This window comes from Balearica regulorum, chromosome 1 (genome assembly GCF_011004875.1).
Source record: "Balearica regulorum gibbericeps isolate bBalReg1 chromosome 1, bBalReg1.pri, whole genome shotgun sequence".
Lineage (NCBI taxonomy): Eukaryota > Metazoa > Chordata > Aves > Gruiformes > Gruidae > Balearica > Balearica regulorum.
In genome coordinates, this window is record NC_046184.1 from 164,275,061 (window position 1) to 164,419,239 (window position 144,179).

The window sequence follows — 144,179 nt, forward strand, 5'->3', positions numbered from 1 at the left end:
TCCTGCAAACCCAATACACTAGTTGAACCATTTTTATTCAAACATTTCAGGGACATCACTTCTGCTTGCTTAGATGACAAATTACTTTTGAAAAAAGACTTGTGATTTCTCAGCTCTTAAAGTGACCATTTAAACAGAAAGCTATTTGCACTGTTAAATGTGGGTAGAATTCTGGACTGCATATGCAAAAGCTTTTTCATTATTATTTCTGACTTGTGCAAACAGGAGCTGGCTGTTTGCGTAGCACAGAGCAGCCAGGCAGCAAATGCGGCTTGTATCAGCTGTAAGAAGCAGCTAATTACCTATATCAGCACCACAGCTGTAGCTCCTTGCTAAGGACGAGAAATGATGTACCTCCCTTTATACAGCAGTTCATTCAGCACTATTTCATGCATAATTACATTCCTCTGTGATTACCAAAATGCCTGGGGAAAACAACAAACAACCCCCCCCAAGAAAAAAAACCCGGTTCTTTTCTTGAAATTATCTGAATAAGTATCAAACATTGCTGTCTGCGCAGTAGAAGAAAAATCAAAGGCCAAAAAATATTCAAGAGCACATAGTCAGTAGGAAGCCATGCGAGTATTTGTCGTTTCCAGAAATTGCAATTGTTTCTAAGTAATAATGCATTTTTCAGGAAATACATCTTAAATAAATACATCTTGTGTGTATTTATTTAAGAGCATCCACCTTTGCCAAAACTGCTTCAGATTTTTTTTTCCTTTTCAACTTTTAAGTGCCAGATTGTGATTCACACAGAATCACAGAATCACAGATTGGTAAGGGTTGGAAGGGACCTCTGGAAATCATCTATTGCAACCTTCCACTACCTTTATTCTTATTTCATACTGTAGCCATCAAAATAAAGATTAAGGTCAGAAATACTCAGTTACCGAGAAGTCCTTCACCTTTCATAAAATTCAGTCCTTAAAGATTTATTCTAATCAAAAGTTTCTACTTTATATAACGAGGTGGAATTTTGGTTTAGATGTTCAAAACCACATTTTGATGTTTTCCCACTCTTCACTCACATGCTCTCTGAAGACTACCTGAAACATATGTGCGCTAGTAGCGATGAAGGACCTGATGCAGCTTGAACAGGAAATTCCTGAAGACATTTAATCTGAATATTGGGAGCAAAAGAAGAATTTCAAATTTATGTAGAAATGGGACATATTATTTTATTCAGTGGTCACTGAGGAGAATATATTAGGTACCTTGCATCTTCTTAAAAACAGTATTCTGCTTCATATTTTATTTGGTATGTGACTGCTGTTAAATGGAAGCTAGGGAGCTATTCAGTTAATTCTGAAGTAAATACTTGAATTTGATCTACTGAGCAGTTCTTTCACCACCAATGACTACATCCATCCACTGACTAGTTCTCTATTATCTCCAATGAGAATTCAAACAACTGGCTCAGCAAGGCCCCTAGACTGCAGACATATAAGTGTGTGTTTGGACATGATTCTCATTTCTGAATTACACATGCTCAGCATCACTGAAGCGTCACTACTTTCTGTGATTTACCTTTATGTTGGTAAAGCTGATTTCTTAATCTTTACATAGGTGAATAATTCCTAAATTTCAGTATCCATTTTTATCGAAGCTGATGGATAACACACAAAATGAAGATTATTGGCAAGCATAAGAGTTTCAGCATCAGGCTTTATTTGCAAATTTCAATGAATATGAGCTGTGGTAGAAATAAAAGAATCCCTCGTAATCCTGAACACCCCCCTTTATCTAGCTTAGCTTCCCCTCAGGAATTCCATTGATCTTTCTTCCTGGACTACAAGAGATTCTGATCTCTACTTTATTCTGACGTTTTCCCATGTAAACCAAAAGAGGTCACAATACTGGAAACTGTGATAAAAGCAGGATGAGGACACACAAGATAATGTAAGAATAAAAATAAAATAAGTTTTCCTCAGAAAGCTTATATACTATATTTCTGAAAAAGGTAGATCCATACTTGGTTGGAATAGACTGTCTTCAGATTTATGATGCTAAACATAAGCAACAGATGAAACTATGATGTCATGCAGTACAGATATTGCAACTACTGTAAACAGCTCTTTCTATACTTTTTTAAAGAAGTAGGTTGATTATGACACATCTTTTTATATAGTGGCAACAACCATCAATGACATCATAATGATGTCTCAAAAGAGATTCTATCATCTTCCTCCAGTCTTCTGTATACTAGGGTAGTAATAAAACTAATTGCTTAATTTTATTGTTCATATATTAACAATTAACCATTATTTAAATCTGAAGGAAAAACTTTGTGATATGAACAGCTTTGTCTGATGTGAACTATTGTTTTAGTGTTTGTGCATGATTTCTTTTTGCCTGTTTACCTTTCTAGGAAATCTTTGAAATTGCTTTGTGGAACAAACACATTAAATGCTATGAATTTCATTACAAGTAGTAATCCTGGCTGAATAGCAATTTTGCTCCTCCTCTCCAAAATCTGTGAAGTTCAATTAAAGTGGGTTTCACAGATGACTCTATTAGCTTAGTTTTGCACCGCCACTTAGTTAAATTTGTAATAGTTTCACTTTTCTAATGTGAAGCTACAGTAGTGTCAGGTTGAATATTTTATCACTGCGGAACAGTTTCTTCTTCACTTTCTCATGAAACACAGGGTAAGACATGCCTGCACAAAGCCCAGTGAATACATCATTAATTTTTGAAGACCCCGTCATCAATGTTAGAAACAAAAGTTATGATAGTCTTTTGTGAATTGTTTTATCAAAAACTTAGAAACTACATATCAGGAGAAAAAAAAATCCACAGTTAAACAAAACCACCACTATAACTACATAGTTTTATTGTATGTAAATTATTATCATGATTGTATGTAAATTATTATTATCATTATTGTGATCTATTACTGGAAAAATATCGTTCTGTAGACTAGATGAGATACATGCAATATAAATGCAGACATCCTAGTTCTACTAGCTTCATCTATGCTGCTGAATAGATATGCAGGGAGCAGCCTCTTGCTCCCAAGCTAAGTGCTGCAGAATGGCTCATGACTGTATTTTTCCAGGGAAACACCCAACGGCAGAGGGGCTGCATCTGCACCACATAGCACTTGGCTTCAGGTCCCCTCTTGCCTCCATGGAATTTTTCCCAGTAAGAAGTTTCTCAAGTAATGTGAGGAATGTGTTTTAATTAAGTTAAATAGTGTTTTTACATAATTAAATTCAAGGTGTGTGTATTGTGTCCTGTGGTATGATGTGAAAGCATTATGGGGATGTTGCAGGGTGCACAGTTTGCTGAGATAAGAGCGTAGGATTCTCTACAGCAGGCAGAAGTCAGTATGAGGTAGTCTTCCAGTTTCCCTTTAGGGAGTAGCATCTGGTGTAAACTATCCAGCAGAATTGCAAACAGGTTTGTCTTAGAAATAGAAGTTTCCCTAAGAGCGATTGTGAGTAAATTAAAAATTAAGCAGTGTGGATAATCAAGAGACAAAGACCCAGGGGACTTAATTTTCTTCACAGCCTATACTGCAGTGTTGTCTCTCTTAAAGCTGAAAGGTTTGTACCTCAACTCTGAATGAGGCTAACAGTTGGATAGAGCTGGGGTGATAGAATTTAGGGAAATGCAAACAAGTGGAAAATATGTTAATAGTTTTCATATACATTGTAAGTTTTCAACCAAAGAAAATATTAATAAACTCGCTGGCAATAAACACTGTGTTCAGATTAAAATAATAATAAAGTATTTTGTAGAAGAATAAAATATTGAATTAGATTGGCTACACGTATACTGTTCTAATAACATGATTCAGGGAGCGGTCCATGTTTCCCTTCTAGTAGATCCACAGAGGCCCATGTATTTATTTCTCTTATCTAACATTTGTTAGTAGTCTAGATTTGTCCACGTGCAGAAATGCTTACAGTGCAATCTGTCTTGGTACCACTAAGGTGTTTGTACCTATTTGTCCATGAGGCGCACTGCACACATCATACTTGTTTGTTCCTGCTCATTGCATGACTGTGGAAGATTTCACCAAGAAAGATCCTTAATGTTTTGAGGGAGGGAGGGGTTAATTGCATTGAAATCGCTGAGTGGGAAGCTGTTCTACAATGTCCTTTTAGGTGGATAGGAAGAATCATGTAGTTTTTTACTTCATCCCTCCTCCCTAGGTTCAGTTTGGAGTAGCTAAAAGCACATTACAACATATACTTTGCTCTCTTAGCCCTCTGGAGCCTTCTTTGAGCTGAAACATTTTGCAATACTTAACATGGGGGGTTTTTTAAGTCACATTCTTCCTAATGTGCCCAAGATAATGTTATTATTTTGATTGCCCCACATACAACAATGTTTATGTTTCTAAGGCAAGATACCAAAATGCCAGCATACAAGGAAAAAAAAAGGGGGGGGGGGGCATATCCTGAGAGTATTTCTGCTGTTGGAGGGCCAGCATGGCCCAAAAGAGGAAGACTTAGCATGATCCAGTGTACCCTGGTTGTTGGAGAGGCTTTACCAGGGAGACCCTTAGTTGTCTCTCCTCCTAAGGGAACTGCATTCCAGAAGGGATCTCAGAAATGCCCTGAGATTGCAGAGAAAATGAATTGAGGACCGGTACACTGGAGCAAAACTGGGACTATTTCCAAATGACATGTTGCTACATAGCTGCTGAATTTATGTAACTGGAGGTTTTTAAATACATCTTCCATAAATACCTGTCAAGAATGGTTTTATTAGAGTTGATCCTGATATAAAATTGCTGACCTCCTGTAATCCTATCCTGCCCTGTTTTTATGAACCTATGATTAAATATATAAAGAACCTCAGGAACAAGAAGCTTAAATTTGGATGGCAGCACGGTTTTTTTATACACAAATAACCTCGAAAGTAAGGTAGCAGACCACTTTCAAGGCTCATCCAACATGTCAGTATATGTAGCCTTGTGCAAAATCAAGCTTTAGGTGCATGATTTAATGTGTCTGAGTAAAACTTGGGTTTGTCAAGTATTTCAGCATTTGCAGGAGTCAGAACTTTGACACTACTTTGGACATCGACTCTTAAATTCTGCTTAATTTGCACTTCAAACGTAAAAGCTTGTTAACAACTTTGCGCCGGCTGTATAGCAATTTAACGTTTTTGGGGAATATCCAGTGGCAGAACTTTAGGTACTCTAGCCTAATTTGTTTTAAGAAGGATTATGAGATGTATTAATCAAGCTGGAAATATGCTCTCATTGCATTAAACATTTCTCTTTTATCAGAGGAACACTTGTACAAATCTTTTTGAGGTAATATATAACAAGTGGACTTAAGTTACTAAATTAAATAGCTTGCTGACTGCTCAGTCTGTTACAAATTTGTTTCAACTTGAAATATGAGGTCATAATACAGAACATTACAGTCACAAGTGAGTGCTTTTAGGTTTAAGTTGAACTGTCTTTAACAACAAATTTACCTTGATTCCAATATTTTCCATTACATCTAGTGCTCTAAGCAAACAATATCTAAATTTATAAATCTGAAAAAAAACATAAGCTGCAGATAGTATACTTGAACACGTAAACAATTTTGTTATGTCTGAACATATTCTTAAGTAAAAACTTAAAGATGTTCATGCTAAGTAAGGCTGAAAAAAAACCTTCCAAGGAAAATATCAGAAGGACAGGCTGATAGGAAACTTCTTTTCTCCTAAACTGAAGAAGTATGAAAACATAGTCTGAAACACTGACTATATTTGTGGCATATCAATATTAACTGACAAATATCAACCTAAATTCTGACATGGCTTCAGCACCTGCAGTTCCCTGATTTGTTTGAGAGGAATGACATGCCCGTTGGAGGAATTTAAAATACTAGATTGTTAGAGGAATTCTGTCATTGCAGGGTTTGTGTTTGTACGAAGTGCTTCCTTTTTTTTGAAAGAGTGAAGTCTTCTACTTTGTTATGAGACAATTTTTAATCAAGCTACTGAATGAACTAATTTGCTCAGCATTCATTGTCTGGCAAAGTCATACCAGCATGCAGTATAGCATCATCATCACTGTTACCCTGGGCTGTCTGAAAAGTTGCAGATATCACAGGTCGATTCACTCAATGCCTTATACTTCCAGAATATGATTGCCTTGCGCAGAAATTCGTTCTCTTAGATTGTGACATGCTATCAATATGTTTAAAATTTCAAACCGGAAAGAAAAGCAATCTTCAGCACTAAAAACCAGTTAGCCCTTATCCTAGCCTACAGATTTTGTTCTATCTTCTTCTGACCCCACTAATACTCAATGTGTTCTTTCTGCAGGAGTATAATTTCAAAGACTGAGTGAATTCATTTGCAAACATCCTTGCAGGTAAGATGATTTTCCAGCAGGTGATACCAAGGGCTAGCATTCAGGTATACCAGGACATGAGCTTGCTCCCATTTCAGAAGCCCATCTCCAGTGCTGCGTATTGCTTAGCTTCCCTTAATTTGAGGAGCCCTGAAACATTAGTTACCGACTTTCAGCTATTTCACGCTTCAATTATTATTATTATTATTTATTTTCAGCGGTGTTTATTCCAACAAGGTTGCTTCAAAAACCAGGATAAATAGACTTCCAATGATAATTGCAATGACGGGCATTTAGCCAGGATAAATGGCAGCTTTTGAATTTCAGTATAATTTAATACACATCTTCATTGCCCGAGCTAAACTACTAATTAAGTAATAATCCCACAGCACTGTCAGGTGTACAGGGGAGTAAGAACTTCCTGGGTTCAACTTTATGTAAAATGATATGCTTATTCCTAAATTATGCAATGTCTCTATTGAGGTTATCACAAATCCATCACAGGTTTTAATAAAGAATGTAATGAATTAGACAGGAAAGGGCCTTGTCCTGAAGATCTTACTCACATTGAACTCCAATTTGAAACAAAAATTCCAGAACTTCTTCCTGAATGCCACTTTCCACTACTAGCGTCTAGGCATTTTGCTATTCTTTCCCCTATATTCTTACAGAAATCAGACACATTGTGGGACAAAAGGTCAAGTGAGAAGATTTTAAAAGGATCTTTTAGTTCCTTCAAGCTGGGAATGTTTTCTTGTTATGTTGGGGTTTTGAGTTTATTTATTTGTTTAGATGATTCAATTCTAGAGGACATGAGACTTAATCCTTGTGTACTTTCATGACTGGTCACGGTCTTTAAATGCTTAGGGGAAAATATAAGAACACACAGACTAACACACTGAAGAATGTTCTACATGGAACTAAAAGCAGGTATGAAACTTTATGGCATGTTTGCCAGTAAAATGTACATACAGTATAGTGAGAGCCAGAATGCAGCATAGGATTCTGCAGGTTTGGTCCCAGAAATAGTAATTTAATCACAAGGTGTTTCAGTTAGTATAAAATCAGGAAGTTTACAACAAATCCCTACAAATGTTTGAGCTATGTATCTTTAATACTTATGAAGAAAAAAGTAAAAGAAGCTAATATAACGAGTGAAAACACCGAGTACTTTCTCTCTGAAGGCATTATTCTATTTCTTTAAGTCAATTCTCCTCTTTACTGAAATTTGATGTGCAAAAGAGAGGTTTTATGAGACACATTTGTGCCACTGCTCAGTATGAAAGTAGCATGTATGTGAATATAGAAAGTGGAATGGATTCAAGACTTCTCAAAAAAAAAACCAAAAAACCAACAAACTTCTCATAAACAAAATAGAATTTTGCCATATCATTATGTTATTATAAAATTTATCATCAAAATACTTTTTAGGTTGTAGGGGAAAGAGAACGACTGAGATACTAAAAGCATTTTGGGGAATATGAAGGTGATCTTTTACTTACAAGAGTTTTCTTCCCTCCAAGAGTCTACTCTGTCCAGTAGCTTTCCATCTCCTCTCAAGCTGTTGTCTATCTTGTTCTCTATCTTGTCTTTTCTTTACAATCCTTATAATCTTCAAATGATTAATTTGAGTACTACTAACATTTGAGTAGGAGGGAGAATACATTAAATATTCCTAAAGAGCAGGATTATTGGGACTGTTGTTCCAGTAAGGTTGAAGAAAAGGTGAAGCATTGAATTTTTGTTTGTTTATTGAATTAATTACTGTGAAAATGCAGGGTTTTTTTTTTTTTTTCTAAATTTAAAAGAGAACAGTTATACCTTTTTCACAGGATTTCTTTTCTAGTAAATGTGAAAAATAATTGCTTTCAATTTTCATCATAATCACTGAGATAAAAAAAGGATTGTTTTTTGATCTAGAAAATTTCTAAGACCAAAGATTTCACCTAATCTGTGATTCAGAATAAAAGTATGTATTTATGACAAGTGCATTACACATTTCCATGGTTGACACATAACCAACAGAAGAGTCAGCTGTAATTGCCATTTGGAACAGTGAGGACAATTTTGAGATCTGCAGTTTATTTGAAGATTTTACCTGTTTCCAAATGAGGAGAATAAACAAGGGTTTAATATATTTTAGAGCACAATCATCCTTTTTCTTGGGATATCTAAAGAAGCTGATTATTATATAATCATATATTTAACTATGACAAAGACATTACTTTTGCTCTTTTTAATTATAAACTTATTATAATAAAATAATGTAAAGAAAATCATTAGATATTTCTCATTACATAGAGAAGAGTAAGGCATAGTTACTATAGAGCAACTAGCATATTCCTTTTTTTTTTTTTTTTTTTTTTTTTTTTTGCTATACAGAATGGATTATTTTGCATTAGGTTAAGACACCCTCAGACTTATTGTGATCCTCAAATTATGTTCAGTTTTCATTTAAAGTTGAGTCGGCTTTCAACATAAAAGTTCCACATCTGGAGAATCCCAAATAGTTACGAATCTTGACAGGGCCAAACTCAGCACTTATCTAGCAGGTAAGTCAAATCAAGATCTTTGGGCTTGACTTTCTTTTATTTTCTTGGCTTGCTTTCATTTTCTTGGCTTTCTTTCTCCCCTTGCAGACACAATTACTGCTCAAGTGATCTGTTTGTAGAGAAAGTATTAGCAAACCTTTATGAAACTTGTTCTTTTTTTCACAGACCTTATCAGAATTAATTTTTATCTCTTCAGTTAATGCTCAAGATTCTAGGTTCACAAATGAAGTTTCATTTTTAGTTCAAGATTTAAAGACATAGAAAACTCCAAGAAAAATCAGTTAAAACTAGCTTGTTTTGCCTGCTATTATAGGGAAACCATTAATCCCTATCCTGAAATTAGTGTTCGAGAGGAATTTAGTTACTATATAGCCAACCTTAAAAGCTTTGTCCACATCAATAATACTTGCAGTGAGATCTCTCTCAAGTTTTAGATTTTTCAATTAAAAGGTACACCAATAGGAATTTTCTTATAATTCTACTAGTGATAAGCACAAAAATTTGGATTCAACTGTGATGGACTTCTATGTAATTTGCATAAAGCTAGTCATTGTACCATAAGTGGTTTTAAACCTGAAGTTTTACAGTCAACTGAAAATCTATAGTCACTATGTCAAAATAATGTCAGAAGAAAAAATTAGTCACTCTATGGAGGCACTAAATATCTTCTTATTCATTAGAATTCCCAAAGTATAAGGAAATAAATTTGCTTTATCATTTTTGAGTAATTTGGTGTTCAGGAAGTTCAAGGTGTGTTTACAAATATGCATGAGATTTGCATGAGATATAGTAGAAGACAACTATAGTATAATATGGCACTCTTGACACATAGGGACTTCTACTCATGAAAAATCTGTTTTGGTTTGAGAGCGGTCACAGCTCTAGCACTTATTAGTTGTTGGGGGTCCCCTCACACTACATAGTACAATATTTCCTGTTCTGGTGTATTGAGGTTGTAGTATTGGTGCTGGCATGTGTACCACTGCTTCCAATTGTGCTTAGCTCAAGAGGAAAATAATTCAGATGTTACTGAAGGAAGCTTCTGTAAAACTCCGATGGGGTAGGATCAGGAGAGTAAGACCTATTCTTGATCAATAGCAAAGACTGTTATGAATCAAATTTTGCCTAATTTGTTATAATATTAAACAATACCTATGACTTTCATCAAATTCTGTATCCTCTTCTGTTTTCTTGCAGCCTTTCTCATGTACATTTTAATTTTAATCTATACATTCCACCTTAAAGTTTGAATAACCAATTTACAACTTTTTCTGATGATTTATCTATAGAGAAGAGCAGCCAAATACAACTTGCTTTTGAAACAAAAACCCCTGCAGCTAGTGAACAACTTGCACCTCTAACTGTCTGTGGTGGATAAGTCCTCCATAGCTTGAAAGAATAAATTAAATTACAAAAATCTCTTTAAAAGTTTACTTTTGCCATTGACTGACAGACACACAGCACCTCTAACCTTGCAGTCATTATCTTAGAATCATAGAATCATAGAATGTTAAGGTTGGAAAAGACCTCTAAGATCATCAAGTTCAACTGTCAACCCAACACCATCATGTCTACTAAACCATGTCCTGAAGTGCCATGTCTACATGTTTTTTGAACACCTCCAGGGATGGTGATTCCACCACTCTCTGGGCACCCTGTTCCAATGTCTGACCAATCTTTTGGTGAAGCAATTTTTGCTAATATCTAATCTAAATCTCCCCTGATGCAGCTTCAGGCCATTTCCTCCTGTGCTATCACTTGTTACTTGGCAGAAGAGACCAACACCCACCTCACCACAACCTCCTTTCAGGTAGTTGTAGACAGCAAGAAGGTCTCCCCTCAGCCTCCTCTTCTCCAGGCTAAACAACCCCAGGTCCCTCAGCTGCTCCTCATAAGACTTGTGCTCCAGACCCTTCACCAGCTTTGTTGCCCTTCTTTGGACACGCTCCAGCACCTCAATGTCCTTCTTGTACTGAGGGGCCCAAAACTGAACACAGCACTCGAGGTGCGACCTCACCAGTGCCCAGTACAGGGGGACGATCACTTCCCTAGTCCTGCTGGCCACACTATTGCTGATACAAGCCAGGATGCTGTTGGCCTTCTTGGCCACCTGGGCACACTGCCAGCTCATGTTCAGCTGGCTATTGACCAGCACCCCCAGGTCCTTTTCCACCAGGCAGCCTTCCAGCCACTCTTCCCCAAGCCTGTAGCAGTGTTGCCTGGGGTTGTTGTGACCCAAGTGCAGGACCCGGCACTGAGCCTTGTTGAACCTCAATACAGTTGGCCTCGGCCCATCGATCCAGCCTGTCCAGATCCCTCTGCAGAACCTTCCTACCCTCTAGCAGATCAACACTCCCACCCAATTTGGTGTCATCTGCAAACTGACTGAGGGTGCACTTGATCCCTTCATCCAGATCATTAATAAAGATATTAAACAAGACTGCCCCCAAGACTGAGCCCTGGGGAACACCACTTGTGACCAGCTGCCAATTGGATTTAACTCCGTTCACCGCAACTCTTTGGGTTCAGCCTTCCAGCCAGTTTTTTACCCAGCGAAGAATGCACCCATCTAAGCCATGAGCCGCCAGCTTCTCTAGGAGAATGCTGTGGGAGACCATGTTGAAGGCTTTACTGAAGTCCAGGTAGATAACATCCACAGCATTTCCCTCATCCACTAGGCTGGTCACCAGGTCATAGGTTGGTTAAGCAGGACCTGCCTTTCATGAACCCGTGCTAGCTGGTCCCGATCCCCTGCTTGTCCTGCACCTGCCTGATGAGCGCACTCAAGATGAACTGCTCCATAATCTTCCCTGGTAGCAAGGTCAGGCTGACAGGCCTGTAGTTCCCCGGATTCTCCTTCCGGCCCTTCTTGTAGATAGGCATCACATTAGCAAGCTGTTGAAGGTTTACAGTCTTACATGTCTACAAAATACTTTAGCCTAGATGATAGTTCCAAAGAGGATAAGGGTAAAAAATTCAAAGAGAAAACTGATTTTAAAATAATCTTAAAATTATCATTGAAAATACTGCCAGGGAGACTTGAAGGGAAACAAACCAAACCAAACCAGAACAAAACAAAACATAAAGGCAGCGAGTAAAATTCAGAAGTACTTTGTTTTGCAAATATGTCTGTGGAAACAGGTCACATCATATTGAGCTAGAAACAAATACTAATTGTTTCAGGGGTGGTTCTGGGGTTTTTTTGTTTGTTTTTTTTTTAGATATAGCTTTGTGAAAGTGCACAAAATTAGCCTAGCTACCTCCAGAAATGGCAGAAACAGCGTGAAAGATATTAGAGGGGGGGGGGGGGAAAGGAAGACAAAGCAATGAAGTCTAATCACATTTTCTTGCACTGGAGCTAGATTAAGCCCATATTTTGGTTTTGTAATGGTGCCAAATTCTGAAAATGACCAGTTAAACATCATTTCCTGCTGGACTTGATGTTGCTTTGTTTCTAGGGAATACCAGGCAATTAGAACCTTTTAATAAACTCTCCTAGAAAACATGTCCATTTTGGAAAATTCATACTCTGCTATTGTTCTGCTGTTGTGCCAGAGTTGTAACACTGAACTTAAAAAAAAAGAAAACAAACACTAGGCTCAGGATAGCAATTTGACCCATAACTCATGATTCCTTGTTGTTAAAATACTGGGCTAAATTCACTGGTAAAGAATGTGGTCAGAAATGTAATAACCTTGTCTTTACACTTGCTTATGAGAATTTCACATTCATTATATTTGCACATCTTACAATGACCTTTAGCTAGGAACATTCAAGCTTATATCTTCTGATGGCAGACAATACAGATTAATGTAGATGCTGGAGACTCTTTACCACTTTTCGACTGCTGAAAAGAGATGACGATGAGGAAAACAAAAAAAAAAAACCACCAAAAATCAGTGGATTGGCGTGAGCCCACTCCTACAATAATGGAAGCGTGTAATAGTATTGAAGTTCCTGGGATCTCACTTTTATGATGCTGTATTAATTATATGGCTAGTGTGGTTGAGAGAAGAAGGATAGTTCCACTAGATAGGTTGCAGACTGTCCTGGTTCTGGCAAGGATAGAGTTAATTTCACAAGGAGCCAGGACAGGTGAGCCAAGCTGGCTGGGGGCTATTCCATACCATGTGACATCATGCTCACCATAAAAGGGGGCTAGTCGGGCAGGGGCAGTTTCGCGTTTTCGCATGGCTCCGGGACAGGCTGAGCGTCTGGTCGGTCAGTTGGTCGTGGGATCTGTAAATTGTTCTCTGTTATCACCCATTGTTAATATTTGTTATCAGCACTGTTGTTGATTGTTTTCCCTCTCCCTTGCTGTCCCAGTAAACTGTCCTTATCCCAACCCTCGAGGCTTTGCCGTTGTTTTTCCGTTCTCCTCCCCATCCTGCTGGGGGAGGGGTGAGCGAGCGGCGCATAGTGCTCAGCTGCTGGCTGGGGCTAAACCATGTCATAGACCTAAAATAATTTCTGTTTCATGTTAAGATATTTTTGAGAAAACATTGAAAACAAGGTATCCCCTGTTCAGAGATATGTGCATTATCAGTTCTACATCATTTACTTGCTGACCCCAAGAAACTGCAGCTGTCCCAAAAATACGAGATATCAACAGGCAAAATTAGTAAAAGTCAGCCCAGAATATCTCCTTTCTCCTTTGGCATGTATTCTAAAAAGTGTGTAAAAGCTCTGAATTCAGCACATTGATTTTAACAGATGCTTCCTAATCAGTCTCAGGGACTCTTAGTTTCTATCACAGAAAGTTTAACTCACCTTCCTTTTGATACTGGTAGCCCAGGAATCTACTGTAGGACTACCCAAGGTCTTAGCAACTGAAAGGTACAAAACATAAATACTCTTTTGTATCTAGAATGGAATCCTTAAATTTACTGATAGTTCAAAGAATTTAGATATTTATAACAACTGTTTTAACATCTTGAAGGTTTTTAATACTCTTTGATTATATTTACATTCTGTGCAATCACTATTTTCCCAACGTGCGGAGGTGTGTTGGTTTGGCTGTAGTTGCATGAAAAGCTCAGTTGTCTGAGCTTTAACATATGAACAGCCCAGTGATAGAGGAAAATACTTCTGCAATACAAAAACATCACTTTCAACTGTATTTAAAGCTCATAGTCAAACTTTATGAGAGAAACAGCATGATAATTGTGTAATTCTAGGCACGATATATGAGGGGTTTTTTGCTTTGTCTTTTTGGCCATATCTTTTATTTATTGCTATAGAGAGGCCCATTTTCACTAGAACTGAACACCTGCAATACTTCATTTAGCTTCTGACCTGGTGGCTGGGTTATGTGCTTGAGCATTGAAAGCATGTTTGAATCATGGTGAGCTGAGGTATGCCAAACCTACTCAAGCTGTCTGTCTGGTAGGATATTATATAAAAAGAAAACATCTCTACCCCTTGTGTTTTAAAATGAAAGAGGCCTCGACTCCTGTGCTTTTTCTTGGTTTGCTTTTGGCATCTCAGTGAGGCCTGTATATGTAGAGTGTTATTAGAGCATTACTTGTCAACTGTGTCCCTCAGGACATTAAGATCTTGTCAGCCTATTTTCTAATTCCACTGGGTCTTATTTGGAGAGTAAATAACCTGACTGCTCAGATCAGGATAGTTATATCTGTTGCTACAAAAGCTCTGGAGGAAAATCTCAGATCAAAAAGGGAAGAACCTACTGAATATAGGTAGCCATTTAGCAGGTGTCTTTCCAGTCACAAAAGCTGAAGTGGTTAAATGCAACCAAGTTTTTTCTTTCAGTCTGACCTAAATATTTTTGGTGTCAAGACACTGTGGGGTTCCATTTTGGTCTCTCTGCATCCCTTCTGCAGCAAACAGAAATGAACATTGTAAAACATCATCAACAACCTTTAAGACTAGATTATCATAACGTCTGAGCATTATACTTTCTTTAATTTCAGCACTACTGGGACTTTTCTGAAGGTACAGTCAGGGCTTTTATGTGTAACATCATATTAAGAGCTTAGTACATGATACCTCCATACTATTTTTAATGATAAATTTAAGAGGGAGCTGAGTGACATGTCAGATGTCAAATGCAGTTACAGTAACTAAACAATTAAAACTGAATGCATATTTATCACAAACAGTTGTCATTGAACTGAACTCCATGGAGCTGCTTTGATTTATGCCACCTGAAGTTCTACACTTTGAATGCTGTTTTTTAGCTGCTGTTATGAAGTTGCATAACTGGAAAAATAATTATATTCACTTGAGTTATCGTTCATTTCTTTAAAGGTGCCCTGTAATTAAATAATTGAGACTCTAAAGTTTTCCATGGCTATTTTTGAAGTTACTTATTTTTAGCTTTGGCAATAGAGTTCATTAGCATAATATGAGCACTTCCCCAGCTTTAATTAATTCATCATTATGACATCTCTATGAGGTAATGTCCTTGCTTGACACACGATGAAGATGAGGCCAAATTTACAGCACTTACTTATTGTGACAAATATAAAAAAAACTAGAAAAAATTTTAGGATTGATGAAGTCAATAATTTTTAAAAACTGGAAATTAAAATCTGACAAGTATCTCAATATACTGATGTGAATATTCAGTCATGTAATTAAAATGTCTTAGGTAATTTTTGGTTTTTGAGATTACTTTTAAATTCTTCTGTAAGCCTTATGCTTTTCAGAAGTCAACCAGTGTAATCCTTTTACATATGTAGGCTAGAGAAAAGTTTTATCCTGTTTGAGACTTTTTTTACTCTTTTATTAACACTATAACTCACATTAGTTAAAGTTAATGGTATAAAAAATGGTATAAGGTAAATCATGTTATGTCCTGTGCATCCTATATATCACATTATGTTTTTAACTTTGGATAAGGACAAGTAACTTTGAAAACTATTATAAGCCACTGCCATGCAATTTTACAATCTTTCTTATATTATGCAGTTAAGTTTCTAGCATGGAACAGTTTTCCATAAAAATATAGTTAAATCCCTCAAAAATAGCAGAGTGGTTGTTTTTCTGTATGGTAATTTTGATATATAGTCAGTAGGATTGTTAATTTTCATTAATACCAATTACAACTGAAAAGTTAACATATTCAGCAATTTTTATATAGTGTTAATCTTTAATTCAGCACACTAAGTTTTGCCTAATCAAATCACATCTTTCCAAAGGCATTGTATGAACTAAATCATGAAAATAATTTTATAGATTTTGAAGACTTTACACTTTTAAAATGGGAAGCCTGACAAATCTTGCAGTTTAGCTCTGTTAGTGAAATCTGCTTCTGGTCAAACCTAGAAAAGAGCGATTGTACTGTGATATCTGACACATGAAAGCAGAATATCTCTTAGTTACCAATCACCAACAGTAAAACCACACTAACAAGTTACCATATAGCTCTTTTCTGTCTTGTCTGCTTTTAGAGAACATGTTACTGAAATTGCAGCACAGCACCAATCCTAAAACTTGTTTCACTTGTCAAAACTCTGGAATTCTATGAGGTTTTTGTCAGACAATTATTAAATGTTATACTAGCTATATGAAATTTCATCATGATGAAATGCAAGTTTCATAGAATCACAGAATGGTAGGGGTTGAAAGGGACCTCTGGAGATCATCTAGTCCGACTCCACTACTAAACCAGGATCACCTAGAGAAGGTTCCACAGGATTGTGTCCAGGTGGGTTTTGAATATCTCCACAGAAGGAGATACTCACTCAACACTGTTGCAGTGCTTGGTCACCCACAAAGTAAAGAAGTCTATTCTCATGTTCAGATGGAGCTTCATGTGTTCCAGTTTGTGCCCATTGCCCCTTGTCACTGGGCACCATTGAGAAGAGTCTGGCCCCATCCTCTTGACATCCACTCTTTAGATATTCATAAACGTTGATAAGATCCCCTCTCAATCTTCTCTTCTCCAGGCAAAACAGACCCAGCTCTCTCAGCCTTTCCTCATATGAGAGATGCTGCAGTCTGTTAATCATCTTTGTAGCCCTCTGCTGGACTCTCTCCAGTAGTTCTTTGTCTTTCTTGAACTGGGGAGCCCAGAACTGGACACAGAACTCCAGAAGTGGCCTCACCAGGGCAGAGTAGAGGGGGAGGATAACCTCCCTCTACCTGCTGGCCACACTCTTCTTAATGCACCCCAGGATACCATAGACCTTCTTGGCCACAAGGGCACATTGCTGACTCATAGAGAGCTTTTTGTCCACCAGGACTCCCAGGTCCCTCCTGGCAGAGCTGCTTCCTGGCAGGTCAGCCCCTAACTGTGCTGATGCTTGGGGTTATTCCTCCCTAGGTGCAGGACCCTACACTTGCCCTTGTTGAATTTCGTTAGGTTCCTCTCCACCCATCTCTCTAGCCTGTCCAGATCTCACTGAATGGCAGCACAGCCTTCTGGTGTTTCGGCCACTCCTCCCAGTTTTGTATCATCAGCAAATTTGCTGAGGGTACACTCTGTCCCTGCGTCCGGGCCATTAATTAATATGTCGAATAAGACTGAATCAAGCACTGACCTCTGGGGCACACCACTAGCTACAGGCCTCCAACTAGACTCTGTGCTGCTTGTCACAACCCTCTGGGCCCTGCCATTCATTCAAGCCCCTGGCCCCTACTGTTATATAGGTAATTTCATTCTTATAAAGTTAGAAACATTTAAGTGTTTAGGAATTAGACAGAAAAGTTGACTAGGTTCTTAATTTTGAGTTCTGTAAATTACTTAAAAATATTTTATGTGCATGTTTGTTTTTTTTTTTTTTCTTTGCTTTTAAGATTCATTTATTGTCCAAAACACTTCCTTGAAGAATCTAACAAGATGTCAAATAAACTGTGTCCCTGCCCAACCACTGTTATGTTAGGTCAGGCTGAAAAAAAAGAGTGCAAAAGCAAATGGCTTAAAAACCCATTTAGCCAGAAAGGCAGGGCAAGAATGTGCCTGTGTTTATGAGACTTCATGTGTAATTATAACTTTGTATAAAACAAGTGCCAGATAAAATAAATAAGGAGCACAAGATGCTCAGGTCTCAGCTACTCCAGATGAGTGCCCCAAGTACTAGTTTGCCAAGATGATACCATTGTTGAGTGAATCTTGAATTCTGATATGCACAGTAACATAGGTAGAGGAAGTATGGAGAAGATTGCTATTTGGAATAGCCTGCATTGATTTTCTCTCACATGTTCATAGTTGGTGCTAGATTCTTTCTTTCCAGAAGGCAGAATACGTACACAGCCATTTTTCTCAAAATACAATTATCAGTGAAAATGAGTCATCCTTCTTTATGGAATTTTCCAACAAGATATAGGTCCTCGAACATGAGGAACTCAACAAACTAAACAAAGTATGTCCCAGCTTCTACAGAATGGAAAACCTGCTATCCAAACACCTTCTGTGCTTAGAGTTATTTTCTTGGTGTGTGGCAGATGCGGCTTCAAGCTACTTGTTCCTGAGATGGGCTTTGAATACGAGTTTTCTGCTTCCTGATGGATAAGCTATTATGCAAAAAAATATACATCACTTTGAGTTAAAGTTAGACTGTTAAGCACTTAGAAGCATAGCTGTTAGCCATCCCAGATATCTCAAACAGAAGGTTAAGTGAGTTTTAAAATTCATTTGCCATCATTCTGCTGCAATGGCACAGTGCATGCATAAATCCTTTCTTGGCTAGCTACAGCCTCTTTCCATAGAAAAATACCAAAAAGTCTAGTAGTCACTCTCATCTTGTTTGAGAAAATGAAGGTTATTAGTTCAGTTCATGACACTACATGACATGAAATAGCACAGTATAAACATGTTTATACTGTTAAGACAGGACTCTATCCTTTGTTGGCTAGATGACTGGTCGTCTGTAATCTACCTAGTGTTTATGATCATGTTGATCTTACACTATTAAATATCTTCAGAAGTCACTATAATTTCAGTCCAAGGTTACATCAGCATTTCAACAGTGTATCACTTGATCTGTTGCACCATCTGGGGAGAAATGTATGAATCTTTTTTCTCTGTGTGCTAGTTGTTGTGCCCTAGATCATCTAACACATTTTTGCCTTGTCTCTGAACATAGGATTTCAAAGGCACTTTTGATCTCAGTTGGACGCTAGTTAGCCCACAGGGGCAAAACGCCTGAAAACCCAGTTTGCAGATCAATTAGGCCTTGATAGAATACTAGTTGGCATCAAATGCAGTGTTTAAAGTTAGGAGATTGATATTCTGCTTTTCATATTTTTAGCCTCTTAAAAGTTTTCTTTCTTTGCGTCAGACAGGAATAACTGATGCATAGGTAAATAGATGCATAGGTAAATGCTCCGTAAGCGTTTATGACCCATTGCTGCTTTACTTGTGTACTTCTAGCATGAATCTTCCTTTAATAAACACACAGCTGTAATGTAGTTTAAGCTTATGAGGAACAGATAAACAAGAAAAAAGAACAATGAGTTCAAGATGTCTATTTTGATTGTATGTTCCAGAAGGACATTATTGTCTAAAAACTTTGCTTTGCACCCTGACTTCCACGAAAGTGCTTAAGAACATGGCATACATCTGAACAGTCTTTATTAGATGTTACATTAGACTTCATTCATCTCATCACACTACTAGGTTTGAGTCTAAGTTGTTCATGCTGCCTGTACAGCTGGGTTTGAGTCCGAGTCAGTCCTGTCCTGTTCATTCATCTTTTTCTTTTGTTTTTAAAGGAGTCAATATCCAATTTTCAGACAAGTGTATGAGTAAGTGCTTTATACAAGTAACATAAAGAAGACTTAGACTACAAGCTCCAAGGTCCCCAAACCTTCCGAAAGACACTGTGCAACAACTCTTTTATGTGGCTGTCATAACTTTGAGAGATCAAACTTTTTTACTGATTTTTTTTTTTTTAAAAACCCAGTAGTAAAGATTAGATCTTGCTAAAACTCAATTTGCAAATTACAACAGCATTAATGGGAAAGTCATGCCAAGTCTATTTGTTGCAGCAACATCAGCTCAGTAAGAACATGTGTCAATGACTGCTTTAGCTAACATTCAAACCTGGTAAAAAATAGTAGGAAAAAAGACCATAAAATTGCAAAAGACAAAATTTTTAGAATTTATGCTGTTTGATGCTGAGACATCAAGAGTTCATACTGAGATAAGTAGGTTTTAGGTCTATTATTACATCTTTCTAACCAGGCCAAGAGGCTTTTCTCAGAAAGTGTATAACAAATAGGATGATAATTGAATGGAGGGACCTGGAAAAAGTTAATACAATTTTTCATGCTAAGCATGTCAAGTACAAATATAAAACCTCAGGGTAATCTGTAACTTTTGTTTCTTACTAAATAATTTGAAATATACTTGATTGTTTACCCTCATTCTTTCTCTTTGATTTTGTTTTTGGGTTTTGCATTTTAACCAGTTTACTTTTCTGAATATTTTTTAGAAATAGGTGAAATATTGTCAGCTGCAAAGCACAAGACAGCTGCCCAACAGAACCCCTCAGTTTTGTAATAGATATTTATCCCTGCACCAATATTGCTAAAAGAAGCAAGAAACAAATAATGAATAAAACCTTTAATTGCAGATATGGCAAGCAGAAATTGTTCCATGATCATTGAAACAAATACAGCTGTTTTTTGATGGGTTTCTGTTTTAGGTCTCATACATTTGAGGTCTGAGGTTTCAACATTTCTCATAGGTTTCAGATATTGATAACACTGGGAATAGATTGATTGATCAGTTTCAATTGTTGATTGAATTGCTCAGTCCTTATTGTATTTCTGTGCAGAAAAATCTCTTTCAGTTCAATGTAGTCAAATATATTTCCTCTTAGCACAGTTATGATAAAGCCAAATAGAACCCTACTGTATTTAGTAGTCATCTTTCCAGTCTCAGTTCCTGAAATACCATGACATTCAAATTATTTACTAAGTCCCTGTCCACGTCAAAATACACAGTTTATTGTTTTCTTAAAAAAAACAGTAAAAGATAAAACGAATTCAGTGTACACACTATACACTGATCTGCAAGTTTCACAGGCAAATTACTTATTAAATGCATTACCAAAGGTCAAAATTTAAAGAATTAATTTGATGCCTGGGCTTCCAGAACTACCGTTTGCCCCATCACATATCTTTCCATATTTTATTTCCCTAGAAAAAAGGGTAGATATATTTGAAAAATAAAACTTTGAATATCTTCTCAGTTAAACTGATGTTAACTTCACTGCTTTGATAGCATTATTCCTGATTTACAGTAGTGACTGCTAAGAGAATCAGATCTCACCCTTTTATACTGCTTTAATGTCAGAGACATTTTCTTTCTGTCCCTCATGTTATATTTTTACACTTTCTCATGCTGCTGTCTTTTTCAGTGTCTTATTCCATAAGCTGCCTCTCACAGCATGTTGCTGAGCTGGACAAAGATATTTTCATCACCATGTCTACACCTAATGTCCTAAAGTGATAGGAGATTGAAAGGAAAGTTGTGAGATAATTGCTCTGACCTATTTACTGCAGCCTCCTGTCACTGCTCTGCTTCTGCAGCAGCATTGTCAGCAGTCTGAAATAGGGAAAAAGAAATGGACTCATTACATTAAGAAGACTAAAAAAAATTGAAAAAAGTTTGCATTCATTGAAATCTGTGAATTAGTAATGATATAGGAAGTGGTGAAGCCTATACAGTCATACAGAAACAGGCATCTGTGATTTAACTATACATTGTTAAGTTTCTGCCATAGCATTAGATAGATAAATTACTCTTTTCTTTAACATGCACATCACAGTGAATGAAGCTTAAAATCCCGAATACTGATTCTTTTGTTGGTTAAAAAATATTACTTGCAAAGAGTCTAATGTAATGAATGGGTGATGAAAACTTACAAGTGATCAGTGCCATTGGACAGACATTCTAAAAAAAAAAAAAAAATTAATATTGTTATATTTTATTGTAGTTTGAGTACAACATATGACGATGTTTTCATGTTCATTCCCTTTTATCCAGAGCTAACTTTTGCTATCACTTAACAATATAGTGTGGTAATGCCTCCAATAGCTTAGTGCCATATAAACAAACAGTAAATGATTGTCCTTACTGTAAGAGCTTACAATCAAGAAAGAAACAAGCAAAATCAAAATACCAAAATAATTTTCTAGGATGCAATGTGATATCAGTTATTCTTTATTACATAGTAGCGTATTCCTTTGGTTACATTTGAGTGGAGAGTTAAGAAAAGGGCATAGTCTTTATAGAGAACTTAGCAATGAGCAGGGCTGGCTGTGAGTGAAAATCAATATAAATACAGTATGAAACAAGGCACACATTGATACATTGGCAGAGGTCAGCTGTAGACTGACAAATCAGGCAAGCAACAGGATAAGAGGTTTCTCTGGCATTTATCTATACCAAGAGTGATGAAACTGTTTTCTGAGTGTGAAAATAGTGCTGTATTTCCTATAGCTTTCTGTACCATGCTCCACTGACAGAACAAATTCAGCTCCCCTGATGTCCTGTATCTATATTTTGCTTTTCAGTATTTCCCACACTTCCCTACATTTTTTCCCCCTGACCTTGGACACTGTTCTCAAGCTACACTCAGACTCTCTCATTCACCCATCAATTACCACTTATATAAGAAGTGGTATATGTTGATCCATTTGTTATTTTTTTGGCTGGCCAAACAGAACATAAAATTAATGAGTTGAAGCCTTTCTCAGACTGTAAGTATATGGGCCAGCTTCTCTTTTCCAGCCACCTGATTGATGAAACAGAAGATAAATTGGTTTTGAGAGTTTCGCCCTTCTCAAATTTAGCAGAAATTGATCAATTGTTTAAAAAAAAATTGGGAAACAGATGACAGATGGAAAGATAGTTAACTCATGTAAGCTTCATTTCATTAAGGAATTTGCTGAAAATGAATTTATTATAGTGGATTTTAAGGAAGCTAGTGAATACAAAAAGTCTAATTTTTGCCTTGTACAATGTCATTACAAATTATACAGTTATTTAAAATTTATAATAAATCAATCAGTTGAACTTATTTTATTTAAGATTTGATACCTATAGTCAAAGTTCAACTAAAACCTTGTAACTGCCTAGGTATAGATATATATCATCTTGTTTCTTTTCCTGTGTGAAGAAATTATGGTTTTCTATATTTATTTAAAAAAAAAAGTCCTCCAAAAATCAGTACAATTATGAAAAACCTTGAACACTATTGCTGATACAAGTGAGGATACAAGCCAGACTGAGAGATGAAATGCAGGAAACAGGAAACCGGAAAAAATCCCAATCAGAGCCTAGCACCTACAGACACATTAAGGTTTCCTTTTAAAGAAGTACTAGCTAGGAAACACATCATACAAAACTGGGAGGAGTGGCTGACACACCAGAAGGCTGCGCTGCCATTTAGCAAGATCTGGACAGGCTAGAGAGATGAGTGGAGAGGAACCTAACGAAATTCAACAAGGGCAAGTGTAGGGTCCTGCACCTAGGGAGGAATAACCCCAAGCATCAGCACAGTTAGGGGCTGACCTGCCAGGAAGCAGCTCTGCCAGGAGGGACCTGGGAGTCCTGGTGGACAAAAAGCTCTCTATGAGTCAGCAATGTGCCCTTGTGGCCAAGAAGGTCTGTGGTATCCTGGGGTGCATTAAGAAGAGTGTGGCCAGCAGGTAGAGGGAGGTTATCCTCCCCCTCTACTCTGCCCTGGTGAGGCCACTTCTGGAGTTCTGTGTCCAGTTCTGGGCTCCCCAGTTCAAGAAAGATGAGGAGCTACTGGAGAGAGTCCAGCAGAGGGCTACAAAGATGATTAACGGGCTGGAGCATCTCTCATATGAGGAAAGGCTGAGAGAGCTGGGTCTGTTTTGCCTGGAGAAGAGAAGGGATCTTATAAATATCTAAAGAGTGGATGTCAAGAGGATGGGGCAAGACTCTTCTTAGTGGTGCCCAGCAACAGGACAAGGGGTAAAGGGCACAAACCGGAACATGGGAAGCTCCATCTGAACATGAGGAAAGACTTCTTTGTGGGTGACCAAGCACTGCAACAGGCTTCCCAGAGAGGCTGTGGAGTCTCCTTCTGTGGAGATATTCAAAACCCACCTGGACATGATCCTGTGGAACCTGCTCTAGGTGATCCTGGTTTAGTAGTGGAGTCGGACTAGATGATCTCCAGAGGTCCCTTTCAACCCCTACCATTCTGTGATTCTTTGAAACTGGTCTGGAATAGTGATCAGACCTCTTTTACACTAGTGGTTAGACCTCCATCTCTCCATGGTGCACAGAGAGACTGTAACCAATTTTTCCTCTCAGCCTTAGATTCCTATCTTATAGTGTGGTGGGTTGACCCTGGCTGGGGGCCAGGTGCCCACCAGAGCCGCTCTGTCACTCCCCTCATTCACTAGACAGGGGAGAAAATGTATAACTAAAAGCTTGTGGGTCAAGATAAGGACAGGGAGAGATCACTCACTAATTATCATCACGAGCAAAACAGACTGAACATAGAGAGGAAATTCATCTAATTTATTACCAAGCAAAACAGAGTAGAGGAATGAGAAATAAAATCAACTCTTAAAACACCTCCCCCCACCCCTCCCATCTTCCCGGGCTCAACTTCACTCCCAGCTTCAACCTCTGCCCCCCCCTCAGCGGCACAGGGGGATGGGGAATGGGGGTTATGGTCAGTTCATCACACGGTGTTTCTGCCACTTCTTCTTCCTCAGGGGGAGGACTCCTCTCATCGTTCCCCTGCTCCAGCGTGGGGTCCCTCTCACGGGAGACAGTCCTTCATGAACTTCTCCAATGTGAGTCTCTCCCACGGGGTGCAGACCTTCAGGAGCAAACTGCTCTAGCGTGGGTCCCCCATGGGGTCACAAGTCCTGCCAGCAAACCTGCCCTGGCATGGGCTCCTCTCTCCACGGGCCCACAGGTCCTGCCAGGAGCTTGCCCCAGCATGGGCTTCCCACGGGGCCACAGCCTCCTTCAGGTGTCTCCACCTGCTCCGGCGTGGGGTCCTCCACGGGCTGCAGGTGGAATCTCTACACTCCCTCATCCTCCCTCCATGGGCTGCAGGGGGACAGCCTGCTTCACCATGGTCTTCACCATGGGCTGCAGGGGGATCTCTGCTCCGGTGCCTGGAGCACCTCCTCCCCCTCCTTCTGCACTGACCTTGGTGTCTGCAGAGTTTCTTACATCTTCTCACTCCTCTCTCTGGCTGCAAAAGCTCTCTCTAGCTGTTTTTTTCCCTTCTTAAATATGTTATCACAGAGGCACTGATTGGCTTGGCCTTGGCCAGCGGCAGGTCGGTCTTGGAGCCGGCTGGCATTGGCTCTATCAGACACAGGGGAAGCTTCTAGCAGCTTCTCACAGAAGCCACCCCTGTAGCCCCCCCACTACCAAAACCTTGCCATGCAAACCCAATACATGTAGAAAAATGAACTGTGCTTTGAATGTGCTTATCTCTGTTCACTGATGGAAGAGAACACTACTTCCACCACTGCTGCTATTTTAGACAGCTAAATGAGGCTGCATAAATTCCATTCTACTTTTAGCAATTAGTGAATCAAACAGCATCTGAGGGCCATGATAAGATTACTAGTATCTCAAAATACCAGAAGTAAGTAACAGTTATTAAATAATGACAGGAATATGTTAGCTGTACATAAATTAAATAATGTAGTAAAAAGGATTTTGGGATATCTCATTTTACTGTATTCATATACTATGTTATACATCTAGGAACACCACTGTGACTTCACTTGCAATATGTCATAAATGGAAAGTACTGAATATAAGTACAGCTAATGGAATTATGTCAGACAATAACAGGTCATAATGTGATACTGTAACTAAAACCGCAAAGAAGATGCTTGGATTACAAATGCAAGACTGACATAGTTGTAGGGAGAGGACCAGTTATCTACGCATATTTCTATGGACATTACTACTCTGTTACTGATAACATTTCTGGACTACTTGTGTTTATTCAATGACTTACTACTTGTTTTTTAAACATGCCAAATATCCCAAAACCAATGCCACACATAGAATGAATGAAGAAACTAGCATTTTCTGTGGTGGTGTTTAAAATGGCAATAATCACAGAAGACACAAGTGAGTCTGATCAGATTAAGACAATAATAATGACTGGTGAGAGTAAAATAATAATCAGCACATTAAACAAAAATTTACCATCACTTTTCTGCAAGCAGATAATTTGTTTTGCATGCATATTTTACTAATGTAGGACAAGACTGTACATTAACAAGTACTAATGTCAAAGGATATTACAGTTAAAGGAGATTACAGTCATGTAATCACCTGTGGACATTATTTAGGTGCGTCGTGGTTTAACCCAGACGGCAACTAAACACCACGCAGCCACTTGCTCACTTTTCCCCGTTGGGATGGGGGAGAGAATCAGAAGAGTGAAAGTGAGAAAACTGATGGATTGAGATAAAGACAGTTTAATAGGTAAAGCAAAAGCCACACGCGCAAGCAAAACAAAGCAGGGAATTCATTCCCCACTTCCCATGGGCAGGCAGGTGTTCAGCCATCTCCAGGAAAGCAGGGCTCTGTCACGTGTAATGGTTACTTGGGAAGACAAAATGCCATCACTGTGAATGTGCCCCTCTTCTTTCTTATTCCCCCCAGCCCCTTATATGCTGAGCATGACACCATATGGTATGGAATATCCCTTTGGTCAGTTGGGGTCAGCTGTCCTGTCTGTGTCCCCTCCCAGCTCCTTGTGCACCCCCAGCCTGCTGGCTGGTGGGGTGATGTGAGAAGCAGAAAAGGCCTTGGCTCTGTGTAAGCACTGCTCAGCAATAACAAAAACGTCCCTGTGTTACCAACACTGTTTTCAGAACAAATCCAAAACATAGCACCATACTAGCTACTATGAAAAAAAATTAACTCTATCCCAGCCAAAACCAGCACAATGTTAAATCTTGTTTTAGTCTCAGAGGACTCTCAAAGGAAGGACACATTTAAGGATGCACTTACAGATCCTTTTCTGGAGGGGTGCTCAAAAATGAAAAGCAAGAGAGGACTGCAAAATTTTCAATAAATGTAAAGAACAGGTGAACCATAGTAGGTCCCTGTCTTATAATCTTCAGGTACTTCAGTATTGTACCCAATATTAGAGAGAAAATTTACTTTAAGCTGCTCTGTATTGTTATCTGCTGTAAAGCAGATTTTCCCTCCTGTGAATGAACCAGAAGGGCAGAACAGAATGGAAACAGAAGAGCAGAAATTTCAGGAAAGCCTAATTACATAGTACGTACAGTACCGTGCAGGTAAAGCTTTTACGTGGAGTGCATTAATGCATAAATGTGCTTTTATATTTCTTGATACATTTTAATGATAACATAGATGTTTTGTCTGGATATACTAATGGTTATTAAATTTAAAACAAACAAACAAAACCTTCTTCAAAAGTTACAACTAAAAATAGCTCTTCACAGATGAGACATTACTTACACAGTTCACTGGTTTATTGTTTTCATCAGCTACAGCATGTGTGTAATATTTTCAGTTAATTTCTTTGCTGGATATTGAATTAGAAAAATGCAACAGTAAACGTTGCATACCATAAAAAAGCATAGGCCATAAAAGCACCAGATATAAAACATGACATTAAGCATCTTTTACATCACTGTGTGCTCAGCAAAAGTCAGTTTGTAGGAAAGGTTTCTAGAGTTATTATCTTGCAGCATGAAAAATTTGGCTCATTGGGTTTAAGACCAAAGAAACAGAACACTTCTCTGAATGATAACTGGATGGAAACTGCTAGAAACTTTGGCTGTTAAGAGATCAAAAAGAGTGTTCCAAAGTAAAAGCAGTACACAGACTTCTAAAATGAACTACTACCCTTTAAAGAGGCAATTTTCCAAACAAGGTTTCATTAAACAAGAGGCAGCAACAGCTTGATTACTATCTGTGCTCATTTGGATGGAAGATAATTTTAATGGTTGTGAAGGTTTATTGTTCTCTACTGATTTAAACACCCTCACAGTAAAGAAAGATTTGCTGAATATAGCTGAGATGCAGACTTACAGTGCAGTGGATGCTCAAGGTCCTGAAGGAAATGAAAGGTAAGCAGCTGAGGGAATTTGGATGATCTACACACCTGAATGGTGTTGACAGTAGCTACAGTAAAACTGAAAATTTATGAACAATTTATTCATCAATTAAACATCTTCCCTAAAGTCGTAAAATATGACGTAGCCAAGTTACAGCCTCACTGCTGCCATGTTACACCATCAATGCTAGACACAAATCTTTTTTTAGGTGTTTGTCAGGGGAGAGGCAAAAGTAATAGGACTTTCAGTGAGAAGTAACAGCAGTTTGGTAGCACTAAATGTCTTCTCATCAAGCTGTTTCTGAATGTGTTGATTTAAACAAAAAACAAAGGTTCTACACTTCTTGCAGAAGAGACCCTATAAATATGCTTAATAATGCAACAAGGATGACAGTACACAATGCAAAAGGGGCTATGCTGGACAATGCACAATTATCAGATATCAGATAAGAAGTCCACAGTATGCCAAAGCACTGCCATCTTAAAAAAAGGATCGTGTGCCCATTCCTGAACTTAGCTCCAGTATTATTACCTGTGGAGTCACAGCCCTGAGTAAAGGCAAGATTTCATGTGAATACCCCACTTAGGAGCAGGATGGGAAGAGCCCCCTGAGAGGCAAAGAAGCAGTGATAGTTTTTCTGTATTAGTCTTCGCTTAAAGTTTGGCATTCCTAGAGATCACAGAACCATGGAATAGTTGCGGTTGGAAGGAACCTCTAAAGGTCATCTTGTCCAACCTCCCTAACCAAGCAGAGCCACCTACAGCTGGTACAGGGTGGCTAGAACTGTGTCTAGACAATTTTTGGATATCTCTAAGGAGAGAGACTCAAAAATCTCCCCGGGCAAACTATGTCAGTGCTTGGTTATCCTCACAGTCAAAATGTGTTTCTTCATGTTGAAGGAACTTCCTGTGTTTCACTTTGTGCCCATTGTCTCTGGTCCTGTCACTGGGCACCACTGAAAAAGGCTGGCTCCATCTTCTTTGCACCCTCCCTTCAGGTGTTTATAGCCATTGATGAGATCCCTCTGAGCCTTCTCTTCTCCAGACTAAACAGTCCCAGCTCTCTCAGCCTTTTCTTATAGGAGAGATGCTCCAGTACCTGCAACACCTTAACTGTCCTTTGCTGTACTGTCTCTGGTATGTCCATGTCTCTTTTGAACTGGGGAGCCCAGAACAGGATACAGCACTCCACGTATGGTCCTTGTCCACCAGGACTCCTAGGTCCTTTTCTACCCATCTGCTTTCCACTAGCATTCATGTTTGGACACCTCCATTTTTAACCACCTCACCCTGGTAAATGATGGCTCTAACATCTGGAACTTAGGAAGCCAACTGATTTGGGAATAGGAAGACAGAATTCTGGATGCATTATTAGTTCAGTTCAGGAATCACCAAAGAAAGGTATTGGAAAGTTTGATTTATATTTTGACATTTTCTCTGCAATAAAGGAAAAACTATTTTCCTAAACAATTTATTCAGATAGGTATTCAGATTTTTCAGTGCTGTTTTTGTTTTTGTTTTTCCTAAATGTACACATACCATTTCTTTTACTCCCATTTTTGTTAACAACTTTGAACACTATCATTTTATAAGTGATTTCTCAGATAGACAGGTCAGGTGCACCAGTCATTACCACTCTAAGCAAACTTAAGGTTAATTCCTTTTCTGTCTCTCCCACTTTTCACCTTGTCCATAAAAGGACAGGAGAAAACTGGCCTTTCACAACAGAGTCTTATACTGTTATGAGAAATAAGTAAGTCACTCAAGAATCTTAAGATTATAGCACACCTTTCATTTCCTGCTTTAAGCGTAAGGTACATTACTTTGGTTTTCCTCATCATAACATATAGTAACATTTGCTTGCTGTGACAATAAACCCACAAATTTCAAAATCAAAACCCAAAAGTTTTCCAGATTTATTTATTTTTCTGAGGATACTATAGGAAAAAAAAAAAAAAAAGAAAAAAAAGAAAAAAAACCCCAACCAAAACAAAACCATGAAAGATGTCAAACACATTACTTGGTAGAATATTTTAATATTTATGTATCATAGTGATGAGTGTATAATCTACATATAAAATAAAAGATTCTGCACTGCTTTGTGGAACATTAAAACAAAGAACGAAGTTCAAATAAAGGAAAAAGGAGATAGGTTGATCATGTTAAACTTGTCTATAACATTTTTCAGTTGTTCTGATTAATACGTTACTGTTTGTTTGACAGATATTCATGTTATAATGTGGCATGCATTTTAACAAAATGACATGCTTGTCTCTGTTGCACTCAAAATCTTGCAATGGGTAAAAAGCCTCACCATCTATATGGAGTCATTGTTGTTTCATCTCATTTTTAACAACCTAATAGTTCAAATAATCTAATTCACAGAGAAAAGCCTCACTAAGAAGACAGTTTAAAATGTTCTAGATAATGTTTTTACTATCTACTTGCATTCTATGATGTTGTGCATGTCTTTTGTTTCAGTCTAAGTTTGATGTCCAAACAGAGACATGGCAGGATGCGACAGTGAGTTGTTGACATCCCAGACTCAGGAGGAGTCGAAAGTTCATGGTGGTGCTGCCTTCTTCCTCATTCTTGCGTCATTTTAGGAATATTTTTGTGTGTTTTCATATCCCAGTCTGCTTTCTCCTCCTTAGTTCCCAGCTACTCCCTAGATTTACTAGAGTACATATCCACACACAAGATACATGTTTATACATATCTTTTCTATAATGTATTCGCATTTATACTTTGATGTCGATGGATTGTGTTCTAAGAAGAAAAAGTGACTGCAGCTACTCTGAAATCAATATTTATAACAGTGGTGATCTATGTATCCTCAAAGATCTGGTCTAATTGAATTTCTTCATCTTACCTAGAAATGAATGACTTTTTATTTTTTTTTTTAAAATTCATTTATTGAACTAGAACCAAGCCACAGAACCATCTCTGCTCTTCTGACAATACTTAATCAGTTTTAATACTGACCCATACGCACCATCAGTGAAAGCAGCACTGGACCTGCATATCATTTTACACAATTCCTCTCCCATATTTTGTCATGGGAAAATTCATAACCACAAGTTAGTTCAGAAAAAAATGTTTTTAAAAATACAAAAATATCTATTGCATGATAGTGTCTATGTATAACTTTTAGCCTTTCTCCACTATACAGCTCAGGAAAAAAATACTTCAGAGATCAAAATCTTAGGTAAGTTTTCAAATATTTGATGAATATTAACACATGCATGATGATTAAATCACAGATCTGTTGGCATTCTAATAAATTTCTTGATTAACAGATGTTTTTAGACCTAAAAATCAGTTGCTTCATTCTCAGAAAGGTAAATTAATTAAAAAAAGAAATTCTTTGACAAACATATAGAGGTATTGATGGTTTTCTGTAATCAATAAACCATGATTTATAGTCACAGACTTCTGTGGGTTTTCTATATCACCCTAAAATGCCCTCATGCAGAAAAAGTAAGAATTAGCACTTTCTACTGATAACCAGTAGGCCAGAGGGAACCTCATGGTGTTTGCTGAAATTCTGCTGATCTGTATTGTACATATCTGCTGAAGTAATAAAGGTCTCTCATTCCTTATTCATAAAGTCTGATTTAGCCCTATTATTATCTTTTTGTATTTATGGGCTACAAATAGCAACATTTTGTAGGAATGTCAGTGAATGTATAATCTCAAGAAAGCCTTGTGGCTCAAGAAGCCACTGTACCAAAGTAGCCATTTTGTACTTTTTCACTCCAGAGTCTATAAAGCAAAACTGAATATTTCAAGAATACGAGTAGAAGTAATCCAGTTTTAAAACATTCTTCCAAGCTTTTCAAGATGGTTCCTTTGTACTCTGGCAAACAGAAACTCTGATATTTGTATTTTTAGTAGAAGTTCAGCTTAGTAAACTATAGGATTCCTAATAGAAATGTTAAAATATGTTAAAACATATCTTTATGATAATGATTTATGGATCTTCTTTCAAGTGAATACTAATTTAAAATAAATTGGACTCATTTTTTTCTTCTCCTTGAAGAATGAAGAATTCAGTGTCTTTTTATGACTGTGTAATTTTAAACAGTTTTACAAATGATAGATATAAGTATATATCTCATCTTATCTCCCTTTATTCTTCCTCAAACTCATCTCAAAGACCACAGTTAGCCCTAAAGAAATTCCATATGGTATAGACTTAGCATAGTGTCTGAGTTTTGTATCCTCTTTCTGCTCCTGCCATGAAATAATACCCTGTATGCTGTATTTCACAATGTATACCGAGTTCAGAGTTAGAGAAGTGCACCCGTAACATAAAGCTCACTTAAAGCTCACAGCACCTTTTCTCATTCCCGTCTAACATATAAGACAAGAGAAAGACTAGAGGTATGGCCTTAATGCTTATGAGTTTCTAGTAATTTCTGATGATCTGGAAGGAGAAATGTATGTGTAGGGACTTGTTTGTTTGCTTCCTTGCTTCCTAAGAATGGAGAGTTTCTAAAAGACATTGTTTATGATGTGAAAGTCAAATGCTTGCATTTCCTTGCAAACGTCCAAACTTGACTTTGCAGAGGGAATGAGCAGCTTCAGTTCCAGATGGAGCCTCTGGAAGCTGTGAGTGCACAGTCCTGGCAGCTCGTTTTTAAAATGTAACAATAATGCCGATTTTAATGACCTACTATTATAACAGTTTGATTCCTGAAGAGGTGGAAGTCACTTGCTCTCTGCTCAGGTGTAGACATACTACTTAAAATCATAGACATTGGTTAAAAAGAACATGAATGGGAAGGAGGAGATTGAGCATCTTTTGTATAGGAGGCAGGATAATTCTGATATTCAACTGCATTTTACTTTAACAATAATAATTTCAAGTGCACTCTCACTGATACTCCATACAGGTTTAGCTGAAAACCATAGGCTGGGTGGGAATTTTGTTACCATTTTAAGATTTAAAATACTAGATTTATTTTTTTTTTTTAAATAGAAAAATCAAGGATGACTAAACCTCTATATTTTTTCCTATATTTTATTTTTTATTATACAGCATACAATGAAATGTCTCTAATGGAAAGAATTAGAAAAAAAACAAAATCAAAACATGACTCCAAAACAAATGTCAGATAATTCACTGAGAATAATAGATTTTAATACATCTGACAACACTGAAGTGGCTATTTGAAAATTGTTTTTGACCATAATTTGGTTACCATTCTCCCCGATCAAAAAATAATGAATCCTCTACTGATATTATACCTCTTAACTTTGCATATTTCAGAGGAGCATAGATATTCCCATGAACTTAAGTGCTACTTCAGGCACTTAGAAATCTTTTGATTTCCACCAAAAATATCATAAGATCATAGGATAATTTAAGATAGAAGGGACTTCACGAAGTCTCTAGTCCAACTTCCTGCTGCAAGCAGGATCAATTGTGAAATCAGAGGAAGATTCTCATGGGTGTATCTAGTCAGGTCTTGAGAACCTTTTCCTCCTTCAGGATTGGAGACTACACAACCTCCAGAGAGAACATGCTTCACTACCTGACTATCTTCATGGGAGGAGGTTTTTTGTCACATCCAGTCTGAAATACTTTTATTTCTGTTGTCTGTTATCCTCCCACCACACACTGTTATGAAGAACCTGACTCCATCTCCTTGATTACCTTCCCACAGCCACTGGGAGCTTCTGTTAAGCACCCTAGCAGCCTTCTCTTCTCCAGGCTGACCAAGCTAGCTCTTGAGCTGAACTGCCTCCCAGCCCACACCCCCAGTTATATACTGTGCATGAGGGGGTAACGGTTTTAAACTGAAAGAGAGTAGATTTAGATTAGATATTAGGATGAAATTCCTCTCTGTGAGGGTGATGAGGCACTGGAACAGGTTGCCCAGAGGGGTTGTAGATGCCCCATCCCTGGAAGTGTTCAAGGCCAGGTTGGATGGGGCTTTGGGCAACGTGGTCTAGTGGAGAGTGTCCCAGCCCATGGAAGGGGGATTGGAACAAGATGATCTTTAAGGTCTCTTCAAACTCAAATTATTCTGTGATTCTATTTTGTTCTTGGTTTACAAATAGCTTAGCAAAGTTAGTGGATCCACTGTTTGGTGCCTGAAGAAAGGCTCATGCTACAAAGTAACTGTCCATCCATTTCAAGGTGTAGAAAAGAGACCTGGATGATGGTCTAACACACCTCAGAAGTTTTCTAAATTAATCTTTGTGTAAATAAAGGCGCTTTTTTTGTGGGTTTGTTGGGAGGGTTTTTTTGTATCAATATTTAATCAGATAACAAGCAATATTTCCAACAGAAAAGAAATTGAAACAGTGACTCATACTTAACCGACTTCCCCACTTAACTGCAGAATAAGATTTCAAGATTCAAATCCCATGTTTAATCAATCTAGACCTGACATCCATGTTATCTTTATTTAACTACAGCACTTTCAACAGAATGCCAGCCACGCTAGATGCATGTACTTTGCACGTGCAGTGAACCTGATACAAAATCTCTATTTCACTAAATGAAATAATTGCAAAATACTAAATCTCCTTTCAGCCAAATTATAATATGGCAGTTAGTGAATATAATGTGTCATAATCACTGTCATGTTTTGTAAAAAATGCTTGAAAAATCTTCAGGTACCCATTCATCGTGAGGAAATATAAGAAGGTGATGCTGCACCACTACCACACTTTTGTAGGCATTCTAACAGGTAAAAGGTGATATGGAATGTATTAAAGGTTAACCTTTCATTGTAGGAACTTTAACATTTTAATTGAAGGGTAGAATACTCTTGGAGAAGCATCTAGGAAGCTGTTCAGAAAAGTGCATTTTTCAAAGAAAAATGGATCAAAGCAAAAGGAGTATTTTTTGCTGTAATAGAAATACAGAATCTGTCAGATCTACAGCCAATTATTCTTTGGTAAATGGAATTTCTGCAGTTAAAAATGCAGGATTAGGCTTTTCAAAAGAAAGGATAGGATGTTGACGTACTACTGCTGACTATGATACATTTATATAGAATTTAGGTATTTATGGATTCAAAGATAATTTTGTTTCTGAGTCCTATGATGTTAGCATTAATTTACCATGATTTTGGTGACTTGTACATCATTGTCCTTTGTTGCTTTCGACCTGAAGGCACTGCTGCCCAAAGTTGTATAGCTTTCCAGTTATAAATCCTGATTTGCCTTCTATTTTTCATTGTGCTGTTTATGCTTCACTGCATTATCATTCTTCATGTCAATACTTCTATGTGAAAATGCCATTTTTGTGGTGAATGGTAGCTTTTATATATATATATATATATATATATGCACACACACACATACTTTGAGTGTAAGATACAAATAAAGATGCTTTGAAGATATAATTATCACACTTACTTTTGTGAACAGTCTTCGCCCATGCAAGTTAATAATCTTAAGCAGAAAACAAAAGGCAACAAGTGGGTATTGTACAGCAGAAGCACGCAGAAAAATGTCAGTATTGATTATTATGATAAACAGGGATCACAGCATGTTAGACGCCCAACTATACAAGAATGAATGCTTTAAAAGCTGACTTTAAAATTTACTTTTTTCTAATTTAAAATTAAGTCTTTTTTCCCTGCCAACTGTATTAGATATAGAATAATAGTTCAATTTCCATATTTTTAATGTAATCAATCTAAACCAAATTGTTCCAAACTGAAAAAAAAAAACCAACCAAAAAACCAAAAAAAACCCAACCAAAACTGATTGAACTATGAATTCAGAGATAACAGGAAAAAAGTGAAAAAGAAACCAAAAAATAGTAAAATTTAGTAAACAAACAAAGGTACTTTTAACTGCACTTTACATTTCATTAATTCCATTGTGCTCAAATCATCACGAAATACGGATTTGTAACTACCATTTTATTCTGAAGTCATAAAGATCTGAATAAACTACTCAAGTGGAATGTCACAGTCTGCAACACAGAAAAATAAATCCATTTTTTAATTTGTCTCTGTGTTTTTGTGCTTGATTTGTGACCTTCTTCCCTTTAATGAATCATTTAAATCAGGAGATTTTGGAGGAAAATATTTTATTTCTTTTGCATTTAAAGAAAACCAAAATGTTAATGCAAAATACTCTTTTTTTCCCCCCCCGACAGTTTTAATACATTACTTTGTGATTCAGATTCCGAGCTTGTCTCTTAAGGGAATTTTAAGATACTGTAAAGCCTCTCAGAGACTTTGTGAAAGGTTTGTGCAGAGATTTCGTGGTTGCATGCTTCCAGCACACGTTTCCCATGGGACTCTGAACCGAGCAGGATCCCATTATAAGACATATGAGAAGTCTAGTGTCTTTTCTGAACCCATTGCCCTCCTGAACAGTATGACTGGACATGTAACCATTGTGTGGATTAGGGAGATCTGCATCCCCTTCATCTCTCATCATATGACTTAGTATGTGTTTGTGCCTCTTTTCTGGTAATATGGCTTGTATCAGGGCAACTCAGAGGTCGATATTAATATGAAGGTAAGATAAAAAACATCCATATTATAGTGCACTGCCTTGCAAGCAAGAGTCACAGTTTTAACTAGCTTACAGCATGCCTAGATGAAACAGGTTATTTTGAGGAGAGGAAAATGGGAACAGAAAATATAGTAACATGCCAGAGATGAAACGTAAAACCTGACTGCTTTACTCCTACATCTTGCATAGCTCTTTGCTAGAAGCTTGATGCCAACCTTATATTATCATGTCCAGCCTATGTTCTGCCTCCATCTGTGATATACCTGTCAGTTACACATGGAGTATGAGATTTATGTAACTTTACCCGTCTTAAAGACAAATATCCAGAACAAGTCATCTAGGTTCCCTCTAAGTCAAAGAAATGAGACAGTCTCGCAGTTTAACTCCAACTAGTAATAGAGCACCACACAGCCGCTCGCTCACTCCTCCCCCTGCAAGGGGATAGGAAGGAGAATGGAAAAAAAAACAACTGATGAGATAAAGACAGTTTAATAAGATAACAAAGGAAGATATAATAATAATATAAGACAAGTGATGCACAATTGCAATTGCTCACCACATGCAGAAGGAAAACAAAACCCCAACTCGATGCCCAGTCTGTTTCCGAGCAGTGATCCCACCTCCCGGCTGGCTTCCCCAGTTCTATCTGGAACATGACACCATATGGTAGGGAATATCCCTTTGGCCAGCCTGGGTCAGCTGTCCTGGCTGTGCTCTCCCAGCTTCTTGTGCCCCTGGCAGGGTGTGAGAAGCTGAAAAGCCCTTGACTTAGTGTAGGCACTACACCTACCTAGCAACAACTAAAAACATCAGTGTGTTATCAACATTATTCTCATACTAAATCCAAAACACATCACTATACCGGCTACTAGAAAGAAAAGATAACTCTATGTCAGCTGAAACCAGAACAGACAGGTAACTCCAAAAGATAAGCTTTTCTATCCTATAGCAAGTGTCTAAGAAAACTAAGATGAATTACTGCTAGGTACTTAACTATATTCATTAGTTTAGATAAGAAGAATGACATTTACATGACCTACAGTAGAAAATATGAATCCCATCCTTAATTTTAAGCACCCCAGGTATACTTTGCTTGCTCTTGCACAGATGCCCAGTGCCATTTGAGATGCATTAAGCCTTCTGCTGGTTGCCCTCAAGGTCCCACTTTCCACTGGGAAAGTCATACTTTTCAGCTCTTTGTACATATCTTAAATATTGTAGGACATCACACATAGTGCTGCATGACTAGTTGTGGGCAACTGAAAGGATTCTTTAAGGTTCAGTGAGATGCATCTCGGGAATGACATATAATTTCCACAGTTCAAATATTTAATTCCCTGCTATGCCATTAAACAGCAAGGGCCCAAGCTCTGTGTAGTTATGTTTTCATAGTTTTTACTGACTTCACTAGTACTTGTTTGCAAGGATCTGAAAGCACAGTTTGTGGCTTTTTTTTTTTTTCCTTTTTTTCCCTGTAAGAATTAAGAACATTGAATCTAGAGGTAGTCTTCCAGTCTAGTCACTTCTTAAAAGGGAAAGCTTCTTCCATGCTGGTTGCATCTCCCTTCTGCTGCTAAAACAGTCTGGGATTTTATTGTAGACATAGACTTCTATATGTATGTAAGTGAAAGCCTAGCCCTTCCAGCAAGGGATCTGAGTCGCGGCTGCCGGGTCGTCCCTGTCGGGAGAAGCGGGCTGTCCACTGTGGGTGCAGGCCCCTCAGCCTGGGGCCTTGTCTGTGGCTCCGAGGGTGCATTTCCCCCCCCCCCCCCCCCATACTGTCCCCCGACTCCTGCTGGGGTCCCATGGGAGGGCAGTGGGTGCCCATGACACAAGAGGCCTTGCCCCTGGGTGGGCTGGCAGCCCTGCCCAAGCCAGCCGCAGCTCCAGCGGGACGGTGACAGATACATGAGCATGGTGAGGGGGGACATTGGCGAGCTCCAGCTGGCTCCAACTGGCTCCAACTGGCTTCAACCAGCCAAGGAATCCTTGGTCCCCTGAGAGCGACCTGCCCTGCCCCTGCCAGGGAGGCAATGCCTGGGGCTACACTACTGAAGGCAAGAAATTACTGGGCTGAAATTTCTACTAGGCACTTTGCATTTCATGAAGTAAATAGGTACCACAGAAACAGAGGAAAGGGCCGTACAATAATGCAAAAAGGAAGCTTCAGAAATGTGAATGAGAGTACCTTGAGCATTTTAAATTATGCATCAATGTCATCACACTTCACTGCCCTGCTATAATACACAGGTGTGTATGATGAAAAAAAACATCAAATCTGAACAGTGACAACAGAATAATGAATTTAAGAAGCAAGTTTTCATAAAATTTTACATGTAGTTCAGACACAAATTCTTGAAATAGAAAAATTGCTGCTGAATGTAACAGAACAGGAGTAAGGGACATGCAATCATTAGAAGATAACATCTTCATATGCACAAACAGTGAAATGACATTGGAGGTAATCCCAGAAGTGTTCACTAGATACCTGACTGACTTGGAGATGGGAGTTTTCAGAGTAGATATGAGTTTTCACTTTCTTTATTCAGCTTTATGTCCTTTTAGTGATTTCTAGATTTACTAAAAAATTCATGCCCTGATAGTAATGTGTTGATGGAGACTGAAAAATAATGAGAAACTTTTGTCAAAATTATTAATGAACTAGGACAACTCATCAGATTATTAGGCCTGTTCCTTCTACAGATTTCAGCAGAACATGAAAAGGAAGAAATTCTTCAAAGAATTGAAGGTGAGCTGAAACAGATATTATACTTAGTTATACCAGAAGATAGCAAAATCCCCCAAACTTCCCTCCTTTCCCATACAAAACTTCTTCCTGCACAATATATGGGCATACCTTTACACTTTCCCCCTCTTCCTCACCAAATCACCTGTGATGATTCTTGGCAGTCAGCTTTGAGCAACTCATTTAGTTGGTAGGACAAACCTTTGGGTCTTCTTCAAAACACCCATTTAAACTAAATGATCCTGCAATTTTTATTAACCAGTGACACTGTGTAGACAGAAAGGAATTAATTTTTCATTTACAATCCTCCAGTAAGCTATCTGAATGGAAGAAAGGTATTCTGTCTTCTAAAAGCCACGATCAGTTATAGTACCTGAGCCAGATATATCTCCTCTAGCACAAGTTATCATAGAATCATAGAATCATGGAATCATAGAATCATAGAATCATAGAACCATAGAATCATAAAATCATAAAATCGTAAAATGGTTTGGTTGCAAGGGACCTTTAAAGATGATCTAGTCCAACTTACCCCTGCAATAAGCAGGGACATCAACTAGATCAGGTTTCTCAGAACCCTGTCCAACCTGACCTTGAATGTTTCCAGGGATGGGGCATCTATCACCTCTCTGTGCTGCTTGTTCCAGTGTTTTGCCACCCTCATCATGAAAAATTTCTTCCTTGTATCTATGCTGAAGGCAATGCTGCTGCAGGTGGAGATTCCAAGAAATTTTAAGGGCACATGGTAAATCACAGATGCACTGCAGAGTCAGTGGGAGACGGTATCATTCAGACAACAAAAGAGGCATCAGGAATGACATGGCCAGAAAATACGACAAGCAAAGAACAGTGGAAAAGCTGAGCGTGCGGCAGAGTGCCTTTATTTGCATTGAACCTAAACTAATGATAATGTAAACTAGACTTCTGTAAGCCCCAGATGCTGGGGGGGAGTGCGATGTGATGTTTCACTGTGTATGCTCAAGATGTGTAGAAGAAATCAGTGTTGTATAACACCAAGGAACTTATAAGCAGTGACTGATGGTTTAGGAGAATGGAGAAAAAGAAACAACAGAACAAACAAACAGAAAGAAACTTCTTGGCCTAACGTCACCAAAGAATAGCACCAGGACTTGAGAAATAGCACTAAAACCTGGACTTCCCTGAGAGTTTGTGTGAGACCTGATTAAACCTTGCTTAACCATAGATTTATTTATTTGTAGCAGACCCGGAGCTGTTCTGCTCTATCCTGTATAGTTTGTAAGCCCCATCTTGGCTAATATGGGGTAGTTCATTTGTACTTTGAAGTGATATGGTAAACTGCAATAGCTTCTTGCCCTGCATACACAAATTCCTTCTCCCACCACCTTTAAGGATCAGCTACTGAGTAAGCTGAAAGTACTTCCTCTGCCAACCAGCCTTGCTGGTCACTAGACATGGTCTTCATTTAGTGTGTGGTCATGCTGTTCCTGCACGGAGGGTGGGGTCAGCTGGTGGTGGCTGGAAATGCTTGAAGTAGTTGGAAGAGACTGTGAGAAGCAGGTTAAAAGGCAAAAGCAAATGGAAGATGCTACCAGTAAGTCTTAGTAATATATTGGGCTTTGATGGCTTTCATTATTCTCCTGCCTGCACAGTGGCAGCATGAACAGCTCTACTAAGAATTAGGTTCTCCATCCTGAAGTGGTTGCAGGAATGGATACTTCTCATGTATCTTTTACCACAACTCCAACCTCATGTAACATTCCTCATCCATCAAGTCTACGGTATGGTACTGAAAAATCAGTGCATTCAGAAATACACAATAGAAAATCAAGATACAGCTAAAAATAGCAAAGTTCATTTTAAGAGGATTGTTTCTCACTGCCGAATTCTCGTTCTTAATATTTTAACAAGCAAACACATAACAAAAGATGAGTCAAATTGCAAAAAACATTATAAATAAGATTAATTAGGCATAATTTATAAATTTATGCACATCTCAAGTAGTAAAATATATTAGAATACTTAGGAAGAAGTTTTAAATTAGAAAAATAGACAAGACACACTGAAAGAAAATGCAAGAAATAAAAAGAAACAATACTTTTTCAAAATATATCTAAAAATCTGAATGTTGATACATGCTAAAGCCAGACATCACTGTAAACCGTATGGTTTTTTAACTTTGTTGAAAATTAATATAAGATAATCAAAATTATCATTCTTTCTATACATATGATGTTTCAGAAAAAATAAGTCAAAATTTGAAATGTTTTCTGCAAGACTAATTTCAGAACTTGAGAAGCTCAAATATGTTTGAATAATAATTTTGCACTGACACAATACTTTCTTTTAACAGGTTTTTCTAAATTAAAGAGAACTTTTCACATTAAGAACAGTATTTAGCTATATAATTCATAAAGAAGTTGTTTGGGACAACAGTGGTAACATCTGGTTATGACATCTTAAAAGAATATGAAACAGAGTTAATATGAAATGTTGCAAATGCACTTAAGAAAAATAATTTTTTCCCCAACATTCTGTTTAAAAAACTGTAGATTTTTTTTCATACCTCACTGACTGCATAACATGACAGCATGGTCATTATCCTTTACCAAGAAACACTTAAAGAATGGACTTCATGTATGTTTAGAAATATTAAGGAATAGAGGTTTAAACAGTTACATTCAAGTATCTTTGGTTTTATGCACATGGTTGCTATGGTAAAAGTCTTTATACTTGGGATACGGGCTAATGGTGAAAATCAGTCAAGTACATAGAAATATAACATTTCATGGGTGCAGAAGAAAAGAAATGTTGCTCTTTGCAGGTTAAACTTTGGCCAGAAACCTTTATTGCTGGATGCCTGAAATGAGAGAATTCATTCTACTTTCTACTGAGACTGTTCAAGAGAGTAATGTATTCTTGTGCCTTGCATATCGTTCTTTTTCCATGCAGTGATCCAAGTGATGAAAAATAATACCCTTAAGGCATTTCTGCCAACTCAGATGCTCTCAATGGGAGATTCCTAAGAATTTGTAAAGTTGAGAAGAAAAAACAGATCAGCTTTAGGTGTGGTAAGTAACGAAGCTGTGTCAAAAATCTGCAGTGCTGCTCTCTTGACATTTATGTGGAGGGCACATCATAGCTTCTTTCTTGGTTATTTACCAGAGTTTCTTTCTGAAGAAAATGAGAGAAAAATGTCATGTGTGCTTCATAATATTTACATGCATGGAATAGTATCTCATTTCAATATACTACAGGGTTACAGTCAGTGTACATAGAAAAAGCAGGAAAATGAGAAGTGCTCCTACGTCCCTCATTTAAAAATTTGTAGCTGAAGAGTGATGAATAGGAATGTCCTTGCAGACAGTGAGCTTGATGGTATACAAGTGCCAAGTATTTGCTCAGCTATTAAATGGCTGTCCTGTTCTTCAAAGGGCTGGACAATTAAGAAAATATGACATCAGAACTTTTGAGAATCAGGCACCTGTACAGAAATGGAGATGTATAGTTGCATTGAATTGAATTACAACTGCATGTGTAATGTTCATTGGGAATGTGAATTGAATTAAAATAATGAGAATCTGTACCAAAAAAAAAAAAGCTTTGAATTTTTTTCTTCTTTTTCAACTGTAGGTAGAGTCAGTGGCCAGCAACTAGGTAGTACAGTGAGAGTAAGGTGTTTCTCAGATAATTAAACGAAGTAGAAGGAGTTCTAGTGTGTGTAGAGAACTGTTATTACTGTTCTTACTCTAGATTCCTAGTTTTTCCTACTTTCCATCACAAAGTCATATATGTAAAAAACGTGTACATGTAATCTTGGCATGAGCCAACTCATTCCATTAAAGACAATCTGAGCTCTGCATCTTTAAGCTATAAGTGAATTAAATTTAATATATATTTTTATTCTGTCTTGTTTATTCTTCATCTTCTCCCAAAATAAACATCTCCAAGAATGACCTTTTATCTTACTTGCCTTATATTTTCCTAGGATAAAATTGCATTCAGTAGGAACTTTTAACTTATTTCCCTAATGAACTAATGGCAAAAAGTTACTAAACCAGCCATTAATTCATCTAAACCGCTAGTATAATCAAGGACAATCCAGTCAATGCAGTTGTGTATTCTGAGGGCTGTTCTCCTGTCTAAATTTAAATATCTGTTGTTGGATGAGCTGGATTGCTCTCTATGCTCCACTGTCAGTACTGAGAAGGAGCTTGACTCACTTGCCTAAACATAGGCTTCTAGTGTTTGTGATGTCTTGGGGTGTCTGGGACATCTACAGAGGCCCAACAGGTGAAATACAGGGAGATCTTCACCCTACAGACCAGCAGCCAGAGGCCGGGCAGGATACCCTGAGGCACCTTTTCATGGAATTGTTTACATTTAGGTAACTGACTCTTCCCTTAGCTCTCCACTGAATTGTAATCAGGTTAGACACTTTTGCATACAAGCATCTTAAACCTAAACCAAAGATTTTTAGTGTGATTTGGGAGGCTGTAAGGTATTTTATATGCCCTCCACCTGGTGCTCCAGATGGCTGTTTCTCCTGTAGGTTCTGTGTCAAGTCTGCCAACCTCGTGCAGGTACTATGGATTTCTGACGGTGTCTCATATTTTACTAGATGCCTAGTTTTAACTACTGAATGAATTAGTTTAGGAAATTAATATTCCATACAACTTAAAGGATTTAGTGCTACACCTGCTCTTTACTGGGCTATCATGGATGCTTTGAAGGAAAATTTAAAAAAATAGACAATGCATAGGTATGAAGATATGTTTTCACTTCTACTCCAGTCTCAAATTTTTCACTTGTAGTGATTGTTTCATAAGCTGATGAGTGAGATTAATATAGCTTCTAAATCATAATATAAAATGAGACAAGCTTCTTTTTTCTTATTTTTTCTTTTTTTTTTCTTTTCCTTCTTTTCTTCAAGTAATTAATTCTTTCTTGAATGCATTGTACCCTGCTTGCACTCACCTTCACTTAGATTTGATGCTGGTCTGTTTACTACAGCTTTATTCAAATCCAACTGCTCTTGGTACTTTTCTTGTTATTATACAGAGTAACCAATTTAAGCACACATAAAATCTGCTGGAATACCTGCCACCCCCAACACCACCCACACATGACAGAAATGTACTGTAGAAAGTCACAGTTTAGAAGTTTTTTATATACTTATATATATATATATTATTCCTTGCTGCCCATGCAAGCAGCAAAGGATTCCCATTTCAGCATTCTGTCTTTTTATCTAGGTCAACTATTTCTTCTTCTCTTTTCTAAAACTTCCTGGAGCTTCAATACAGAGTGGTTAGCAACTTAAAAGTTCACATTTACCCTCACATTTTTAAAGCACCCAAATGCAGGGAGGGGGGTGGGCTTGCCTGTGTTCTTCTGGTGAAATATTTCATAGTCCATTTATTCCATTGAGTAGGATGTTACATCATAGTAGTACTAGCATGGGCAAAGGGATAATGAAGCATCTCTACTGTATGAATATATTTTTGGATTTCTCAATGACCCATCTAAAGTGAAAGAGGATACAAAGGGACAAATATCCCAGCATGTGTGTTTCACTGCTATTTATTGTAAGGTAAGTTATTTACTTAGGCTAATAAAATAGTGATTGTATTTATTAAGCTCTGCCAGTAGGGCTCTCTCTCGCATTATATTTGAATTCAATCAGTACATTTTCATTTTGTATATACAGTTTCTTTTCTAGGCAATTTTAACCCTGAAATGATAAATCACTTATCCTAGTTATGGAACCTATTAGCCAAAGAATTAGAGTGCCTTTGTATTCATATTTCTGATAGGAAAATATTTCTAAGATATTTCCTTTTTTAAGTAATTTGATCCCTTTGTAGTGAAGATGTGCATATGCAGTTAATACCCAACACTTTTGTCTGCAATGTCTCTTAGGAAATTTAAATATCCGAGGTCATAAAATTTTGCTACTTGGCATTGAAGTCTCGAAATCTTAATGTATACTTCCAAGAAGTGGAGGAGATCTTGATGGTGTTCCAGATCCAACATCTGTCCCATGATAGAAAGACATTATGTCTCTGCCTTTAATCTGTGTTGGGACAAGAGTCAGGTACAGGGCATTGATCCATGTCTTATGGTTCCTGCTGGAAAGAAACCCAAGCCAATACACAGGTCAACCATTCTGAACAATCAGAGATCAGGGCTATACTCATAACAAAACCCAGACCTACCTTCAGTTTGTACCAAATCGTCTAGACTCTTAAACGGATCAAGGCCCTTCCTTTCACAGGAGTCAGGGCTCCCACGTAAAATATACACTGTGTCTATGCTTTCTAAGTAAGTGAGAATTTAACAATTTGTTGGTTTTTTTGTTGTTTGGTTTTTTGTTTTTTTTTTTTTTTTTCACAAAACCTAGTATCCCCACTGCCAAAGATATCCCTGTCTATTTCTGAGTAGTAATTTTGTTTTGATATTTGGAAATAAATATCTTAATAAAGTTACTATTCTTTTAAATACATAGAAAGAAAAAATTCCAATGTGAACAAGATAAACTAGTGACTTAGTGGTCAGTAGAAAGAGATTTATCCCATTTATATCAAAAGCCTACCTAAGACTTTTGAAAGTGCCCATCTCTCCTCATTAGATACAGCTATATCTGGCTTAGATTAATCACCTATCTTTTTACACAGTAAAAAGTGAGATGCTTACATCTTTCTCTTCCTTTGCAAATTTCCCATTTTATGTCCAGTGGCTATGTATACACTTTATTAACCAAATCCTTGATATCTTCAGAAACATTACTCTGATGCAACTGTAAAACATTCACATGAGGTAGAAGAGTCATAGTAGACATAATGACAGCGTTCCATGAGCTCGCTTCAGAATAGGTACATTGCTTGGCAGCAGCTAAGACTTTGACATAAATTCATCTTCAGGACTGGTGTAATTTTAAGAGTTGCTGTGATAGAGGTGGGGTTTTCTGCAGGCCAGCTTGCCCCATCTGTACTCTTCTGTGGTTATTTTTGACAATTATTTCCCTGGAGTTTGGTAGTGATGCAAACATTCAGAAAATGTCCTTCCTAAGCTGGATTTTTTTTTTGTTTTGTGGGTTTTTTTAAAAAGGCATCTGTTTTCTTTTTATGGACTATATGCATCCTAATTAACAGGCAACACCAACATTATAAAAACAGCTTCAGGCCAGAATTTTAGGGCAAAGATTTTCAGATCTGGTTACCTGTTCATGTTCTAGTTTACAATTGTATTCAGTCACCTAGAAAATCTTAGGATGGATTCCAGAAGCTTGAACATCCAAGCAATGTTTTTGAAATTAGGTGCCTAAGTAGGGATTTAAGCAACTAATTTTCAAAGTCTGAGATTGCAGACTTATATATAGCTTAGTACGTTACCTGTATATCACAGCAACCAATGATCCAAGATTCAGCTCGTCTAATTTAGATCGGTTATGAATTAGATTAAAAAGTGATTCAGAGCATAGAATAAGATCAATATCTTCTTAGTAGTTTCTAGCTTTTTCCACTGACTGAAGACAGGACCTAGATGGCTGCCTCTGAGGCAACTCAAGATAAAAGAGATTAATCCTTTCCTAAGTGACCATATTGTAAGCACATTTAAAAATGAAAGTATATGCCAAAGTTCCTTTTAAATACTGAATATACTATAATGTAAGAGGGTAAATGAAGATTGAACCACTAAAGTTAATTCTGAATCAGTAGGCAGTCTGGAGATTCTTAATTCTTTGCCTTTATTTTTAATTTCCTGTTGAGGATTATATCTGCAACCAAGATCCAAAAAATGATAAAATACTGATAGAAAGGCTATTATTGTAGAATTTCTGGCTGTGAATGGGACCAGAGCAGAAATATTAGTCTTTTATTATTATTATTTTAATAAAGTGAAATGAAAAACAGTATCATCTTCTCAGGGTTTTTCTAATGGGAAGAAATCTAATTCTGATAAACCATGGACCTTTATTCAACCAAACCAAAATTGAGTACATCTTGCCTCATGGCCTTCTGCCATGGAATACTGAACATAGGCTGAATAGCACTGATCAAAATGAGATTCCATGTAAGTCACAAAGCTTCATAACATATCAGACAGCTTTAGCAGAAACTAAAGAGGTGACAGTTAAGACTTCTTATTTTAAATTTTCCTCTCTCAATATCAGTGCTGCACAATGCCAGGATTCATTTATGATTCTTTTGTTCTTATCCCAGTTACTTCATTTCTATCAAGGTCAACATTCTGTACTAAAGACAGTAACAATAAAACCCAATAGAAATCTCACAGTAAATTTCATTTAAGAAATGTCTTCATTGTAAAATAACAAGATCATTTATAAAGACTATCTCTGTAAAAGTAATGTGATCAGTATTTAAGAGAATACATGGATAGCTAAAGGTGTACATCGTAAAATTGTGGAAGAAATGTAAAATATGTAAATTGTTCTTCTGTTCTTGTTTATTAACATTAGTTATTCCTATCATTTCATGACTGCATTTTTTTAGCAGAACTCTATTTAAAAATAAGTATATGTATGTTTGAGTAAGTAATAGTTTACACTTGCAAAACTACATCTTTAGAGAATTGCAGGTTGCTGGAAATGACAGAGGAGGAAGGAAGACAACATAAGGCAAAAAATGTCATTGCCAATTTATCTTTTTATTTTTCCAGTATTTTTTTTTTTAAAAAAAAGGCCTTTGGGTGCTGGAGGAGGATCTGGCATAGGTTCATAAGTTTTACATGTAAATTAATGACCATTTGCCCTTCTGCCAGAAATGTGCACAGAACCATGAGTGATATTCATGTTAGAAATATTTTTGTAGAAATGAGGTACATAAGCAATTAGCATGATTAACCATTCCACTTTAGTTTGACATCTGCTCACACCTTTAATAATATGCTTTCTACCACCAGGGATCTCTGTATTGATATTGATGTATTGGTATTTGAGAGGTATGTAATTGTAGTCAAAAGAAAAAAAACAAAACCAAACAACCCCTAAACTAAAAAAAAAAATCCCAAAAGCCAAACCCAAATCTAGAAAATACTCAGCATCAGGAAACTCTGATTACTTGTTTACTGATATATAGATGGCATTTAAATAAGAGTTATAGTTGGAACTGCAAAAATTGTTGCTAAATCTGCATTTTTTTCTGCAGAATGGTAAGGTCACTTCCATATACTATTGACTCTCCAAGTGACTTTACAACTTCTTGGATGGATTTAACTTCACACATATTTGTTTCCAGGCCTGTTCCTGTAGCAAATAGTTTCAGTTTTATCAAGAATGTACAAATCCTACTTCAGAGCTTAAATAGCTTTTAACTCTGTTCAAGACCTTGCTCTGTCTTGTGTCTAGCACTTCAAAGCTCAAAGTTGATACCAACTTAAGACAGATCATCCTTCTCTCATAGTGAAAATCTGCTACAATTTTCTGCTAATTGTCTCTTATCACCAGAAGTTACATTTAATGTGATGAATTTAAAGAGTCAAGATATACTGTGAGTCCTCCAGCTGCTGCTCCATGGGGCTTGGGTCTCCTTTAGGTACTGTCTCAAATTCTGTCTCATGCCCTGTCTTTAGTTCCTCTCTGCTGCACCAGCCATGTTTGTATGTTTCAGATAGCATAGGGAAAGTTAGAATGGTGTTCTGGAAGTAATACTGAAGAAGCTGAGTCTTGTCCATGTCATCTTGTGCCAGACCCCCATCTACTCTTGTACATGTCCTTTGGAATTCTACATAAAATTCCTTCTTCAAAAACAAGATCTCCTTAAGGTTGTGACTCTTCTTGGATGAAGCCATGAAGAACCCCACTCCATGCTACTATTGTATCTACAGAAGTGCAACGAACACCTCCAATGTTTCATTTAATCTGTTTCTTCATTAGACTGTTCTCAGTCTTTCATTCAGAGTTTCCAATAGATCATTTGTGTTCTTACTAGTTTCATTAAATATTTATCTTTTTGTTCTGTTGCCATATTCTTGACAAGATCTCTAAAATTATTTTTTAAAAATTATAATAGTTATTATTGTCATTGTTCTGGTTTTGAAGTCAGGGAGTAAAAGTTATTGTCAACAGAACAGACTGGTAAAAAAACCAAACCAAACCAAACCAAACCAAACCAAACCAAACCAAACCAAACCAAACCAAAAGCCCAAAAGCCCAAAAGCCCAAAAGCCCAAAAGCAACTCTAGTAATTAGATAATGCAGAAAACTGGTTTGATAAGGAATTAATACAATTTCAGGAAAATAGCTTTGAATATATGATTGTAGAAGTCTCTATTTGAGGAAGATAATAATTCAGGTGACAGGAAAAACAAACAAACAATCAAAAAACAAGCAAACAAAGAAACAAACAAACAAAAACCCCTATCTTAGAAATCCCAGGAATGAAATATATAAAAAACATAGAGACTAGACAGAATTGTGAAATGATCAGGCAATGAGATTATCAATAAAAAGAATGTGGAGAAATCTGGTTTATTGTGTTATTGACCCTTAAATCAAAGATATTTAGGAGAGATTAATTTCAACTAAAATGTGAAACTTCTACCTAAACCCAGCTCTCTGTAGGATAAGAATATTTAGAGTTTTTCTAAGGAAAATCTAGGATCAATTCTTTGAATAACTGTGGTGGGTTGACCTTGGCTGTGTGCCAGACCCCTATCCAGCCACTTTCTCACCCCCTCTCCTGAACAGAACAAAGGGAGAAAATAAAATGGAAAAGCCCAAGGATCAAGATACAGACAGGGCGATCAGTTGCCAATTATTGTCATAAGCAAAACAGTTGACTTGGGGAAAATTAATTTATTACCAAATAGAATAGAGTTGGATGGTGAGAAACAAACCAAAACATCTTCCCCTGACCCATCCCTTTTTCCCAGGCTCAACTTCACTCCTTCACCCTTGACTCCTCTACCTACCCTTAGCCTGAGGGGCACAGGGTTGACAGAGAATTGGGTGTTGTGGTAAGTCCACAACACGTCAACTCTGCCACTCCTTTCCCCTAACAGTTTTCCCCTGCTCCAGCATGAGTCCTTTCCATGGGCCACAGTTCCTTTAGGAAGTATTATGTTTATCCATTAACTGTAGAACAAATTTGAATAACTAGAAGAGAGATTTCTGAAGACCTGAATTTAGGTGAGATAAATCCTATTATTTTTAATTTTCTCTAGACAGTATTTTTACTCTATGTGCTTTTCTCTAGATAAAGTATGAATAAGGGGCAGTGCTATGCAAGTGAACTGATTAAAGGAAAGAAGAAGAAGAAAAAAAACAACTTCAAATCAGTAATATGCAATGAGTGGCTATGTTCTAAAAGCTGGGCCTGTTATTGGGATACAAAAAGCAGATAAGAGATGATCGAATTCACTGGTGGTGTCTTCCCTGCTCCCTTGAAGGCAGGATTGAGAGTGGCTCTGCTAAAGGATAAGAAACCTATAATTACATTTTTTTAATTAGTTTGTTATATCATACAAACAATTTTCTGTCTTGTATAGAAGCTTGTTTTATTTCAAAGACTGAAAGTGATCATGAATCTCATAACCTCTTTTTCAAGTGAATCTGAAATTAATCAGAAACTTTCAGTTGAACCAATGGGGAAACAAGTTTTTTGTTGCTTTTTGATTCTTATTTCATGTGTCATCATAGCCTTTTTAAAAAACAACATGAAATTGTGTGAGCAAGGTATAAGTAAGGGGAAGTATGGAAAACTTTGTTTCTTTTCTGCTTCTGTGAAGGTTGCAGTGCTTTGAATGAAATTCTTCACATTTGTGAGCAGCAAAATAGTGAACGGATTACCTGTATGACAAGTGCACTACACTTCTGTCATCTGTCTGCAAGTGGGACTTGCACAGAAAGACAAAATGTACATAGGAAATCAGGTTTGGGTCAAATTTCTATTGATCTGGATCAAATTTAACATTCCCTTCTATCTAAGTCCTCTATGTATTTTGTGTGAATTCGGCTGTTGAGTCTAATCCATGAGTCACTGTAGTCAACACATAGTATTTCAATGATACTGAAAACTGTTTAACATATAGACATACAAAACTTTAATGAAAAATTATACAGACATTCATAGAAGCCAAGAGGATTTATTGATGTTTATTACAGTTCTGAAGAAATTATTCTAGAAAAACTGTCAAATTTAATAGAGAGTGCTATTGTTTTTCTATAGGCTTTATAAATCATCCAAAAAACCCCCATAGTAGGGAATACAATTCTCTATTATATTCATATTATATTCCTAAGATGATCAAATATTTATTTTTTTAATATTTTTATAGTTTTTCCTCAAATTATTTTTTAAAACTAATAGATACCTCAACTCATAATAAATGTTGATTCTGTTTCAATTTCCTATAACAGTTCTTAGCATTGTTTCTCTTTTTTTTTTTTTTTTTGAAGCGGGGATAATTTTTTTCTCAATATCTGTATATTTCCATGGAAACATCATTCCTTGACTGTTACATCTGCTGTGTTGCTTTTCTGTTGTTGTTTTTTCCTGATGCTTTAGTATTTATCTTTGCAATGGAATTTTCTCAAAGTGTATCTCATTGATTCATACAGGAATAGCATCTTTCACTGCCATTGTCCCATCCTTCTCAGATGGAGAGAACCGGTTCTGCTGCAGTGTGCCTCATTAAGTTTTCCATTATCTATGAGGATATAGGTGGGCTTTGTTTACATCTTGTCATTTCTTTAAAAAACAGTCAAACCAGAGAAGAACAAATCCTTTTTACATGTACAAATAGACAGTGGGGAAAAAAAAAGGGGAGGGGGAGCATTTTTCCAGTACTGGTTCTTATGGCAAGTTAAAAAATAATTTCTTTGCAATATTTTATTATTTAAATGCTTTCTTTTATTAGCAGGATGTTAAAATCCTTAATATCATCATGGTGTAATGCAACAATAATTTGATGTGATTGAACAACACTAATAGACCACAATAGTTAATAATATGATGTGATGGACAGTCACAGTTGTTCACATGTTATTTTGATAGGCCAGTCTAAATAGCTAGTGCTTCAAAGGACATCATATCAGAACACATAGGCTGCATAGCTTGTCCTGAAACCCTAAGACATGATTATAATAATCAGCTTACTGCTTTGCACTTGCTGGAAGCTGTTTGCTATTTCTATGGGTTCAAACCAGTGCTGCTATGTCATCTCAAAGAATTTCAGATGAGATTGCATCAGAATGAGAACATTTATTTGTAGAGTTTCATACATTTATGTATCAACATAGAATGTACAAAAAAGGTAGCTTCTGAAAATACATATTGCTTCAGAATTATAATGAAAGAGTTCTTAAGAGAATATTTTGGAACTTCTCAGTGCATAGAAAATCACCTAGATGCATTTTTTTTTCCTGAAGTGTCAGTACTTTTTATATCAGCTTTTCCATACTTTTTTATTTACTAAGCTTGAGGAATTGTTTCATAATTCCAAGGAAAGATTCCCTGATATGAATTAATAATAAAATTTGATAGGAATTTAGATTAATCTTATTAAAGATAGAGTATAAGTAATTTTTTAAAAAGCCATATAAAAGTGGAGGAAGTAAATACAACATCACTACCTTCATTATACTGTATGTGACAGAATTAAATGGAATATTGAACCTTACCACATTATGTTACAGATTTACTACTATTATGTCTGGATCTTACTCCAATGCCTGAATGCCTTATGCTGTATTTGTGTTTACAAATTTCTAACTTCTGCGGCAATCTTCTACCAATAATGTTTTTCCAAGACCTCCCAAATTTATGCATTTAGTATCAGTCCACATTGCAGTATGCTAGGTGGCATTCCTCAGTTCAGTTTCAGTTCATCTTTCATAAGCATGGATTAGCTCTTTCAAGTGCCTTCTGTACTGTAAATACAGCTCTCCTTTTACTGGAATTATCTTTACTGATGTAGGCCAAGATTGCTTTTACAAGCTTAAGACCTTGTATGAATCTGAAAAGACACGTGTATGCCAAGGTATGTAAAAATGACACAAACATTAGAACTTTCACACCTAATTTGTATGTAGACACCTTCATGTAGAGCTTTACGTTTAGGTGTCTTAATTTTGAATGCATTAACACCCTTATTTTAGCGGGTAAAAAAAAAAAAGGCTACTAAGTTTGCTGCTGAACACTGTTGTTGCTGTGAAGCAATGATGCAAGCAGCTAAATAAAAAGGGAAACCATAGGCAATGACCAATATGACAACTTTTACTGGTTCTAGAAAACCTACAAATCAGACTGTGCATTTATGACACAATCTGCTGTTTACACCTGTACATTGCTGGTAAAGTCTTCTGTAAGTAAGTGCTCCATACTATTCATTTTCCATCATCGGTTACTGTTGCTGTTATTGTTATTACTATACTGTATTTGATTAAACAGTGCTAGCATTGATAAATAAACTGATAAACCAGTTATCTTCAAAAGTATCCATTTTCCATTTCTGGCTTGCTTTTTCAGATGCTCATATAATGAAAACCATGATGACAAACCTTATCAGTTATACGCAATTCCAGATTAAATCATACTATTATTCAGTTAAATCTAGTTCATCAAATTAAATGGTAAAAAGAAATATGAAAAAACAAAAGTAACACATTGAAACTGATGGTTGCCAATATAAAAGCCTGTATGAATTAAATTCTATTTTTATTTAAAAAAATGAAAAATACGACTCGATTTCTAGAATTAGTGTAATATCTATGGTGAACAAAAAAGATATTCTGTTCTTTTTTTGGCCTTATTCTAGCAGGATAAAGGAACTCATGCTGCTGGAACATATTTCTGTACCTTTCATCCACATTTTAACACACATAAATGCATGCTGACTAGTGAGAAAAGGCTGTAATCTTTATAAAAAATTTTCTCCAACCCTACAACTCAGATTTATAGCACAGTTTGCTAATTGTGCTGCTTTTAATCTCCTGAAGTATAGTCTAGTACAGACTATACTTCCAGTTTTGTAGTATTAGTGAAACACCCTTCCTAACTCTGGTCTTGTATTTTCTTTATAAAACAAAATATCTGAAGATGTGCATTCAGATTTTTCATTATTTTGCCTCTCAATTTTTTTTAGATGTTCCTTCTTCCACAGAAAATACCTCTTCATTTTTTAAAACCCCTACTAAATTGCAGCTCTTACTTGATTTATTATTACGTTGAAAGGAGATAATGTCCTTTTTTTTTCACATAATTTCCATATTTTTAGTTTTTCCTCCAAATTATTTCAAATTTAACTGTTTTAATTTTAATTATTATTATTGCTGTCAAAAATAAATCCTTAATTACAACAGAAAAAGAAATAAGGATACAGTCTTCTGGTAATCCATTAACCACCCTGCTAATGAGCCAATTAACAAATAAAAAATTGGACTCCAAAATCAGTGAAAGAGAAACAGATGGGTCATTATTCTGAGTATCCATTTTTAATCCATCTATAGAACCTCTGGATATATATAGATAAAAATATCTTTAGAGAACATTGATCTTATTCTATGTCTAAAAGGACTTACAGAATCTATGTGAAGTGGCTAACTGAAGCATACTGAAAGTCTGTGGGCTAAAAATCTTTTCTCAGTTACACAAGTGTAAATCCAGAGCAGCAGCAGAGTTCTAATTTTTCCCTGATGTAAGGTTTAACTCAGTGCAGTGCAATGAATAGAATGAGTGTCACCTTAAATATTTAACAGAATCCCAGCTAAATTTAAAAGGGATTCCCCTGGTGGTATAAAATACATGTGTATATAATATTTATCTTGAGAAAATGCAAAATGCAGGGCTTTATCTGAGATTAAAACAAGCAGCCATGTACGTAGCTCCCACATTTTTTCCATTGCTAATGTACTTCCTTCATCCCCTGTCTCTTCCTCATTTTTTACTTCTCCATCCATATAAAATTTTATGACTGCCATTCAGTTCATTGTTAAATTTGGCCACAAGAGGTGTTTTAAACTTTAATATTTGTAAGAGGAATATAGTTAGAGATATGGTATTAATTTAAACTGAGCATTTTTATATGCTAGATGAAAGTTCCATATGGCAGTTCTATGGAAAAAAATAGCAGATTCGAAAAGCTTTTCAAAAATCTCGTAATTTTTATGAGACTTTCGGCTCTGTTTAGGTCAAAGAATTTCAGCTGTCCATTTCTATTTGCCTAAAAAAACCCATTTTCACTCAACCAAGTTACTTCTATCTGAATGTCTTCGTATATAGATCAAGATGAAATTAGGTTAACTTTAAATAAGGAGGCCTAATAATAAATTGAGGCGTTCTGGTTTTGCCTTGTTCTTGCTATAGACAAAAACTACCTATAAAACACATGTTTTAATTTTTAGGGTCTAAAATAGTAAAGAGCCATAGAAGTTGCCTTTAGAAATTTGGAAATACTCTTATTTTCATTTTAATATTTATTAAAATGATATCAAAAGATTTAGAGGTAAGGGGAAAAAAAAATTATACTTTACTTTCTTTACAAGTAAAATCTTTATATTTTTTAAAAGAATATTAGTAAATTACTTTATTGGACCTTTTCTTTATTTCTTTACCGAAGTTATGCATTCCAGTAGGGTGAATGTCATCATATCTCTCTACTTCAATATTTCTTCTGCTTTATCTGTTGCACTCAGCAACCATAGGATGAACATAAAGGCTCCAACAGCCAGTTAAAATTATGAAACACATTTGTCATCTATTAATTTATTGCTACAGTTGCAAATATTGCATAAAATTAATTGTCTTAACTAGCAATGCAAAAAGGGTTGCATTTTTTTTTATAAAAACCCATTCGTATCTTCCTTGATTAAATAACCATGCAGAGTTTTGCTATAATATAGCTGTCAACACCTTCTTGGAACAAACGAAAGACTGAAACATAGAATAGTCTTTATGAGTATGTTTCTAAGTGAAGAATTTTAGTCCAAGAAGCTAAAGAAGCAACGGCCTAACACAACGTAAAGGTAAGAGTATTTGACTGGCACGCTCTGAAACTGGGGTTAATGTATATTCCTGCATTTCAGTCAATGACTATTTAACAGAAAATAAATAAGCCTGATGAGAGGATAGGACTGGCAACCAGATAAGCTGCTTCCTTCTGGACACCCTAGAGCTTGTATTCATTCTCTCCTGCATGGCTTCTCTTTGGCCTTCTCTTTACAGTATTGAGGAAGTACAGTCCCCTCCTTATTTCCCTGTGATGTCAGGAAAAATTCCTGAAAAGTGAAAGCTGTGGTTATGCGTTTGTCCATGTTAGGAGGGAAACTAAGACATTTTTCTATGGTCTACATTGTTCTAGCTATGAAGCTATTTTGCAAAGGCTGAAGAGCACCTCTTACTTTCCAGAAGTCCTTCTTTATGATATTTCCTATCAGGTTACTTAAGCCATAATACATTCAAAAGGTAGAGTTTAAAATAGTATTCATATGCATCTTACTTTCCTTAGTTTATATAGAATTAATTCACTAATGTGGTCTGAGGAAACTTTATGCAGTTTGAAGCTCATTATCACAACAGAAAAGGATGGTTAAATATTGTTCATAGTATTTAAAGTACTATATTCTGGACATGGCTTTGGTGGATTAAGAAGGCCAAGAGATTTTCTGGGTTTCGTATTAATAAAGAAGCAAACAAAAGAAGTAGGGAAAGGAGAAGAAATACCTGTAAGGATGTGGTGTTTTGTTTTCACATACTGTTTTTTGTTTGATGAATGTCAGAGTAGATTTTGATGTGCATATCTAAATCTTTGGTCTGTGTTTTTTCCTTAGATCTAAAGACTCCCACACCTGCTTTTTATGTCCTACCTCTTCCTGAAGCACTTTCAAGAAAAAAAAATATAAAAAAGAGAGAGAAAGAGAAAAGGAAACTCTGTCTGATGTGGAAAATTACAGGAACCCATCTGATAAGCTTAAAGGGCAGAGGACTGTAATGTTAAAAAATGTCAGTCATTATACCTATATGATGGAGTCTCTTAGAGCCTTAAAAAAACTGAAAGAAATGGGTGGTTAAAGCTCTGCCAATAATGTGATCACTAGCAAAGATCAAGCTAGACTACCTGGCAAGTAGGTGAAGTGGCTGTGGAGCTGGAGAGGTGTGTCTCTAAGAGCAGGACCACAGGAGGAGCTGGCTGTTCGAGGGACTCAAGGACAGCTGCTAGAAGGACTATGAGGTCTCTGTGTGTTTGTGTCTAGGAATGAGGCACCTGGGGAGAACAAGAATCCAAGACCACCTGCTGGATGGACCACGTGTCCAAGGCCAGCTCCTGGGCAATCTGTGACGTGTCAATGTTTGTGTGTATGTAAGTGCGCATGCATGTATGTTGTGGTTTAACCCCGGTAGGCAGCCAAACACCACATAGCTGCTCGCACACTCCCCACCCTAGTGGGATGGGGGACAAAATCAGGAAAAAAAAGAGTAAAATTCATAGGCTGAGATAAAAACAGTTTAATATGACAGCAAATGGAGACAAAATGATGACAATGATGATGATGATGTCATAATGATAAAAGAATATGTAAAACAAGTGATGCACAATGCAATTGCTCACCACCCGCTGATCAATGCCCAGCCCATTCCTGAGCAGGGATCACTGCCCCCTGGCCAACTACCCCAGTTTATATAATGAGCATGACATCATATGGTATGGAATATCCCTTCGGCCAGTCTGGGTCAGCTGTCCTGGCTATGGTCCTTCCTGGCTTATGCACCTCCTCACTGGCAGAGCATGGGAAGGTGAAAAGTCCTTGACTTAGTATAAGCATTACTTAGCAACAACTGAAAACATCAGTGCATTATCAACATTATTCTCACACTAAATTCAAAACACAGCACTATACCAGCTACTAGGAAGAAAATTAATTCTATCATCTCAGCTGAAACCAGGACAGTGTATTATCAAGGGTGGTCTGGAGTGGAGCTATGGTCCTTGGGGCTCATATGTCCATGTGACAGCAACTGGAGGGACAGGGATCCGGGGGCAGCTAAAGAGACTGAGCATCTGAGCCCAGATGCTGGGGTTGATCACATTAAATATATGGATAAATTTTGCACTAGTGGACCTTCCTCCTGCTCTGCTTGAGAGGAGAGAGGAGCAGGATGAGGCCCTTGGTACTCTGTTCATGTGAATGCTCTATGTGTCTGTGATCTGTGTGGTCAGATACACTTATATGTGCATGGATATTGAATATCTGACTTTGTGAGTCTATTTGGAATACATGCTTGGGTTCATTACTGCTTGGTCCTGGGAACATAGAGTTGTGTCAACCTTGCCTCTGTTGGACAGCTGGATTTGGCTCTCCTCTAGCAGATACTCTAAGGTAAAATATGTCCTTTTGCCTTGTGTTACTTGGTAGTTCGATGTAGCTTTCTAATCAGCACAATTTCCTGAGGCACTTTTTAAAATTACTTTTCCCTCTGGTCCATGTCTGGCCCATGTTGGGAGTATGGTTTCAGCTCAGCTGGTTTGGATAAACAGGCTAGGACAAACTTGTGGATCTTGTACTGTCTTGCCCAAGGAAATTGGTCTTAAAGAACTATTGAAATAGGCAATGACACAGAGATAGCTTAATAAACTGAAGCAGAAACAGAAAACTAGCAACATATGCATATTTTAGAACTGTCTGAAGAATAAAATGATCTCGAATTACAAAATCAAAGAAAATGAACAGAGAGAAAGAAAACCAGAATTAAAATGGTATTATATAAAGGGAGCGACAAGTGTTCACAACACAGGTAGGTTGAAAACCAGATTCAAAAGCATCAAAGAAGATGGAAAAGGAAGAATATTTATAGAGATTAGATAAAGCCAGATTCTCAAATACTATGTGAGAAAAGAAATCATGAGGCAATGACAGGCTTATATGCATTTTTATTTTTTTTGTTTAATTGGAAGCACACATTAAATAAATGGAATCAGAAAATTGTGAATAGACAGGGATAAGTAGATGATGGAAATTGGAGTGGAATGCTATAGGAAGAATCTGGGACAGGAAGAAATTACCACCCCCCCAAAAAAAAAACCCAACAAAAAACCCCCAAACAAACCAAAACCCAACCCAACCCAAACCAGAAACCCAGGAAAAACTTGGGCAGCTTTAGGCAAAGAGTTTTTTGTAACAAATTACAGAACTGTTACACCAAAAATGGAGATTAATTGTTTCAGTAGGAAATGTTTTGAAACATACAGGATAAGGTGTCAGTTTATCACTGAGTTTAGTCCCTTGCAATCACATACACCTGAGCACTCAAAATTTTATCCTGTCAGTAAAGTACCTATTGTAAATTCTACCACAGTTCACGAAACACTTTACAGTTCTACAAACTAAGGATAACTATATATATACTTAAAGAAAGACTAAAAGTCATAGCTGTGAAGTTCTCTGAAAAGGGAGCAAGAAACATCAAAGGTGCTGCAAGTATTCTACTTTCAACAGTATGAAATTTGATGATCTTCATGCCAAAGGGGAAAGCAGAAAAATCCCAAGCAGTTTCTCAAAAATTCATGTGTTGAGAATTTCTTCCTGTGCCAAAATCTGGTGATCAGCTAAACACTGAGTACTTGAGCAAGACATCAATAAAGAAAATTCAAGTTTTTAACTTCAGTGAAAAAAACCTATACATTCTGCTATGCACACTATCTTTTTCTGTGATCAGTATCTAATGTTAGATAGGAAAGTGAAAAAACTTTAAACATTTTATATGAAGGGCAGCAAAAAAATCTTCCCAGACTGCTGTAAGTGATAAGCAGAACCATGAAATATGCATTTGTATAATAAAATATTTTGAAAAGTAGAAGTATAGTTGAATCTGCTGCTAGGGTTATTTGAAATGGGAATGAAAGTGGGACTACAACTGGAAAAAAGCTCTTAGAGATAGACACTGCATTTTTTCAGATGGAAAAATGTCATAAAATTCAAAGTTTCAAAGTTTGTTTGACATTTTTTATCTACTTTTTTCACTGAAGAGGCTGGAACTAGTATTTTCTGAAAAAAAGAAATATGAATGTTTTCAAGTATTAGTGTAAATCTCCACTTCGTCTTTGGTGGTTACAATTTACGGTTGTACCTGCAGTGGATAATAGCCTAGAGTACAACCCTAGTAGCTGGTGACCTGAATTACTGTTCTCTTGACACTAGAAACCATGCTAGTGAGCTGTTACAGCTGTAACTGTAATATTTTGTGTAGTCTCCATGTTTGTAGACACAATAAAAGCAATTGAAATACTCAGCTTATTGGTCTTTCTCCCTGCCAAAGCAATATGCACTACAAGATTTTTTTTGTCTTTTCAGTGACGTTATTTACAGTGTACAAGGCACTGAAATTTCCACTAAATCCCTCACAAAGCCATAGTATATCTCACTATGGGAACTCATCAATATAACAACTCTTTCTCAAATGTATCTGTTTATTTTCATTTTCTTTGCACCTGGTTTGCACCTTCTCACTCTTCAGTACCAATACTGTAATTTTTCTTTTTAATCTTTCAGTTAAGCATTATATACTTAATTTATTTAAGACTTGCTTATATGTCAGTTCTTCAGGCACCTTCTTCTGAAGTCTTTCCAAGTACTGATTATCTTTCTTTAAAGACTTACCTGTAAGTGAAAGGAATATATCAAGTACAAGGGGCTGGTCTCCAGGCAGATGTATATAATGTAGTTGTATGACCCTAGTCTATGGTATTGATTTGTCTTCAGATTATGAGAGGATTTTTATCTATTAATAGGCAGTAAACTAATTTTTAGTGTTCTGCTTAATATCTGCTTTAGGTATGTTTTATTGTCACAGCTTAGTGGTTTCTCAGAGTAATTATATTTACTGAGAGATGAGGGATAATGTGAGGATTTCTGTAGAAAGCATGACTGAGCTGGAAGTGCTACCTCTTGTTCCTAACAGAGGTGATATGACAACATTAAAAAATTCCAGATATACTGAGGGTGATAAGTGGAAATGTGTAGCAGGTGCAGAATCCCACATGAAGAATAGAATTAAACCCAGGAAATTATTCTTTAATGAGCTGTTAAGCAGATTATTGCACAACAAACATATTCTTTAACAAAAACCAAGATGCATAGTAGGTGCATTTTACTTCTTTATTCATCCTTACAAAATTCTGGTTTACTTTTTATTGCCCTTGTTTTTCTGGCTTCTCTTAAGTGCAGTTCTGGGTCATTTAGCACTTGTCTTTCCTCCAAAACAGAGGCTTGATAGTGTGGCTTTTCAGCATTTTACTTTCTGCTGCTTTTAGTAAAGATAGACCAATTTGATGGATGGTAATACTGAAATACACAACCTGCTGAGAGTATCTTACATGGTTTAGAAATGTAATATAGTTGTGTGAGAGTTTATCAGCATATCTAGAACGCATTAGCCAGATGTTCCACATAGTTCTAGTGATTACTTTGAGTTCTTAAAAAATCATTACAATTTTTCTCTGTGGGATACTGAAAAGCATGATTCTGTGTCATCATTCTGTTCTTTAAAGGATACATGCTGTCACTTAAAGCAGAAAGCATAACATTTGGATAAGAAATTATATTATCACCCATGTCATAATTATTATCTAGTTACTAATAAATGATAACTCTGGTTCTCACTACAGTTTTATAGTTTGTCCACACACAGATGCCCAACCTCAAAAGTTTTTACTGAAATCTAAAGATCAGAGCTTTTGAAAGCTCTTTTTCTTTTTTTTTCTTTTTTTTTTCAAATGGACATATCAAAATTATTTATATACTTCCAGTCTCCATAAACGATTTTGAAAAATTACTTGTGTTCAGGGAATAGTCATTGGTTGTTAAAAAGAAATCCAACACCACTCTTCAGGATTTGTTACCGTGAGTAAACAACTCACTTCATCTACATCCTGGCTTCTGAAGTTAAAAACTCATCCTGACAGCTTGTTTAATTCTTTATTCTTTGTATCCTGGTTGGCATCCAGCTTGTACTGCAGAAAGGTTTGGGTTTCCTGCAAGTCATTTACTATGTCTGCTGGCTGTGTATGGATGCCTTGGATAACTTGGAAGTTCTCATATCACACTTGAAAAACTTTGTCTATTGTAGAAATCTTTATTTTGAAAAGATCTCAGGAGACCTAGAAGATCAACTAGTCCAACTTCCCACTCAGAGAAGGTCTAGTTAGAGAAGGTGGCTCAGGACATTCTCCAGTTGAATCCAGAATATCTACAAGGATCAAGACATCCCAGTCTCCCTAGGCAATCTGTTTCAGTGCTCGATTATGCCAAAGGTGATTTCCCACCCTCCCTTTTTTGTCTAATCAGAATTTGCTATGTTCCAATTTGCGTCTGCTGTCTCTTGTCCTATCACTGTGTGCCTCTGAGAACCAGACCTCAATAAACCATATAATTAGGTGTCTGTAGATAGCAGTTTGCCCTCCTCTGACCCTTTTCTTCTCAAGGGTGAACAACACCTGTACTCTCAACCTCTTCTCTTTCATCATGTGCCCCAGTCCCCTAATGATCCTGTTGGCTCTTTGCTTGACTTGCGCCAGTTAAGTCAGTACCTTTCATGTACTGGAGAGCCCAAAATTGGCCACAGTACTCTGGATATGGTCTCACAAATTCTGAACAGAGGGAAGTAATCACTTCTCCTCACCTGCTGTCTTCACTTTTCCATATACATCCCAGTAGGCAGTTGATCTTCTTTGCTGCAAGAAGATCTTGTTTCTACCACGATACTCACGTCCTTTTCTGCAAACCCATTTTCTAGCCAGTCAGCCCCCAGTCTGTGCTGTTGCATCAGTCACAAGTGGAGAACTTTCATTTTGATTTTGTTGAACTTCATGAGGTTTCTCTTGGCCTATGTTTGCAGCCTGTTAAGGTTGCTGAATAGTAACTCTACCCTCCAGCAAATTAAATGCTCCTCCCAATTTGTCTAGGCCATTAACTAAGAAGTTAAACAGTATTGGCACTGGCCTTGACCACTGAGGCATGTCACACCTAAACAGCTCTCAGAAGAACTTTGTGCTATTATCATCATCCTTTGAGACAGAAGATCCAGCCACTTTCCCACCCACCTTGTAATCCATTTGTTCAATCCTTACTTCACTAACTGGCTGCAGAGGACTCCACAACTAGAATGCCACTCCCAGAGATGGGCACCTATTTTCAAAATGCTTAAGTTTACAATATTTAGATTACAGTTCTGGAGAAGTCTTTTAGGTCATGTTACACTCTTGTCTTTACTTAATAAACCTTGAGAGAAAACATGCACTACTGACCAATAAAACCTGAAACCCAGCCCTTTTCAGAAAAGAACCATTTTAATAGGTTTGAAGTTACATTTCTGGCTTTAGAATCTAAATTTAATTACTTCTAGCTATTTATAGTTTTAAGTCTCAGTCTTGATTTTTCATTCTGTTCCACACACATTTTTTTCCCTAGATCTGTTCTTCTACCACAGAAAATTTAATCAACCTGTTTTAATCAGTGTATTTTCCTGGTAAAGTAACTTTATTTTTTTTTCTCTTATGACAGTATAATGATTTGTTGTGCAAAATCTAGCCACACCAATACCTTTCAAAATGCCAATTTCTGTCTGCCAGTTCTGTGTTTTTTCTCACAGGACAGCTTAAAATACAAGTGGACATGCAATATGATTGCCACTTTTGTAGCTACCAAGTTATTTTCACCAGCTTTCTACAAGGCATTGTTACCATATTATCATATCCTCAAAAATATCAAAATAATTGTTGTCCACAAATTTTATGCATTCTGATACTGGGCACATCTAATAAGTATTAGATAACTTCTGAAGAATACTCAAGTTTTTAAATGAGAAAGAAAATGCTCGTCCAACAGTAAAGCTCATCACAGAAGTTTACAGACACAATTGACAGAAGTATTTTTGGGACATGAAATAATACTGCTCTTGCTTGAGTTAGATAATCTCTTAAAGAAATTTGTACTTTTAATAAGATCAGTAAGGCTTGAGCCTACTAAGCATAAAATACTTTCCTGCATATGCCAAACTTTTGATTGCACTTAAACTCATATTAACAATGGAAAACTCGTATTATCAAAAAATCCATTTGCAAAGAGAAAAAGATTAATCTTAACTTTGAGAGTCCTAGCAGGGTGAGATGCAGAGCCTAAGTTAGATTACCCAGCTTGTATTTGCAAAAATATGGCTTAGACATCTCTATAAGGAAGTTAAATAATCTTGAATAGCAGTATAATTGAAATGAATACACTGGGGTTGTTGATTTCAGTACAGAAGAATGAAGCTTTGTTGATGAAAAGTATATTTGTGTTAGAAGGATAACAGCCACACTGCGGACTGAAAAAAAGAAATGATGCAACAATATGTCACACTTCTACAAGACAAGAAGGGCTGTATTTAGAAATATAAACAGGTTAAAGAAAAATGAAATATTAAAGGAGGTAAATTAATAAGACACAAAAATGACAGATTTTATAATGATTTTAACAGAATTGTCTAATCAAAGATATCTGGTATTGTAATTTAAAATCTTATTTTGCTAGTCAGCAAAGGCTTGCACTTTTCTTATTGTTAACATCATTAATTAATCTTTCTGTATGATTATTTTCCCCTTGTAGTTCATATATGCACTTGGATTGCTACACTTTCCTTTTGCACTCTTCAATGTTAGTCTAAGATTAAAGACTTCTGCTCTCTTTGATGTTAGGAAATCTTTTTATTGCTTAGCTGCAAATTATCTCTTTTAATTAACAGGTTACTGGAAAAATGTTTAAGTATCTAACTCCTCCCTGCTGCTTTGCAGTATAGGTTTTTTTATTATTTGTACTGAGTTAACACTCAAAGACCCCAACCACGAAGTTGCATGTACTACAAACCTACATGTGCTAAACATAGTAAAAAACACCAAAGGAAAACAATTTATGGCCCCAAGAGATTCTGACCCAAACAAAGGTCATCAGATATTTTAATTTCACTAGAACTTTAATATTAATCTCAGAGGTAATTCTGAATATAGATCAGCAACTTTAATCCAATGTACTCGAAAACTGGCTCATCAAACTCTAGAATGGTTGCTTGGAAAGCATTACCCCTTACTTCTACCAAAGAAATAAGGTTCTTGAAGGAAAAATTGCTAAGCAATTATTAAAAAAAAAAAAAAAAAAAAAAAAAAAGTACATCTCTGAGATATGAGTAAACTCCACATTAAGATGTCTAAATTTTGAAGTTTATTTGTATGGGTCTACATGTGAGCAAGGTGGCTTAGTTTACTAGCATTTAGAGAATCAGATCACATTTAAGAAATGCTTACTGGAATTTTTTAATGTTTTCTTGGCTTCCTGATGGATTTCTGAAAGGTGTAGGGCAGCAGTATGTCATATGTACCAATCCAAACTAGATATGGCGGTTATCTCGAAATGTCTCCAAATGTTGCTGAATGTGCTGTATAGGAGTTGCTAGTCAATACAGCATCTGGAAGACGATTAGGCTGCCTGAGCCCAGGTAACTCATGCCATATCAGGAATTCTTTGGTATCTTGCCAGGTCTGTAGCTGCTGCCCCATAAAAACACAGGTTATTTGTAACTTCTGTGTCACATCTGCTGACTCACTATGGATGTTTCAGGTAGATATGGTGTTAAAGCAGCAGTAGAAACTAAGTTGAGGTGCCTGAATCAATCCTGAAGAAAAGTAATTTTATATGCTTTCCTGGAAGAAATGAGCAATGGAACCCACTCCAGTAAATGGCAAAATGAGTAAAATGTAAAATCAATACACTTTTTCAAGCACTAAAACATTCTCAGAGTAGATTTTTTTTTTTTTTTCTATATAAAGCATGGGGAACTTTCAGAAAGCATTACAGCATCAAAGAATTTGAGACAAGTTACATAATTTAACCAATTTATATTATTTCGCTAAAGTGATACTGCTACAGATTTTATTAAATGAAGACCTAGTAACACATGATGAAACAATTATTTTGTATTATGCATTTATCCATTGTAGTTGACCAAAACATTTGTCAAATCAGATACCCAGATAATAAAACCCCTTGCAATTGCATACATAGTGCTAACTGCTTTACACTGTGCAGAAATAAAACAATATCTGCACCAGAATTAAGAGAAATGCTTTCTCTTGATGACCTGAAAAGTCATGGAATTATTCAGTCACATTAAGTTGTAAGTCTCTGACTAACTTCATAAACCTTGCAAAAAGGACTTTAGTTGTGATGTCCGCTCCCTATCTCCTTCCCCAAACCAGCTTATTGAATACAATTTTACTGACAGTTTTAACAAAATAGGATAGGGCACATCAGAACACTGTGCAGCATTGCTTGGGATAAGCCATGACATTTCTGGAGTAGTTAATATATTTGAACAGCTAAATTTCCATTTACTAGGAAATTTTTCATTTTCTTTAAACATTTTACCAGAGAAAATCACCAAATTAATGCAATTTTGTTGTTTGAGTAATTCGATTTCCATTAACTAAAAGTACAAGATCTAAGAGGACAATGAAGACCCTTTCTGGAAAACATGTTTTAATCTGTACATGGAAATGCGACACCAATGTAGACTTTTAACTCTGTAGCCCTGTAATTACATTATTTCCATTGCTAGTAACAGATCTCACACTTGGCATTAACTCTACATGGATTCAGGACTTAAATTTACAAGGCTTGCTTTGTCTGGACTTGTCTTGATCTGCCAGGAACTTTTGTTTTAGCTTAGTTAACAGCAATTGGCTCCCAGGCAGGTGGCTGTTATATTACTAGTTTAATTTGTTGTTTAGCTTTGTGCAATGCTGTTGTAAAGCAACTATTCCTGTAATTGTTTCGCTATAAATTCCTTTAACTAATAGTAATAACCAGTTGTCATTCAGTCTAGAATGATATATGACCATAGAAAATAGTCCATGAGAGCAGAGGCACAGGGTGATGTGTGGGCACAGGGTGAAGCCAGAAAGCCCAGGGCTATACACAGGTCATGGATCACAGGTTATTGATCCTTGAAGGAAAGCAACCTTGAGTGCTAGGTGAAAAAGGTATAGAGATAAGAGAAAAAAAAAAAAAATGTATAAACAGTATAAACCATACCAAAATAGTGAATTTGTGATATAATATGGAAAGGCTGGCCAATGAAGGAAGAGCGAGGTGTACTATGTATTAGAAAATGTTTTAAAGTAGTCACAAGTGGACTTTAGGGGAAGGAGGAAGAAACTCCCACCATCAATGTCATACATCTCTTGGAGAAGAATTTGTCATACTGATGGTTTGCAGGGACCCTTCTAACACCTGCCTTTTTAAAGAAAGCTAACACCATCATCTTAAAGATCCAGAGCAGCACAGTAAGGGTTAGAAATGCAGAAACAGGGACAGCACCTGGAAGGTATATGTGTATCAGTTTTAACTATTATTATTGGGAAGCAGAATTGATAAAATATGTGAGAGGGTATGTGTTAGTATCATGGTAACTGGATTCATAATAGTGACATGGTTAGATGTAATGTTATAATTACATGATCAATAAATTATTGTATGTACGTGTTAGCCGTGGGTTTTTTAGCTCAGTTAAGTTGCTTGAGGGCTTTAGTCTGCTATCCTGTCTTTGGGACTTTGTTGCAAATTAGATGCAACCAGGAAAGACCCAGGTGTCTTTGTTAAAATCCACAGAAATATCCTATATATCTCAGTACACTTGTTCAGATTCTGTGAAATAGGTAGATAGTTAAGCTTTTGAAAGTAGAAAATACTAGCATTAAGTTTAGATGCAAAGTTAATTTGGGGCTGTTGTGCTAATATAGTATAATATAGTCTTTAATTATATGATCACATTGTCTATTTCAGAATTGCCATAAAAAGGGAGATGGTAAGAACAAAACATTTAATTCGCCTCATACAATGTAACTTGCTGCTTAGGTCCGTTAGTCAGAATTTTCAGTCAGCTTTCTAAATATCCATTAAGTAACACAGGGGTGGTAGTGTCAGACTTTATGGATGGGATTTGGATCTAGATTCAGGCACCAGATTAAGCTGTATACATTGATATCTGCGTATGAATTAGGAAATGGGATCTAATTGACTAAACATTGGTTAACTGTGCATGTAAAATTATACACCTAAAAGCCTTGTCTTTACATATATTTTAAACTGATGCTCCATAAACTGATGTTCCAGCTCAATTAAATAAATACTCATTTGAAGCAGATTTTGCATGTTCATCTATATATTTATGACAATATTGCATTTGAAGGTAAAAAGCACAGCAATGTATTGCAAGGTGAATGAATTCAGGACTTTTATTGCTGATTTTTTTTTTTTTTTAGTCTGTCATTGGCATAATTTTTTCCAAGTTCAGTCCATAAATAGTAGCAATGAATAATTGATAAATAGTGCTACTTTCATTTTCTAAATCTTAATCTTCCCTGTGCTGTCAAATATTGGGGTTTCACCAATAGCCTATGATTCTTGAATTGCTGTTTACAGGTAATCTGTATCATTGTCCTATAAGATTTTTCTCCTACAGATTATATTTAATTTATGAATTCTGTTGATTGCTAGTTTTCTGTACCCATTTAGCTATTTCCCATGTAATAGCCATTATCTTTATTTACCACACAGAAATCCTTTGCTGTCTGTACAATCTTTCTATCAGACCATATTAAAATAAATATTTTTATACAAGTTACTTAAATGCTGTAGTTTTACTGTGCTCTGAAAAAATCTTTATTTATTTTTTCACTCATCTAATTTGTGTTAACTTGTATAATGAGAAAAATATCCCAAAACCCAGTAATATTTCTCTTTGTATTCTTTTTTCTCAGAGTCTAGAACACTTGCATTCAAATATTTTAATAGACTTTTTTCTGCTTTCATTCTCTTATTCTCTCTTTTTTTTTTTTTTTTTATTATTATTATGATCAAGAAAGTCAACAAAGTTTAGAAAGCAGACTAATTAAATTTGGGGACAGAACTCAATTTGGTGAGCATAAAAGCACAATAAATATATCAGCAAAAGAAAGTTTAGATCCCAGATAGTTTGATCAAGAGACAGTTTCACTTGATGCTACATTGACACAATTAAGAAATATATTCAAATCACAGTGCTTTGAATTGATCAAGACTCTGTTTGAGAATTCCTCTGCACACACAATTAGACAATTTGTAATAGATGGTGACCCCTTTGGTTTTGATCAGTAGAATTTTGGTCTATTTTACAACAGAACACCAGGAATGCATCAAGCCTCAGGAGGCTGAGGAGCACGCATCCACTCCTTGTCATCCATGACATGTAATCAATTTGTGACAATGCTTATAATTTTAATTTTCCTTTAAGATATTAGTTCATGAAAACTCTCTTTTTTTGAATGAACACATAGAAAATAATTGTTAGTGTATACATTGTTTCTTTCCATATTAGAAAGAGAACACTAGAGAGATTATCCTGTGCATGTATTTTTTGTCTTTTCATGCATTTTCTTATGATGTGAGTTTCTTCTTATTAATCGCTGTGAGAATCAAATCTACAAGTATGTCTATTTTTTTCCAGAGGATTGATTTTTTATGGGTCTGTTTTTTCTAGATTTTTTTGTTTTGTTGTTGTGTTTCTTTGTTGCTTTGGTTTGTGGTTTTTTTGAGAGAGAGAAAGAGAGAGAAGGGCAAGACAATTCATTGTCTTGGTCAATCTACTTAAGAGATCAGAAGAGAAAACTGGAAATAGTAGAAATAGTTACAATTATTTCAGGTTAGATGGATACCAAAGAGAAGATTTAATTCTAAATGTGCCACATTAAATGAATATGTGTGTTTAGAGTAAAAGAAGAAACAAGTTCCAAATTATTTGAAAGTGAGATATTTTAAACACCAAATTTATGGCAAATCTCACACTAAGTGCTCACAGCAAACTGTAGTGGAGTCTGAAAGAAATTCTGAACACTTCAATTAGACTGAATAACTCCCAGCATCCTTACTGTTTGTTAATAAGAAAATTAAGTGACACAGGACTAATTTCAGTTCTTCCAGACTTTCCGAGATGATGTCTCAAAAAATAACAAACCCACTTAAAAGAAAATCAGTCTCTGTTTCTTCAGCTTTCAGCATGTTTTTCCTTCACTTTTCTCCTACAATCCTTGCTTATTATACTTGACAACGTAATGGCTATAGTAATGACAGCTTTTCCGATTCACAGCTTCTTTGCCAGTGCAGACTCTCCCACCAAATTACTTTTATCTTTCTTCTGTGATAAATAACTTTGTACATTGCATATCTGAATTTTTCAGCTTATAATCAGTTATTAGGTAAAATAACAATCTAACCTTTCCACACAACATACATGAATGCCTGCATTCCCCTGGGCTCTGTATCATTTTCAAATTTTTTTTTTAAACTCATTGCCATCATGATAGGACATATCTACTATTACAGGTAGTGAACCGTAAGTGGGAATGACTATACCATTTTGTTCCTTTTTACTGCCTGTGGGAAATTGCTGTAATGATTTCTGTCAGGTCATACTCAGCATCTCTAGGAGGTCAGCTTCTGAAAGAAAAGAGGCCTGCTTTTTCCACTACATAAAATTTGCTGCATATATTTTTTGTCGCATATGTGCTACTTATAATTAAAACAAACAAATAAACAAAACCCCCAAAACCCAAAAAAACCAAAAAACCCCACAACAATCCCCCAAAACTAAAATGCTCAAACAGACAGCAAAAAACATTCTTAGTGGAACTGCCTAGTTGTACAGATTTGTGAGACTGGATAATGTAAGAAGCCATCAGAATAGAAAATTCCATGTTTTAAAATCCAATTAACTTCTCAGAACACAAAACAGTTAGAGACATGACTTCTTAAGACTAAGAGAATACTAGATAACCAGAAAGAGAAGATGTCACAGCATGTGGGGATATTTTTATGGTAAGACAATAGATTTGTAAGATTTTTGTGCGCGCTTGTCTAAGTGGTTCCTGTAATGCACATCACTACTCTGCATTTAAGTGTAAGAATCAAACTAGTCCTTTCACTCCTAAGGTGGGATTCATCTCACCTAACTTTAACTTTCTGAAATTTTTACGGTTAATCATTGCCATCAAACATAGCTATGTATGGTCCTCCTATTATAGATAAAGGGAGATGGCTTTAGGAAGTGATTTAATTCATAATCCAGGATAAGTTTTTCAAGATACCTTTCTCCCCATTGACTGCAGAAGGAACCCAGTTAACCCACTGCATGCTGTTTCTAATGGGCATCGAGAGAAAAAAATTCTATTCCTGAGTACAAGCCAAAATCCCACAAAACATAAAGTGGGTAGGATTCATCTCAGCTAATTTTAGAACTCAACAGTAGATATCTGCACCTGAATTAATTTATTGCAATGTCCCTTTTATTTCATGATGAAGTAAGTGGGTTTTGTTTGCAACTCATCTATTTTAGTCAGGAATAAAGGGCTTGTATAATTTTACTTGCTGGTAAACACATAGATCCCTGAAATTCATTCTCCCTGTTTTCACTAAGTCTTTTCGTGGCCTGCAAGTTGGCATACCTATATCTAAATATTTATTAGCCTAAGCAGGACACACAAAGATAGGAAAGAAAAAGGAGTAACTCATGTTGTACGTTACTATCTTTATAGTCAAACCACCTAAAGAAAGGGAAACCTAATTTTCTTGTCTGGCTCAGCAGAAGGGAACTGAGACCAGAACTGATGTGTTCTAGGTGAATACCTCAGCAACAAGTGATTTAGTACCATTTTATTTGTGTTCCCCTGTAACTGTCCAAGCACACAAACTGGCCAGGTAAGACCAGAGAAAGACTGCAAGATGGAGTGAACTATTCATGTATAAGTTCCAAGAGAAACCTTCAACAAAAATGTTCTGTTACCTAATTATTCCTTAATTTATCCAAGTGCAAAATAATGTAAATGCTTTCCTTTTTGTTTCCTAATACTGTTGGATTGCTTTAGAATGCTGAAGTATTCTATAAAGAAATAACATAAGAGGTTGGTAATAGTATTTATATAGAAAATGTAGTCTTCAGTTACATATAAAACCTGTCATGATTATGTTGTAATATCATAAAATTAAATATAGTGTAATTTTGGATTAATCAGGAAAAATATAGTGTGATAGTTTTAAAAGCATTATTGTGCCTGCTTTGTTATTAACATATTAAAATGAGGAAAACATCTGAAGAAAATCCTTACTACAAGAAATTTGTAAGCTAAACAGAACATGCATAAGAAAAATAAACTGAAATGATGACAAAAAATTTAGAAAAATTTCCAATGTAGAACTCGATTGCAAGCAGCATGAAAATAAAATATAATAAGATATAAAATATCAATTATCTGGAAGCTACATTGTACATATGCATTTTCATAATGCAAAAACTTACAGTTTTAAGTAAACACTCATTTGTACTCCTTATGACAGAAGCACCATATATCTTTTTGAATTAATATTACTACAGTTTATATTTGAAATTATACTTACAGCCAAAATCTCTATGTCACAAAGAGCACCTTGTGGACGCTTGTTGTAATGGTCATAAATTGTATTGTGTTTGGATGAGCACCTTAATATTAGCAGGGAAATTGTCACAATCATTTTGAAGAATAAAATATTTAATATGCAGGTAAAATGTGAACAATCAAGTAAACTTTTCCTGTAGAAATGTTAATATCTGTAAAGAAGACCTAACATTTTCTATTCAGATAGCTGATACTAGCATTATAGCTGTTTGCTACTGCTACATGTCACTTGAAATAAGAGAAATTTGAATAGGAAGGTGCTAAAAGGCTATTTATTGTCTTATGCTTACTATCTGCATATTCTATGACATGTTTACTTACTGTAGGTCATATCTCTAGATATGTTTCTTGTATAAGTATGTGCAAACATATAATAGATCCAAGAAACAAATATGAAGTTTATAAGATTGCCTTATTTATCTGATTGAAATGTAGTAAAAATGTTTACCACAAAATTGTTTTTCCTGTCATTAATGTAAATATTTAAGTGTGTAAATACACACAATGCACATAATATTATTTAGAGAGGAATATGGAGGAGGTTATTTTATTATTTTATTAGGGTTTTTTTTATTCTTAAAGTAAAGGAAAACCTAAATGAGTAGTTTAAAACAAACAATTTTCAGGGAAATTGACAGTATTTATCAAGCATGGAAGAAACAACATCTCTGGGACTATGTAATATTTAATGAGCATATTAGTGTTGAAGTTCCAAACAAATCACAACATTCTTGGTTGCAGTCTTTACTTTCTACAAAGCAGAATTCACTGAAAGGAACATACATTAATCCAAAAGTACATGTTGAAACTTAAAGATTCAAACAGAAATTTGAATATAAAAATATTTTAGTTTTATGTGCTTTTCATCAAGGAAGTATATAAAAATCTTCTGATGTATTGCAGTTGACACGTTAACAAAAGAAAATAAAAGTCTGAAAGAACTGTGCTAAGTTTTGAAAATCTGTCTTCATCTGTTACGAAGTCAGTTCTGTACTTTGTGAGAAACATACAGGGCTGAACACACTGTGCCCCATTATTTATACAGAAAAGACCTACTTCTTGTCTGGAAAGTTTAGCTGCTGTTATAAGGTATTGCAAAATACTTCAGAAACATTATAGAAGCCTCAGGCATCTGTGAACATCTTCATTTAAGAAACCAAGAGACATGGTCTGTGTCTAAACTGCACTGCAATATGACCAAGTATTGTGGTTTGCTGACGGGCAAGCTCAGGCAACCTGCTGGAAAGCACCACAGGTTTTTCCCTGCTCATACACTGGCTTTCTTCTCAGTTAAAAATGGGGGCAAGAAGGGAGAAATAAGGGCTTCCAGATCTCATACATGCTGAAGATTTGCAGTGGCGGATCAAGGAACAGGGAAATATCCCTGAGTCCCTCAGTTTAGGCATACAGTGTCTGAGAAATTAGGACAGTATTTCCTGTCCTGGGGTCCACTCTGGCTTAATATTTCATGGTAATAAGCTGAGCCAAGGATATAGTATCACAAAATATCTAAGGAAAGTAGAATCAGGCAAACCTGATTATTACCACAATGGGCCACACAAAAAACCTCTGAGGCAGATAAAAATGCAAAAATTTTTGTCATGGAAATTAGGGAACATATAGTCCCCACTGTTTATTCTCAATCTTTGTGTGAATCTCCCACAGGTATCAGCAGGTACTCCATTCAGTGGCTAAAAGAAAAATGCAGTCCCAAGGTTTGGTTAGAGTCTTCTGACTAAATTTTCCTCTTTCATGTGAACAGAACAGGTTCGTGAGGCTATTATGATCTTCCTGCATATGTAGAAACACCAGTGCTAGCAATGAGAGTTCTTTGCAAGCAAGAAGACTAGAATAGATAATAAGTGTTCCATTGTGCAGACAGGAGAAGAGAATTTAGTTTTAATGATCCCATTACTTTCTGCTAGACTGCTAAAAATTGCTCCACTAAATAAAGTAATTCAATAGATGCTGCTCTTTAGTTGGGTTTTTTTTGAATAACTGGAATGACTTTTATGAAACAATTTTTTTACAGAGACTCTGTAGGGCAATTAGGGCGGCTTAGTAAATTCTTTATTTCCCAATGGATATTGTAATTCATAAAAAACTGATTAATATTTTATCTGAAAACACTACATATTTTCATTGTTGTTTATTTTTAATTAAACTAAGGTGCTGAAACAGTCAATGACAATTACGAATACATGAAAAGCCTTAAATATGATAATTTGAATTGTTAATTATGCATTATCACATTGACATGCTAATCATTTCTGGCAAAAACACAGGATACTTTACTTAAATACTAGTATAAATGCACCGACCATTTCAGCTACTGAGAAAATGTATCTAGTGCCTGTACAGAATTGTAAAACTAAGAGAGGACAATAGTGCATGGGATTTATTTGTCTTTTCAAAGATCAAAACATGCACCATGAGGACATTTTAAATCTTGTATCTGAGCTATGAAAGACAGTAATGCACTTATACCATAACAGTGCAAAACAAGACGACAAATTTTAAAAGCTTTTTTCAGGAACTATTCCAGCTATGTATTTAAATATTGTGAAATACTTCATTGCATAAAGTAGTACAAACAAGATAGACGTCTAGATACATCCCTGGTGAAAACCAATTTTCACAGGAAAAGGTATGCTAGAGCTCTCTTGATCATCAGTTGCGCTCTGTAGCTGCCTCAAAACCACCAGAAATTTTGTTGGAAAGCCGAAGTTCTTTTATTAAGACACCACAATGAACATCACTGCTTTTTGCCCCATGCTTTATCAGAACCACAGAAGCTAAAGTCTAACTAGCATTTTGGTCTTCTTACTTCAGGATCATGAAAGAAACAAAAAAAAGTGTGAGCTATTCTAGAATCTGATTGCTCTGTATTACAGTTGGCTTCCTTATAGAACATCAAGAAATAGATACTTGAAAAAATAATGCTGGTTCTGACAGATGAGTGATACAAATATCTCATCAAAAAGAATGCTGTAGAATACAATTCCTTTCTGTCCCTTAAGGGCATGAGACAGTGGTTGCATCCTATAAGTTATATATCCTATATAATAAAGGCAACAGAAAAATTTATCAGATACTTAGTTGTGATTTCACTATTTAGTGTGTATAGTTTAATACAAGTTACTGTCTGGGACACAAGCTTGGCTGCTTTTCATGGATGCCAACATATGGTCAATGTCATTTATAGCTGTTTCTCAGTTATCCTTTATATTTTTCTAAGTCGCATGGTAGCATTACTTGGGACTGGTATTAATCGTGTTTTAAAGACATGTTTCACTAACAAATTTTATGATCAGTTCTATCAGAGTATATTAGACAAGTCTCTTGGAATCAGCTCCTAAGAAGATCAGCTTACAGCATCTATGTCCTGGCATAGATACCAAAGACCTTTCATAATTGTAGTCCTTGTACTTGTCTTATTTTATATGCTCATGTTTATTTATTATTTTATTTTCCCCTATGTTGCTGAAAACAGAACTAGAAGTTCTGTTCACATGTACATGAACATACACTCAAATTTTATAACTGTGACTTATTAACCAATACAACTAATAAAATAACATAATCACTTTGGTGATAAAATAAAATTATTACATTGGTGGTTTCTGTATTCTTTATAGGAAGCATTGTTTTCTCTGTAAACTCTGTTGATTTAGCAGGCTGAAAAACCCTGGACACAAAATCTACTGGAGAATGTCAATAGAGTAAAATTTATATTCTGTGCTCTGTGTAAATTCTGCTGTTGGAGCAGTCAAGGGGGAGAAAATTGGATGGTGTATAATCTTGCTGATGGTGGATTAAATACTGAAATACATTGCAAAAGAGTCTGACTTGATTTATCAGGCTTTACTATTTTCTGAGTAAATTCTATTCCTTGGCTGAGCTCAAACAGAAAAGGATATAAAAATGCACCAACTGCAGATTGTCTTGATAAATGTCTTTAACATTTGTAACATTCTGCTCTGGCTGAACTGAAACAGGAGAGAGACTATGGTGATTAGAATTTTCTACAAGCTATATTATTTTTTTACACAAAATTATGATTATTCTATTAATAACAACTGTTTAGGATATCTAGAAAGGAAGTAAGGGTGGGATGGAGGGGTATACAGACAAAGGGAGGGAGGGAAGGAGGGATGAAATGGAATTTGGACTGTCTGCAGGATAATATGTTAGTACTTACTCAAAAGACAGATATAATAGAAAGGTCCACTTCAAATATAATCTAGGTTAGAGATAGGTCCTAAGATCTTTTGAACTGTATTTTGTAGAAAACAAATTCTTTCTTTCATTCATCCTTTGAGCATTGAAATTCATCTCAGGAACTTCAGAAATGAGAACCAGTTCCCATAAGATTTTGTACAAGACACAGATTCAAACCCAGCTTTCCCAGTTTAGAAATAGAAATGGAACAATAATGCAGAATAACAAGAAGAATTTGCAAACCTTGAGGATGTGCAATGAATTCCAATCTTAACAGTGTTTTTTGCGTGTATGAGGCATTTTCAGGGAACAAAACCCACACTTTTTAATGCGAGTTTTCAGAAAATGCTGAACAGAGCTTTGTAGATTAAAACAAAAATACTTAAACTCTAGAAGACATAAACATGAAAACTAAAATTATATTTATACAATGTGACATTTTTGTCTCATGTACATGAAAAAGATTAGTTCTGATAGTATTTTGTAAAGATGAAGTGTGTGTCTCAGAAATTTGAAGGACAAATTTAACTTATTGTAGTTGAGCAGATAGCCAACGAGTATAGCTGCTGGAAATTGATTTAAGAATAAAACTTAAAAAAACCCGCCCAAAACCTAAAAAACTTTTGAGCATGCCTATGCTTTTTCTAGAGGTCATGTCACTCAATGTACCAATCTTTCAGTTAGGATTAAGACATCCTCAAACAAAAATCTGGGTATAATAATATTTTTCTTATTTTTCATATTTTTTTCTTATTTTTCATATTTTTTCCCTATATGAAGGAAGTAAATCTGAAGCTGTTACAGTTTAGAGAAGTCTCCTGTAACTCTCTTGGTGTAAAACTTAAGATTTCATAGCTTTTGCTTTCAGCAACTCAGTTGGAGTCTAGCCTGTCCAGCAAGTGTTCTCCTCTGACAGTCTGCAGAAGTCTTCAGATCATATTAATGCCTGGGATATTTCCAGTTCCTTACCTGTACATTTGATCTTGAACACAAAAACATAAGGTTAAAAGTACTGGGTTAGATCATCACCTTGTTTCTGAAAGCAGCCAAATGTCGATCTATCAGAAAGAGCATAAGAAAAAGGGAAAAAACATGTGATGTTTCGCCCTAATAATCTTCAGCTTCCAAACACTATAACTCAGCTAATTAAGTGTCTATGTAACCCATAATAGATTTCTTTTCCATGAGCTAATACAGCATTCCTTTGAATTATTTAAACTTTTGTAAAAGAATTCCCCAGCCTAACTACACACTGCGGGGGGGGGGGGGGGGAGAAAAAGTGTATTTCCATTTCCTGTCGCCTTCTGATGTTCCCTGACTATTGTGTTTAAACACGGTGAACAATTCCTGTCCACCTTGTTCATTCTGCTGATATGGCAACTCATTTTTTCCCGTGGTAGGTCATCTCCAAAAGAGCAAGAGTGTTTATTTCTTGTGGTTTGATAATATTCAGAATATGTTAAGGTTGGGCCCTCAAAAATCTGTTAGGTTTTTAAGTTCCATTTGAATTGATAAGCCTTACATACGCAAAGACATTTTAGAGTACTGAATGTTGTCTACAGGTTCATCACAGGATGACTTATCCATGACAATAAAATAGCACTCTAGAAGCAGAAGGAAATTATCTGTGCCTCAGAGATCCTCTGGCAGACAAGTTTGAAGAAATAAAAATGGAAATAACATTCTATAACTCTTTACATGCTAGCATTTTTAAGGTTACACAGGTTATAGTAAGTTTTATGAATTCTATACCCATATTATATGATGTGCATTACCAGAGGGGAAAAAGAAAGGAGACACATTCAATAAAGGCATATGCAAGTGTGCCAAATCACAGTGTACAATGGAATGTCAAGGTATAACACTAGAATGATTCAAAAGTGTTTTGTCATGTGAATGTAGTTTTTGTGATTAAACTCTGGTATCATGCATATATTTGTAGAGAATGATCTGATTTTTAAGAAGAATTTAAATGCAATTTTGCAGAGACAATATTCTCAACTAGTAAGATAGCATAAGAGCTTAAGGGTTGTTTTGCAACTTCAAGTCTGTCCTTATGTAGTAGAAGCATTGTACCACAGCTCTCGAGAGGGAAGCCTATACTGCAGTGAACTCTAGGATCTGACGATCTGTTATGCTTCAAATTTCTGCATATTAAGTCCTCAGTTCTTTATCACTTTTACATACCTTAAGTGAGTAATCCTTATACTGATTATTTATGTGAACATAAATGGAGTATCATTTTTCTGCCTAATGAAACCATTAGAGATAAAATTTATCTCAGCTAACTTGTTACCTGCATAAAGATAAATTATGTATGTTCTCCTTTAAACTGTAGAAACAAAATAGATACTTGAAAAGTTCATCTAACTCATCTTTAGGAAGAGTTGAACTGTACATTCTATGGCTGTTATTTGCATGGAGTATGAAGTGAGATGGAGGTGACTAGTTGAAACAGAAAAAACCACAGGCTTTTGATATTAAAATTGTGTGAGAATTCTCACTCTAAGAGCCTCTAAATTGCTATAAATAGGTATTGGGTGAGGTATCCTTCACTTAATCTTAAATAAGCTCAGCTTTACTGATCCAAATCCCTGGCTCAGACCAAACATAACACAGCCCCAAACCCAATATGTCACTTTGAATATGTCAGACATAAGACTAATATATTCAACTCTTCCCTTCCTTTTCCTTTCACTGTCTACACCTGTATCTCATGCAATTATGATACACTGCACCATGTTCTCTTGCTTTTTGGTCCTCTGTATTAGATGAAGCAGTTTGGGATGACCTATTTTTCTACTAATCGGCTATGACTGGAGATATAGATTCTGCATAAGAGGCTGAAAATGCCATACTTCTGGTTTGTGGCATCTCTCACAGTAAGGAATCTTGCACCCAAAGAAGTCTCTGTTCTTTCCTGAAATCTTATTTAGCACCAAGCTGACTCTGCACTGTCTGACCAGTTGAATACCTGAACCCCTAAAAAAAGTATGAATCCTGAAAAGTATATTTAAGATTCTAATTCCTTTTCTTTAATGGATATTCAAAGCATGCAGCCTAAATGCTTCTTTTTAGGATTCACTACTGTTGAGGTCTTTACATTCTCTGAATACTTGCTGATTCTGTGCTAGTTGTTCATTCCTCAGTAGCAGAAAATTTTGATGAGGTTTTTGAAATCCAAAATAAAAAAATGCAATATACTTCTTTGAAAATTCGCCCTAAAATATTTTTTTTCATTACTGCAGCAAGCTGCTTACATGACTTACTTTTTACGCATTTCATAGAATCATAGAATCTTTAAGGTTGGAAAAGACCTCTAGGATCATCAAGTCCAACCGTCAACCCAAGACCACCATGTCTACTAAAGCATGTCCTGAAGTGCCATGTCTACATGCTTTTTGAACACCTCCAGGGATGGTGACTCCATCACCTCTCTGGGCACCCTGTTCCAATGTCTGACCAGCCTTTCGGTGAAGAATTCTTTCCTAATATCTAACCTAATCCTCCCCTGGAGCAATTTGTGGCCATTTCCTCTTGTCCTATCGCTTGTTACTTGGGAGAAGAGACCAACACCCACCTCACCACAACCTCCTTTCAGGTAGTTATAGACAGCGAGAAGGTCTCCCCTCAGCCTCCTCTTCTCCAGGCTAAACAACCCCAGGTCCCTCAGCTGCTCCTCATAAGACTTGTGCTCCAGACCCTTCACCAGCTTCATTGCCCTTCTCCGGACACGCTCCAGCACCTCAATGTCCTTCTTGTACTGAGGGGCCCAAAACTGAACACAGGACTCAAGGTGCGACCTCACCAGTGCCCAGTACAGGGGGACGATCACTTCCCTAGTCCTGCTGGCCACACTATTGCTGATACAAGCCAGGATGCTGTTGGCCTTCTTGGCCACCTGGGCACACTGCTGGCTCATGCTCAGCCGGCTATTGACCAGCACACCCAGGTCCTTTTCCACCGGGCAGCTTTCCAGCCACTCTTCCCCAAGCCTGTGGCATTGCATGGGGCTGTTATGACCCAAGTGCAGGACTCAGCACTGAGCCTTGTTGAACCTCAATACAGTTGGCCTTGACCCATTGATCCAGCCTGTCCAGATCCCTCTGCAGAGCCTTCCTACCCTCTAGCAGATCAACACACCCACCCAGTTTGGTGTCATTTGCAAACTGACTGAGGGTGCACTCAATCCCCTCATCCAGATCATTGATAAAGATATTAAACAAGACTGTCTCCAGTACTGAGCCCTGGGGAACACCACTTGTCACTGGCCACCAACTGGATTTAACTCTGTTCACCTCTACTCTCTGGGCTCGGCCTTCCAGCCATTTTTTTACCCAGCGAAGAGTACATCTGTATAAGCCATGAGCCACCAGCTTCTCCAGGAGAATGCTGTGGGAGACCGTGTTGAAGGCTTTACTTAAGTCCAGGTAGATAACATCCACAGCCTTTCCCTCATCCCCTAGGCAGGTTACCAGGTCATAGGAGGAGATCAGGGTGGTCAGGCAGGACCTGCCTTTCATGAACCCATTTAAACATTCTTAAACATAATGCATAATTGTTCAGAAAATTATCCATCTATAATATTCTACAAATGTTATACATAACATGCTACTGGCTTAACAGTTCCTATTCGAATGAATGAGAGTTGTGCTTCACAATTCATTTTGATAGAAGTACCAGTGCTAAGCTTTTGAAGATTCAGAAATCAATAAAACATTACATATAGCTGTAGGAGTATATAGTTGTAATAACTTGTGACTACCTCTTTGAACCTCTTTTCTAATGTGGCATTAAAGCTGGATATAGACTACCCACATTCTTTAAGTCTGTGTTTAACCAAATAGACACATATATATGTATGTGTGTATATATATATTTGCACAGAGGGTCCTACAGTTGTCTTCAGTAAGGATTAGTTCATCTTTGTATTAAAACTTCAGATGAAATAATCATCAGATATAAAATTATTTGTGAAAGAAATTTTTACATGGTGGTTTAAAATGAGAGAAAATAACTTGCATTTTTTGCAATAGAAAATTTCTGATCATAAATGAAGAAAAGAAAATTACAAGAAGAAAGGATTTTTTTCCCCCAAGGTATGTGGGAAAAACAGAAGATAACAAAAGTCCTTGTTTCATCTCAGTTTGGTAATAATATATCAAACTTTTATAAAGCATTAAAGTAGATACTGCATGGCATTTTGATAAAGAAACTGGAATAATGTAAGTGTGAATTAAAAACTGATCAAAAGACAGAAGGTATTGTTAATAGAAGAAAAAAACAACCACCAAAAAACTAACCACCACACCCCCCCCCCCCCCAAAGGCCAACCAAACCCCAACCAAACAAGACCTTTACTGAACAGATGTATTTCTAATTTTGTCACTAGGTATCACTTTTTTCCGTCTGTTACTTTAGCACGGAATGGAAAGGAATATTCAATAGAATAGAATAGAATAGAATAGAATAGAATAGAATAGAATAGAATAGAATAGAATAGAATAGAATAGAATAGAATAGAATAGAATAGAATAGAATATTTCTGTTTGAACTAATTGTCATTCATCTGCAAACCAGGAAGAACATATTATAAAATAAAATATTATGAGAAGATCCACGTTAGCAAAACTACTGGAAAACACAGAATTAATCCTTTTCCAAGCAAAAACTTATTGAGTTAAAAAGAAAGTAAAATGAGTCAAACATTTTAGTGGAACATATCCACTAGAATATCATAGTACTACAAAAAGGAGACTAAGAGGCAGAATAATTAGCAGAAGCGATGCATGGAGTTCCTTTACTGACAGCTGTGAGCTGATATAATGGTGGCCACATGAGAAAAAGAAAAAACTGAAATGGACTCCATTACCTTGTGGGAGTCCAAATGTGGACCATACACATTCAGCAGATTAAGGAAACCCATTTTAGATTTACAGTATCAACAAATAGCTATACATTAGAACATAAAGGATATATAGGACCTTAAAAATACTAAAACACTTGAGAAAATGGTGATGGTAAATATTTTTCTATTCATAATATATCAGCGAAATCTTAGAGAATGGAGCACAAGTTTATGCAATATAATATCCCCTGCTGCTTTTGTCCAGCACTTCAATTTAAAAATAAATAAATAAATATAGCGCTTATCTTTGGTACACAGGATATTAAGAGGATGTTTGGACTGGGAAAAACAGTAGAAGGCCATTGCCAACCTCTTTAAATAGTTTTGGAAAGAACCAGAGTTGCTGAGGCAGAATGAAAACATAAGTATCTATAACTCTGAGTAAAGGTATATAATTCAGACAAAATGTAATATAGCAAGGTACGAAGAAGATCACATGATAGCTGAAGTCATATTTTCATGACAAAAGTACAATTCTATGAGACACTGTTTTCATACTGAAACATGTCAGGCCCCTGACAACAAGTGAATGTCGCAAACACCCATCTTGACATGGACAGGGATGGGCTGATGATGACCAGGAAGTGTTGAACAAGAACGGAGCCTGCGGAGGCAGGATAACGTCTTGTGGGACCACTCCTCTACTCCTGAAACACGTAAACAAAGACCATCTGTGCCCTGTGCACCATGTGCCTGTGACAGATCATCACTCACTTGGTCAGCCCTGAAAGGGGGGGCAGTGAGTCCCCCGGACCCCCATAACCCACCGACTCATTTCTAGAAGATTTCTGAACATTCCTGAGCACATACTGCGCCTGCTCAGTGATGACAGACCCCCGCCTATGGGGCAGGCACATCGGGTTATAAAAAGGGGAAACATAAGTTTTCAGCACGCCCACCACCTGAAGACTACAACTACGAGCAGAGAACATTGCTGGATCCAAGGGTGGTGATATCTTTTCTCTCTCTCTCTCTCTCTCTCTCTTCTCTTTCTCTCTCTCTTTCTTTTCCTCTCTATCACTCTCTTTGTCTCTAACTTAATTTTCGGCACATTAGGGTAATATCGTCACACGTTTTGCTAAAACCTTACCTTTCGTAGTTCTGCTAAATTTTGAGCATTGTTACGACCTCTGCCAAGCCTCTATATTTTGTAATTCCACTGAGTTTTAAGTAAATTTATGATTGGTTTGAACCTCTAAAGTAATTGTCATTACTCCTGATTACCTCGCAGAGAATTAAAAAGTTAACCTCACCCTGACCCCCTGAGTGGGACAGCACAAAACACTCAGTGGCAGAATGAATCATATTTTCTCTAAGGAATAGGGGAGAGGAAAGAAGTGCAGAGAACCTGATTTGGAGGTGCAATAAGTAGACAAGTAGAATTTGCTGTCTCTTCAGAGCAGAAATGATATTTTTTCAGATAAGCCTATAATAGCACAGTCTTTAGTGTATTTCACAGGTTATACTAAATAAAACATAACAATTAAATTCTGTTTAATTGTTCACTATATTTCTATATAAACAAATATGTGGGAAGTATTACTAGATTGTGTGCAGATGGGAGGAGGAAGAGGAGAAAAGTAGGGCTAAAAAACAACTGAGCTTTCCCAATCAGAGTTTAAGCAAAAAAATCTGTGAAGATCTTGTTTATGTCATGCACAATCGGTTAGAACCAGAAGCAAAGCAAGACTTGTCTCTTGCATAAATGTTGAGCAAGAATGATCATTGAACAATATGTACCTACAAGAAGCAGCAAACTGGTTCTTGGCAGAGCGTTTAGATACTCAAGAAGAAAATAATGAAAATGAAATTGAAATTGAAATTGAAAGTTAAAATGAAGGAAGTCTCTTTTTGTTTTTCATATAAGAATGGCCATATAAAGAATCCACCAAGGTTTATAATGCATCTGACATGACGGTAATTTTTTTTTTTAATTTAATTTTTTCTAAAATATAGTGCTCTAGTATGAGCAGTTATCAAATAATGGAAGGCACTGAGTTGTTCTGTATTATGGGTCTGACATTGCCACAGTGTCCTCTTGCTTCATTGCTTGTGAATCTAAGTAAGCTCTATTTTTTGATCTTGTGTAAATGAGAATAAGGATTTATTTGAAAGATTATGTGAAAAATGTTCTGATATTAATGAATGAATTGTTAAATCACAAAAATGTGTCTAAGATAGCTGGGTGCTGCAAGCTAACAAGTAACAACTCAGAATCAAATTTAGGAGCTATAAAATCCTCTTGGTTCTTTTAATGATATAACTATTGTGTCAAACCAAAATAAAAGTCTAGCAGCTTCTTTAAAGAGCTCCAATTCACTTTGTAATACAAAAAGAACATTTAGTGCCACACTGAGATTTAAATGTCCAGACATGAAGGAAGGGTTGAAACCTTTTTGGAAAAAAAAAAAAAAAAGAAAATTTAATTTGGTACATTAATCCCTGAAGACTTGACTGACTGAGTGATTTCCTATAGACAAAAGAGTTAAACTGTCTTAGAGACAGATCACAGTTACGGTCTGGCTGCAATTCTTCCCACTTCCCAGTCTCTCTGATTATACTTCTCAAATGTCAATCTTTTGCCTTTATCTCTTCTCAGGTTGAATCATACAATTCTCCAACTGTTAGACTGAACTCTTAACAAAAGTGCCCTGCATATCAGCTGCACTAGCATGCTACATCTGCGGGGCTTTATTACCTGAGGGATTTGACTTCTGGGAACTATGGACAATGATGAATATGCCCAAATACTTTTCTTAAAAGCAGAACTTTTTGGTTTGGTTTGGTTTTGGTTTTTTGTTTTGTTTTGTTTTTACTTTTAAAAAAGGGGAAAAAAAGCATCTTTTATGAGAAGATTTTAAAAATTTTAAAGCCTATATTTTTCTCACCTAAATCTTTCAGTCCTTCATAACGAGTTATGTAAAGTTAATATTCTAATGGCAACCTTGATAAAAGAAGCTCAAACACTGTCATCCATGAAATCAGATTTTTTTTTTTTTCCCTGCATTTATTAGTAAAGGCTACAGGTTTTGCACTACAGTATCCCAGGAAGTGTCTGGGCTTTCACAGTTTAGCTGGAAACCACAGAGAGGTGAGCAGACTGTGATAACTGTTTAAAAACGAGCCCAAGTGTACCTAAGAGTAAGGGACAGGGACCTTTGCTGGCACTGCGCTCGCCCCATTGAGGTAACCAGGATGCTGAGGACTCACTGTGACACCCACCAGCTCCCTGCTTGGCAAAGAGTGTCACCATTAAATTTGGCACTCTGACCCTGGAGGGGAGGCATAACACAAAAGAAATGGGGCAGATACTTATAAGTCTTCTTGTACAACAATTCTGTGATACTAATGAGATTTTTCTCCATTAATCTGTATGATGAGTGTCAGTACTATTAACAGGAAAAATTACAACTGTAGAATTTGATGAGATTGGGTTACTTAGATTTTACTTAGGCTAACAGTAAGTTCTTGTTTCCAGATATATAGTTTCTTCCCTTTTGCCTGTAACAGAGTTTATATTCTTGCAATTTCCTTGACTTTGACATGTCAACAGTTATTCAGCAAGCTGACAAAGCTAAGAATACCATTGCTTGTTAATGATTTTAGTAAGCCTTTACTTTTTCAGAGGATGCTTTATATTGCTTTTTCGAATATGAGTGCTTTTTTGTAGTACATTAAAGAATATCTTCATAAGACAAACTCCTTAATAACCAGATAGATGTACGATATTTATAAATTGTTGCATGGTAGCTTCATTTCCTTTGCAAACTGCATCACCTTCTAGCCCTAAGAATGTACTGTTTCCATTTGTGCCATTTTTTACAGTTTCATAGACATCAGACAAAAGTTAGCTGATGAAAAATTTCTAAGGTCTATTATCCTAAGACTTTTATAGTTCAAGTTAATAAGCTCCTTTCTCCCTTTTATACCCTATTCACAATAAGAACCTTCATTTTAATTAAAAAGCAGTTACTGAATAGAAAACTGTGCATAAAAAAATATATATCTTGTACTATAGTTGGGGCTAATACTGATTTTATTCTTAGTATCAAGAACAAAAGATAAACCTACAACCATCTATATGCTCATCACTATGTTTTAAGCTATATCTACTTTCCAGTTCTGACAATGCAGTCTCATTTTAAGAAAATCTTGAACACCAGCATTAGGACATGGAATTTGATACATCAAAATAGCTCAGTGATTTTCAACCATTTCAGGTAGTCCAGTCTGCATGGCTAGTCTAACAGATGAAGTAGAGTATGTCTATGAAAGCAGTATTATAAAATCTGTTACATCTGATGGCTAAGAACACTATTTCATAGCTTTGTTTAAAGAAAAAAAAATATAAAAGTAAGAAAGTCAGAATTGGTATCTTTCTTCAGAGGAAGGTAATGGAGTCATAAAACTTTACTACATTGTATAAATCAGTGATGATTATCAGATTACTTGTTAACAGATACTAGGGCAAATCCTCAAATAAGCATTGCAGTTACCATATTAATAAAATTTTGCATAATTAACTCCTGTGGACATAAAAGAACGAGAAAAGGATGTGTTTTATTGCTCATCTGCCAAGATGAGGAGGAATCTGTCTATAATGATGAAAAAGGACTAGTTAAGAAACCTTAAATTAATGTCAATAAATGTACTAGAGTAGGCAACAAAATATTGACTCTTTCAGTCCTTAATGATATAATGAAATAGCCAATAACATACTCACCTATTTGTAATGTTTCATTTATTACTATGGAGTAAGCGAATATGGAGAAAAGTAGAAAGAAGCAGTAATACCTGTATAGTCAATATTAATATACTAGTACTTCATGCAAATACTGCTTAAAGTATTGAAATATTTCTTTAAATTTATATTTTTTGGAGCTAATACAAAATATACAGTACAAGAATTATGTGAAACAAACAGATGAGAATTGTATATCAGAGTCCAACAGATTAACGATGCAATTCATCTTCATCTCTTTCAGGCACACAAATGCAGCCATTTAGTTCTAGCTAGTCCCAACTCTCCAGTTAATGGAGAGAGTTGTACCTGCAGAAGGTATTTAACCCTATTCTAACATAGCTGACTAAAAATCTTTGTGTGAAGCACTCTTTTAAGGACCTAATTCTTCACTGACTGTGGAAGAAGACTAGATTTTTATTTTAGCCTATATGCCTAAATATTTAGACAGATAAATTAGCAAAGATGAAGTGTGACTGAAATCAGTACTTATTTTCCACACATTAAAAGAAGAAAAAGTCTGAAAACATTCCATACCCCACTTCTACATTCCATATCTCACTCTATACCCCAAACACCACTTGTAGGTGATTTGCAGCTATTGTAAAGGAATGAAGAACCTGATACTCTGAGAGAGAAAGTGGATACTCTGGTATGAGATAGAATAATTCATCTTGGAAAACTTGTATTCTGGAGGATATTCCTAAGTGGCTAAAAAGGTAGAGTGACATATTCTGGTTCATCAAGACTAAATGCTATGTCGGCACATCACAGTACTTATTCGTATTTATCAGCCAAAGTTATTTGGTATCTTATTGGCTTAATTTTTGCTTTACTAGAAACTGAAGTATTAATATGTATAAACTGCATACTTTTTTTTTTAATTGTACAGTTCATATCTTTTAAATCATATCGACACTGTTCTGATTACATAAAGCCCAGAACATAACTTCCTAAAAAAAAAGCAACAGTAATAAGAAAAAAAAAACACCTTTGGACTTTCTCTTTTTCTTCTATTACTTCTATTTCTTCTAACTATTTTCTATAAGCTGATTAAATTAAGAAAAAATTAGAATTAAAGACAGAAGTTAAGAATACCATAGCTCGCTTCATTATATTGAAATTCTAAAGAAGAAAAGCTATAGCTGAAGAATCTGATATTGTATTCCATAGATACTTGACATAGGTACTTATTCCAAAACAGTGAGTTAAAGCTATTCATCTGTTTTTAATATTCTCTTCAGTATTTCCAAATGTGCAGATACTCGGCTAAGCAATCCACACAGCTGTAAGAGTTTTCACTCTGTTTAGGAACCCTCCCCATAAGTATGTCCCCCTGTCCCCTTTCCCAAGAACAGAAGATGTCAAAATGAAGTAATTAATGCTTTATTGTTGTGCTATATAACAGTGGGGAAGAGAGAGATTTAGAGTGTAACATTTTTTGGAAGTTATTTTACATATATTTCTTCAATTTGCTTTTTGAGCATTATATAGTTTTAAAGCAGTCTCCTGTAGAAATAATTTAATATTTCCCAACCAAATCTTATGTTCATAGTATTTATAATTTCTTCCTTTATTTTATTCTTTGAGCTATATCAGTGTATCAGTTGTAAATATGTGTTTATGTATATACATCTATATCTGTATACACAAATACATATTTATGCTTCTGTTACATACTAAAGTATTTCATTTTTGTAGATGTTCCTTAAGAAATTACATAATGTTCTGAGCTTATTTTTATTTCATTGGAGGCCATATTTTTCACTGGGGCCTTAACGTTTTTTTTCCTTCAAATTCCTTACTGAATATTTCCTTCATAATCTAACATAATCTTAAAAGAGCAAAGTTTTTCCTTACAGAACAGTGAGAGAAAGTGTTATACACCCAGTGATGTCCACTGTCAGTCATGAGATGGGCCAGGTGATTGAGGGAATATTCTGTCTGCTTATCAAATGTTATTTACAGGATTTGAGTAAGGCCTCCCACACAGTGAAGGAAAATTCTTATGTCAGCCCACCATGACTCTTAAAAACTTAATTAGAGTACACTTAGCTACAGTGTGTCTTTATTATCAACAGGTGTTCATATGATAAATTACTCAATATCTACAACAAATAAAGTCACAGTGAAGTGAGACTTGATCAGACCTTACTTTTCTCCGCAAAGATGTGCATGTCCACGGGTTGCTCTGTGATGTTTTAAACCCTGTCCATCAGTACTCTCCAGGCTCCCAGGTCATATGCAGAGCTAATTTCTTCCATCCGCTCAGAGGCTTTATCATGCCTGACATGCCCATTCAACACTCAATATTTCTTCCTACTTGCTGCAGACTTAAAACTGCCTGAATAGTTTGTATTAACTCGGAGCTAGATTAAACACAAGTAACACGTTCTTTATTAAAAAGCCAACTTCTCGCTAGTATCCTGCCTGGCAATTATCTAACCAGGGGTTTAGGTCTGCAATATGGTTATAGTTTACTTAGTATTTGTATAATCATATCTTCCACTAGTTATGTAAAGCAGTTTGCAAAATATATCCTACCACAAAGACATTTAGGAATCTCTAACTACACAGGAACTAGTGTTACTCTCTTTACAAGGATGCCTTACTGTTAGAGCCCTTTCCTTGGAAATGGGAGGCTGATAATCAGTCCCTACTTCTCTTTCAGAGACAGAGGTCTAAAGGCATCCTACGTGCCTAACTTTAAATAATTTGCCCATCAATCACTTAGACGCAGACAAGACAGAAGTCATAGCTGGGAAGCCTATATTACCTTAATTTGTTGTATCTAGAGCTCTAGTTATATGGAGGACTAAAGGCATCAGAGTGAAGCACCCAATGCATCCATAGTACTTCCCAGTGTGATTTAAAGAATTTATTAACTGATTGTTTCAAGTAACTCATGAAAATTGTGCATGAATCAGTAAGGATCAAGCCCATGACTCTTCTGCCCATCTCCCAGGAACAGTTTTAAGATAAAGGTAGAGTTGTGTATCCCGAAAGTAGTCACAATACAATATATGTCACTAGAAATAGAGCATCTCATATAAATCTGATCTCTGTTTTTACCTATTCCAAATCATTTTTTTTAGTAACACAGCCATAGCATCTGTTTTTCATAGTAATCTAAGTAATCTTTGACTCACCTTCTTCAAAAAGCAGCAAAGGACTCATGAAAGACTGCCAAGGAAAACTAAATATGACTTGATCATAGGTGCTACCACAAGTTGCATTAACAGACCACTGGAATACTTAAGATTGATTCTTGGGGCTTATCACTAGATGCACCTCTGAATTTGTTATGTTAATTTGCCTTTGTGTTAGCATCATACATTAATCTATATTTTTTCTTTTTAATCCCTTATAGAATAGATATTGTCTTCATTATAACACATTTAATTAAAGGCATAATTTCAGTATACTGATTTCAGTTTATCTCAATGAATCTCAGCAAGCATTTTCTGAGAAGAGTAACAATGTAAAAGAAAAGATCTGCTGAATGTGAGTAACAAACTAGTTGTGACAGCTAAAGCATGGTTACACAGTGCAAATTTAAATAGATGTTATTTTAATGCAGGAACAATCAATCAAAATTACAACTTTTTATTGTTATCAACATTAACAATAAGGTTTTCTAGACTTCATGATTTCTGAAAACATATAAAATATTCAACTCTTTGGACTCTGCAATATTATTATGAAACAACATGCAAAATAAATTACTACTACTGCTTAAAGGGGGTTAACAATTGCCTGATTGTAAAAAACTGTGCTGAATATTGTTGTGCATAAAAAAGGTATTCCGAGTAATGAGAATGTTTGTGACTTTAATATCATATTTGCATTCTATTCCTATTTTTCATCTGTAGTACCATTTACTCCTGAATTTCTGAAAATGTGTTTCAAGCAATTGTTTGCAAGTTTATTACAAATATGCTCTATTCCAGCAAACTATTGATTAACACAATATCTAAGAAGTACTCTAGCAAAATATGAATTTACACTTTCCTATTCATAAAAAGTTAGCATCTGAGGGAACAGATTTCTACGATGATTAAGGAAATAATTTCATATACTATTTAATGAAATTGGCACAAAAAAAAGTGTTCCTGTGAAATGTGCTGATGACAAGACAGGAACAACTTTGGACAGAGGTCTCAAAGAAGTAAATCGCATAGCTGTGAGCACTTAAGTAACAGATATAGATATTTAATTCAACAATACAAAAATAATACAATCATAAAATATCTCAGGTTGGAAGTGACCCATAAGGATCATCAAATCCAACTCCCTGCTCTTCAAAAGACTACCTAAAACTAAACCATATGTCTAAGAGTATCATCCAGACGCTCCTTGAACTCTGACAGGTTTGGTGCTGTGACTGCTTCCCTGGGGAGTCTGTTCCAGTGACCGACCACCCTACCAGTGAAGAACCTTTTCCTAGTGTCCAGTCCAAATTCTCTGATGTATCTTCATTTTGTTTCCTTGTGTCCTATCACTGATCACCAGAGAGACCAGATCTGCACCTCCCCTCCACTGCCCTCCTTGAGGAAGGTATAGACTGTGATGACGGCACTCCTCAGCCTTCTTTTCTTCAAGCTGAACAAACCAAGTGACCTCAGCCATTCCTCTTAAGTCTTGCCCTTGAGATCTTTCACCATCTTGGTCGCCCTCCTCTGGACATACTCTCATAGTTTGATGTCCTTCTTATATTGAGGCGCCCAAGACTGCCCACAGTACTTGAGGTGGGGCCACACCAGTGCAGTGCAGAGTTGGACAATCACCTCCCTCAACCAGCTAGCTATGCTGTGCTTGGTTTACCCCAGGACATAGTTGGCCATTTTTGGCTGCCAGGGCACACTGTTCACTCATATTCAACTTGCCATCAACCCAACACCCCAGATCTCTTTCCACAGGGCTGCTCTCCAGCCTCTCGTTCCCCAATTTGTATGTGTAACCAGGACTACCCCATTCCTAGGTGGAGAATCTGTCACTCAGTCTTGTTAAATGTCACATGGTTGGTGACTGCCCAGCTTTTTAGTCTATCCAGATCTCTCTGTAAGGCCTCTCTACCCTTGAGGGAGTCCACAGTTCCTCCTAGTTTATTATCGTCAGCAACTTAATGCACCTTCAATTCCTGCATCCAGATCACTTATAAAAACATTAACAAGCACTGGCCCTGTAAATTGAGCCCTGAGGAACCCCACTGGTGACTGGCCGCAAGCCTGATGTAACTCCATTTGCCATTATAACTCTTTGAGCCCAACCCATCAGCCAATTGCTCACCCGATGTATAATGGACTTGTCTAGCTGTGTGCTGGACACTTTATCCAGAAGAATACTGTGAAAGACAGTATCAAAAGCTTTGCTAAAATCCAAACCCACCACATCTACTGACTTCACTTGGTCAACTAGATGGATAATCTTGTCATAAAAGGAAAGTAAGCTAGTTAAGCAGGACTTTCCCCTTGTGAACCTGTCGGATATGGCCAATGACTGTGTTTTTCAAAAACTCCCAGAATAATCTTCTCCATAATTTTACCAGGCCCTGAAGTGAGACTGACAGGCCTGTAATTACTAGAGTCTTCCTTCTCACCCTTCTTGAAAACTGGGACAATGAATCAAGTTATGTAATAAAGGATAACAGGAATTTCTAAGATAAGTTAGGAGTTCACAGATGGAAATGAATGAGTTAAAAAATCCATTATGTACTGGTCAGTCATAAGGAATATGATGTAAATACAAATGCTAAATATTGTTTTAGGGTAGATAAAGTTAGTTATGTCCAACAGAGTCAAAAATTTTTAATTCCACTGTACATGGTCATTTGAAAGAGTATTGATAGTAACTCATGCCTAACAGGAAGCCATATTAAAATTAATAAGCACAGAAATCAGTGAATGTTCTTGAGGGCAGCACTGTCATTCAGAGTGAAACAGAAAAGTTGGGGGAATGAGCTGACAGGAATGTAATGAAATTCAACACGGACAAATGCAAAGTCCGGCCCCTGGGATGTAATAGTCCCTGGGCAGTGATACAATTTGAGGACTGTCCTGGTTTCAGCTGAGATAGATAGAGTTAATTGACCAGGACAGGACTGATGACTGGAGAAGAGCTATGTAGAAAAGACACTGGAGGTTCTGGGAGACAGCAAGCTGAGCATGAGCCAGCAGTGTGCATTGACAACAAAGATGGCCATCAGCATCCTGGGGTGTATTAATGGAAGCACAACCAGAGATCAAGGGAAGTGATTATACCCCTGTACTGAGCACTCATTAGAGCTCATCTGGATATTGCATCCAGTTTGGAGCCCATAATACAAAAAAGACATCACAACCAGGTAAGTTCTGCAAGTGGTCACCAAGATGGTATGGTCACTAGACATATGCCTGAGACTGGAACCAGAGAGGTTCAGACTGAACCTGGACACAATCTTGTGCAACCTGCTCTAGGTGATCCTGCTTTAGCAGAGGGGTTGGACTAGATGATCTCCAAAGGTCCATTCCAACCCCATTCTGTGATTCTGTGATTCTGTGAAAAGTTTGGTCCATATTGGGAGAAAGTATTTACTACACCTTTTAGCTTCTCAGAGAAATAATTAAATATTCAATATAGTAAATAGTGCAGATATTTACCAAGTGCTCATCATAATAACGATAGTATTGACAAATATGTAGAACAATTTGCAATCCATGTACTAGACACAATAAGAAATGAATGCAAATGGAAAATAACAAATCGATTTTTAGTGAGTTTGCTGGACAATTTTGTTTCCACAGTTTGTTGATTGAATGTGACATACTTTTAACTACAGAAAACACTTGTAGCTTTTTCTAATTACTTAAAATAGGAAATGGTTCATATTTAGAGATATAGGATTGTCCGATTTGTTGATTGTTGTTGGTCTCAGAATATGGGAAATTTTCTTTGTCACAGTGAATTTTATTTTCCCTTTCTTTGGCAGTAAGAAGTATAAATCAGATGATAGAATAGATCTTATATAATCTAATATTTAATATTTTCTGAGGTTCAAATTACTGTGAACATATCCTTTTTATCAAATAACTGGAGAAAGGCATCAAATATCAAGATTAGTCATAGAGGTAGAATTTCTCAATAATGTATTTCTATTCTTTAGGGAGCTGATTCTGTCTGACTCTCCAGTGGGAGCTCTGTCATTGAGTTGAATAGCTATGAAACCGAGCATAGCACGTTGAGAGAAATTTAGGTAGCTGAAATGTGCTGTTAATGGACAGTACAATTAGATATCAAAAAAAACTTAGAACTTAGTCCCTACCTATTCTTCAGAACTCCAGTAAGTTACCTACCGGTGAGTGTTTGTTAATTCTCTGAGATAGCCATTCAAAGATTTTTAGAAAAGCTTGACTCACGGCTACCAAAAAATTGGAATCTGTGGCTTGCCAAGATATCATAATGCCATGAACACAGAAACCAATTCTGTTCTCAGTGGTTTAAATTATTCCCTCCTTTCTTCGTCTTTATAACTAATCTAACCATTTGAACACATAGAATTAAACACTAAATTAATAACACTAAACTTAGAATGTTTTGGAAGAAAAAACACCATAATTTTGGAATAAGTACTGTTAGCATTATATCATGTATTCCTCTTGTCTTTGATCAGAATGACATTCCATCAGTATTTAGTTTGCTTTTCAAATGGAAGCTACGAAAGTCAGCTGAAAAGTAGGCATGTTAATTCCCTCTTGGTCTCTTCTGCATTTCATTGAAGTTGCTTAAAATGACATTACACCTATTGTGTCTAACGGGTCTCAACTGACCCATTTACCTCAAACCATGGTTTGGTTGTCATCAATTGCATCCACATTAGCATGTTAGCTCAGATCAGAAGAGCATTTTTTTTAAAAAGAATCTCCTATTTCTTCTCTCCCACTATGCTTTGGTTCCCATTATGGAAAAGCCTCAGAGTGAAGCTGACAGAATGTCTCTCAGATGAAACTGAAGTGGAAGGTGAGCTACAGGTGTGCAAATTAGAGCTCTTCAACCAGTAACAGAATTTAGTAAATGGGGCCTGACTAGAGCTAGTCCTAAGGAACTCTTCCCCTCTCCTCCAGAAGGCAAGGTGGATGTTGGTTGCCCAGCTGAAATCTACTTATACTAAGCAACGCTATTTGATAATGTAAACACAGCCTTTCCTTTTACAGTCAGAGGAGAGAGTTAGTCAAAACAGTGTAAGTGGAGTATGGGTAAGTAACATTAATTTTTTATACATTAATGTTGTGAGGGTTAATTCCTTATAACATGGTATTCTAGCAGTGAAGGCTGATCAAGTTCATAAAAAAAAAAAAATACACTGACACTGGATCCAGAAAGCAAAATTGAGACTATATTTTGAGACTATTGTTACAGACAAGATGCTGCCTTTGGAAGTGATTCTACACACTTCATTAGAGCCATTCACAGGATTCAAGGGATCCACTTGTGAGTTTGTTGTATGCAAGAGATCTGAAGAGCAAATCCACCTTCATTGCTGTAAAGGTAGAAGGCAACACATTTCTGAAGCTATATAAGCACTAGAGTTGTAGTGATAAAAAGCAATACCATTCCTTCCAGAAATTAATCCAGATTTTTTCTGCCTTCCAGTAATGTCTCGCTCCACCCTTTGCAATTTCTAGCCACTGACCTTGCCACCTGGTCTGAGTGGCAAGGTCATCACCTTTCCAGGGATGGCAGCAGCAGCAAAAGTCAGATGAAAAATTTTGCCTATTCTTCTAGTTCATCCTACCTCTAGACCATTTCTAACAAATGTACTTTGATATTTGTGTCTAAGAGGCTGGCCTATAAAACTTCTGAATTAGTCTAAAAAAGCATTATTCCTTTTAGACAAAACAGAAAATATAAAGGCAGATGAAGAGGACCTTGAAATTTCAATCATTTATATAAAGAAAAATAGAATTAGCAGTTTCTTCTTCCAAGGTTTAGAAATCAAGGCCTTCAGTACTTTAAGTTACAAAACCAGGGTTTTGTTTGGGTTTGGGTGTGTGGGTGGTGTGTGTTTGTGTGTTTGGGTTTTTTGGTCTATGTATGTATCTGCAGTTAGACCATCAACTTTCACTAAATAGATTTTCCTCTAATCATATATTATGTTAAGTTAGAATTTTGTCTCTTCTCAATTCATGGGAGGTGTGAAGTGGAGAGAAACTGGGCAGGTTTAATTTTTGCTTTCTTCCGCTTAATAAACCAATGTATTGGTAGAGTGCTCCTTCCTTTGTATGTTTGCAGTTGAGATTCACATTGTGCGTTAGAGTATAGAATTTTATTTCCAGAAAGATGCTATTTGCCTTAAACTATTTTCTTATATTTTTTTTATATTTTGAAACAATGTTACACTAGTTAGATACAGACAATAGTATTTGTAAAATGTGTGAAGAAGATGCATTTTTTAATGATTACACCATCAGTTTACTAAAAATTCCACTAAAAAACCCATGCTAGCTTCATTGACAAGTTTTGTGGTTTGATTTTAGAAATATGTTTAGGTTCCTGTAAAAGAGGCAAAATAAACCTCTTGAATAATTTTGTGGCCTTTGTGTTTCTTTACTTCAGTTTTTAAAGGCTTGCAGTGTGTTAAAGTTGAGTATTTTCTGCTTTTTCTCTTGTATTTAAAGTGCAGAGATTTTGGCAGTAGCACAGACTCTAAGAAATGCACTGTGAGATTAGGAAAAATATTTAGAACATTCCACTAGATCTCATTTATCACTTAGTGCTGTTATTTGTATTGAGTGCCAAAGAAAATGGTGTCAGTGCTCCATTAAAAACCCTGGCTAGCATAGAACCATTTAGGTTGGAAAAGACTCTTAACATCATCAAGTCCAACCATGAAGTTAACCCTACCAAGTCCACCACTAAACTGTGTTCCTAAGCACCACCTCTACATATCTTTTAGATACGTCCAGGGGTGGTAACTAAACCACTTCCCTAGTCCTGCTGGCCACACTATTTCTGATGCATAAGAATCTCCATTTTGTATAAGCTAAAGAAGTGATGTCTTCTAAGGGCTAAATATCATACTATATTTTTGATAATTAACCAATAAAGTGACTTGATGTCAGTGAAGGAATATCACCAAAAAAGCTTTTTGATCTATGGATAAGGATTCCTGTCTATGATGCACTACTGGAATTTCCTGCAGGAGGAGTCACAGGATGGGGACAGAAAGACATGAAATTGTAATTGAGGTTTTCTTAGAGAAAATGGCAAGGAAAAAATAAAATAAACATCCCAACAACAAACCATTTTATAAGGGTGGTCTTCTGGGTGTTAGGTTACCAAAAGATGTAGGAGAGAAGGGAAAGACAGCATCTTCCCATATTGAAGGCTATTTCCAGATAACATAACCCAGTACCGGATTTGGGGTTTTTCTCAGTTAGATATTGTTAGGTTTTTTTCCAAGTAATGTCAAAACTAATAACACATTTCTGAATTAAGGAAGGGAATAATAAGAAAGGCTCTCTAGCTTAATAGCAAAAATGTAGCAAATGTGTCAAGCAACAGTAGCAACAACCACTGCTCTGTTATAGTGACCTATAAATAAGTCCCTCCTGGTTTGAATTAAAAAATTTAAAACGGTATGTAATTTATTTTTATATCTATACACATTTAAAATACAAAATATATATTATATAACTCATATTTTTATGTATAAATATATTATATATATTTTAAAATGGCAAATAGGAAATAATCTAATAACAACATTTCTAAATTAAAATAATAAATACCAATCAGAGGAGAAAAAATTATCCCTATTCTTATTTACTTTGTGTGTCTTAGTGAACCATCACATATTTTCATAGAATCATAGAATGGTTTGGGTTGGAAGGGACCTCAAAGATCATCTAGTTCCAACCCCCCTGCCATGGGCAGGGACACCCTCCACTAGACCACGTTGCCCAAAGCCCCATCCAACCTGGTCTTAAACACTTCCAGGGAGGGGGCATCCACAACCTCTCTGGGCAACCTGTTCCAGTGCCTCACTACTCTAACAGTAAAGAATTTCTTTCTAACATCTCATCTAAATTGACCCTCCTTCAGCTGAAACCCATTACTCCTTGTCCTATCACTACACTCCCTGATAAACAGTCCCTCATCATCTTTCCTGTAGGCCCCTTCAGGTACTGGTAAGCCGCAATTAGATCTCCCCAGAGCTGCCTTTTCTCCAGGCTGAACACCACCAACTCTCTCAGCCTGTCCTCATATGGGAGGTGCTCCAGCCCTCTGATCATCTTCGTGGCCCTCCTCTGGACTCCCTCCAACAGCTCCATGTCTCTCCTGTACTGGGACCCCCAGAGCTGGACGCAGTACTCCAGGTGGGGTCTCACAAGAGCAGAGTAGAGGGGCAGGATCACCTCCATCGACCTGCTGGTCGCACCTCTTTTGATGCAGCCCAGGACACAGTTGGCTTTCTGGGCTGCAAGCGCACACTGCCAGCTTATGTTGAGCTTCTCATCAATCAATACCCCCAAGTCCTTCTCCTCAGGGCTGCTTTCAATCCATTGCTTGCCCAGCCTATAGTCGTGCTTGGGATCGCGCCGACCCACATGCAGGACCTTGCACTTGGCCTTGTTGAACTTCATGTGGTTTGCACGGGCCCACCTATCCAGCCTGTCAAGGTCCCTCTGGATGGCATCCCTTCCCTCCAGTGTGTCGACCACATCACACAGCATGGTGTCATTGGCACACTTGCTGAGGGTGCATTCGATCCCACTGTCCATGTTGCCGATAAACATGTTAAACAGTGCCAGTCCCAGTACTGACCCCTGAGGAATGTCACTCATCATCGTTCTCCACTTAAAGCGTTTCTATCCCATATCGGCTTGGGGGGAAAAAAAAAAAAGGCAAAAACACCCCACAACCAAAAAAACCCCAACCAACAACCTAACAAAATCAACCCAAACACCACAAGCATATTAAAGTACTAAGGAAATTCATACATTCCTCATAAGCAACATGGTTGTAAAATAATGCCTAACTATCAAACTAGGTGAAGTAAGACTTGAGTAGCCAAGCTTCAAATATATTCAGAAGGCCTCTATTTCCAAACTATAGAGGTCAAAAAGGCGAGGGGAAAGTTTGAACAAGACAGTTTTCCAGGGATTTTACTCTGGCAAAATGCTAGAGTCTAACACTCTCTGACTAGGTTCTATTAGACAGTCTACATATAGAGGGTGTAATATTTAATATCAAATATACTTATTTGAAGATATTTGGATTTTTGAACTAGTAGAGTGATACAAAGTGTACTGAAATCATAAGTATAAGCTGCACTTTGCAAAATAGAGCGATTGCAATCCATAGTTCAGTCACAATCCCAATGTGATCCCCATTACTGGTCTTTATAATATGTTCACCATAACAACACAACAGTATCCCCTCTTGCCAGGAAGGAATAAATGTATTGAAGTCACCTCGGGTCCATTGTCCTCTTCAAAATTATTTTATTATTTCAGTTTTTATACTCTGTGTTGGGCTGAGACATGCATTCACTCCCCTCCGTGCTGCTCTGTCTAACTTGGATATTTACACTCTTTTAAGAAACTCAGGGAGAAACATTTACACCACCAGTTGATCCACTCAAATGACATCGCTGTTTATCTCAAAGGCCACCCTCTGGACCCCTCTGTGTTAAGATAAATTCAGCTTTCTTTGCAACAGCTGTGGTCAGTCACGCCCTGCATTATTCCCTGAGCTTAATGGGCACATCATCCTTGCCCATCATCCCCTCTGAGCCTTCTTCCATTGTAGGAGTTTATTTGCCAGTCACTCACATGCATTATTTGTATACAGGCTAAAGACCAGCTTAGATAGCCTTGGCTGCAGTGACCACAATATTGTGGAGTTTGGGATCCTGCTGAGCAGGTTAAATGTTAGTGCTAAGCCAAAGGTTTTAGATTTTAGAAGAGCAAACTTCAGCTCACTCAGACCTCAGCTGGGAGAGATTCCATGGGAAGCTTCCCTGGAGGATAAAGGAGCTAGTGAGTGCTGGGAGATTTTCAAGAATGCTCTCCTGGAAGCACAAAACCAGTTCATCCCCTTTAAAGGGAAGGGAAGTAGGCAGAGCAAGAGACCCCCTTGGCTTAACTGTGAGCTTCTGAGTCTGCTCAAAACCAAAAGGGAAGAGTACCAGAGATGGAAAAGCGGACAAATATCCATCAAGAACTATAAGGGCATTGTCAGGGCATGCAGAGATGCAGTTAGAAAAGCAACAGCTCAGCTCAAATCAAAATTGGCGAGAGCTGTCAAAAACTACAATAAAAGGTTCTTCAGGTATGCAGACAACAAGCAGAAGCACAAGGATAATATTAGCCCACTGTTAAACAGGAGAGGTGAAATGGTCACCAACAATGCTGAAAAGGCAGAGGTTCGCAACACTTTCTTCACCTCTGTCTTTACCAGCACTGTTGGGCCCCAGGCCTTGGGAACAAAAATCTAGGTTGATGCAAACACAGATCTGCTGTCAGTGAAGGAAGAGTTGGTGGGTGAACTATTGCAGGAGCTCGACCCTTACAAATTGATGGGTCCTGACAATAGGCACCCAAGGATGTTAAGAGGGCTGGCTGACATCATTGTGAGGCTGCTCTCCATAATTTTTGAGAAGTTGTGGAGGTTGAAGGATGTCCCAGAAAACTGGGACATCCCATCTACAAGAAGGGATTAAAGAAGGATCCAGGAAATTACAGGCCCATCAGTCTTACTTCAGTCCCTGGGAAAGTTACAGAACGAATCCTCCTGAAGACTGTCACAGGCCAAATGAAGCACGTGATTGGTAAAAGCCAGCACGGATTCACTAAGGGCAAATCATGCTTAACAAAGCATGACTTCTGCAACAACGTAACCTGCTCAGTTGATGTGGGGCGAGTAGGGGACGTTGTCTACCTGGATTTCTCCAAGGCTTTTGATACAGTTCCCCACAGACTCCACACAGAGAAACTGAAATGTTACGGTCTAGACAAGTGGTCCATGCAGTGGGTGAGGAACGGGCTGACAGGCTGCACCCAGAGGGTGGTGGTAGATACCGCTTCTTTGAATTGGCAATCTGTCACAAGTGGGGTCCTCCAGGGATCGATATTGGGCCCAACGCTGTTTAATATCTTCATAAGTGATCTGGATGATGGGATCAAGTGCACCCTGATGAAATCTGCAGATGATACCAAACTGAGTGGGGAACTAGATGCTTTGGAAGGGAAAGCCACCCTGCAGGAAGACCTGGATAAGCTGAAAGAGTGGGCTAAGAACCACCTTATGAAATTAAAAAAGGACAAGTGTAAGGTCTTGCACCTGTGAAAATATAATCCAGGAGTACAGCACAGGCTGGCATTCACCTGGCTGGGGAGCAGCTCTGTGGAAAGGGACCTGGGGGTCCTGGTGGGAAACAAGCTCAATATGAGTGAACAGTGTGGTGCAGCAGCAAATCGAGCCAACAGGATGCCGGGTTGCATCAACAAGGGCATCATCAACAGAAATAAAGAAGTCATTTTTCTACTCTACTCAGAGCTTGTCAGGCCACACTTGGAATACTGTGTTCAGTTTTGGTCCCCACTATAAAAAAATATGTGGACAGGCTGGGGACGGTCCAAAAAAGGGCCACCAGAATGATGACAGGACTGTGAAGGCTGCCATATGAGGAAAGACTGAGAGAATTGGGTTTGTTTCAGCCTTGAGAAAAGAAGGCTTAGGGGAGACCTCATCACCATGTTCCAGTACTTAAAGGGTGGCTACAAAGAAGATGGAGACTCCCTTTTTACAAGGAGACACATGGAAAAGATGAGGGCTAATGGGTGCAAGTTATTCCTGGAGAGATTCTGACTGAACTCTAGAGGACAATTTTTCACAATGAGAGCAGTCAGCCATTGGAATAATGACCCAAGGGAAGTGGTGGATTCCCCAGCATTGGACACTTAAAATCTGGCTGGACAGGGTTCTGGGCCATCTTGTCTAGATCATGCTTTTGTCTAAAAGGAACTTTTGCCAGAAAATTGATCCTTGAGGTCCCTTCCAACCTGGTATTCTATGATTCTATGATTCTTACGATTAGTTTAGCTTAGCTTAGCTTACTTTAGCTTAGCTTAGCTCAGTTTAGCTTAGTCTGACTTGGCTTGAGCATCCCCAGCAGCCATTACAGGAATGCTTTCAAATATTTACAACACACATCCAACATGGAAAAGTAATGACTGCCTTTAATAAGAATAGTAGTAAGATCTATAGTAATATGAGATCAGCAATATTTAGCTCGAAATAATACCTCACCACACCATCTTATTCTGCTGTATATTGTGTAAATATAATGTTGAAGAAAGACTAATTATAAAGGCTAATAACAAATACTAATTAGTAACAGCTATGACAATGTGAGTATGTTGGAGGATTATTTTAATGCAGATTAAATGGTATCTCAAGCTACTTCTTCATAATATTTACTACCTGTAAGCAAAAAACTGATGCAAACTATCTAAGGAACAATGATATAACAGAGAAGGAATGTGAATCTCAGTTAAGAGAAGCAAGGTAAATGAGAAATGCTTTGGTCAACCCTGTAACTGACTGAAAGCTCAGAAGGGGCAAAGCAAAAACTGATTGTTTGCCTTTTTTGCTTCCTATTCTTTGAAGTGTTTTTTAAGAATAGGTACTGACCGTACTGCTGTTGTACCTTACCTGCTGAGTAAATTGAATGTTGACTGAATTATAGGTCTGAAATGCAATGGTTGTGAGTGATTGCTAGGTTTGGGAATCAGAGCAGAATCTTTCCTTTGGCAAAAAAAGCAATATGGTGCATACTTGTTTACTTTTCATTTTCACTTCGACATCCACTTCAGAAAAATCCATTTTTAAAAATTTTTTTCAGTATAGAGCTCTGGGTGTTGCACAGATTTGACGAGAGTCAGACAGTGAAACAGTTAAATAATTGCATAGTTCCTAAAGAGGTGAGTTGAGGTGCATTTGATCTAACTTAATGTGCCTTACATGAACTAGAAATTGGATTACTATTCCTTGTTCATGCTTGAAGCACAGAAAATTGCTCAAAGGCAGATGGAAGGAGAGCTAAAAAACTAAAAAGAAAATTCTCTGTGGAAATAAGGATTTTCACAGTTCAGTTTGGTTTCTTCTAAGATATGTCTCAAGACACTAAAGTGAATAACTCACATGAAGGAAATTTAATAGTATTATGTAGTTTGTCTGTAGTACTAAATATTGTGGAAAAAAACAGAAATATGAAATCAAGAATTGATTGAAAAAATTATCTTTCCAACTAATGAAATACCTGAAAATCACAGAATCATAGACTGGTTTGGGTTGGAAGGGACCTCAAAGATCATCTAGTTCCAACCCCCCTGCCACAGACAGGGACACCCTCCACTAGACCAGGTTGCCCAAAGCCTCATCCAACCTGGCCTTGAACACTTCCAGGGAGGGGGCATCCACAACTTCTCTGGGCAACCTGTTCCACTGCCTCACCACCCTCACAGGAAAGAATTTCTTACTTATATCTAATCTAAATCTACCCCCTTTTAGTTTAAAACCATTACCCCTTCTCCTATCACTCCATGGCTTTGTAAACAGTCCCTCTCCAGCTTTCCTGTAGGCCCCCTTCAGGTACTGGAAGGCTACTATAAGGTCGCCCCGGAGCCTTCTCTTCTCCAGGCTGAACAACCCCAACTCTCTCAGCCTGTCCTCATAGGAGAGGTGCTCCAGCCCTCTGATCATCTTCGTGGTCCTCCTCTGGACTCTCTCCAACAGGACCATGTCCTTCTTAAGTTGGGGCCCCCAGAGCTGAACACAGTACTCCAGGTGAGGTCTCATGACAGCAGAGTAAAGGGGCAGAATCACCTCCCTTGACCTGCTGGTCACGCTTCTTTTGATGTAGCCCAGGATATGTTTGGCTTTCTGGGCTGCATGCATGCATTGCATCAATCAATACCCCCAAGTCCTTCTCCTCAGGGCTCCTTTCAATCCATTCTCCACACTGCCTGTTGTGTTTGGGATTGCACTGACCCATGTGCAGGACCTTGCACTTGGCCTTGTTGAGCTTCATGCGGTTCACATGGGCCCAACTCTCCAGCCTGTCAAGGTCCCTCTGGATGGCATCCCTTCCCTCCAGCATGTCAACCATATCACACAGTTTAATGTCATTGGGAAACTTGCTGAGGGTGCACTCGATCCCACTGTCCATGTTGCCGACAAAGATGTTAAACAGCACCGGTCCCAGTACCCCTGACGAATGTCACTCATCACTGTTCTCCACTTGGACATTGATCCAGTGACTGCAACTCTTTCAGTGCGACCATCCAGCCAATTCCTTATCCACCGAGTGGTTCATCCATTGAACCCATGTCTCTCCAATTTAGAGACAAGGATGTCATGCGGGACAGTGTCAAATGCTTTGCACAAGTCCAGGTAGATGGCGTCGGTTGCTCTTCCCTTGTCCACCAATGCTGTAACCCCATCATAGAAGCCATCAAATTTTTTAGACACAATTTGCCCTTAGTGAAGCCACGTTGGTTGTCACCAATCACCTCCTTATATTCCACATACCTGAGCATAGTTTCCAGGAGGATCTGCTCCATAATCTTGCTGGGCACGGAGGTGAGACTGACAGGCCTGTAGTTCCCTGGGTCTTCCTGTTTTCCCTTCTTAAAAATGAGGGTTATGCTTCCCATTTTCCAGTCAGTGATAACTTTGCCGGACTGCCAAGACTTCTCAAATATGAAGAGTGGCCTGGCCACTTCATCCGCCAGTTCCCTCAGGACCCACGGATGCATCTCCTCAGGTCCCATGGACTTGTGCACCTTCAGGTTCCTTAGATATTCTCAAATCTGATCTTCTCCTACAGTGGATGGTTCTTCATTCTCCTAGCCCCTGCCTTTGCCTTCTGCGACTTTGGCAGCATGGCTAGAGAACTTACCAGTGAAGACTGAGGTAAAATGTTGTTAAGTACCTCAGTCTTCCCCATATCCCAGGTAACCAGGTCTCCTGTTTCATTCTGGAGGGGACCCACATTTTTCCTCATCCTCCTTTTATCACTGACATACCTGTAGAAGCTTTTTTCTTGTTGCCCTTGATGTCCCTGGCCAGATTCAATTCTATCAGGGCTTTAGCTTTCCTAACCTGATTCCTGGCTGCTTGAACAGTTTCTCTGTATTCTTCCCAGGCTACCTGCCCTTGCTTCCACCCTCTGTAGGTTTCTGGTTTGTGTTGGAGTTTGTCCAGGAGCTCCGTGTTCATCCATGCAGGCCTCCAGGTGTTTTTGCCTGACTTCCTCTTTGTTGGGATGCATCGCTCCTGAGCTTGGAGGAGGTGATCCTTGATGAATAACCAGCTGTCTTGGGCCTCTCTTCCTTCCAGGGCTTTGTGCCATGGTACTTTACCAAGCAGGTCCCTGAAGAGGCCAGAGCCTGCTCTCCTGAAGTCCAGGGTAGTGAGCTTGCTGTGCATCCTCCTTGCTGCCCTGAGGATCTTGAACTCCACCATTTTGTGGTCACTGCAGCCAAGGTTGCCCTTGAGCTTCACATTCCCTACCAGACCCTACTTGTGGGTGAGAAAAAGGTCTAGCATGGCACCTCTCCTGGTTGGCTCCTCTATCACTTGCAGAAGGAAGTTATCAACGCATTTCAGGAACCTGCTGGATTGCTTATGCCCTGCTGTGTTGTCTTAATAGATATCATGGTGGTCGAGGTCCCCCATGAGGATGTGAATGTGAGGCTGCTCCTATCTGCCTATAGACAGCCTCATCTGCTTGGTCTTCCTGGTTGGGTGGCCTGTAGCAGACCCCCAGTATAATGTCTCCTTTCCCTGCCTTCCCTTTAACCCTGACCCATAAGCTGTCTGTTGGGTCCTCATCCATTATGTATCTGTATTCTATGTCTCCTTTCTAAAATTTAAAATAGAAAGGAGACATAGAATACAGCCACATAATACTGATTATCTGTATTCCAGTTGGCTATTATTTATAGTTTTATGACTTGTCTACAAGAGAGAAGAATATTTATAATTTAAGGAGCAATGGAACACAATTATGTTTGCAGCATTTTTCAGTGTAACAAGAAACACTTTGTGGACATCTGAAGTGAATAATATTCTGTTACCTATAGTTTTTGTCTAGTAACTGGTGAAAAGCATAAATCCCTAGCTACTGGAAAGACACTGCCTATAAATAGTTCAATTCTGTTTTCTCAGTTTTAACAGGAGATCACAGTAATTACAAGTATACTGAACAACTCATAAACAGAGTGCTTGCTGTACATTTTGCTGAAGTTAAATAGCATAAATTAGTGTATTCTAAGAATTAGGGAATGCTATACTACATTCTTTTTGTGTCATTTTTTCCTCTGTCCTTGTAGTGCTGCATAGTTGTAGCACTAGTAGCATAAGGAAGTGAATACTCTAATTTAACATTAGGTGTCCAAAGGTTGTGTCTTTAAATCTGAATTGGTCACTTTAGATAGTCTTAATATAAGAACATTTCTAAAGGGTAATTTACCTAACTTTAGTTGCCTTTTTTATAATGAACAAAAATTATCCTATGATTACATCTTTCAAGTGGCTATTAAGTGTCTAGAACACAAACTCTGAAGTAATAATTTTATTTCTAAATACCTTACGTTAGGTTTGATCAACCTAAACCTTTGCATATCAACAGTAAGTTGTCAGTACTTTTTCTGAAGTAGACTGAAGTAAAACATTTGTTCTCAAATCTCAAAACAAAACAAGTTTCTATGCCTGTGTTCAGATCTTTGCCTGATCTTATTTTATTTTTTTTTATTAGATATGATTTTTATATAGTGGAGAAGTAGTAAAGTCACCATATTTAGCCTCATTCATTGTTAGAAACCACAAGCTGCAGATTTCTGAAATCTCGTCAGATACTTTCAAGGAAAAGTGAGCATAGACCATACTATGCACATCCAATTTGGGGTGCAGTAGCATACCGTTGTGAATCTAAGTAAACTGTAGGTGAGCCAATAAGGTAGCTTTTTTTTAATTATTATTATTCTGTAACTATTGAATAGTTATTGTTGTGTTCAAGTATCAGGCAACTGATGAATTTCTCCCTTTTTGCCTACCCATGAGAAGCAGCATGCAATAATTTTAGTTTTGTGCCAGAAAACAAGATTATAAAAATGTCATGAGTTTTAGACTATGTGGTGGGTTGACCCTGGCTGGGGGCCAGGTGCCCACCAGAGCCGCTCTGTCACTCCCCTCATTCACTAGACAGGGGAGAAAAGGTATAACGAAAAGCTTGTGGGTCGAGATAAGGACAGGGAGAGATCACTCACTAATTATCGTCATGGGCAAAACAGACTGAACTTAGAGAGGGAATTCATCTAATTTATTACCAAGCAAAACAGCGTAGAGCAATGAGAAATGAAATCAACTCTTAAAACACCTCCCCCCACCCCTCCCATCTTCCCGGGCTCAACTTCACTCCCAGCTTCAACCTCTGCCCCCCCCGCTTCGTGGCACAGGGGGACGGGGAATGAGGGTTACCGTCAGTTCATCACATGGTGTTTCTGCCGCTTCTTCATCCTCAGGGGGAGGACTCCTCTCATCGTTCCCCTGCTCCAGTGTGGAGTCCCTCTCACGGGAGACAGTCCTTCACGACCTTCTCCAACATGAGTCCCTCCCAGGGGCTACAGTCCTTCATGAACTGATCTAGCGTGGGCCTCTCTCACGGGGTGCAGACCTTCAGGAGCAAACTGCTCCAGTGTGGGTCCCCCACGGGGTCACAAGTCCTGCCAGCAAACCTGCTCTGGCATGGGCTCCTCTCTCCACGGATCCACAGGTCCTGCCAGGAGCTTGCTCCAGCGCGGGCTTCCCATGGGCCACAGCCTCCTTCAGGTGCCTCCACCTGCTCCGGCGTGGGGTCCTCCACGGGCTGCAGGTGGAATCTCTACACCCCCTCATCCTCCCGCCATGGGCTGCAGGGGGACAGCCTGCTTCACCATGGTCTTCACCATGGGCTGCAGGGGGATCTCTGCTCCGGCACCTAGAGCACCTCCTCCCCCTCCTTCTGCACTGACCTTGGTGTCTGCAGATGTTCTTACATCTTCTCACTCCTCTCTCTGGCTGCAAAAGCTCCGTCTAACTTGTTTTTTTTCCTTCTTAAATATGTTATCACAGAGGCACTGATTGGCTTGGCCTTGGCCAGCGGCGGGTCCGTCTTGGAGCCGGCTGGCATTGGCTCTGTCAGACACAGGGGGAAGCTTCTAGCAGCTTCTCACAGAAGCCACCCCTCTAGAGCCCCCCTGCTACCAAAACCTTGCCCTGCAAACCCAACACACACTAAAAGCAGTACAACAAAAAATTGTTATCTTTTAGTATTTGGTTTAGTTGAATGATGTACTTATGAATATTTCCCCCTAGAAACAAAATCAAGGTGTTTTGCATAGCCAAAAAGATTACATAGGATGAGCATGAATCATTAATGAGAAAAAGAATATTTGAGAAAAATGGAAAATACATAAAAAAATATTTTTTGAAACAATTGGTAAGATTTAACAGTGTTGTTACATTTTAATTAGGGCAAAATGAGAAGAAGAAAACAACATAAATCACAAAATGCCAAACCTTGATTGCCTACAGAGAAGAATGACTGACTTTTAGACACAACCTTATTTTAGCAGCTGAATATCACTATGAAGATTGGTTTGTACATTTCCCATTATTTATTTGTCACAAAAGAGGAATTATTTGGGTCAGATCTCATTTATAAGGAAGATCTAGTTGTTTAAATCAGAAAGAGTAAAGTCAGTTTGCCTTCTCCAACATCTTAAAACTAGACCTATGAATTAATTATATCCAGGGGCAGGTCTTACCTTGGGAATAGTGAGATCTGTTCCCAGCAGAATTTAATATCCTTTCATTAAAGCAATATGACCCCCAGCATCTTTCCGTGATTTGTTTTCCTCTTGCACTAAGCATCAAGAGCATGCATGCTATCACTGAGCCCAGCTCCAAAACAAACTGGAATGGGAAATGCATAATTCTTTTGTACAATCAGTGAAAATAAGTAGCTATCTTTGACGACTTAGGAGCAACAGCATATCTGAATAACATGGGTGCCTAAATTCCTTAACCACAATTGACTGCTTGATAGCTTTTAACAAAGTTTTTATCCCTACCTCAGGTTGCAGGCTTTTCAAAACTGATATGTTTTTGAAGTCAGCAAAACCTGTACTGTACCTGTGGTGATTACCTTGCCAGCATGAGTGTGAATGAGGAAAATACTGACTTTCATATTATTTTTTTCTGATTATAGTGGGTGTAGAAGGAAGAAAAAAGGTAACGCAAATAAAATTTCAAGAGTAATTTTTTAATAACTCCATCACTGATCAAAGTCTAAAATCAAGGTGTGTGTAAGGGAGGAACTCATAAAATTCCTCACTCCATTTTTGCTAATTCTGGATTTTCTAAACTGCAGCTCATTTTCTGTAAAATAAGTCTAAAAATATAAATATCTTAAACATTTGTTAAGAAGATAAGTAATTACTTTTATGTATGACAAAATCTTTTCTGAAGACATCATGGACTTAGTTCTTCACCACTGTAGTCAATAAGAACTTAATGTTGACTTTCAAAATTTGTATGCATAAGCAACCAAGCAGCTTCCTAAACTTTCAACCCAATGAGGCCTAATTCTGGATCTGTCATTGGCTGATTTTGTTAAGACTCTGCACAGGTCTGCTGAACTTTTTACCACATCTGTGAAATCTTTTTCTCTTTGGATTCTCTGATTTCTAAGAACACATGACCTCATTCTGTAGCTTTTCACTTGAATAGTCATTTTATGTGCACTCATAGGTCTTTCTCCTCATTTTTAACTCCTTTCTCATTTTTCAAAGAATGTGACTGAAAAGCCTTTCTTTAGTCAAACTTGCTAATGGATACTACAGTTAATGGCAGACAGATTGTATACAGGATGATGGTATCAGCTTCATGCCTTTAGGAAAATGGGATAAAAATAGACATTTTCTTCCTCTGTAGAATGCCTCCCAGTTCATAGAAGACTGTTTAAACTCCAAGTTAGATGCAGATTTCCATGTACTCTGAGTCATGCTATTTTGGTTTTGTAATAATCCATGTTTAAAAGAGAGAAAAAAAAAAAAAGCAAAACCAATTAAACATATAAGCAGAAGCTCTAGGGGGCTTTCATTTCAGATTCTGACATATATTCCAGTTGATTCTGATGCTGTGCCTGCAAGTTTGCTCATAGATGCCACCTATACTTATACAATTTATATCTTCATGCTCTTGAGTCAGATTACAGATTCTTTCCTAAAGAAACATGGCATACGATCTACCTGAACCTACATCTTGAGAGGTATCAGTTGAAATTCACAGAGATTTTAATTTCTTCTATTTACCTACCTTTTTAAAGATTTGAAATATTATATATGACAGCATAGATAATAAAGATTTCATTTTAGGAGTTACTTATTCCTTCTGGTTTACAAAATCTGATAGATTTTAATTTCTATAAACAATGAATTTGCAAGCCAAGATGGATCAATCAATTTTTCCAGAAAGCAGGCGGCAAAAACTGCTACTGATAGTTTCATGTGCAATGTGCATATAGAAAATACTGTAAGAAAAAACAACAAAGATACTGGAAAAAATGGACAAGCGCTTTTTTTTTTTTTTTTTTAAATACTTTAGTATGTTCATAACACAGGATATTGGCAACTATATGTAGCATAAGAGCAGGCTTTTCTTCCAATTAAATTTACATATCCTTATAGACACCATGCCAGATGGCTGTTTAACACTTTTTCTTTCAAATTTCATGTGGGAGAAACCAAAAATTTGCAGAACTTTAAGATATTTTTGCTTACATTGTAGTTTTGTTGTTTTAAAGCAATACAGGTTTTTCTGACATTGTGGGCAACACATCTCATAGGGTAGTTTTTCGCCAGAGAGATATTTTTAAAAGATGTTTAAGAGAAGTTTTTAAGATGTCAACAAAGAGAAGCCAAGCACTTGGTATTTTATAAGCATTTCTACTGTTTTTTCAACATATGGCACTATAAACAAATGCAGTTTTCTGACTTACTTTAGTTAAGGGACTACTGAACAGTGCTTTTAAATTATCTGAGTTAAAAAGGTCAGTTTAACATTTCTTTCTCTTTAGTTCAGAAACACAATAGTGAGATGGAAAGAAAGAAGCTCTTTCATTTCCACAGCAGGGAAGTTTTGTGGTTTTTTTTTCTTCTTGAAGTATGCAGCAGTCCTGTGTAAATTCACATGGGATGGGTGCTGCGTTTGGAACATTGCATTCTGTAGTGATGGAGGAATGTGTCAGATCACCAACAGGTGAGGAACATTAACAATTCCATGATCCAGCTGAGAAGTGAGGGTCATATCTGGCTCTTCTAAATGTAAGACACCAGAGAATTTGTTTTTGCACAGCACCGAAGCCTGTCTTTAGCTTGAAGATTTTGTTCATTCATTGCAGCTTATTCCCCAATAAAAGATCAAATTAGGTTGACCAAGGTTGCTTTGATATGTGACTGTGCCTTAAATGAATGAAACACGAGAGCAGAAGGGGACTAATCTACATGAACTTTAAAGAGCTTGTTTTTCCAGCTCTACTGCTATTTCTCTTTGAAAAATACATAGCTATATCTTGTTTATGGACTTGTTTGAGTAATTTAGTAAGTTCTGAATGCACCTGAATTATGCTGAAGGGATGATAGGATATTTCCACTATGCAGATGAACCAAGTACCAATGCTTCTAACTGTTGGATATTCGTAACTGATAAGGTCTCATTGTAAAATGCATGGGTAACAAGTCTGAACTCTTCCAGCAGTATAAAACCTACCATTGCATAATGTTTTCCTAAAATGTCACCAAGGTTGCTTGATTTGTGTTCTCATTAGCTTAGTTTGGGGATCTTCTCTGGACAGCTCTGCATTTGTGTTGGGTTTGCAGGGCAAGGTTTTGGTAGCGGGGGGGGGGGGGGGGTAAAGGGGTGGCTTCTGTGAGAAGCTGCTAGAAGCTTCCCTCTGTGTCTGACAGAGCCAATGCCAGCCGGCTCCAAGACGGACCCACCACTGGCCAAGGCCAAGCCAATCAGTGCCTCTGTGATAACATATTTAAGAAGGAAAAAAACCCAAGTTAGATGGAGCTTTTGCAGCCAGAGAGAGGAGTGAGAAGGTGTAAGAACATCTGCAGACACCAAGGTCAGTGCAGAAGGAGGGGGAGGAGGTGCTCCAGGTGCCGGAGCAGAGATCCCCCTGCAGCCCATGGTGAAGAGCATGGTGAAGCAGGTTGTCCCCCTGCAGCCCATGGCGGGAGGATGAGTGGGTGTAGAGATTCCACCTGCAGCCCGTGGAGGACCCCACGCCGGAGCAGGTGGAGGCACCTGAAGGAGGCTGTGGCCCATGGGAAGCCCACACTAGAGCAAGCTCCTGGCTCCTGAGAGAGGAGCCCATGCCAGAGCAGGTTTGCTGGCAGGACTTGTGACCCCGTGGGGGCCCCACGCTGGAGCAGTTTGCTCCTGAAGGTCTGCACCCCGTGGGAGAGGCCCACGCTAGAGCAGTTCATGAAGGACTGTCTCCCGTGAGAGGGACCCCACGCTGGAGCAGGGGAACGATGAGAGGAGTCCTCCCAAGGGGAAGAAGAAGCAGCAGAAACACCATGTGATGAACTGACGGTAACCCCCATTCCCCGTCCCCCTGTGCCACGAAGCGGGGGGGGCAGAGGTTGAAGCTGGGAGTGAAGTTGAGCCCGGGAAGATGGGAGGGGTGGGGGGAGGTGTTTTAAGAGTTGATTTCATTTCTCATTGCTCTACGCTGTTTTGCTTGGTAATAAATTAGATGAATTCCCTCTCTAAGTTCAGTCTGTTTTGCTCGTGATGATAACTAGTGAGTGATCTCTCCCTGTCCTTATCTCGACCCACAAGCTTTTCGTTATACCTTTTCTCCCCTGTCTAGTGAATGAGGGGAGTGACAGAGCGGCTCTGGTGGGCACCTGGCCCCCAGCCAGGGTCAACCCACCACAGCATCCCATGACTCCTTTTCTATTGCCTTTTTCTTCTCAAGCTATGCAATAAATAAAAATGCCTTCTTCTCAGCCAGCTTATGTGTATGTTTGGCTCCTGTGCTGTCTGCATGAAGTAACATCTACTTTTTAAAACTATTTCTGGTAAAAACCATAACAAACAAACACCACAGTATATTTTAATTTGGTGTTGGGGTTTTTTGGGTTTGGTTTGTTTTTTTCTTTGGGTGTCTTGTTGTTTGGGTTTTTTGTTTTTGGTTTGTTTTTTTTTTTACTTTGAACCTTCCTCTCAGAGGTCTTGGGAAAAGATTGATTAATATATGACTTTCAGTTACCACCATAAGAACCACAACAGAATAGCATATAATTAATTGAAACAGAGATTATTAAGCAGGAGTCTCAGTATCTGTTTCTGTCCTCATTCATATTCTTTCTACATACATGAGTGAGTTATTTGGGTTTGGTGTTTTGGGTTTTTTTGTGGTTCTTTTTTTTTCCTCCCCTCTATAGCAATATTTCTTTTCACTATAGATCATGTATTAAGATTTTGTGATTCCTTCTAATTTTATGAACTACAAAAAGAACATTAAAAAAATCACCTATGTTTTCACAGAATTTGGGAAAAGTGTCCATTCATGCAATGAGACTGTAAAATACAAATTAACCTGCTTGCTTAAAGGAAGTATGAGTACAATACCACACTCTCTCCTAGATGCCCCTGAGGAAAGATGCAAATCCCAGTCTATTATTATTTTCTTTTGTGCTGGAATCTGTCTTGGCATTGCCATTCAGCATAAAAACAGAAGTTCCCCTTTTTATTCATTTCCGTTTCTGTTCCTGGGCTATTCAGAAAATAAATTATGCAAAATAACATCCTGAGTGGCAATTAATAAGAAATTTTCTGCTTGGAGGAAACAAAAACATCTACATGCACTTTGTTTTGTTTGCAATTATTTCCATGGGGAAATTGCAACAGCTAGATCACAGCACATAAGGATAAATTCATCTATGAAGTACGTTCACAGTGTTGCTTTTCACATCCTTTTTAGTGACAAGTGGTACAAGTGGCCATTTGAAGGCAACATGGGAATAATTTTGCATAACAGATATATGTTCCTTAAAATATTCATGTCACACAGTCCTGTCTTGACAAGATATTATTCAATCTCTGTGTCTATGAAACAGTCCCTGTAGCAGGAAAACCAGTAGGAGTTGCAGGGGTTTACTTTTTGATGATTGGTTTATCCATTTTCTTAAAGAAAAAATCTACATAGCAAATAATCAGATTGAGATTGTTGTTATGTTTTGGGGACTAAAAGAGGTGCATCACAAACACCAATGTTAAAAATACTTTGCATTTACTCAGTTAATCATTATTTGTAGCACTGGGTAGAGGCAATTTGTTTACCTTTCAAAAACAGTGCTTATATAGCAGTGGTGATGCCATTTTTAGTGTTTTTTTTCAGTATGTACTTACTTCTTGGGCAGATTTGTTTGGATATTATTGTCATTTAACACAAAAGGGAGTGGTTTATAAAACTGGGTCTCAGGAGTGTTCAATTTTTATTTTTTTTTTTTTTTATTTTAGCAAGACTTTATTCCATAGAGAATAAAAATGATACATTCCATTATGTCATTTCCAACTTTAGGAGTCTATATGTTAAACATAATTGTCTTCATTTAAATCGCTTAGAATCCATCTTCTCACAAAGAAGAAAAATAGATAGCTTTTTTGTCTCATCATGGTAATTATCATCTTAAGTGGAAGCAAATAATGTAATACCAAAGGAAGAGGATACTAATGCTGCATTTCTCCATGTTCTCTGGAATTTGCAGCAGTTACTTATAGGTACTATCAAAAACATTTAATAACATGTTATAAATGGATATGAAATCTGAGAAAAGGGGGAGATAGCATATGCTGGAACTATATTACTAGTTTATTGGAACATTCCCTACAAAATTGAAGTTTATGGAAAAATCCTAGACTAATCAGGCCTTCCAGAGACTCTGGACTCCATTTCTTTGAAAATTTTTACTTTGTGTGAACTCACTCCTCACCATAAATTTCATGACTAATTCTGGGAGCAAAGACTAGAGTTCAGGACCACTCTGCTTTTAACGAAAAAGCGGCATGGTCAAACTACAGAGCCAATGACTTTTTTTCTGCTCTTCTTTAAATAACTATTTAGCATACTTCCTGTCCATAGTTTTACATTATTTGCTGGTTTAGGTTACCTTCATGATGGGTTTATGAATATTGTTTGAGAGGAATTAAATTCTCCTCCTGAATTGTGCAGAGAATTAGTGTAACTGGGCTGGTATTGCTAATTCTAGTCAGACTAAATTTGACCATAGTCAACAAGGACAAGACATGCAAAAATTCCTTTGGTGACTGAAGAACCTTGATTTGTGGTGCTTCACCTTCTCATCTGGAAAATAAAGAATGTCTTTTAGTGGTGCTGGTAGGAAAATTACATTAGGAAGTTTAAGAGGCTGAATGAGAGCTGTTATCTCCTAGGTAGTCAGGTTTTAAGGCTTTGGGGTTGGAATTTTGTTGATTCTTGACCAAAAGATGAGCTGGTCTGGTTATCCAGAGTCTGATTAGTCTATACAAAGATAGACTTAATGAACTTTTAGCAACATACTTTTTAGTAGGTATGCTGTAAGTGGAAATGATTGTTTTGAATAAACACTTTTATGGAAAATAACGTTTCATTGTCAGTATTTTCCAGTAGATTCCTGAGATGTGTGGTTGAGGTGCCTTTTTTTAATTGCAGGTATAACTTTTGTTGTTCCTATGAATCAATTGCAAAAGATGTGTAGTTCTCAGCGTCAGAAAATCTAGAGATAAGTTTGAGATTCTATTTATTTTCAAAGGTTCAGTTTCAGTTAAAATCAATTGGAGAAGCTAGTGCTTTATTGTCCCATTGCAACAGCACACCTGGGATCACACAATCTCATTTTAGGTGCTCATGTGACCATCTGTATAGGCACATGATGATCTAGTCTTTTAATTATCAGTATTTTTCCATAGTGCACCTTTGTCTTACTCAATACAAATGATACTGCATTTTCCTTCCTAAGCAGCTATTCAATATTTATGTTTTGTCTTCTTTGCTTAGATCACGTTATTTTAGCTCTGTTCTGGACAGCCAATTAGTCATGTTCTCACAGGACTTATCTTTGGTGCTCATCACCATATCTATGCTATTTGAATGCTTTAAAAATATTGATGAATTCATATGCATAAAAGTTCCTATAAGAAGAGACATTATGAGTAGTATTTTAGAGATATTGAGAAAGTGAAATTAATAGTTTCCACTGGAATTTAATGACAAAGTCATAGTCACTTTGTTTCATGAAGGATTTTGAAATCTGACATCTCCCTAAACTCGCCTCCCTTCAATTTTATTCCTTTTCTAAATCAAAACCATCATCACAAATACAGACACTCTGGAAAAAAAAAAAAACACCAACCCACAACATAATAGCTGAATGCTGTGTGGAAAAGTATACATGCACCTCCCCAGCCACCTGTGAGAATACCACTTTCAAAAAACCCCACAAATTCTAAAGAGTTGTGTTCTTGCAACTCTTTAGAACACATACTAATGAGAAGCTATGAACATCACCGCCAGGGCTCCTGTGATTCTAAGACATGGCCTACCAAAGAGAAATCTATTGTTACTAAGCAGGAAGGGTTCTGCAGGACTCATTATCAGAGGAATCCTGTCAAGATTGAATTGCCTCCTTGAAGCTATTCCATTTTAATTTTAATGAACAGCCTATCCAAAAATAGGTTTAATTTCAACTAATCTCAGCATTCAGCTTTTCCGGATGCGGACCTGATTTTTCAGATTAATAGGTACTCAATTTATTGTTCAAAATAAAGATCTCCTAGAGTTCTGTTACAGTTCTTAACAGCAAATTAGACTAGACTCAGGTGAGCCTACTCGTGGGTGACTAGTGGGAAAGATTTAGTTCCACTGACTTTTTCAGTGTTATGTAGGACCTCTGCAGAGAAAGGTAGAGAATCAAGTTCTCAGCAGGCACCACTCCATATTTTAGTCATGAGAATGAGCCTTCTTTTTGTGGGTGCCTGACTCACCTTCAGTTCTCTGTTGCACAATATGTTCAGTTCTCTCCATGGGTACAAAATATTTCCTTTTCAAAAGACTTCCTTTGGAACTATGTACAGTCTTTAATGTAAAACAAATATGGGAAACAGGTTGCTGTAAAAATGGAGATGCAAAACTATTTAAATATATATTACATATTTTGAATACAAGCAGATTTTACAAATGCACTGTTCTGGCACATAATGATACATGTGCCAGGAAATCAAGAAGTGTACTCTTTCAGTTGCACAGTATTTAGGGACAATTCTCTGTTTCTATATCTACATCTGTATCTATCTATAAGTTTAAGTTGATACCAACAATGGCAACGCTGACACTGCTGGAAGAGTAAACACTTATATCGTCACAGAAGGTCTTCATTCTTGTTGGAATGATCAGATGGTGTGCAGAAGGGCACCAATCACTATTTTTCCTAACAAAAAAATGGAAGTAATATAAATATTTCTGGAAAAAAATCCTTAAAACATTCTCAGAAACTTTTTACTTTCTCTCAAGGCATAACATCCTTTTTTTAAAACTCAAATTACAAGCAGTCAGGACATATGTATGACTCAGTTGCCAAATTTCACTTTTAAAAATCAAAACCACTTAGTGCTAAGCAGTAAAAGTGTTAAAAATCAGCATATTTCTTACGGGTTTTAAATAGAACTAAATTACTTAAGAAATTTCAGGGAAGAAAAATATCTTTTCCTAAGATCATGTTGTAGCCTGAAGCAAATTCCTATAACCACACTGACTGAAAGAAAACCCCAGGTAGATATTGAAACACTAATCCTAGTTTATCTGAGCTTTGGTCATACATTCCTATGTTAATTGCTGTTCTTTATCTGTAAAATTATAGAATTGCTTTGCTATGCTATCTTAACACTGACTGAGCTCATATTTTTTTCTGTTTAATGGAATAAAAGGCATAACAGTGCAGAAAGAAATTGTCTGTCACGATCTTCAGGAACAAAGTATTCAAGGTAATTTTTTTAAGAGGAAAACCATGGAACCCACAGATATATTGTAACAGAAGTATACACATTTCACCTTCTGACTCAGGCAGTAAATCCTGATTAGTGAGCACAATGTACCTGATGAAATGATATATGATAGTTACAGCATGTTTTGTTGTCCCTTGGTTTTGAAATTCTGAACTGCATATCTATTCCTTGGATATATATAGCATACAGGTATATTTTATGTTCCAGAATCTGTCTTCATTCTTAGTTGCCTTGAAAGGGAAGAATGTTATATTACAGGCCCATAAAAATCTTGACAAAAGGAAAAAGTATGCAATATCACTTTTCTAATGTTGTCCTACTCATATGAGATTTTAGATTGACAGTATGGCTTATGTTCATCTGTTCTTGTCAATCCAAAAAGAGAAAGACTGCTTAAAAACACAGATAAAAGAAAATAGCAAGTTAGGGGCACAAGTAAAGAGCATTTGCAGGAAAAATTCTAAGAACTGATATAGCTGTAATGAAAATTAGGCTAGGATTTATGCTTTTTATTTTGTTTTAAACAGCAGAGATAAAATGAAGGATTATTGAATGTCTCATGTATGTACAGACTGCTCCTATTACATATCTAAGAAGGTTATCTAATACCTGATGATATTTTAAGACAACAAACAAAATGTGAACTGACTTAAAAAAACCTTATGTGAATAATAAAGCACTATGCAGGGACCTATATCTTGCATTAGCAATTAGTTTCCATTAAAATATGGATTTCTTTGAATTATATTTCTTTCATACTTTCAGTATGTGACTGCTACCTCATCCTGATGATTTACTACTTCTTCAACAGTATGTCCATTCCCCCCTGATTTACCATCACTACTACCCTTGTAATAGGAATTCTCTTATTATCTTTCATTGTACAGATTAATTCAAAAAGTTAATTTAAAGTCTTCAGTATTTCACTGACATCTTTGAGGCAGTAGTTTCTTTTTAAAAGCTTTAAAGGAACTACAGGCAACTTCTTCCATTTAAAATCTGACCTGCTAGGATATTTTTTTTTTCCCCAGAATATAATGATGACCTTGTTGATACTCCATCAAAAACTAGATTCATTCTCAGGACTGAAAAAAGAATCACCTTAGTACTATTCTGGGTCTAATTAATTGTTAGGTAGTCATTCAGCATATTAATATATTGTTTATCCTGGAAACTGAGCAGGTCCTACACATGTAAGTTGTCTTACATGAGTAAGTACATAGGTACGAGGATCACATGTATGAAGAATATACTTCATACACTGAAATCACATTTATGTTTGAAAAAAAATGCATATAGTGATGAGATCTTAAGTTACTTCAGCTGTACTGCGAAACAATTAAAGACATTTTGTACTTAGAAAAACTTGAACAATCAGTCCTTACAATTTTCTGGGCTACTACAGTGAAGCTACTGACACATTTTCTCTGTGTATCAAGTGTTTATTTACAGGATAACTTAATACATTTGATTCAATGCCATTAGATGTCTAAGTCTCCCATCTGTTCTTCAGCTGCCTCCCTCAAGGAAATACCAGTCTTCTGTAGGTTTTGTGCCATATCTGCTAGACCTTCACTGAATATCTCAAATACTGCAGGGTATCTCAGATGTCACCGGGCCTCTATGTACAGGCAACAGAATCGATCTGTTAATAACTATTCCATTATACTGGGCTTTAAAAAAATAATAATAAAAAAATTAGCCACTTATGAAAAGGTAAGAAAAGGGATTCCAAATTTTGTTAGAATAAGAGTGATCTGAAAAAGTTTCCTTTAATCATGGAAGATTTTGATGAGAACTTATGTGAACTAATATAGTAATTTTGTCTCTTTGAGATGATTAGATATTAGGTAAACAGTTGAAATATAAGAAAAGGTATATACAAGTAGCATTAGACATTATATACTTGTTAACATTAAAAAATATTATTCTGATTCTTATATGAAAACACATTAAAATATATATTGAAGTCATGCATAGAAGCATGCTTCTCTTAAACGTAGAAGGATTCTGACGGAGAACGTCAAATTGATTATTAAGTAGAAGACTACAAGAATCTCCTGAGAAATTTTATTTTTCAATTCAGTGTGCACTAAGGAGGGCTTGACTGAGGCAGAGATACAAAGACTTTATTTTATACACCTGATTTAATTCTGAAAAAAAATTGAAATTGTAACTTTAGAGACAATGGGTTCCTTATCTGTGTCATTTTTCTCTCACATATTCCCCTCTCTCTACCTGTAACTAAATCAGATTCTTGAATTATTATAATTACATATACCTTTGAATTCTTTCCCTTTGATATATAAACTCTCTTCAGTCACATAGGTAATATACTAAAAAAGTAAAGGCATAAGCAGTTTAGAATGCTAAATCATTGCTCAGAAGAATTTTAAAGAGTTGAATACTACAATTAGTACAAAAATTAAGTGTAGGTTCATGTCAGAACTAGGAAAAAAGGAAAAAAAATCCTTTTACATAAACCAGAAACTATAGAAGAATCCCTATGACATTGTATATCTGCATTGTGCTAGTATTTGATGAATGGTGCCATGTTATTTCATTTGGAGGCACATTCAGACCTTCAAACTTCAAAGAAGTAACTTTGGTACTTTGAATGACTTCTGAACCTCCCCATGCAGAGGGAGTTTAAGGTTCCTAAATCCTACTCTTTTCTTTGACTGCCTTCTAGCTGAGGTGCCAATGAAGATTAAAGTGGATAGTGGGACTGGCCTGCTCAAATGTTTAATGTTTAGCTGTAATGGGTTAACTGGAAAAAGTGCAGAAAGATCAGTGGCCTAGAAAATGACTGATAACAGAAAATGGGTAGAGATTGGTTTATTTAGAGAAGCAAACTTCGAATATGTAACTGTTTGCTGCAAAGAGGTAGTGAAAATTGTCAGTCCTTAAAATGACAAAAGTATCAGCAGGCTTAAATTGTAATTTGAAGGTTTGGGTATACATATATTTACTATTACTTTGTAGTAGCTATCTTTTGTATATACTTTGCAATAAAGTCCATTTTTTATGGCATTTTCAGCAATTTAAAAAAATAAATTTGCCTATTCCTGAACAGCTTCCATTCAGAACTGATTAGTGTAACAAGTTTGCATCTCTCTGTGTATTATGTTTCTAAGCAGAACAAAAGAATTTAACATAAGTAGTAAGATATTATTTAGTGTCATTATAATCATATGAAACCAATTCACAATTGGCATGTTTATGTCTGTCTTTTTTCCCCTTATTTCCTATGAAAAATAAAGACAATGATCATCAATGTGGATAACATAGAGTCTGAGATAAATCTGCCTTCTCTACCACAACAAAAAGAAGAAAAGTAATTAGTATTTCAATATTTAATCACATATTATAATCCCTCTGTACAAAATACTTCAGCATTTAATTCAGTAAGATTAATTAAGTCCAGCTGTGTACATGTTCCAATTTTTTTAATGAAAAATCTTCAAAGCTGAAGTATTGCACGTAATTTTTTGAGCTGTTGAAGGTGCTAAAATATAGCTGAGAGGAGATATACAAAGCGTAAGATTATCTCAATACCTCTTATCCAGACTACAGCCAATCAGCTTCTGCAGAACTCAGGTGGACAGAACTACTTAGAGTGGATTTATTTTAGAATGAATTAGCACATTTCATAGTTGATCTTTACTACTGCTGCTGCTGTTACTACTACTACTACTACTACTACTACTACTACTACTACTAGTTAATTGCTTCTTACCACGTTTTTATTGAAAGCTAAAGCAGTTTCTAACACTGTGAATCTGTCCACGTCAGTGGTATTCATAGCATCATAGAATCATAGAATCATTTTGGCTGCAAGGGACCTTTAAAGGCCACCTAGTCCTTATCCTATTGGAACAGGCCCTTCTAAAAAGTTTGTCTCCATCTTTTCTATAAGCCTTCTTTAGGCACTGGAAGGCCGCAATTAGATCTCCCTGGAGCCTTCTCTTCTCCAGGCTGAACAACCCCAACTCTCTCAGCCTGTCCTCAGAGGAGAGGTGCTCCAGCACTCTGATCATTTTTGTGGCCCTTCTCTGGACCTGCTCCAACAGGTTTATGTCTTTTCTAACCCCACATTTCCTTTTCTTTCATCCTGTATTCCTCACAATGATCCTTTTTCTACATAAAAAATGTGAATGTTGTTTCTTGAAAAGAACAGACAGAGAAGTTAATGCAACATAGGAACAGTAACAAGCATTATGTTCTTTGGCCATTCATCCATTATATCTGTAAGTTATTAATTTTGGTCAATGTAAAATCCATTAGGAAAAATGTAGGCAATAGGTTACAGGTAATCTTGATGAAGGCTGCTTATTATTGGAACTTTTCCCTAGAAAAAGTTTAGAATATACTGATTTAGCTGATTACTTGCAGTTTGAGTTTTGACTGTGTTTTATTTATTTATTTAGTATTCATTAATTCCTCTCATTGTTGGGCAATTGTTATTGTACTCCAACAATAGTCTAAGTTTCTTGTATTCCTTTTACATAAAGAATAGTTTGAGTCCAAGAGCATCTTGACCCGATGTGAAAATATGAGAACCGCCTGAAGATAGTACTTAGAATTAACTCAAATATAATATTGTCAATTCAATGAGAAGACAGTTAGTAACAACTATATGTAATATGCACAACTCTGCTGCTCTCGCTGAAGACTCTGTGATAAGTTCTTTATGTATAAAGTCTCATCAGTATTTATCTCAAATATTTCTACAAATTTGATTTTCTCAGTAGAGAATGTTATTATCGGTCATAGTTCTGTAGAAAGAGACATTACTGCAAAAAGAAAACAAATAAAAAATAGGAAAAGAAAGAAAAGTATGCTAGCAAATTGATTATTGGTAATGTTACTTCTTTAGTAACTTGTATGAGCAATACCTAGCAAAAGCTGAAGTTTGCGGAACATAACTTGAAATACAAAATAGTCAGTAGTTTAACAGCTATTTAGAAGTAGCTAGCTTTATGAAGGGATTTGTTTTGTTTTGGTTTGGGTTTTTTTAGGAAAGGGTATGATTTAATATGTAGTAACTTTCCTCAGTGAAGTATTATGTTCTATCCAGTGTTTGTTTCCTCAATTTGAAAACTGTAGGGTGATCTCACTTTCATATATATTTCAGAGTCATTCTTTCATAATTCGGTAATTTTTCCTCTTCATTTCAATTACTCTAATGCAATGTAAAGAACAGGAATGTTCCAGATCATATACTCTTTTTACCCAGGACTTGGTTCAAATGGAAGGACAATTGTAATATTTCATGCAATGTGCAACTTTACCTACATTTAATTTACTTCTCTTATTTACACTCCTAGTTTCATCTAGTAAAGTGACTATGTAAGGCACTAGTGGATATTCAGTGAACCATAGAACATAACTATTTTGTTGAGTATTATTTCCTCTGTATATTTTCTTTTAAAAGCTGACATACTTGACTTGATTGAAAAGTGACCTCTGTCAGAAACTTAGAGGGAGGCATATTAGAAATGACATCCAGAAAGACCCTTCTTTTATAATTTTTTTTATTTCCTATTGTAATATAGTATACTTCTTCTAAAAAGACATAGGGAGTATGGCTGAAATAAACCCAAATATCTTTCTGACAATAGCAAGGCAAAAAAGAAGACTTAAACTAGCACAGCATATGCTTCCACCAAGATTCTGCATTTGAAGATCTTTGAAGATTTGAAATACTAGAGAAGTCTGTCATTTCTCTGCCATTGTAAAAAACTACTAGAGGAGAAAAAAATAAAACAATAAAAAAATTAAAACAAAATGCTCTAGAGCATAACTTTTGTGTATGTGTGTTATTTTGCCATGCCAGTAACATTCTCCCTTGGCAATGACAATGACACCATTATTTTCAGCAAATCTAAGGAAAAAATCCCACTAACTGAAAAAATGATTAGCATATTTAAATAACTTTTTCCTCTTGATTTTCTTTTTTGAAAACAAAGAACTAATTTACAAATCACATAGCAGAAGATGAGAAAATACAAACTAATATACATTCTTATTGCTCTTCATATAGTGATTATAAACCATTATTATACTTGCTCTATATTTCTAATTCAGAGTGTTAAGTGATTACAAATTTGTCAAAACTTTGAATTAAGACTCTTCTCCCTGCATTACAGAAAAAAAATGGAGTTCTTTTAGGGTCTGTTTAGCTAATTGAACTTGGCTCCTGTAAGAGCTTGAGAGATTATGTTTCCCTTAGGGCTGCTTATAGGCTCACAAGATTTTTTTTTCTTAACTCTAAATCATACTTTTTTCACACAACTTTCATTTAAAAATAAATAATAAAAAAACCCCACAAAAACCCCCAAACAAACAAAACATAACAAAAAAACCCCAAAATAGTAGGTAATGTGCCAAAGCAGTTAAAAAAATAAACTAGAATTTAAATTCTATTTTATTATCAGATTTACTCATACATTGTAGCAACCTCAGTTTCATACTCTTCTGATAACATTCAAGATGCTTGACAGAAACATTTTTACATAATTGCCTATGCTGATGGCAAAAATTCTGCTCATTATGAAGTAAATTACATATTGGAATGCTGTTTCCCTTATCTATGCAGTTTGGCATATGGGTATCAGGGAAATTTTGACGTCTGGTGTAACATTTTGCCTTAATGATGAAGAAAAAGCGGAAAAAGGGATACTATATTTTGTTTTATACCATTGAACTGAAAAATGTGTCAGTAATCATACTTATTGCAATAAACTAGTTTTTGTAAATCAAGACTAAAGTCTGGGTTCATTCCAGCAAATTTTGCAATCTTAACTGTATTTTGTAGCCTTCCCTCAGGTAGTATTAAAGCCAAAGGAAAGAAACATACACCATGACAAGATGATTTTGGGAATGCTTATGTCTCTACATTGAGTACAATGTGAACCCTGAGCAATCATTGTCTAATTGATATCTCACTAAATTTCCTGAATTTATGTGAAGGAATTCTGGGCTTTTATAGCTCTAATTTAATTCTATTGTTAATTTGTGTGTATTTGTTAAAGACATTATCTATTTCGATGCTTAGAGGTACAATGGGTGACAAGGGAAATTATGCCCAGCTGCTTATAAAATGTCTTTGATCCAAAGCCCCCCTGTGACTCATTTTCCCTATGGCTTTAATTAACATAACCATTTCTATTTATCTCATAGTGGCATTGAGATTCTTAGAAAAAATGAGCTATGTAAATGCAGTGTATCTGATACAAGTATAATTATTTCAGATTATTTTCCTGAGACCAGTGAGGAATTCTCTGTACATTTAGTGTACAGAGGGGGAGAAACAGACTATGTGTACCACTGTTTAATTTTATGAGACAGAAATGACAGCATAAGAAAAAATGGAGTAAAAGTTTGATGGCTGTATTCTTTCTTGAGCTTACCATCTTCAGTTTCATTCAATGTCCCCTGTTCTAGTACTGAAGAGCCAATGAGATAGTTGTTTCTCATTTCTCATCTCTCCAATACAAATAATTTTATAGTTTTCTATCAGTTCTTACTCTTGAAGGTCATTTCCATTTTCATCAGCTCAGTTTCTTGCTTTTATGTGGCTGGAGATGCTGGCTTGTAAATTGAAACATTATGCAATGTCCCTGACAGACTTGTTTGCTTTTATTTCTGTTTCTCAGCAGCAATGAGGCAGCTGTCCTAGTAGTTGAAAGATATCCCCAAACATGTTGTTCATCAACTTTTCTCTGTCTTCCTCAGTTCCTCCAGAACAGACCTCATGATCTTGAAATGTAGCCTTTTGTCTCTGAAAACCATGTACACTTTACATAATACACACATACATGACACTACCAAAAGATAAGGTATTCTTTACAAGGATATTCTCACAATACTCACTGCAGTGAGTTGGAACCTTCCCCACTCCTGTCTCTACCAGGGTACTTCTGCTTGCGTGCTTTTGACTTCAAGATACCAGTTGTTGCATTAGTTTGCCCAGCATCTGGGTGATCTGCCATACTTCTAAAGTATGCATGTAAAGAAGAAGCATGTCACATTGAACTATGTTTTCCATTTTGGACAGTATGTTGTATATTTCTTTTAGAAATAATTACAAAATCCTTACAGATTACTGCAACTGTATAATGTCTGTTAGTGAAAGAGAAGTGTAATTGTTGTCATGAACTATAGAGTGTTAAGCGCTGTGTGTTTTCACTTGTCTTTCCACAGGAGGTAGAAGAATATAGATAACATAGAACTGAATGTATTAAAGCTTAATATACATCATATTTAGCATAATGTATATTCCACATTTAGCACCATATAGTCAACAACAATATCAGCCATCTACTCTGCTTAAACTTTCTTTATGTGTTTCAGGACAGGCAGCCATAACTGTTCACAGACATACTCCATCTGGAAATGAGAGGCTGCAGTACTGCTGCAACCCTATAACATTGCCAAATGATATGACGGGATGTTAATTTTATGGTTAAAAAGCAGTAAAGCTAGTTTCCATGGGATTACTCTTTCAAAAGGAGGCATTATTTTCACCAAGCCTTCCAACTGTAAATGTCTCTAACTCCTCACTGAGTTATTTTGCTATTTCCTAAAATGTCCTGCTGGTAAAGACCCTAAATAGTATTCATCTATAGTACTGAATGCAGGATTTGGAATCATTAGTATATCGCACTATACTCTGCTATCTAATAATGAACTAGCTGAATTTTGAGAGAAACTATGTTCTGAGCTCCTATAGCGCAAATTTTTTATCACAGCAGTGTTACAAAACATGGAAAACTACGTTTGAATATAAGATTTTTTTTCCTTATAGCTGCTGACTTCTGCTTTTAGATATACAAAAGAAAGCCTAATACCAATTAGAATAGACAAGAGCATAAAATGAGTCTACTCAATAAAAAAATCTGACTTGGGTATTCTTGTTATTAAGGATCTCATAAATTCATTATGTTAACCATTGTGAAGTCAGGTAGGAAAAAGCCTCAGGAGATCTATCCACAGCACGCTATTGTCACCAAGAGGGCTGTAGTAGACAAATTTAATCAATAGTATTTTATACATTACTGTTTGTGCCATTCACATGTCTTATCTTGCCAGGAAAGGTATTAAAACAGAAATTGAATTGTCTCACCTTCTCTGGCTACTTTTGAGTGGTAGAATCATAGTATAAAATTATGAGAATTCTCTCTCCATGTTCTATAACAGAAAAGGGAAAAGAAAATTCTATACATGTACCAGGTAACCTGGTCTAACTGGAGATGAGGCCAAATAACTACCTTGAATTTCCTCTAGTCCCTGTAGCTATATTAGTGACATAAAAACCTTGCTCTCTCTCTAAAGACTTTAAAAGCTGTGCATTATACAGATGCTATTTATGACAATTGTGTATACTTCTGCTGAATTGTGTGTATGTATATATATGTCATCTACATATATGTATATATAAAATCATCTCAATTTCATCACTCACTTATTATCATCACGAGCAAAACAGACTGAACTTAGGGAATTAATCTAATTTATTACTAAGCAAAACAGAGTAGAGGAATGAGAAATAAAATCAACTCTTAAAACACCTCCCCCCACCCCTCCCATCTTCCCGGGCTCAACTTCACTCCCGGCTTCAACCTCCTCCACCCTCAGTGGCACAGGAGAGTGGGGGTTACGGTCAGTTCATCACATGGTGTTTCTGCCACTTCTTCATCCTCAGGGAGAGGACTCCTCTCATCGTTCCCCTGCTCCAGCGTGGAGTCCCTCTCACGGGAGACAGTCCTTCACGAACTGCTCCAGCCTGGGTCCCCCACGGGGTCACAAGTCCTGCCAGCAAACCTGCTCCAGCCTGGGCTCCTCTCTCCATGGGGCCACAGGTCCTGCCGGGAGCCTGCTCAGATCTTCCAGGGGCTGCAGATGGATATCTGCTCAGCCATGGACCTCCATGGGCTGCAGGTGGATATCTGCTCCACCATCATCCTCCATGGGCTGCAGGGGGACAACCTGCCTCACCATGGTCTTCACCACAGGCTGCAGGGGGATCTCTGCTCCAGTGCCTGGAGCACCTCCTCCCCCTCCTTTTGCACTGACCTTGGTGTCTGCAGAGTTTCTTACATCTTCTCACTCCTCTCTCTGGCTGCAAAAGCTCTGTCTAACTTGGGTTTTTTTCCTTCTTAAATATGTTATCACAGAGGCGCTGATTGGCTTGGCCTTGGCCAGCGGCGGGTCCGTCTTGGAGCCGGCTGGCATTGGCTCTATCAGACACAGGGGAAGCTTCTAGCAGCTTCTCACAGAAGCCACCCCTGTAGACCCCCCCTGCTACCAAAACCTTGCCATGAAACCCAACACACCAAGCATCTATTTTTCTGTGGCCAGACTACAAAGATAAATATGTTATAATTTTTTTCTCTTTTACTTGCAGAAAAACTACAAATTTGTTTTGTACATAAAGCAATGAATTCTTTAAGTTTGCCAATTTTTACTGTGAACCTTGTACATTTGTGGAAATGTTTTCGGTACTTATAGAAAATTATTAAAATGTTCATTTTCGTAACTGGCTGCAATATCCTAGCCTGTGATCCCTGAAAAGGCAGCAACACTAAAATCCAATGTAAAAGTGTTATTCAAAGTATCTTTTACAAAATTTGGAGGTATTAAATTTACTTTCTTGGTTTTAATCAGTCACAAAGATACTAAATCTGTCAAGTATATATTAGTCAAAAATCAATCAATTATTAGAAATCAAGGCATAGATATAAGTGACTTGAGGCAAAAAGATATTTTCAGAATTTTTAAATTTCCACGTCCAACTGTCAAAGAAAAAGGCACTAGCTAGACAAGTCATAGTAAATTCCATAGGCATATAGTAAAGTCATAGTAAATTCCACTGTGCTATTAGCAGCTATATGTTTCGCCTTCTAAACCGTGAGAATTCATGCAGAATCTGTGGCAACCACCGAATTCTTGCAAAGCATGGACTAAAATTCCCTTTCCTTGGTGATGCTTTTAAAGACAACACAGTGGTTATAGGCTTCTCAGGGCATGGAAATCAATACCTGTTCAACACTCTTAATTTCCTTATAGAATTCATGTGCTAGAGAGTGTCCTAAACAGACAATACATTGTAATCAAACATGAAAGTAGTAATAACGGAAATGGCATAGTTTCATCTTCTTAAATTCTTACCGCATAGTAGATATTTTCCAATATTGCCTGGAGAGTAGGAGGAAATAAGGCTTTCTAGAGCTTTCTCAGTTGCAAATGAGTACAAAAATTTAGATTTCATTCCCTGATCCTATATATAAGTGTCCTGGGTTTCGGCTGGGATACAATTAATTTTCATAAGAAGCTGGCAGAGGACACAGCCAGGACAGCTGACTCAAACTAGCCAAAGGGATATTCCATACCATAGGATCTTTGCTCAGCAATAAGAAGCCAAGAGAAAGGAGGAAGAAGTGGGCACATTCGTTATTTATGACGTTTGTCTTCCAGAGCAACATCTATGTGTACTGAAGCCCTGTTTCCCAGGAAGTGGACAGACATCGCCTGCTGATGGGAAGTAGAGAATAAATCTTGTGTTTTTTTCCGTTGCTTCCATGCACAGCCTTTTGCTTTTGCTTTATTAAAGTGCCTTTATCTTGACCCATGAGGGCTGTTTTTTTTTTTCCTTCTTATTTTTCTCCCCTCCCTGTCCTGCTGAGGAGGGGAGTGATGGAACGGCTTGGTGGGCACCTGGCATCCAGCCAAGGTTAACCCACCACATGTAGATAAATGTTTAACTAGCTAAAAGAACACTACCAAATTAAGGAAGTAACACATATTTATATTTTTGAATTTTAACTGTAGCTTTTACCAAAACTGTGAAACTGCAACTGTGGTTACAAATTTGGAGGACAAAGTTAATCTCAGGTATGAAATAAAGTCTCCTGCATTAATACCTACATTCCTCAGACTGTACTAAAATATCTCATAATAGAAAAAATGGTTTTCAAGAGACAATATAAAACTTGTTAACTTGTTTAATGTAGAAGGCTAGACCCTGTTGTTGCAAAAGTTTTTGGAAGTCAAATGGCATTTTGCTCAAGTAAGGTCTGCAGAAGTCAGTCATAAGAAAGCTGTATATTATCCCAAAACACAAACCTGGGTGTAGTTTTTCACTCAAGTAGGAAAATATGTTGTGTTCTATAAATGGAAATTAGAATTCCTCTATGACAAAAATAAATATCTTAATTTTCAAAAAGGTGTGCAGCGCAATATATCGGCCTTCCATAATTTTTTTGTATTTCCTAAGACTCTGTGTTTCTTAAGCATCTCTCAAAGTTATTACTCATGACCATAACACAATAGTTTTCTGTTTCTCTTCCAACCTGTCAGTAGAAATGTGACTCTTCACATCATTCTTTGGTTTGTTTTTTATATATAATGCTGTGGTGACAAAGTCTCATCAAAGACATTTTTAGATATTTTCTTGTGGTTGTTCTCATTCCGTTCTCTTAGTGCATGATTAGAACACACTCAAAAAATAATTTCTGTGTTAATCTCTAGTAGATATGTTTATATCCTAACATATGCTCTATATCTGAAAATTAATGTGCTTTTTCTGACAGGACCATTTCTAAAAACATCCAGAATGCTCCTGACCTAGTAATTACCAGCTTTCAGTGTCTAGCATTGAACTCCTCAGGAGTCTTTTAATTATCTTATTGCTTTAGAATAAAAACTAGTCCTCTGAAAAGAATACTTGATTTTTCCATTCTTCTCTTTATTCTTGCTAATATATACCTTTCAGATATGTCTGTTAGATACAGAACTAAAATTCTGCAAACAGATGGCACCTAATGAAAAAAAAAAAATCTGTTTGAGACATTTGATACCATTTTGATTTGGTGATCAGGGTAACTGTCAGATAAAAAAGATAGCACCTAAAGAATTTCATTATACTTTCTTTTCTACAAATCAGTCACATTATTTAATTAAGTCTGAATCAATTTCTGATTTGATGTCCCAGTACCAATATACGGGTAGTTAACCTATCATACAATTAATTCAAACAAATAAGTAATATTTATGTTTAATTTAAGTTTAATTATATTGTAGATGTCTTTCATAAGAGGAATAGGAATGTAAGGATATTTCCACAAGAATATACAGTTTTATAGAAGTATATAAAGTATATAAAGTGTATAAAGTGGCAAGGGATGTCAAGGACAACAAGAAAAGCTTCTATAGGTATGTCAGTGATAAAAGGAGGATGAGGGAAAATGTGGGTCCCCTCTGGAATGAAATGAGTGACCTGGTTACCCAGGATATGGAGAAGGCTGAGGTACTCAATGACTTCTTTGCCTCTGCCTTCACTGGCAAATGCTCGAGCCTGACACTGCCCAGGGCACAGAAGGCAGGGACTGGGAGAATGCAGAACCGTCCACTGTAGGAGAAGAGCAGGTTCGAGAATATCTAAGGAACCTGAAGGTGCACAAGTCCATGGGACCTCATGAGATGCATCCGTGGGTCCTGAGGGAACTGGCGGATGAAGTGGCCAGGCCACTCGCCATCATATTTGAGAAGTCTTGGCAGTCCAGCGAAGTTCCCGCCGACTGGAAGAGGGGGAACATAATCCCCATTTTTAAGAAGGGTAAAAAGGAAGACCCAGGGAACTACAGGCCAGTCAATCTCACCTCCGTGCCCAGCAAGATTATGGAGCAGACCCTCCTGGAGACTATGCTCAGGCACATGGAAGATAAGGAGGTGACTGGTGACAGCCAACACGGCTTCACTAAGGACAAATTGTGCCTAACAAATTTGATGGCTTTCTATGATGGGGTTACAGCATTGGTGGACAAGGGAAGGGCAACTGACGCCATCTACCTGGACTTGTGCAAGGCATTTGACACTGTCCCGCATGACATCCTTGTCTCGAAATTGGAGAGACATGGGTTCGATGGATGGAGCACTCGGTGGATAAGGAATTGGCTGGATGGTCGCACTCAAAGAGTTGTGGTCAATGGCTCAACATCCAAGTGGAGAACAGTGATGAGTGGGGTTCCTCAGGGGTCGGTACTGGGACCGGTGCTGTTTAACATCTTTGTCGGCGACATGGACAGCGGGATCGAGTGCACCCTCAGCAAGTTTGCCGACGACACCAAGCTGTGTGGTGTGGTCGACACACTGGAGGGAAGGGATGCCATCTAGAGGGACCTTGACAGGCTGGAGAGGTGGGCCTGTGTGAACTGCATGAAGTCCAACAAGGCCAAGTGCAAGGTCCTGCACGTGGGTCGGCGCGATCCCAAGCACGACTATAGGCTGGGTGAGGAATGGATTGAAAGCAGCGCTGAGAAGGATTTGGGGGTTTTGATTGATGAGAAGCTCAACATGAGCCGGCAGTGTGCGCTTGCAGCCCAGAAAGCCAACCGTGTCCTGGGCTGCATCAAAAGAGGGGTGACCAGCAGGTCGATGGAGGTGATCCTGCCCCTCTACTCCGCTCTTGTGAGACCCCACCTGGAGTACCGCGTCCAGCTCTGGGGGCCCCAGTACAGGAGAGACATGGAGCTGTTGGAGGGAGTCCAGAGGAGGGGCACAAAGCTGATCAGAGGGCTGGAGCACCTTTCTTATGAGAACAGGCTGAGAGAGTTGGGGTTGTTCAGCCTGGAGAAAAGAACGCTCCAGGGACATCTTATAGCAGCATTCCAATACCTGAAGGCGGCCTATAGGAAAGCTGGAGAGGGACTGTTTACAAAGGCATAGAGTGATAGGAGAAGGAGTAATGACATTAAACTGAAAGAGGGTAGATTTAGATTGGATGTTAGAAAGAAATTCTTTACTGTGAGAATGGTGACACACTGGAACAGGTTGCCCAGAGAAGCTGTGGATGTCCCATCCCTGGAAGTGTTCAAGGCCAGGTTGGATGAGGCTTTGGGCAACGTGGTCTAGTGGAGGGTGTCCCTGCCCATGGCAGGGGGGTTGGAACTAGATGATCTTTAAGGTCCCTTCCAACCCAAATCATTCTATGATTTGATGATTCCATGATTCCACAATATAGTAAGATGCTGATCCCTTTATAATAGTATTACGTGCTAAATGGATACATTAAAGTATTTAGAATGAGAAGACAATTTACATGTTTCTTGACAGCAGTGGCTTTACAATCTCAGTCTTAACTTTGTATAAAATAGACTTCTGCTGTGTCCTTGAAATACGGATTTCCTACTGAAACAAAGAGAAAGGATATTTCAGTATGGTAATGTTTGTCGTGCTGAGAAGAATCATCTGTATCTTGGCTAAACAAGATGGATTTGGGATTTTTTTATATAAAAATGCTCCTTGTAGTATGTTAATATTCATAATGGCTCTTTTAACATAATTAAAAATGGTCTTATAGTATTCTTAATTTAGTCAATAATTACAAGTCTGCTTCACTACATAAATTGCTCTAATTAATTGTTTTTAAAATCTGGAAACTATGAAATGGAACAGAAAATATATAGCAAAATATATCCATGAAGCATCGAAGAAAATACAACTACATAACTAATGTATAACGAAGTGCATACTATAGATGTTAAAGTAAATGTTGTATCTGTTACAGATTACTGTCATAGGAAAATCTAATTATTTTCTCATATCTAATTTGCTCTGAATCTGAATTCAGAGTTTTAAGGCACTTAATTCCAAAAATATGTCAACATATACATATATATATATAAATACATAAATGACTTTGAATGCTGTATTGGGACTGGCTGAGACTGATTTAATTTTCCCCGTAATAGCCCTCACAGCCCTGTGCTGTATATTAGTAGCAACCAAGGTGCTGGTAACACACCAGGGTTTTGGTTGCTGCTGAGCAGTGCTGGCACAGCACCAAGGCTGTCTCTCCTACATTCTCCCCCTCACCAGTAAGGGGTGGGCAAGATCTTGGGAGGGGACACAGCTGGGACAATTGACCTCAACTGACCACAGAGATATTCCATACCATAGGACATCTGCTCATCAATAAGAAGCCAAGAGAAAGGGCAGCGGGGGAGGGGGGGGGGGCGCATTCATTATTTACAGCATTTGTCTTCCAGAGCAACCTCTATGTGTACTGAAGCCCTGCTTCCTGGGAAGTGGATGGACATCACCTGCTGATGGGAAGTGGAGAATAAATCTTTTATTTTTTTCCTTTGCTTCAACACATGTCCTTTTGCTTCATTAAACCGCCTTCATCTTGACCCCCAAGGGTTTGGGGTTTTTTACTTCTTATTTTTATCCCCTCCCTGTCCTGCTGAAGAGGGGAGTGATGGAGCAATAGAGCGGCTTGATGGGCATCCAGCCAATATTAATTAACCACAGTCCTTTTTGGTGCCCAACGTGGGGCATGAGGAATTTGAGATAAGGACAGTAATTGTGAGAGGTAATGGTGAAAACATGGACTGAAACAGCTAGAGACTGGAATGATTGTGGGGAATTTCTGTTGTTCTAATTGTGGTGAAGCTCCAAGATGGACCTGCCTTGAGCCAAGGCCAAGCCCATCAGCGATGGAGGTAGCGCATCTGGGATAACATGGTTAAGGAGCAAAAAAAAAACACCTCAAAACATCCAGAGCTATTGTAGCTAGAGAGAAGAGTGAGAATATGTGATAGGAACAAGTCTGCAGGCACCAAGGTCAATGAAGAAGGAGGGGGAGGAGGTGATCCAGGCACCAGAGCAGAGATTCCCCTGCAGCCCGTGGAGAAGACCATGGTGAGGCAGGCTGTCCCCCTGCAGCCCATGGATGTTAACGATGGAGCAGATATCCACCTGCAGCCCATGGAGGACACCACAGCAGAGCAAGTGAATGCCTGAAGGAGGCTGTGACCCTGTGGGAAGCCTGTGCTGGAGCAGGCTCCTGGCAGGATTTGTGGCCCCATGGAGAGAGGAGCCCACGCTGGAGCAGGTTTGCTGGCAGGACTTGCGACCCTGTGGGGGACCCACGCTGGAGCAGTTTCCTCCTGAAGGTCTGCACCCCATGGAAGAGACCACGCTGGAGCAGTTGGTGAAGGACTGTAGCCCATGGGAGAGACTCCATGTTGGAGCAAGCAAAGAGTGTGAGGAGTCCTCCCCCTGAGGAGGAAGGAGCAGCAGAGACAACGTGTGATGAACTGACCACAACCCCCATTCCTCATCCCCCTGCACCCCAGGGGTAGAAATTGGGAGTGAAGTTGAGCCCAGGAGGAAGGGAGGGGCGGGGGGAAGGTGTTTTTTTAAGACTTGGATTTATTTCTCATTACTCAACTCTTATTTAATTGGTAATAAATTAAACTAATTTTCCCGAAGTGCAGTCTGTTTTGCCCGTGACAGTAATTGGTGAGTGATCTCTCCCTGTCCTTATCTTGACCCACGAGCCTTTTGTTATATTTTCTCTCCCCTATCCAGCTGATGAGGAGAATGATAGAGCAGCTTTGGTGGGCACCTGGCATCCAGCCAAGGTCAACCCACCACACTATAATATGCAATATTCCAGGTACTGCAGTTAAGATTGGCTGAATCAGAAAGTTCAAAGTATCCAAGAAACAAATTCTGACAGCAACTAAAAAAACCAAACATTAAAATAGGATCACTGTGTATTAAATTTTCTGTTAAACATTTCAGAGACCAGTCAACCTCCTTTCAGTCTAAGCTCCACACTATGTAGAAGCCAATAAAGAAGGTGAATCAAACAGTAAAGGACACTGTCACCTGTAGAATGTAGAAAATCTAGGACCTCTCTGCTAAGAATCAGTCTGTCTACAAAGCCTGGATGCTGATTAAAATTTGGGTCCTTGAATTAAAGAAAGTGAATCAGAAGGTAAACACTGTTGTGGCCATCTTAACCTGAAGATGCCTAAAACTCACTGCTGTGCAGCAATGCACAACTATATTCATATACCTATATTCCTCTTTCCATTCCTAGGCTACATCTACTATTTCCTATTAGGTGTTGCCAAGAGATTCTTTACATAGAATAATTTAGTAGCTCTCACCCTAGGTAATGAGCTCTTTTACAACATTAAACTCAGGGAAATCACGTTCTGATGTTTGGCTGATCCGAAGAGTTTCTCCTTGAGGGCTATCAAACCTGTTGTCTGGCTTCTCTGTCAGACAAGTCACTATTGCCTTTGTTATAACAAAATAAGGTAATAACAGCTCATGTGCCTGACTGTCATAAATGATATTTAATTCTTTCCCCGTTAGGATTAACACCTGCTCACAGTGTGAGAAAAACACAGTTGTCTTGTTTTACTGGCAAACAAAGATTATGAGCGTGAAAGCAAGTCAGTAAAGGAGACTGTAAAGATTTATATTGCTAGAAGAGAGGGGAAAAGATGACCTCCTTTTTTTAGGGTGGGATGATGTAGGTGGTGGTAAATGAATTTTAAACCTTAGACAGTATTTTTAGATTAAAAAAATCAGAAGAAAAGAATTATTTTATTTTTTAATATTTTTGCAGTTTTCTTTTCCTAGAACTTGTAGAGTTAAGCAGTCACAGAGTATTTCTGTCATAGAAATAGTCAAAGTGTGAAGGGCTCTGCAGTTTTTGACTAAAACCCTTCTGTTTAATATTGAACTCTGTATTTTATAGTACAGTAAGAATTCTGTCTGTAAAGAAATTTGACCTTTTACTTTTATTCATGTTAACATGTGTCCTGTATTACATCACTATAGCAACAAGATGATGTTGTTTCCTTGACAACAATTGCTTGTTGCCTTGATAAAACTGCAATATTTCCCTTTTTCTTCCCTCCACAGTCTTTTTTTTTTAGAAACATAAGAACACTTCACAACCCTGATTCACTAATTAATAATTTTTAAAATAGTCTCGACTAAGTTAATATGGCTTCATCTATTGATGTAGTACTTCTACTATGTGAAACATAGCTCAGACTCTCACCATATAATTTGGGTGCCTAAATTTGAAAGGTTGGGGCTTCCTTAATTCAAACCTTCTACCTTGAAATTCCCTGTTCATTGGCAGGTCTAACCTTAAAGGCCTCTAAACTCTGCATATACCTACATTTGCAATAGCAAATTTCATCAGCTTCCAAATTTCCATTTATGGAAGTGCTTCAGTCATAACATTTCTGGCCAGGACAAAAATTTACTTACACCGAAGCACGGTCACTACCCATACACTACAAATTATCTTACCCTATCCCTCTCCTAATGTATCTAAACATTTAAAATATATTTATACTATCCAAAATGTATCTAAACTGTCTAAAATGTATCAGAAAAAGCAAAATACCTGTATGTCTTTTGGGTTATAATTTGGATTACATTCTAAATACTCTTAAGAATATGTATTTCCTCAAAAAAATTCAGATTTATCCCTGGAAACATCTTTGTGAAGGTTTCTCCCATGGAAAAATTACCAGTATATAAATGGAGTAGATTTCATAATGAATTCAACTTTTTTCTAAGTGCTGCTATGTTGCTGAAGTTTCGTAATCTTGCATTCTGTGACTTTTCTTCATTTTTTTTATTTCATAGTTCTTCTAACTGTGCATGATGCATACAATCTATTATGTGCCCCTAGAGATCTTAATCTTCTGCTTAGTGGTACAACACCTTTACCAATTTTGAAATTCAACATTTGCTTGCTAAAAAATTATTTTCCAATTAGTTCAACTAGTAATTTTTTTCTTACCCTCACTTCCATTTCCTCAAGGTAGCAATCACTTATCTTTATTCCGGACTGACGTGGTTTAGCCCCAGCCGGCAGCTGAGCGCCATGCGGCCCCTCGCTCACCGCTCCCCCAGCGGGATGGGGAGGAGAATGGAAAAACAAGGGCAGAGCCTCGAGGGTTGGGATAAGGGCAGTTTACTGGGACAGCAAGGGAGAGGGAAACAATCAACAACAGTGCTGATAACAGATAGTAACAATGGGTGATAACAGAGAACGATTTACCAATCTGACGACCGACAGGACGTTCAGCCCGGTCCCAGAACCACACTGAAACCGTGCCACCGCCTCCCCTGCCCGCCTAGCCCCCTTTTATGGTGAGCATAACATCACATGGTATGGAATAGCCCCCGGCCAGCTTGGGTCACCTGTCCTGGCTCCTTGTGAAATTAACTTTATTCTTGCCAGAACCAGGACACCCACACATTTCAAACTCTTTGGTGAATAACTGTACTCTCAATATGACTTAAGTCATATTAAAAAAACCCAATAATAATGTGGGATTGGTTCAAATGATTAATGTTTCAATCAGTTTTATTTGGTAACTTTACCAATGAAATAAAAAGCCACACATTAGGATCTAGACATAGACATGTGCATACAGATGTGTATTAACGTATTGTACGTGATTATGACAGAAATTAATCATATAAAGTATTTTTGCTTACTCTATATTCTAAAGACACAATTCTAGTCTAACATATATACATAGTGTACTGGGTCTGGCTGGAATGCAGTGAATTTTCTTCAGAGTAGCCTGTATGGTGCTGTTTTGGATTTGTGGAACACCATGTTGAAAACATACCAATGTTTTAGCCGCTGCTGAACAGTGCCTGCACAGCATGTTTTTCCATGCTGCCCCACCAGAGTAGACTGTGGATTTACAATAAGTCAGTAGGGGATAGCTGATATCAAAAAACCAAAGGGATATCCCATACCGTATGACAGGGTGCTCAGCAATAAAAGATGGGGATAGGAAGGAGGAAACAGGGTACACTTGTGGCGATGGCATTTGTCTTCCCAAGTAGCCATTATGCATGCTGATGCCCTGCTTCCCAAAAAATGTCTGAACAACTGACCGCTAATGGGACATAGTGATTGAATTTCTTATTTTGCTTTGCTTGTGCACATGCAAATTTACTTCACCTATTAAACTGTCATTATCTTATTCCAAGAGGTTTTTTTTGCTTTTGCCTTTCCAGTTGCATCCCACATCTCACTACGGGGTGAGTGAGTGACTGGGTGGGGAATGCATTGGGTTTGCGTGGCAAGGTTTTGGTAGCAGCAGGAGTTCAGGGGTGGCTTCTGTGAGAAGCTGCTAGAAGCTTCCCCTGTGTCTGATAGAGCCAATGCCAGCCGGCTCCAAGACGGACCCGCCGCTGGCCAAGGCCAATCCCATCAGTGATGGTGTTAGTGCCTCCGGGGTAACATAGTTAGGAAGAGGGAAAAAGAAAAAAAAAAAAAAAACACAAAAAAAACAAACAAAAAACCCACAAACCAAAAAACCAGCAGCATTTGCAGCCAGAGAGAAGAGTGAGAATATGTGAGAGGAACAACTCTGCAGGCACCAAGGTCAGTGCAGAAGGAGGGGCAGGAGGTGCTCCAGGCACCAGAGCAGAGATCCCCCTGCAGCCCGTGGAGAAGACCATGGTGAGGCAGGCTGTCCCCCTGCAGCCCATGGATGTTAATGATGGAGCAGATATCCACCTGCAGCCCATGGAGGACACCACAGCAGAGCAAGTGAATGCCTCAAGGAGGCTGTGACCCTGTGGGAAGCCCGCGCTGGAGCAGGCTCCTGGCAGGATTTGTGGCCCCATGGAGAGAGGAGCCCACGCCAGAGCAGGTTTGCTGACAGGACTTGTGACCCCGTGGGGGACCCACGCTGGAGCAGTTTCCTCCTGAAGGTCTGCACCCCATGGAAGAGACCACGCTGGAGCAGTTGGTGAAGGACTGTAGCCCATGGGAGAGACTCATATTGGAGCAGTTCGTGAAGGACTGTCTCCCATGAGAGGGACTCCATGTTGGAGCAAGCAAAGAGTGTGAGGAGTCCTCCCCCTGAGGAGGAAGGAGCAGCAGAGACAACGTGTGATGAACTGACCACAACCCCCATTCCTCATCCCTCTGTGCCGCTGAGCGGGAGAAGGGCTAGAAATCAGAGTGAAGTTGAGCTCAGGAGGAAGGGAGGGGTAGGGGAAGGTGTATTTTAAGATTTGGTTTTACTTCTCATTACTCTGATATAATTGGCAATAAATTAAATTAATTTTTGCCAAGTCCAGTCTGTTTTGCCCGTGACAGTAATTGGTGAGTGATCTCTCCCTGTCCTTATCTTGACCCATGAGCCTTTCACTATATTTTTTCTCCCCTGTCCAGATAAGGATGGAGAGTGATAGTATGGCTTTGGTGGGCACCTGGCATCCAGCCAGGGTCAACACACTACAGGGACTTAGCTGCCTACCAGGGTTAACTGAAACATCAAGAAAAAAAAAAAAAACAACTCTCAATGGAAAATCAGATCTGTTCTAAATCAGCTGTTAGTTACAGCTTGTTTTTCTACAGAAAAGCAAAACCAAACCATAAAAACTTAATGCTATGGAGAAAAACACAGAAAACATTTGTTTCAAATCTACAAATCTTCTTTGAATTGTTCTCCATATATAATTTTTTTTCATATAAGATAGTCAAATTATTGTTTGTTCAGTTTTTCTAACATTCAAAATATTGAACTTTTGCAGTGTCTACAGTGTAACCTTCTGAAGTAAAAATGGAGAAGGTTATTTGGATATTGTCCTATCTTTAAAGAAGGCCTTGAAAGAAATAGCTATGTTTTCTAGTGGCAACTTTCAGCAACACTGAAGTTGGTGCCATATTTTTTTATGTTTGATGTTATTTAATCCTTTGTGGACCACAATAATGCCTATATCAGATGTATATATAATTCAGAAACTATATATCATTCAAAGTTTCCCATTATTTGCACAATCAAGCATTATAGCTCATCATTTAAGGAATCATGAAATGCTGATAAATAAAAAAAAATGTGCTGATCTATGAGTCAGCCTCAAACATTCTAAGGTGGTGAAGCTGGACAAGTATCTTCTCCCTGTTTCATTAGTTAAACACTGCCAATGTAGCACCAATACTGCAAAAATAATGCTGGAAAACTCATTTCTTATGGCTCTACTGCCACAGTTTGCTGAACTTCTAAATCTGTGTAGTGGGTTGCCCAACCTTGGCTGGTTGCCAGATGCCCAACCAGCGATTCTCTCACTCCCCATCCTCAACAGGACAGGAATAGAATATAAGATGAAAAGCTCATGGCTTGAGATGAAGACAGAGGGATCACTCAGTAATTACCATCATGGGCAAAACAGACTTGATGAGTCAAGTTTATATTAATTAGTTTAAGTTCAAGTTAATCAATTAAATTAATAATATAAATTTATTACCCCTGTTCACGGTCCTTTTTCCCAGGCTCGGCTTCATTCCTTCATTCTCAGCTTCTCTACCTCCCAGCCCCCTGTGCCTTTGGGAGAAAAGGGAATGGGGGTTGTGGTCAGTCAATAACATTTTGTCTCTGCTGCTGCTTCCTCCTCACACCTTTCCCCTGCTCCAGCATGGGGTACTTCCCACGGGCTCCAGTCCTTCAAAGCTGTTCCAGCATGGGCTTTCCACAGGCTGTAGATTCCTTCAGTGCATCTCCACCTCCTGCATTGTGGGGTCCTCCACAGGCAGCAGCGTGGGTATCTGCTTTCCCTTAGTCCTCCATGGGCTGCAGGGGACAACCTGCTTCACCATGGTCTTCTCCACAGTTTTCAGAGGAATCTCTGCTGTGGCACTTCGAGAACTTCCTCCCTCTCCATCTGCTCTGACCTTGGTGTCTGCAGGGCTGTTTCTTTCACATTTTTTCCAGTCTGTCTTCATAGGAGACGTCCTCCAGCCCTCTGATCATTTTTGTGGCCCTCCTCTGGACTTGCTCCAACAGGTCCCTGTCTTTCGTCTACTGTGGACCCCAGAGCTGGATGCAGTACTTCAGATGGGGTCTCAGCAGAGCAGAGTTGAGGGGCAGAATCGCCTCCCATGACCTGCTGGTCATGCTGGTTTTGGTGCAGCCCAGGATACAATTGGCTTTCTGGGCTGCAAGTGCATATTGCTGGCTCATGTTGAGCTTCTCATTAACGAACACCCCCAATTCCTTCTCCTCAGGGCTGCTCTCAATCCATTCTCCACCCAGCCTGTAGCTGTGCTTGGGATTGTGCCGACCCATGTGCAGGACCTTGCACTTGGCCTTGTTGAACTTGATGCGGTTCTCACTGGCTCACCTCTCAAGCCTCTCAAGGTCCCTCTGGACGGCTTTGGAAGCTGTCATGATATCATAAGCATCAAGAAAACAAGGGCTATGTGTATGTTACAGGAAGAGATAGAAACCTAACTGGCTGAGCATCAGCCTTGCTGAAAGAGACCTAGGCGTGTTACACTAGATAGCAGGCTGAATCTCAGCTGAAAGTGCACTCAATGTCAGTAAAGCAAATAGCATATTGGTAGGATACAGTGGTGCAGATGATAGGAGTTAATCTACTTTCTTTCATTCCTCAAGATAAGGAGAAAGTGATATACTTGGATACCTAATATTCATTCAAAAATATCCTTCTGCTCCTGTTTTCTCACCAACACCAGTTATCTTTTCTCACTGGCTGTCTCAATTTGAATAGACAAATATTTCTTGGACAGTTTCAACAGCATCACTGTATGATCACATTAGTCCTGTTAGATCCACTGCTCTGATGCTATTACTAATATGTCTTTACTCTGATAATAAAATACAGTTTCATGTTTCTTTCTGATTTGGAAGTAGGAAAAAACCCAACAAATAAACCAAACAAGCAGTCAGTAATAGGTAGCTGTGGTTTTACATCAGCCCAGAGAAGTAGAAGTCTGAGCCAGCAAGTCTTACTATACTTTGACATCAAGGAAATAAGAGATATTTTATCCAGTAATACAATGAAAAGGTATGTGGCTGGACCTTTTCCAAATGAGTTATAAATGCTCTACCAGTAAACTCCCACAGACTAATTTTTGACATTAGCTTAGCAAGCAAGCTGTTATGATGAGTCAGTGACACACAGGACTGAGCGCCTTAATGTCATTTCACCAAACTATAGCTGCTGCACTAGTAATCTAACAAGAGTTTTCCTTTGCAACAGAGCCAGACAAGAACCTCTGAGGTTCTTTTCACTTTTTCAACAGCTTCCTGTTCACTTCCTCTGATTATTTCCCATAACTCAAAAGTGAATCCAATCCATTTGTTCCCTTCAACAAATCCTTTTAAGCATACCATAAAAAATGGGTGAGCAGAGAAAAGGAGGGTAATGTGACAACTCCTGCTCACGTCATTTCAAAAGCTTTCTTTTTTTAAAGGAAGATGTAAGCTATATGTGGTGGGTTGACCCTGGCTGGATGCCAGGTGCACACCAAAGCTGCTCTATCACTTCCTTCCTGATCTGGACAGGGGAGAGAAAATATAACAAAAGGCTCGTGGCTCAAATAAGGACAAGGAGAGATCACTCACCAATTACCGTCACAGGAAAAATAGACTCAACTTGGGAAAATTAATTTAATTTATTGCCAATTATATCAGAGTAGGGTAATGAGAAATAAAAACTAAACCTTAAAACACCTTCCCCCCACCTCTCCCTTCTTCCTGGGCTCAACTTCACTCTGATTTCTAACCCTCCTCCCCCTCAGTGGCACAGGGGGATGAGGAATGGGGGTTGTGGTCAGTTCATCACATGTTGTCTCTGCTGCTCCTTCCTCCTCAGGAGGAGGACTCCTCACACTCTTCCCCTGCTCAGCAT